Genomic DNA, 144,179 nt, shown 5'->3' on the forward strand with positions numbered 1-144,179 from the left:
ATTTGTGATTATGTCACATCTTCAACAACTGGTATGTGACAAGAAATTAAATTCAATTAAAATTAAATGAAAAGATATTTAATTTAAAGGGAAATTATGGTACTGGTAATCTTAAACTGTGAATATATAAAAACTTTGAATACAATAATAAATCAAGAAACCATGTAGAAAACCTATTCCAGAGTAAAAAGACAAAGCAATAATAGGAGAATTAAAATTCAGCAGTTAAAATCATAAATGATCCCTTTGAAATACACAATTTATTTTGTATATTTTAGAAGGAGGACTTAGGAGGAAGAGTTACCCATGATGATCTGGTCTGGACCAACGCCTGAGGAGTGGCAGACCGGGCTGGTGGTTCCCATTTCTAAGAAAGGGAAGAGTGTGTTCCAAATACAGGGGGATCCCACTACTCAGCCTCCCTGGAAAAGTTTACTCCAAGGTACTGGGGGGAGGCTTTGAATAATGTCAAACCTTGGATTCAGAAGGAGCAGTGTGGAAAAGAACGTTACTGTCACTGAGGGGGGTCATGGGAGTTTGACTATTTAGTCTACATGTGTTTTATAGACTTGGAGAAGGCTTTCGACCATGTTTCCCATGTGATTCTGTGGGGGGATGCTGTGGGCGTGTGGGGAACCGGTCCCTGTATAACCAAAGCAAGCGCTGTGTTTGCATTCTTGGCACTAGGTTGAACTTGTTTACAGTGCATGTTGGACTCCACTAGTGCTTCCCCATGTCACCGATCCTGCGTAATCTCATTGACGGGATCTCAAGGTGTAGTCGGCGAGAGGAGAGCGTCTGGTTTAGGAACCCGAGGGCTGCATCTCTGCTTTTAGCCGATGTAGTTCTGTTGGCTTCTTCAAGCGAAGACCTTCCACACGCGCTGGGGCGAGTCCGCTCTTCCAAATCTGAGGTTCTCAACCAAAAAAGTGTGGAATGCTCTCTCCGGGTCTGGGATCATGGGCGTCAATTGGGTATGGCACCTGCCACACCTTGGCCCCAGGGGAAAATGTAAATGTTCGTTTTTCTTTTAAATTATCCATCCATCCATCCATTATATTCCGCTTGTCCGGGGATCGGGTCGCGGGGGCAGCAGCTTAAGCTGCTTTTAAATTAATTTATGGAATTACTCTGTGTCAATTTGTATTGATCATTCTATTATTTAATACGTATAAATGAACTACAAATGAAATTCTGAACAACACAATCAATTTATCTATGTATCACCTTCCCCAACACTTGTATCTTCTTTTGAAATGTGGTATCTCCCAGCCCCCCCTCCCTCCCACGAGATGACGGAGCCTGGAGGTCAAAGCTGATGTTATTAGCGGGATTTGTTGTTTGCTGATTAATGTAAAATATGAAAAGGAAGCAGAAAACTTTAGATTTATTTATCACAAAAAAAGGGCAAGTGATGATGGGTCCAATGTTGCCCCAGCGGCGAGGAAGGAGGACCAGGTAGTGAAGGCGGGATTCAGGCTGTCAGGCTGTCCACTTCAGCACCTCCGCCGCTAATGCTAATGCTAATGCTAATGCTAACAGGGAGACGGAGACGAGTCCATTATTATATTAGCGGTTATGTGAGTGAAACTGCATTTACACAGCTACATAGCAGACTTTTGTGGTGATTATTTGCTGGGCATGTATATTTATTGATTGATACTGTAGTCATGTGACTATAGTGACCTTGCCATACCTTAGCTTTGGCTGAATTCACGCCACTGTCTGGGATGAGTCCAGAATCTTGAGATCATGCAAGTTAGAGTGAGAGATAGAAAGAAAGATTGGAGCTTCGTCAGCAATAATGAGGGTGCTGCTCATAAAGAGGGAACTGAGTCAGAAGGTGAAGATTTACTTGTACATCCTTGTTCCAACCCTCAACCACTGTCACAAGATTCATTCATCCATCCATTTTCTATACCCACTTAATCTGTCGGTCGGGTCGCAGGGGGTTGGGCGGGGTACAGCCTGGACAGGTCGCCAGTCCATCACAGGGCCACAGAGAGACAAACGAGACGAAAAACCACACACACACACACACACACACACACACACACACTCCTAGGGACAATTTTAGAGTCACCAATTAACCTAACATGCATGCTTTTGGACAGTGGGAGGAAGCCGGAGCACCTGGAGAGAACCCACACATACACTGGGAGAACATGCAAACTCCAAACAGAAAGGCCCCAGCTGGGAGTTGAACCTGGAACCCTCTTGCTGTGAGGCAACAGAGCTAACCACCATGCAGGCCTGTCACAAGTCTCAATTCAATTCAATTTTATTTAGATCGTGCCAATTTACAACAAATATTATCTCAAGGCACTTCAAAGATACAGTCCGATTCAAGCCAATTAGAATCCAATTCATTGTAATACAATCATACTCCAATCAAATCCAATTAATTAAATTCCAAATTAGTCCAATTCATACATTAAAGCCAATTAAATTAAATGTGACAAAAGGAAGTCCTAAACAGCTGACTATATGTCAGTGTTGACTTTGGTTAAGGATGATTTGAAGCAGTATAAGTAGCCATTTTCAACCCATAAAATGCAAACAATCCTACATTTTGAAAACGTCATCAACACTGAGCTTCATTTCACCCGACTGTCATTCAATTTAGTTTACAGCTCAAAAAGACATTTATATGGTGGGTGAAAGAGGTCAATGCACTGCAACTAAAAAAAGCACATACAATTAGACAAACCACAAGCAAATTAAGAGAATTATCTCATCGGATTAACAACACATGCACTTCAAATACACGCAACACATGTAAAGAGAAGATCACACAGCAAAAACTCACAACAAATGCAAATAAAACATGTACTGCAAACAGTACAGACAACCCAAGAGTTTTTCTTGGACAGAAAACACTGACAGATAAGTCCGCATAAGGACTAGTTTTTCAAGTTTTGGCTTTAGTTAATCCACGTTATATAGTCCATTATGTAGCGAGTCCCTCACTTTGTCTTTTCATCCATAATTAAGTGCACTATAAACTTATCACATGGTACATTAAAGTAAAAGTTGTACACCTCATCTGTCAAAATAGACTCATCAACCATTGCGACCAGGAGATGTGCAGCTGACAGAGTGCGCTAACGCAAATATCCGTAGCTTGGTTTACTTACCTGTTGACAACTCATGCACATGACTCCTCAGATATGTCAACATTGCGGCTGGTCCTCTGAATGAGCTGCAGCCTTTGAGTAATTTTGAGTAAAGTATGTACCACAACAATATTTGAACTTAAGTTGTCAGTCTGACCAGTAAACACTTCAGGGATAAGTTGTGATGTAGCTAGTCTTTTAAATGCATTTGCTTACGAGCTGCAACAATGAGGCAACTTTGGCTGAAAAAGCAGATGTCTACAAACAGTAGTTTTGTTTTAGCATATTTAATATATTTTTGTGGGTAATAATTATGAATAATTGGTATATTAAGAAATATTATACAGTTACAGCAAGGGATGGGAATCGAAAACCGGTTCTTGTTGAGAACCGGTTCTCAGTGTTTCAATTCCTTGGAATCGTTTGGCGATTTTGCAAACGATTCCCTTATCGATTCCAGTGGGCACGAATGACGTCACCACGCAACGTTGCGTGGCGAGTCCAGCGCAGCCAGCAGTCAACAGTAAACATGGCGCCCAAGCGGTACAAACGCTCGAAAGTCTGATTACACATCCCTAAAAAAGACGACAACAGGGCAACTTGCAAAGTGAATATTTTCACCAAAGGGAGGAAATACTACCAACATGCAATAACTATGAATGAATGTCGCGAATCGAAAATGGAATTGGAATTGTAAAAATCTTATCAATTCCCATCCCTAGTTACAGCTGCAGTCTGTGCTTGTGCAAGTGGATACAGTGCTGAAGCCAGCCAGCCTAGCCTCACCAGCTGTATCCCAACTTTACTGTGTACACCACATAGTGTAGATGGTCTAAGTTAATGAATGTTACCTATAGAGTGGCATTTAGGTTTATTAAAGCCATAAGTAAAGTGCAAGGGATGAATATTGGCACCTACAATGCTCTTGCAATTTTGTCTGTAACTCATAAGCATATGTTAAAGCTCTGCATAAATCAGTGCAGTACCGCTGTGTGTTTCAGGGCAGGCCTCACAGGAAAACTGGTCATTTTCCAACTGGAAGTTCAGTTGTTAGCCAAGCTGATTTTACACCCAGCATGTTTACATGACACTTGGAAAAAAAAAAGTGTCAGGTCCGATATGTTCATTGATGTGTAATTTTGAGATATATACAGTGTGCATATCCACGTAATAAGAAGCGCTACGATATGAGTATCTGTATGAGAAACACATGTGAAGTGATTTGTAGAGCCTAGACAAGGTTAAAAAGGTGCTATATGAGTGAGGACCATTTACCATTTTCCCCATGTCTGGTATGTGGTTCACCTGTCCCTGAGGATCAGTGCTGGAGCTGGGGCAAAGGTGAGGGGTAAAGGGGGAGGAGGTAGGGTGGAGGATATATGGCACCGCCTCCAGAGAATGGTTCGCTGCATGTAAATGTAACAAGGATTAAAGTGCCACCGGCATCCACGTGTCCCACGGGCCGTGTAGCCCTCTACCGAAATGCTCCTGTCTCACCACCATCTCCCCCACACTTCCAAGCATCAAAGCTATCAAATGTGACAGAGAAACAGGTGGGGAAATTTCTGTGTGTGTTTTGAGCTCGCCATCTTTCACCACTGCAGCTGGACTGCTATCTTCAAGCTGCCAATGAAAATAAGGAGACACTTCCTCTTTTCTAACCACCGTTTCCTCTCACAGAAAAGCATGCTTCTTCGCCATTTAACCTCTGCCACTTACACACACAAAATTCCATGTATACCAAGATACACGCAATTTCACCCTGACAATGACACACACATTACACATTTGACTCTTATTGACCTTTGATCTTGTATCCATAGTAACCCAATCATGGATTAAACCTTGAATTGTAATTATTCAACCAAGCAAAATGCCAGTCGCTCATGCTAGAGGCCATTTGAAGGCAGGAAACTGAAGGGAGCTTAAGAAAGTAATCATGTCATTACTTAGTTGAATGTTTTCAGGGAAAGGGAGGGAAAAAAGAAAAAGGACGAAACAAACTCTATCCAAGATCACCTTGTAAATTGACCATGTCTAGCCTGCTCTCACACTCAAACACTTACACACACACACAAACTCCTCAGTCACCTACATTTCCACTTTGCAAATTACAGCCTGAATTACGGCCCTCACCAATCATTGCATTCATCTGTCACCAGGCCGCCAATCACGGGTCTCCGGGGTGCTTGCCGCCATGCAGGGCGGTCGAAGCAGACTCAGAGTGGTCATTTTCTTCTGCAGCCTGTAGTTAAGGTCCATGGGAACAGGAGGTTGGCCATTTTGGTGCCCTGCAGACCCTTACAGAGCGAGCGAGGATTGTAGGGTTTTAAAAGATGTAAATACTGAATCCTGTTTGTATCATAAAAGTGCACACCGCACTTAACTATCTCATTTTGTTTTGGAGACTTGTTTTGCTGAAAGCACCCTGAGGGAGACATTTATCACTGACAAGTTTTATAGCAACATATGGTCCAAAATATCTATGTGGCAGATGTGAAAATTGACAGGGATCTCTCAAAATAGCTAGTTTTACAAATCTGTTATATGAGTGACTCACCGTTAAACTATGAGGGAAGCTGTGGGCAGTGTTCAGGATTGTGAAGTACGAGACTGAATTAGAATCAAAAATAATATTTGAAATAAAAAACAATGACAGTGGGTAGTTGTGTCAGTTTTATACTGTCTTTACTTGAGCCTACAACAAGTTTCCAGGCAGTGGCTTTGAATTTTAATCAGTTGCACTCTGAAATAATGTTGCAGTGACAATATTACTTTTGACGGTTCTGCTGTTGTTCTATTAGGGGATTTGGTGCAACCACATCTACTTCCAAATGGACTACAGTCAATCTGGCACCGTAAGAAACTTCCTCAAACAAATGTAATAAAATCAAATCAATCATGAAACTAACCCCTTCATCTTGGATGTCGAATGAAGTTCTTGTATTTTTCCTTATTGAACCTTATAAACTCACGAAGCTTTCAGAAAATAATCTCTTTCACGTGGACACAATATGGTCAATCTTCAGCCAAAACCTGCAGTCTTTACCTCGGGAATTTGACTTGGACTTTTTTAATTGTCATCATATTCAACTTCATTTCACCCCTTTCACAGACGACTTTGCCATATTTGTCCATTTTGAGCATTTACAACAGGGTCCTTACTATCTGTGGGACAGAAAGTTAGTGTCATTATCATTGTTTTATGTTCTCTGTGTCTTTGTTTTTGTGTTAACTTTGTTCTCTGGATTTCTTTTTACTCTCGTCAACTTTATTTCGGTTTCATTTTGAAGTAAAGCTTCCCATCTGTACCAGATGGTTGGCTTTTCCTCTTGTTGTTTTTTTTTTTTTTGGAAGTGTGGTCCCATGTGCATTCTGTTTAGCTTTTCTTCCAGATCTTGTGTTTCACACATGGTTTTAGTCAGTGCTACACACCTGTGTTATGTTCATCATTACTTTCCTCAGGATTTACAATCCTTGGTTTCCTTTGTTTTTTTCCTGTTCATTGTCATCCCAAGTTTCTTTTCTTGTCCCAATTTGCCTCTGTTTAGTTCCTTTTTGTTGTTTGGTCCTCTTTGGGTTGTGTTTGTTGTTATTTGGAAAGTTTAGTTTCTCTACTCGTCAGCGCTTTCAGTTGTAAGTTTCAATAAATTTCGTTGAGTCATAAATCTGCCTGCCTGCTGTTTGCATTAGAGCACAAAACATACTCTCCATGACAGGAAGGGCGAAGTGATAATATTACATGCCCTTAAAAACTGAGAATCCTCATAACTCTTTGTTCAAAAGCACACTAAAAATTCCCAAAAAACCTGCTCTCATTTTGAAGTTTCTTTCACCAGATGGTTATGAGTGAAAAACTTAGGCTACGTGTTCATTGGCGGGCACAAGTTTTAGCACTCTGAGACAGTTCCTCCACTCAAATGAAATCCTTATTTTAGAAATGCAGCATCATTTGACAAAATCACCATCCACATAAGTTAAAGAGGTCTGCCCTGTAAATACATTAACACAGACAATCTTCTCCTAGAACGTATTTTAGAAGCAAAAAAAACGTCTCCAATGTTTTCTTTCTCAAGGACAACACTGTACAATCAACTCACTGGTGCTGCTGCCTTCTGACAGAGCAGAAGGTTAGAAGCAGAAAGAGGCAGGGCCGCCGATAGGGGGGGACAAACGGCTATTTTGTCCCGGGCCCAGGAATGGGGGGGGGGGGCCAAAAAAAAAAAAAAAAAAGGAATATGCGCATTAGTCCGTAAATATGTCCAAATGTTTCAGGCACGCACGCCAATCAGGCTGAATTGATTTGAGAATCATCCCCGGTCAGCTGAATGACAGCCAGTGTAACACGGCTCTGGTTTAACCTTATTTTGTTTAAAATAAGCCAGTATAGACATGGCAACGTGTGAAATTGCCATTTAGATAGAGTTGAATGTAACGAATGGGTTATAAACGTGACGTTTTGGGGTAGCCTGTAACTTTCCTTTAGACTGATTTAACTTGACACTCGCCAGATGAATGGGCTCCGCCTTGTTCCCCGACCATTCTCAGAAAGTTCAGCGGACACACACGCGGGTCTGGCGATAAATAAAAGTACCTTTAACATGATTCCCTTGGTCAAGTGAAAAATGGTTGATGAAATGTGCAGTTTATGAGCTCTAAATGAATAAAATAGCGTGAGTTTTATTGTGGTAGGATTTTGAAAGCCATAACTCTTCTCAGTCCATGGAGGTCTGTAAATCGCTAAGTTGGCAACACTTTTTATGCCCCAACGTCAGTTTGTGAAATTGTTTTTCATTGTGTGGGATAATGGATGTGTAGCACGAGAGTCTTTGAAAAGTGCGAATTGCTTGAATCTCAAACTCAGTGTGTTAGATTAAAGAGTCCTGTTACTGACATCCAGGCTACCATGGGAATTAAATGGCAAACTGCAACAAATGTTTTTCCCAATCTACGGAGTTTTTTTTTTGTTTGTTTTATCTTTAGAGATCGCAACAATTTCTATGTACAACACAACAGTTTACATAGAAATAACCAGCAGGAGTATGGTGTTATATTGGCTTCTTGTCCCATTAAGGAAGCAGAATTGTTACTAACTTTCAAGGATCAAGGGGGACACAAAAAGTGAGATTATGTGATTTTTACTTGGACTCACTTGAGAATTTAATTAGATTTGCTCTTTAACTTCACTTTATGATTTTAAACATACTCGCTTGGATGAAATTTAAGACGTGACTCAAACTTATGAAGCCTTGACTTGTCTCAGAGTTTTGGTTGGACTATAACATGCATACAGCATGTACATATTCCTGCATTGTGAAAACATTATAATGGGCACATTTCATTATATTTTGAAAATGAACCTCTTATTACCATTCCCAGTTTAACTCCCCTGACTTTGTGCATATGACTCAAGCAGACACGACTGAGTTTGTGTGAATGTGTTGGAAGGAAGCTCCCTGTGGCGTGATGAGCCATCCTTCATCGGGACTTATCTCACCAGCTCACTCTGAGGAAATTAGAGACCGACCAGAGACGTGAGTGTCATTTTACAGTCCAAGTGTAAGAGTAAGTTTGTGTAGTGTGCTTCTTTTGTTCTTTTTTATTTTGGTTTGTGCAAGTCAGTGCTCGTGAGCACAGCCTCTGCTGGCAAGCGCTTTGTGTGTTTGTGTACTTACACACAAGCGTTGTCTGGGATTTGGAGTCTGCTGTGTGTGATCGGTGTTTTTGTGTGTATGCACTCAGTGGATTCCTCCTAATCACAGTCTTTAAGGTTGTGTCATCACAGGCCTTCCTGAGCAGAGCTTACCAGGCTACTGAGTGACACACACACACACACACACACACACACACACACACACACACACACACTCGCACACACACTCATAAGCAACGTGCACGTATGTTCTGACAAACACACTTTCACTACCACTGTTGAATGGACGGAATATTAAATTTTCCCACATTTGCTTCCATACAGTCATCCTTCATGTTTCTTTCCACCTCAGGACCAAACAGATGCACACAAACACACACACACTCTCAGTTTCACACACCACAAACAACGTCTGTGGGATTCAGAAGCTCCAAACAGGCAACTGGGGGGGGGGGCTATTGTGTGTATGTTTCACTGGGAGTCATCTTTACTGAGATTAGTAACCTTTAAATAAGGCTAATTAGAGAGCTGTTGTGTCACTGCTGTTGAAAAGCGGTCTGCCGTGAGAGCCAATGACAGAGTAGGCTCGTCCTGGGTGTCTTGAGGACACGTTATGATAGGGATGCGGAGCGCAGTGTGTTCGGCTCTCACTGTCATGTGTGTGTGTGTGTGCGCGTTTGTCTGTTTGGATGGATGCTTCTATGTGTGTGTTTGTTTGTTTGTCTCCAACGGTATCTCTGTATCTGAGGCAAAGTTTCCAAATGATCAAATTACAGATTTTGAATGTGGGATTAAAAGGATGTGACAGTGCACCCTTATACCCCGTCATGTTACTGACCTGTTGCCAATCATTCTATCTTTCTATTAGTTGCAACATGTTCCTCCAGTTGTTTCTACCACTTAATTGTCCAGCCTCCATCCTAACTTTTTTGATATGTTTTGCAGCCATCAGATTCAAAATATGTTAATATTATGAATGAAATGGTAAAATATCTATTTATTTTTTTTATCAATATTTTATTCATTTTCAGACACAGAACAGAGAACATACATGACGGCAAGTAAAAAATAAAGTGACATAAAGTGAATAACACATGGAAAGAGACAAAAAACAAGTAATAATAATAAAAAAAATCAAAAATTCAAAATAAATAAATAAATGCAGAAATAAATAAATAAACAGAAATAAAACAAGCAAAAATAGCAATACTATAATGGACCTTTCATGGGAAGTTCTAAGAGAGTTTACAATTCAGACATTATACATGGAACAGGGACTGTGCAGCCGTATCAATGAAACAAAATCAGCACATGAGAAAAAACATTAGGGGAACACAGAGGTGCCAAGGGGGCGCCAATCCACATTGCAGAATATCTCATTTTTAATGTTTGGTATGTTTTTTCTATATTCTATTGTTAAAAAAACATTATTTATGCGGTTTATGAGATTTGCTAAAGCAGGTCTACTGTTTTTAAATGTTATATTTTTACTGCTCTATTTTATTCTATTCATTACTTATTGTTGTGTGTTTGTTTTTTTTACTCAAGTGTCACAGGTGTAAGGAACAACAAAGAAAGACTTTCATTGAAATGAATCTCTTGATACTTGAATTGACGTTTAAACCTTTCAAAAAGCAGCGCAACTATTTTAGAATTCAGTTTGTATATCAGTTGTTTGTAAATGGGACATTTTTTTAGTCGTTGAAATTACGTGGCATCCTGTTCATTTATAATGTACAATCATTCATTCAACATGTATCCTTATATAGAAATAATTTGATCATTGGGATACGGGTCTCTGCTATATTCGGAGGTGACGGTCACTTAAAGAAGTCTAAGCGTCAGAGTTAGTCATGAAAAAAGCGGAGAAGTAGGAGAAGAGCCGAGCTACGAAAGAATGCCCAGCTTATGTTTTGTAGGGTGCTGGGCGTGAGTGTGAGGTCAAGGGTGAGGCTTAGGAGGGTTTGCTGTTGGGGAGGTTCTGGACCGGGTCAAAGGGTAAACCGTGGGGCAAAGGGAGCAAGTTTAGTTACTACAGAGTGTTGTTTGATGTTTAAAGATTTGCTTTAGGGGACTTTCGTTAGTGTATCTCTTCAAAGCCAAATGTTTTGTGGTGTAAATTAAGCAAGAGGCATTCCCAAGGAACAGGTACCTTTTTGAGAACTGACCAGGAGAAAAATATTCCTACTTGCGGAATCAATCTGCATTAAAGCCCAGCGAGATCCGGCCCCCTAAAAATCCCTGCTTTGGTGAATGTACTTTCTGAACTTTCAGGAACTTTTTGTTGGTGGGAGGTCTTAACTTCACTGATTTGTCGGCTATGCGAGGATTTTCCACATCATTGTTATGTAGCCAACCTTTTTTTTTCTTTTCTAAAATGTTTGGCTAGCAGTTTGCGGTCGACGGTGATTAAGATGGACCGCCAATGAAGTTCTGGTTTTGTCCAGCAGAAATGAGAAACCACGGGACTTTTTTTGCAGTGGACTAATTAGTGGGGTAATTTGATTTATTTTCCCTTTGTTGTGGAAGCAAAAAAGCAAGCACGAAGGGATGTTGGCAAACCTGAGGGAAATGGCCATGCTTCTGCAGTACAAATCATGACCTGCTGACAGTGTGCTGGGTATAAGGTACAAGTCTGATCCACTGTGGCTCCAACTCTCAACTTCCAGGATTTGAAGGATCTACTTGTAACATGCTGGTGCCAAATACTGCAGCACACCCTAAGATATCTTGCAGAGTCCAAGCCACTGTGGGCCAGTGCTTTTTGGTGGTACGCTAATAAAAAAGAAAAAAGAAGATCATTCAAGGCTCGGGCAGGCTTAATGTTTTTTAAGTCTTTGTTTTTGATGGAATATGCAATGAGACACAGTTTGCATTGGGGAATACACATGTGCTGTGTGTGTGTTTTGGGGAGTGTGTTGGTCAGGTCAGTGTGATAACCGCTGGCCTCCTGTCAGATCCCTCTAGTGCCTGATCTGTCACTCCAACCTGCTGGCCCCTCCCACTCCTATCAACACGACATGCTGAGTGTTGAATAGTCAGGCATCTGGATAATATCATGCACAAACACAGACCCAACAGCACGATCAACCCTTCCTCCACACCACAGAGCTTCTGCGGATTAAAAAGTTTCACATTCAGTTTCATTTTTCCCTGGAACTTTTTACCCACCATTCCTCAAACATCATATCCCAGTGTGAATATTGATAAGCTCACATTCCGGGTCTTTACCCTCTTCAGTTGTTGCGTGTGTTTCTGATTAGATCCTCTTCCCTGACGTCATCGCACCTCGGAGATGCCCCGCTCAGGCTGGAATTGTTGCTGCCTCACTTGAAACGCTGCAGAAATAAGTGCCCAACCCAGAAGCACTTCAACAGCGGCCACTAATCTAATGTGTGATATGATAATCTATAATCTTTAACCATGGGTTTCCACTGATGAAACCCTGTCCGGCCATCATATCGTGCTCTCCTCTTTGCAGCGATGTGTTTTTGATCAGATTCCATCCTCTTCCTTGACGTCAGCGTGGCTGCTTCCCTGCCTGGCTGTTTATTTTCCAACAGATCCCAGCGTGATGAGAGTTTATACGACTCTGATATGGAACAAATGAGAGTTGAGGAGCTCAGCAGGCCCGGAGGAGGAAGCAGAGGTCGAGAGACCTTCGGATACCTGCTGTTAAATGTTTTCACACTCAACTCCTGCAGAGCAGGTGCGCTGACAGAACTCAGACATCTTTTTTTTTAGAAATCATTTTTTCAGGCTTCACTTTAGCTGTTGTCAAAGGTTGTATAACAGAGTTAGGTGGTCGTTAATTCCACTTGCCATCTTTTGTTGATATTTGTATCATTTCTGTTGGCTCTGGGGCGCCCTTCTCTCTCGGAGGGAGTGCACAAATAGCCAAATGGCACTTGCCTTTCTAAGACTTTGCCAGTTAATGAGAGACATGTCTGAGGTAGGTTGTCAAGTGCACCACTCTGTACGAATTTCATGTGTTAACGTGTTTAATGTGCACAGTATGAATACAAGTGCATTAGTAATTCTAGAGCTGTTTCAACGAGTGGATTAGCTGTCCATTTTCTGTCTTATTATTCAAATGATTGGTTAAATGCACTTTCAGCGATACAAACCGAACTTGCCTTCATGCTTTATGTCGGCCGTCTGTCCATCATTTTCTACACAACACAGAGTTAAGAGTCGTTATGTACTTGGACCAGCCAGTCTGAAGTTCAGCTAAGATGGTTACGTTTGCTCGGTTCATTTTAAATGTCGTGATACAGGGAGTCTACAGAATAGAAGTAGGGCAAATAGTTTATAATACAGTATAACTAAAAACACGACAACAAACAAACAAAGCTAATTACTAACAAATAATATTGCCTTTCTTATATGCTGGGCTTGTCCATTTTATCTGCCAGTGACTGCACATTTCCCCTGACTATTGTTGGAAGAAATGAGCTAAACTTCCTTCTCCTTTCTCTCCATTTTGCTCCTGCCTTACATCCTTGATGTCTGCTTTTCAACTCGTCTAGATTTGGAATCTTTCTTCATTCCTCCCTTTAGGTTATTTTGCTTTGGGAAGTTCAATCACCGGTCTGAATAGGCAAAGATTTTCCCCATTGGCATGGTTGCACATTGTATTATTTGCTTTTTATAAATGTCAAAATTACCAGCTGAAGCAACACAGCATGATAAACATGATAGATGGAAACGGTTGATGAGAGTTTCTAGAATTTCTAACAAATAGAATGGGAGGCAGAGCCTTTGGTTATCAGAGCCATCTCTTGTGGAAGAGATGCCAGTATGTGTCCGCGAAGCAGACACCCTCTCTACCTTCAAGATTAGGCTTAAAACTTTCTTTTTTTATAAAGCTTATAGTTAGGGATGGCACCCTGAAACATCCCATTGTTAAGCCGGCGTAGGCTTAGACTGCTGGGGGACCTCCCATGATGCACCTTTCCTCAATCTGCTCTCTTTACTCTTCATGTAAATATGACCTTATTGTTGTCATTAACTGGTGTTTGTCTTACTCAGCAGGTATCCCTGGCCTGGTGTCATGATACTTGTTGTCTCCTCTTTTCTGTCCTGTCAAACCCGCCCTCCCAGAGTCTGTTTCTGCCAGAGGTTTTTCCTGTTAAAGGGGAGATTTTTCTTTCCGGTATCAACTTGTGGATTGGATCAAAGAGATGTTTCGATGCAATCTGTTGGTTTCCTTAGGGAGGCAACTTTTTTTCAATTGGCTCTCTATGAATTGAACTCATTTGAATGTGATTAATTGGATTTGATTGGATTATGACTGTATTACAAAAAATAGGATTGTAATAGACTTGTATTAGACTGTATCTGTGAAGTGTCGTGAGATGACAAAAAAACAGAATTTAATTGAAAAACTGGATAGAGCCACCGTGTTCATCATGCCAGGACAACAGATCACACAATATATTAGTAAATGATCCTCTGCTTGCTTGTCAGTTTTGTTAATCTTCTTTAGAAATCAAAATAAACATTACAAGTTGCTGTAATTTTAAATGACTACCAATGAAAAACTCAAAATATTCATACTCACTTGATTTTATTTGGTTAGAAACTGAAATTCCTGTAATGTTCATTTTATGTTGAACAAGTTAATCGAGAGGCAGCCATACGAACAGTTTTACTGTTGTAAATGAAAGAAAAACATATTTCTGTCATTTAGCTAACCTCACTAGCTGAAACAAGAAGGTCAAAATAATATAGCACCATAAACCGTAACCTCTGAAACAAGCGCAAAACTGAATCCTCGATTACTCCTCTTTGGCTTCTTTTCATGGACTTGTTTACTTGTTCTCACGAGATCTGGCAACATAGTATATGTGTCCACAAAGTCAAGCTCATATCTGACAAAAACCTGCAGCCTTTCCTTTGTACGTTTTGGAAAGATTTAGAGAGCATTATAAATGCTGTATTCTGTTGCCCATGGGCAGGCTGTCAGCTGTTTACAATCTTATTGCTGTGCTCAGTCAGCTGTTTACTGGCTACAGGTCTGCAAATTGTGGGCCAGAGCTCCAATGAACTCGAGGCACAATCATTTCATGTGGCTATGACTTGGCGTTATTCATGAAGCATGCAAATAATCACAGAAGTAAATATAATCACCCAAAGTCAGTCATGGTTCATTAAGCAGCCTTAGCAGCGTGTGAGAACCAGTTCAGCACAAACAGAGAGGAATTAAACATTTGCATATTCATAAACAGTCTTGTGTAAAAAGTACATCCCCTATCAACTCTGGGATCTGGTCTTTACTAGCTCTTAAAATTTGGTAAACAAAACCTCAGATGAATAACAACACCTGACATATTTGTCATGTCAATTAATATTTAGCAAAAACTAAGCCAAAGTGTAAAAGCAGTGTGTGAGTCCATCCTTACTGCTTCCATAGAATAAAACCAGGGTAGGTAGCTGCTAGGTGATGGTCTGATTCATCACATTCAAGTGTGTTCAGACAATATCAAAGAGGAAAGGCATCAGCAATTATCTTCAATAAGATCAGTTGCTGCTGCCCAATCTGGGAACCACATTCAAGACCAGTCTTCCAAGGAGTAAACATCCTGGCAATTTCGCCCCAGAGTCACAGTCTGCAATGCTCAAAGAGTCTTGCCAAAAACCCAAGAGCTACATCTCAAGACTCTACAGGCCTCACTTAGCACGTTGAATGTTCATGACAGTACAATTAGACAAAGACTGACAAAAGCCTTATTTAATCAAGATCCTGAGAAAGCTTCTCGTTTCTAACATGAACATGGCAGCACAGTTTAGGTTTGAAAAGTTGCATGTGTACAAACCTCAAGAGTTCTGCAACAATGTCCTTTGAGCAGATGTGACCAAAGTTAAGATATCTGGCCGTATTGTGCAGCCCCACATTTGGTGAAAACCAAACACAGCATATCAGCACAAACACCTCTTATCAACTGTCAAACGTGGTGGTGGAGGGGGGTGATCTGGGCTTGTTTAGCAGCCACAGGATCTGAGCACTCACTGAGTACATCGGGAACCCTTCTGTATGATGAAAGCATTCTAGTGAGGCAATCTATCCGAAAGCTGAAGCCTGGCCAAAACTGGGTCATGCAATGAGGATATAGATCGCAAACACACCAACAAATCGACAACAGAGAAGCCAAAAAAAAAATGAACGAAGGTGCTGTAATGGCCCAGCCAAAGTTCAGACCTCAACCTGCAAACCTCCATGAACTGAAGGAATGCTGTAAAGAAGAGTGAAAATTCCTCCACACTGAAGCTGATAACGTCATACAGAAAACAGTTACTTGAAGTTATTGACTAATAAAGGTGGTTCCATAAGCTATCAAATCATGACATACTTAGTTTTTACCACAGTGCTTCTACATTTTGGTTTATTTTATGTCCAATGAATAATGGCACAGTGTAAGAATGGATGTGTTGTGATTCATCTGAAGTTGTATTTACATCATTCTAAGACCTGCTAAGACTCTGATGATTTCTTATGATTATGTCCCGATACACGTACATGTTTGCTTCCTTTTTTGCATGACTGAACTTTATCAGGGGATGTGTTATGCATGTAATTCCAAACCAGATAATTTAACTTTTTCATAAAAAAAGAGCAACAGATGCAGATAGATAGATAGATAGTATCTATCTTTATTGATCCCGAAGGAAATTCAAGCATCCAGTAGCAGACATAATAAAGCAATAAAAATGTTTATACAATAATAAACACTTTAAATACAATCTGAGAATTTAAAAAACTGTTTAAAAACATAAAATATAAAAATATATTCAAATAATATTCAGTAGATAAAGTAGCAAACTGAGTGTCCACCAGAGAAGTCTGTTGAAAATGTTCAAAAACTGATGATTATTATCATTAGAACATTGTTTAAACTGTTCCACGCTTCACTTTTATACCTCAGCCCAGTGTGCACATGCAGAGGACACCAGACGGACGAGAGGCTGCAGGCTTATTGAAAGCATGTGGAAAATTTCACCATCAAGATCACCAGATCAAGGCGTATTTAGAGGCCTTTCTGCCTGTTTTGTTTACTTGTCATCAAATAAACAAACCGCACAATGTTGCTTTTGTCAGCAGTTGCATTATGCAAACCATAGCTGGCATGTTCACATAGCTGTGAGTTTTGCTACAACTTTGAATAAGCAAATGAGTGAAAACTCTCATGTCAACATGTCACATGTCACTCTCATGTCGCATGAGTTTTGCCACAACTTTGAATGAGCAAATGAGTGATGACTCTTATGTCACATGTACAACCCAGACACACACGCACACACATACACTGATACATGCATACTTATATATCTGCCTTTACTGATGTACACTTTCGTTTTCTTAATACAAGGATCCTAACCCCTATAGGCCACGGTGAGTCAATCAGCCCCAGGGTTGCAGTGATTGATGACTTTAGCCAAGGCCAGGCTCGACCACAGACACACACAAACAGACATTACTCTCCCCAAAGATAAGCAAATGGTCCACAGGCCGCCAATGGCCCTAAGTGCTCTACAAACACAGTTAACACTGGCCTCGTTTCAGAAGTGTTCATTGCCTAACCGCCGCCGATTACCTCTATGGAATCAAATAAAAAATAAGAGAAAAGAAGGGGAGCGGGGTTTGGTTTGGTTTTTCTCTCATCTTCCCCATGAGGTCTGATCAAGTGACTGGATCTGCTCTCATCTGTGTCTCTGAGATGCCCTCAGCGATCACTCTCATGAAGACTTTCATGGTTTCATGGGAGATTTTTGTGGTGCAGTGCCCAAAGGAAGTGCCTGAGTAGTTGTACGTGCGTGTTCTGTAACAAAGAGGAGGTGGAGGGGCCCGCTCGTGCTCAGCTCTCATGTAAACAACTGACAGTGGGGCACAATGCAGGCAGTGTATCATCAGGGGAGGGTTGCAGGTGTGATGAATATATGACATGGAAGAAGCAGTTAGTTGCTGCTTAAGAAAAAACTCATCTGGTGATGTAATGCCTCTGACAGGTTCTGTCACAAGACTGAAAGGGGTGGGGTGGAGTTGGTTTGAAATGGTAAAGTACGAGCTGTTTAGAACATACTGAAAGCATGTATTAAAGATGGGAAAAGTGGATTATCTAAATAGGTTTTTAAAGATATTTTCATGCTTTTTGCTTGCGTTTTTCCTATAATTTGGTACACCATTGGAATACAAGCACACGTAAAACTGGCAAAACAAAGCAGGGTCTTCCAGAAATAGTGTTTCAACAAAAAGCTGCAATGTGTGGTGGCTCTGACGTGCAGAAAGCAACAACATGACATAAATCTTAACATTTCATATAACACTTTTCACAAAAACACATTTCACGAATGCAACTTTTCATTTTTACAAAAAAGTTTGGGACGATAGTTCTTGCCTGCTATTGGACAAAGCCATTGTGTGTTGCAACAGGTTAATGTAATTTCCTGTTTCTGTTACCTACGTATCTCATCAATCCCCTCTAACTGAGAGCACTTGGAGCTTTCCTTTCGTCACTGCCTAATGCATATGACAACATTACACAGGGCTCCAGAGCGGTCGCACATGCGACCTATTTTCTCAATGGTGCGCCTAAAAAAAATCTCAGGTTGCACAGGTGCAACCACCCGTTCGAGGGAAAAAAAGTCTAGGCGACTCTGAGGTGCTGTTTACACATACCCGGGTATTTTGATAAACGCATATTTTCTAACCTTCGTTTTAAAAAAAAACTTGGTGCACACAGCCCCGTTTTAAAAAAAAACACGTCTACATTGATACGCTATCAGGAGCTGTTAAATTACGCCAAGCCTGACGGTGGCAGTGTTAGAACAATGAGAATTCCACACAAGCCAATCAGAAGCCTAATAGAGAACCGCTGACAGCAAGAACTTCCGGATCCTTTTCAAGAAGAAAATATGGCGCCAGGCTCATGTGTGTGGACTGATAGCGAGACTGAGCTACTTTTACACGTTGCGCTGGACATTAAAACTGCTAAAGCCGTGAAAAATGTCTTTATTGTTCAATACATTGTATGACTGTAATTTTCAAAATCACACAAGCGAGTATAGCTCTCAACAACAGAAATGCTGCTAGTACCTCCATGCTTGCCAGATAAACAATGAATGGCGTTATCAGCATCCTGCCAATATGGCGGATAGGGGCGGGGCTCTGTACTATGACGACAACTCCGCATTCCATTCTGAAAACTCCGTTTTCGTCTCTTTCAACCAGTTTACACACAAACGCTAAACGGAGTTTTTAAAAAATCTCCACTTTTGCCGGATTTTTTTTTAGCTTCGTTTTCGGAGGAAAAAACTCCGTTTGTGTATAAACGAAAGGCACAAACGAAGGGAAAGGTCTTCGTTTTTCAAAATACCCGGGTATGTGTAAACAGCACCTGAAAGTCTCCCTGTGGTTCAACAACAGACACACGTTAGACCCATTTCGTGGTCTAAACCAATCAGAGATAGTGAAGGGCGGGACCCCCCTCTGATTGGCCCGTGTACGCGTGTGTAACACGAGCGTCCTGTAGTCAGAGAGGTGATGAACCTCGGCTCGTCAGTTAAACAGTGGATGGTGCCGCGGGTGATGAGATGAAAAGAACGATTGACAGCTTTTTGGTTAAGTTAAGGCCTGATTCGTCCGAAAATAACCACAACCAATGCTCTGACACGGAGCCATCAACCTCCCACGTTATGTCAAGCCCAGGTCCAGAGCTAGCATCAGATAATGAGCATCCAGAGCTAGCATCAGATAATGAGCATCCAGAGCCAGCATCAGATAATGAGCTAGCATCCGGAGCTAGCATCAGATAATGAGCTAGCATCCGGAGCTAGCATCAGATAATGAGCTAGCATCCGGAGCTAGCATCAGATAATGAGCCACAAACGATCGACTCCGAGCCAGAACCAACTGAAATTAAAAGGGGTAAAGTGTAGGCTATACATTTCTAAGAGAGTGGCTTGACCAGTTTCCCTGGCTAAGATGCAGTAAAGCCGATAATATAATGCACTGCATTTACTGTAAAGTGTGGCAATAGTGCATTTGTGACTGGTTCTAATACATTTCGAATTGAAACGCTGAAAAAGCACAACGCATCTATGAAACACATTACCTGCTCAGTGTCCCCTCTCCCCGCTGCCTTTCAGCGGCAGGCAGCAGCTGAAAGCACCTGATCGTTCAGGAATGTGTCAGTGTGTTCGGCCGTATCTTGAGGAGAGGAAGACCGGTGAATATACTGATATATATATTTAACCCAACTACAGGAGTTGGCCATCCGAGGGGCATGTGACTGCAATGGAGGATAGTCCAGAAGACATTGAGCCATGAGATGTTCAGTTTGAAGCCCTTAAAACACTTGCAATTTTAATTTAGATTTTCTTTTTATTTCATTTATCTTGAGATGTTTTAAGTTTAAATTTCAGGTCAGTGAAGCACTTTAAGCACCAACACTTTTTCAGTAAGTTTCAGTAAGTAGTTAGTAAGTTAAGTTCAGTAAGTTTGTAGAATTGTGCTTCAAATAAAGAACTTTATTTTGACCAGATTGCTAGTTAATAGACATATATGGACAGCGATTTTAAAATAAATAAATAAAGTGAACCTGTAAAACTGCGGTGTTAAATGCAATGCGTTTGAAAATTTGGGTGCACCTAACTTTTGTGCTGGTGCACCTAAGAAAAAAAGTTAGGCGCACCAGTGCAACCAGTGTAAAAAGTTAGTCTGGAGCCCTGTTACAACATAGCTTCCTGTTTAGGGCAAAGGCAGAAGAGGGCCATTTCATAGTTTTTCGGGCTCTTTACCACCTTAGACCAGGTCCAGATGCTACAATACTACTTACAGTGGTCAAATGTGGACTGGATAATCCCAAGGATAGTAAAGGTCCAGTTTATCTGCACATCAAAATACATCCCCCGAATACTTTAATTTGTTGAATTCGACCACATTGGTCCCTAATAAACTGAAACAGTGAAAGGCTCAAAGGCCTGTTGTCTAATGTTCAACACCCACAACTTAGCAGGACTTCATCTTCTCTATCCACTTCTTGCTGTACAGACTGAAGTAGGCAGATGAAAGGAGTATCCACAGCAGGACCTGGCTCCAGCGCCCTCCCCCCACATCCATCACAATCAACGCCAGCAGTCGGCCCAATTAGGCCCCCGGAACACTCAGGGCCACGGCTTGATTGTTAACACTGTGAAAATACGGAGAGAAGTGGGGTGGGTGTGGGGTGATGATTGGAGACTGAAATCTTAAGGGGAGTTTGGGGAGAGGAGGGGGAGGAAGGTCAGATAGCTGGCGGCCCCATTTCCTCTCTAATGGCCTCCAAATGAGGGAATATGAGGCAATGTTGCCCTGTAACGCAGGTGACCCGATGTAGAGTTGGGGGCAGCCACACCTACTTATGAACCCTGACAAACACACACGCAGTCACAGACATCTGCCCACAAGCCATTAAAAGAAAGAAATGAACGGTCATGCATGGTCATAATTATGCACGCAAGCCGCGTAAAAAAGGCACACACAAGGAAAAGCCATAAACACAAATTATGGGCAAAAGCACGCCAAAGAGAGATTGTTATTGAACATGTTCTTGAACTCGTGTAAAACACACACGAGAACTTGTAACGTCATTTCCAAGCAACCCCATAACACTCCTCCTTCCAACCACCACCAGTCACTGATTTCTCTCATTTCACTTGCTGAAAAACCATCAGGAGCTGTGGTGTGCTTAGCCGTCCTAGTTGGTCTTGGTAAGTCCCCAATTTTCTCTGGAACCTTCAGTAAACAGCAGAAAGAACACTCAGGCTTAAGTACGTCCCATTCAGGAATTTATTGCTGTAGTCAGAAGTCCTCCCTCCATGTATGGGACCCTCAGTTGCATCCAGAGAGCCACAGTAGCCTCATAATTGGAAACAGGCCCCGTTAAGATAAATGTATCCCATAATACTTGCAAGGATGTATTACAAGTCAATTTTTAACAAACAAACATCTGCAGTGAAAATATAAGAGAAAGTATCAAGAGTCATAAGTATGAGAGTGTAGAGGGCCAAATAAGAAAAAAAGCGTAAAACAACAGATTTCGTGTTTCACTAGGAATGTGCTGATGAGTTCACCCAGGAAATAGGCAGCCTCATAACCCTAGTAAAGCTGCGACAAAACCGGATTGTTGTACAAATTAAACAAGCCAGTTAGAATTATGACTACAGTGATAATCTGTGACTGGATTCTGTTGACTTTGGAAAGAGCTGGGCTAACATAATCCTCTGCTGGTTACATCTGAAAGCCAGGTTGAGGAGAGTCTTCTTGAAAAATATATATATCACAGATACTCATTAAAAAGTCATCTCTCTCAATCGTGACTTGTGACTCAAGAGAAGTGTGCAGTGGTGTATTTATCTGCAGGGACACAACTTTGATGTGTGTCTCATTTATCACATTAACATTTATCACTCATCCAAAGCGACTTACAAGTGAGGAGTCGATAATGGTTACTCTGCTGAAGGAGTTTATGAAAGACTTTAGGGGGGGATGACAACAACTAAGAGCTAGAAAGGTCAACTCAGGTCAGAGAAAGAAAAAATATTACCCGGAAATCTATCCCCAAGATTAATAAAGAGCATGTATCCATCCGATTTTCATGTTGTAACTTGTGTGCTAGACTTTTAAATGGCCTCATGGAACAAGGAAGTGTTTTAGAGTGAGCTGCAGAGATGTCATTGGTTACGCCCACAGGTGATCCTCCCAAACATTGGCCTGCTGTGCTTCCACATCACTGTATAGTATCAGCTGAGCTCGTTTGGAATCTCAGTAAAAAACAAACAAAAAAACAATCAGTTCGGATCAGTTACATGGTACTAACTACAGTGGCAAACCAAAAAAAAACAGGCTACACTGTACCATATCATTGCATGTAATGGAAAAACATCATTAGTCTGCCTTTTATATTTCATGTACTGATGTGAAGGTGGTACAGATCCTCAAACTGTTGGGCAAAAACTCCCGTAAGAATTGAAGTCCTGAGTAGGTATGACTTTTTATTTAGACAGCAACACAAGAGTTGAAGTTGTTATATGGTGGTATAAAGCCCTGCTGTGATATAAAGGCTTATCATCATTACTTTTCTGATCATTACAGGCTCTGCCAAGAAATGCGACCATGAGGCAGAACTCTACAATCACTGCGGGGGGAAATTAATCCCCCTGTCTCCTGCAAACAAACCAGGCCAAAGAAACTGTGTGAGGAATCTCCATCTGCATTGCACATTTTACTCTTATCCCACCATTATATACCACAAACCCCATACACGCACACCCATACCAGACTTTATTCAATGCACAAATCCATACAGAGCTTTATTCAATACGCACAGAACTGTCTATCTCTCTATATCTCTATCACACACACACACACACACACACACACACACACACACATAGTTTGGGATTTAAGTGTATTCAATACATGGACTGCAACCACCACACTTCCAATAAGTGGACAACCCACTCCAACTCCCGAGCCACAGCCCCACTGAGCGTTCTCGCACAGAAGGATTCTGATGAAATGGGGTGCATTAGCTGTGACACACTGCTCTCTGGTTAGCTCATTGACTGAGTCAAGGTCTGTTTTGAACCGTTTTCCTCTGGCATCCGGGCTGAAAGTGCCAAGCTCTAAGCAAAAGCTGCTGTTCCTACCATTTCTGGTAACAGAATCTCACTTCATTTGGATTAGTAAGTGAGACCAACTGAGCTCTGTTCCTTTTTTTCTTTTCAGCCTTTGCGAGTGCGGGTGTGCGGGAGCTGGCATGTACTGTACTGCATGCAGTTTGATGAAAACAAGTGTGTCAGAACCTTTTGTAATGTACCTTGCAGTCTTATCAGGCTGAACTTTAACAGACGTATCAGGTGTTGTGTGGTTGTCAAAAACAAGAAAAAAAATAGATGAGGCAGAAACATTGACCTGGATGTGTTTATTCCTTGTTTTTCTTCCTAATGTGCATGAGTGCATATATAAATGGGGTTATTAAGTTACAAATGCCAAACAGATGTCCTATTTTTAGCAGAGCCCGTGAAATGCATTCATTCTGTTGCAGTTAGGCCAGTATTTCTCCCATGGCCAGAAGTTGGTAATAGTGGTTTCTTCTTCTGGTTTGTGTCTTAAATCCATTTCTCTCCATCATCCCTCCATTATGCCCACCATGCTCCCCCTCCCCCTCCGCCCCCTTCCCTTTTTTTCCCCCCCTTCTCTGGCGCTGTTTTGAGAGAGGGATCAGAGGTGGCAGGGGAAGCCTGCTTGTTGAGGGGGGGGGGGGGTCGTGACGGATGAGAGAACTTGTTTGGTTGAAGGAAGAATGGATGTGCGGGCGTAGCTTATACCCCTATACCCTACACAATACAGCGTAACCGGCCCCTGCTCTGCCCATATCCACAGACAGCCGTGTCTGACGGGCCTGACAACAACAGAAAAAGGTGTGGAATTGCAATTGTGAGGGGGGATTTTTCCAATGCCTTCACGCTCTCTGGACTAAGCGGAGACCGGTGCACGGGTGTGTGTGTGTGTGTGCGTGTGTCTTCCCTCCGAAAGCGTGCAAGATGGCTATTATGTGTCATGTATCATGCAGCTTTGGATACAATGCTGCTTTTAATTTGTGACTGAGCTCATTTTAACAAATGTATACAATCAAATCACATGTACAGGTCTACTTGACTGGTTACCATGCAGTTATGGGGAAACCCCTTCACATACGGAGCACACACACAAACACATGATGCGCCATGAATTGTGCATAGAGGAAGAGTAACATGTTATGATAAGGCGTAAAGAGGGAAGAGGGATAGTAATTCACTAAAAGTATAAAAGTGTGCAAAGACAGTTTATGTATGTGTGTGTGTGTGTCTGCCTTTTAATTACTTCACATTCCTGAGAATCAGTGTTGGGAAACTCAGTGTCCTGTGGGTAGATTGAATGTATCTGCCACTCATTTTTGCAGTAGCTGTAGCTGTTCCTCTTTTGTTGTGCAAAGGCTCTTTATCACCACCTCTGATGTCAGTGTATCTTTAAGCTCTTTCTCGGTTTGTGGAATTTGCAGTGTGCCTGCCAGGGATGATGCTCAGAGGTCAAAAAAAAAAAAAAAAAAGAAGCTTGCCACAACACTCACCTGAGGTGTGAATCTTTTCCCCTGTGAAAGTAAAAATAAAAAGCCCAGTGGCACCGTAATTGTGGGTAATTAAGGTGCTGCAATTTATGGCTGCATTTAGGACCAGAGAACCCTCTCCAGCAGGCTGATTTCCTCTGGAGGAGAGGTGCTTCACAAGCACTCTAAGAGGGGAAATCCACACGTATAAAAAAATGTGCATGCTACTGGCAATGCTTCAGTGAGCTTATACTGTTCAATCCAGATGTAACAAGCATGACAAAACCCAAACAGAGTTCTAAACAAAGGTTGCATTTTGGGCTAACAAATAAAAGGAATATTGTTGCTCTGAATCATAAAATCTTTATAAGGTGAGCGCTTGAAGGCACTTTCCCCACTGCTTTACCATTAGTATATGAGCGTTAAACTTTTCATGCTGTTGACAGAAAAAAAAAAGTCTGTGTGTAATAAATGTATGTAGCTTTGGCAAGGCTTACGTGGCCTAAATGAGCACTAAATGTGATCAACATTCAGCTGGACCTCACATATAAAAAGCTGATTTTCCAACTGATACAAAGATGTTTTTGGTGCAAAAAGATAAGTTCTGGATGCTTCTCATGGGCTCTTAGAAAATTCTTGTGGAAGGAAACCTCATGAATTCCCCAAAACATTTTTGGAGCACTGGAATCTGACTGTTAAGGTGTGTTTGTTAGCACTATGTTCTAAATTGAGCAAAACAACAGTTAGTTCTAGTGCACAGAGTCAATCTTTGGCCAAGAATGAAGCTTACCAAAACAGCTCCACACTAATATGGATGTCGACCATGACTGGAACATCTCAATCCACATTGGACAGCGAAGAAGCTGACCTCTCACCTCTGTCTCTTGGGTTAAGTTGTTGCTGTTTCTCAGGGTTTTTGTGGCACTTTAGATGCAATGAAATCTAAGTCATATGGGGCCGCAACATTTTATTGGCATCATCTTGTTTTGCTTTCAACACAGAAATGTGTGGTAAGCAAGCGTGTGCAAAATATATGTGTATCGAGGTCGATATTAACCAGGATTTGCAATCAAATTTGAACTATGTGCCGTTTGTTTGTATGGCTTATCCAAATGTAACTAAGTCCAAGCAGTCTGTCGCAGATGTAGCACGCACAGTCAATATTTTCCAGTTTCTGGAAACAATTAGAAGTGTTCTTCAAATGCTTCATGCTTCTATGTTTCTTTTCAATCCTGTCTTCAAGAAAAAAAAAACAGTATTTCCAGGAAAATGATGGGCAAGCTCACAGCAACATGTTTCAAATAAATCGTGAGCTTAAAAGCAAATTACATTATTCAATAGGAAATCATGCATTAGTGGGGAAAATTACATTTGGATCAATGAAAGGTATTGATGCCGGCATTAATGGTTGGGCTGACTGTCGTAACCCAGTTTGCGTTGAAGGGAGGGAACAGAGCGGGGAGTTGAGGGAAGAGTCAGCCCAGTGTAGGGCTTCTTTGTCTGGGATGGGTTTACAGAGATGCAAGGCCTGGCTGGTCCTGGGACTTGGAGGTCAGCCAGAGCTTGAGGGGGAGCCAAGAGTGCAGAAGTGGCCACTTGGTCCCAGTCTGACACAAAGAGGCCTTTCTCTGGTCTGCAGGTCTACGGCAGCGCGAGGACGTCACACAAAGACAGTGAGCGCACACATACTCAGAGATACTGCAACCCACTGCTGTTATGTGCTAAAAAGAATCAAAAGTTTGTTTCACGTTTGCTGTATTTGCTTTATTGCTACCTTTTTACCATATGCCTATACATCTCTCTCTTTCTCCTCATTTTCATATAACATACTAGAGATTCATCTGAGTTAGAAAACCACACTTTCTGTGGGGGGGGTGGACTCTATTGTTTCCTCCCCTCAATCTGCAGACCCCCAACCCTCACCCCCCTGCATCTTGTAAATAGTGGTGAGGTCTGGCCTAGGTTAAGCAGTCCCAGCTCCCTTGGCCAGTTAATGAAGCCTAATTAGCTTGATTAAAGCCTAATTAGGAACCGAGGGTAAAAAGAGACTGGTCCTTGTAAAAATGACCTTTAACCTTTGAGCTTTAGCCCCTTTCCTCTTAGATCACAGTAACCTGGAAAGAGGCACTAAATGAGCCAGACGACTGCACATGTACGTGTGTTTGTGTGTGTGTGTGTATAGGTGGAGGAGTGGTGATGGTGTCCTGTTGACACAGACCAGCCTTGGCCTCCCTGCTGCTTTAAATCTTTAGCCAGAGCTCACACACGTGCGCATGCACACGTTCACACACATAATGCTCGGGTTTGATCATATGTGTTCGAACCAGCTCTCCCTCTCATAAGAGAACATTTACGGACTCATGCTGTCAAAGAGTTCCCATATGTTAATGACACATCACAGTGCAATCAGTACTTTTGAATGTTCAAACCGCAAAAATCCCGGCTTTTCAAATGTTGACATGTCTAAGAGCTAATATCGTGTCGTAGTACATCTACATTTGGCAGCATCTACCACACAGAATTACTGTCACCCCCACATTCTTCTTCCTGGCAAGGCGAGCATCTTAAACAGCCAGTTCACCATGGGACATGATACTTACACTGGGAAAAGATTAACTTTCATCATTCCTGTTGGGAAATTGCACCATAGCAGCAGTAAATGATAGAGGAGAAAAAAAATAGGAAAAGGCAGGATTGCAGCCAGTTGTGTTACAGAAATCCAATCAACTGACAAATTCTCAAAGAACATGCGCTGTGGTTTAATTACTATGTGGATACAGCTATAAAAAGCTGCATGAGAGAGACCAGTGTGTTGCAACTATGGCAAACTAAAGTGGTATAAAAAGGCATTCATCAAGTTCACTGAACTTGGGCAGCATTTAGTTGCAAATACAAAGGAAATGTCTGGATTATGTTTGAATTTGTTTGAATATGTTTGCATTTATTTCTCACGTGCCAACATGATCCCAAAGATGAACTCTGGCACCGTCACATTTAGTGTAAGACACGGCCAAATTCCACAGGGACATTATAGTGTGACAGCAGTGTATAATGTGACTATATTGGGAATACCTCACAGGAAATATATGTCCCTATTCTACCAATACCTCAGATGGTTAGTCTGGGTATGTTATTGCATTACTTTGGTGTTTTAAAAGGTTAGTTTTGGATGATGTTTTAATACACCACAGAAGAACCAGGTAGATCAACAACCCTCACGTGCTGCAAAATTAAATACATTAAAGAGCATATAGATGGACGTATCTACTTCAGATCCCCCATCACAGATGACTGTCTAACCACAAGTTCAGAGGGCTTTAAATACTTAAATAACATGTTTTTGTTTTTTTACTTTACAGCATTTTGTATTTAGTTTTAGTACTTTTAAACAGCTGGTTTGGTTTGTCTAATCTTTCTTAAATCTCCAGTTTTCCTTTCTTGCCTTGCACAATGGAACATCTTGGTCTTGTTGTGGACAGGTGCAGCAGCAAAGCATCTTTTAGACAACTCATACAAAGAAAATCTATTTAGGTGTCCTGTGATTCAAATATTTCTAACCTCATCTTGTCCCTCATAATTCCAATATGAGAAGGGCCAGGGGAGAAGTCTAGAGAGGGAGCATAGGGCTGACAGTATGTAGCCTGACTACGTCATACTCACGATTCTAGTCAGAATGTGAGTCTGATACCGCTCAATAGAGTTTTGAGTATGGGGCGTGTTTCAACCGAACCAGGAGAAAAAAATGCCTCTTCGCTCAATTGGATAGACCTACAACCAATCAGAGCAACGTAGTATGTGACGTAGATTAAGCGACACACACTTGTTGTAGGAAGGACGGCACAAACATATTTTCTATCGATAAAAGCCTTTATCGCGTTCCTCTGTTCGTCTTTCAAAATGAATGCAATGTGGAGATCCTGTAGAACAGACTCGATGGCAGAATCTACACACCCTAGCTCTCCAGCGGCAGCCATGTTCAGCTCTTCAGTGACGTACTCGATAATGTCCCTGTTGATCATCTGTCCATCATTGTATAAAGCCCGCCCTGGCAATCTGATTGGGTCGACCGATTCTTGGTCGGGCATAATGATTTCCCAACTGAGCAGAGCCAGAACAAACTTCCCCACCAAAACTTTTATGGGCGGGGCTAAGTTCAGCTGGCACCCAGGCTAGACAGTATGGGTTACCATCCAAGAATATGATTGGAAGCTGATGTAGGTTTTCACACTTTTCATACACACACACACACACACAACTGCCTAACACCTCATCCTGACTGACTGATAAAAAGTGATTAGTATGCGTACTTTTCAATCAGCCTATCCTGACATGCCGCGAGTGATGTCGCTCCGTCCAGCGATGACGCCGACCCCTTATAAAATCGCTCGCGCTGTCTCTATTTGGACGACATTTCGCGGAGGCGTCCCGCCCCTAAAAACTTCTTATTGGTTGAAATGAACATGCTACTTCCTGTTGACAAGCTAGTTGGCAACAGGTTAGCATCACTCAGGGAATAATGGACGAGGAGATGCTGATCTGCACCGTGGAACAGTGGGACTACAGGTGGAAATTAGCATTTCCTGCTATAACCTGGTACAAAGCATCTTTCCTCATGGTCAATGTTTATTGTACACTGTCCCTGTTCAAATAAAAACATACCATACCACACCCCATGGTTTATGACCCCAAACACCCATACCACAAAGATCTGAACCGATTGGCGATTGGCGATTGCCAGAGTTCTCTGGCAATCTGGCAATCGCCAGAGAACTCTGTGTTTCAAGTGAGTACTTTCTGAACCAATAGAATCACTCCCAACAAAATCGTCACGCTGCATATCAGGACACCCTTGCGAAACTTCGTCGTCATATCGCATATCAGTTTCGCTCGCTTTCAGTCAGGATGTTAAACCAAAGACTGACCGGTTCACACATCAGTTATCATGAGCTACTTAAGCTTCACTGTGCTAACAGAGACAGTATAATAAGACTGGTTATAATATTGCTGATTAACAATTTTTTGATTGCCTTGTTAGTGTAATGCAGTAGTACTTGTGGGCCTAGAGAAAACTCTGTCCTTAGAACAAGTATAAAGAAGGCTGAAGTGTCAATCAAGCCTGTTAATCACAGGCGTCAAACATCACTCACACTGCAAAAACATAAGCACACTGACTTCATCAACAGAAGACTGTTCAGAAGATGGCGTGCCTGTTCAGACAGTGAACACATGTATAACAGTATTGCGAGAACAGTCCATGTGTGTTTGTTCCATTAAAAAGACAAGAAGAAAATGTGCAAGAAACGGCTGAGGTCAGACTGTCCTGGAGCTGGTCTGTGACGTGTCAGCTGAACACTCCACATGGTGTTTGTGTGTCTTAGTATGTGTGTGTTTTATAGCCTGTGAAATGAAGATGGGGGCAAGGTAATGTAGGGAGGAGGGGGAAACAGGGTCATGAGATAATCAACCACGATTCAATGCAAACTGCCAACACACACACAAACACTGTCTCCCTTGGGCCTGAGATAGCCGAGTCAAGAGCCCAGAGGCCAGAGGTCAGGGCCCCGGCTCATAGGGAACACATGGAAGGGATAAAGAGACTCTGGATTCCATAAAACATGAGCAGAGACGGACTTATTTATGGCGGAGCGGAAAACGTGACAACCCACCTCCCTTTGCTCCTGTCCAGTTCACTCTGTTGTACGTCGGCAGGAAGAGACAGATATGAAGAAGAGAAAACTTTTTTTTTAAAGTTCTGGGTCTTTGTGTTGTTCCTTAAAAAGGAAAGACAAGGGAAGATTTTAAGCAAACACTGTCAGACACTAACTGAGCATGTAAAGGAAAGACATGTGAGAAAGCACTAAAACAGCGGGGTATTGTGACAAGCGGTGGTTTTGATTTAGACCACAGAAACTAATGGCATGGTGTTTGCCTGCTTAAAATGCACATTTGTTACACCTAGACTGCACTGACTGCACTGTATGACTGCTTTCTGATATTTCTAATCTTCTCTTTATTAAGTCTTGCATTGTGGCTTTGAAAAAGAAAAGTTGTTGGAGTTCTGCGGAATTATACAGCATCTAATCCTGTACACTTGTGTTTCTACTTGACATGACAAGAGCTAAAGGGGAGGCACAGCACTGATAAAAGAGTTTTCAGACCTTTTCAGTTTTTTTTTTAACATTTTCTTTCCAACTCATCTTATCAAATTAAGACCCGAGGGGCCCTTTAAACATGGGAGCACAGACACCTCTGTTTCATTTGGTCTTTATTGGTTAAAATGAAGCACATTGCAACCAAAAGCCCCCAGTAGTTAAATGACCCAGGGCCAGTTGTATTAAACCAACATTGGTATGGAGGCTGCATAATGTAAGGAGAGTACACATAATGGCTCATATATCTCAATGCTTTTTTACATATAGAACACGTGAATGCCAGCCTGTCTTAACTTTTCCTACATCTCCCCTTGTATTATTAGTGTTGGTCTCTCGTGGTAAATCAAAGCAAATTTATTTATATAGCACATTTCATGTACAAAACAATTCAAAGTGCTTCACAGAAAATAAAAGCATTGCAGCATTAAAAATACATAAAAGAATATAAAGAGAAACAAATAAAATAATGTTAATTAAATTAAAAAACAAGCAACAGTCGAGATAAGTTCAAAGATATCGTGCAGATTTCATGCATAGACACATGAGAAAAGAAATGTTTTTAACCTGGATTTAAAAATGTCTCCATTTGGTGAAAGTTTAATCTCCACTGGCAGTTTGTTCCACTTGTTCCACTAAATCTAAGCTAATATTCAATGAAACTGGACAGGTTAACTGGTAAAAATGACCCTTTCCAACTGCTTTTCATTAATCCAAAATGGAAATAAATTTCCTTACATAGAACGCTGGAGGATTTTCTTCAATCAAGTTTTTTCACTTCTAATAACTAAAGTGCATTTAGCACATGTACCTTACTGAAGTATTTCAATCTCGACTCGTGGCGACTGTATTCTTTCAGTCTTCCGACCTTTCAGTGGTGAAAAAATATCAACTTCATGAGAAAGATAGAAGATGAAGATCTGGTCTAAATGAAGGTTTTGTTTTTTTTTTAAATAGAAGGAGGTTTAAGGTGTTTAGCCACTTGGTCAGGGACTGAAAGAAGGTGATGGAAACAAACACAGGGAGGAAAGATATACACCAGCAGCAGAATGACTTGACAGTGGCCATCTGTCCTGTTTTGGCCTTTATGCTGTTGCTCAACCAGCGGTGGTAACCACACACACAAACACACACATCGTGGCCGATGGCCAGTGCTTTTCTATTTTCAGTGAGTCCTCTTTTTTTGTCACTTGATCGCCCGTGTCTACACGTGTGTGCATGTGTGAGGTTATGTGTGTCTGCAGTTGTCTTCGGGTCTTTGGGCTCATCACCTAAGGGCTCTGAGACAATAGTGGTGACATAATGGAGACGATAGCCGGCAGCAGAGAATGATGAGAACAATGCGGCTGTAATAGCTCTGGCACATTGAGTGCAGTTGACTCATTCTCTCTAAGATGCTTCCTTCCTGTCCTCCTTTATGAACACACTGACAAAGAAACAAACCCACTAACCTTCTGTCATCTTCCCTCTTTTGCAATACTAAAGACTTCGTAATTAGCGAGTGACCGTTATGATGTCTTCGGAGTAACAATTTTATTTTATTTTTAGTGTCCCTCCTACTTCTTATCAATGATCCCTGCCTGTCCTCGTCGGTGGAGCCCGCACACCCTCGTCATTCCACTTTTCAGTACTGCCACAAAAAGTTAGCATAGTGTATGTAAATTAGATATTGCAAAAAGGGGGATTGTGTGGGTGCGTCTCAGGGGCTTGGGGGAAACAAGTCCTGCCCCCCTGAGAAATGCCCTGTCCATCCAAAGAAAACTGGCCAGAAAAAAGGCCACGATTTATTATCTCTGTTTGTGTTGTATTGATAGAATAAATGCAGGTGGTGATTTTAAAAAAGCATATATTTGCAAAGTTTATAGCTTTCTTTATTTTTTTGTTATCGTGTTTCCCCCCCTCCAAAACCTTAACCCCTTGCTGCTGAAAAAGAAAAGAGGCGATTTTCACATTTTCGGATGTTTTTGTTGTATATAATGATCTGAAATGTAGACTTAATGAAGGTAATAAAAAGCTGGAGTTGGCTGGATGTCTTGCCCCAAGTATCTACTTGAATTTAAACCCTAAATGGAGAATGTGGAGCATGTTAATTAAAATTAAAAATTAAAATTGACGGTCATGATTTATGCTAGTGTGACCATATTTTCATTACCGAATTGAATTATTATTATTATTATTGTTATTATTATTATTATTATGCTTGAAGTTGTAGTAGTGGTTTTCCACCGTTTTTTTCAGGTATTGTTTTCTGCCCCCCCAGATGAGTTGACTGCCCACCCACACATGCCTTTCTGGTCACACCTCTGGTACGTCTGCAACTCAGGTAGATTATAGTTTATGTTATAGTACAAACGAACATTAATATCCTGAGTATGTAAGAGGTGTTTGGTTACTTTTGAATCTCTTCTTAACTTCCAGGACCTGCATCTAAGTTGTAATAAAGCAATAAAGTTAACGAACCTTTGATTTGACAGTTTGATTTTTCACAGTTTTTTCAGTTTGAGGCGTATACGGGGTCAGAATTGATCTAACTTCACACAAAGTCACACATGGTTTGGGAACTTTGAGATGTGAGTTTTCACAAAAAAAACAAAAGTTCATGAAAGCACAAAAGACTAATTTGAGCCCATGAGCCACAACTTATCATTACTTCAAATCATTAAGTATTTTTCAAATTCTGCCAAGACTTTGTGTTTGTAGATTAAATCGCCCTTGCTCGGATGCATTATGGTCACTCACACTGTGGGAAAGGGTGGGAAAAACTGGAGTATGAAAATATCCGTTTAAATCAGACATTTTCTGAAATCATATGAAGTCATTTCAAAGTAACAAGTCAGGTTCTTTGTTGTTAATTTAAGAAATTGTATTTTTTCAGAAAGTTTTGAATTGTTGGCCCACACAGCTTTTGACTGAGTGGGGATCACCACTTGACATTCATTCATTATCTCTCAATGTCTCTCAATGTCATCATGTTGAGAACGACCTGTTACAAATTTACCAAATTAGCTGTGACTTTTTCCACCAGATCTTTTTTTTTTTGCCCCTGTTCAAGCTTTTTTTTAAAACATCGCAGGAAGAAAACTCAAAACGAACATTTATTTTCGGAGGAAAAACATTTCATATGACGTTTCTGGACGACTGGGGATTTAAATGGTTTGCAAATCATTCCTCTTTGTTTTCGCTTCCATTTTTATGCAGCATTCCAGCTTTTTTAGATGAAATGTAACTAAAGTTTTGCAGCTTCTGTTACACACTTAAGCTGAGTGTCCTTTCATGTCCAAGTCCCTTTCCCTTTTATGTCTCTCTCAGCAGCAGAGGAAATAGTTTTTCTTTTCCTCCCATCTCATTATATGCGTTTTTCATATATATATATATTCTCCGTGGGGAAGTGGGAGTCTCTTTTCAACATGGGATGCTATATGCTCTTTGTGATACCCCATTCCTGCCCCCATCTTGCTCGTCTTCTTTATGCATTGTTTTTTTTACTACACGCACTCTCCCAACTCTCCCTCTCTCATTTCAAAGTATCCTGAAGTGCAGCGGGAAGGGAGTGCAGGAGGAAGGCCTCTCTGGGGTTACCATAATAACTCGGCTCCCTCGTACCTCATGTGCTTCACTGCCTGTTTTACCCAAGGCTGACTGTGTGTGTGTATGTACTTGTTTTTCTGCGTGTGCCTGTATATACAGTCTCAGTCTGTCGTCTGACACTTGAAAGAGGATGAGATTGTTGCCATTGCACCCTCCAGAGAAACTGAGGGTGAGGGGTTAGACTTTCAGGATGTTGTGTTTGCAGAGGACAGGCAGTACCCAATGGGAGAGGCGGTAGAAAGGGGGGGACAAGGAGGGAGAGCTGTGTGTAATGGGGGAGCGTTTTAAAGGTTTTTCTTTTATCACTTTTTGTTTTGCTGCCAGGATTGTCCCTCAGGACGCTCTTGCGAGTTGGTTGAAAGTCACAAACAAAGACATATTGCATAACGTAATATAAATCAGCTGCAGAAAAAGATGGAGAAAACATATTTAAAAGACATATCCCAGTAAATCGCCCATTGGTCAAATCCCTGGTGTCAACCCATATTTATCAGTGTTGGTAACACACTACGAAGGAAGCTGAGATACGAATCGACTTAGCCAGTTGAAATTGCTCGGAAACCCCGACAGGGAGGCATCCTCAGATTCCTGAGCCTGCTTTCTTCAGATGTGAGGAAGCTGCAACCTTCAGATCTCTGGGTGAGAAATCAGACCAAAAACCTTGTGATAAAACAATGGGCTGGTTGGTGGATCTGTTACCTCAGTTACAAGAGAAAGCCGTATTCTATCTGCTGTCGCAGAAATTCGTACTTGCACGGATTTGATTGGTCAGTGCATTTTCCTTCAAGTGTGAATGTCAGAACCTCAACAACTGATCTTGGAAAACGGCATCTGGTATTTACTGCCTTGATTGGGCCAAAGTAAGTTTTTTCTGGAGCCTTAAACAAGTGGAGATGTAACCGTAAATTTGAGTAATTATTCAGATGTATTTCTTTTCAACGATAAAAAGGATCCAAGGGTGAGCCCAGCCACCATGTGAAGCAAAAGTTATTTTGGCTAACATCATTCTGTCGATTTCTGCCCAAAATGAAGCTAAAGATTCAATAGGCCTCATGCAAGAACCGTTCGTACGCACAGATTTGTTCTTAAATCGCCCGTACAAGTGATTTAAGAGAATTTGCGCATTAACCAATCTTTTCGTAGTTTACGTTTTCTTTCAGGTACAAACAGAATTTACGAGTGATCCAGAGCTGTCGAAGGAGATTCGTAAAATTGTCCGCTGTTATTCAAATAAAGTTTGCTTGACTAATGGATTGTATATTTAATTACTTTGAAGAAAACATAAATAAATATACATTATACCCCATAATTATGCTGCCATTATTCTGTTTGACTTAAATTGTGCATTATTGAAGGTTCATTTGAATCTGTATATAACAAGGTCAATGGGAAGCGTAAACAGCGGCTGTTTTGCTACTTTTGGATGCCTTAGTGCGTCAGGCTCTTGGAAGAGAGCGTGTGGAGACAGACGAATGGCTGACATCACGATTTAGATTCCCAAGGACTGTGCTGCTACAAATATGTATCTTGCTAGAGTCACAACTCCAGAGAAAAACACGACGATCAAACCCAATTCCACCGCACGTCCAGGTCCTCACCACCCTTGGACTTTTGGCCACGGGAACCTTTCAGAGGGAGATTGGAGACAGATCGGGGGTGTCCCAGTCCTCTGTGAGTCGTGCGCTCCCCTTGGTCATCAAAGCTCTCATCAGTTTATCACCCATGGTACATCAGATTCCCATACACCGCTGTCCAACAAGTACAGATTAAGAGGGACTTTCATGCCGTGGCTGGACTGCCAATCATAATCGGAGCACGAGACACATATACGCATCAAAGCACCCGTGCTGTCGTGGAGCGCACTGAGCTGAAGGCCAGGTGGGTGCGTCTCCATACAGCGGGGGGCAAACTGCTCTATAGCCCAGAGAAGGCATGCCAGATTTGTGCAATATTGCCATGAACGAGGGTCTCCACCTGAACCAGCCCAGGCAGACCAGAAGGTGTGGTGCCAGAAGACCCCCCTCATGGACCACCCCATCAGAGTGTCATCATGATGAGGCAACAACTGATTGCACGGCTTTAGTTGCAGTCATCGAGCGCCTGCCCAGGGCGAGACTTTTTTTTTAAGCCATTTTCATATCAAACCATTTTTTTTTTTTTTTTTCGGTGACATGGTATTAACAGCACTCCTAATTGCTTCCCATTTCTTCGCTTCAGCAGGTCCCGTAATTCCACTGCTGACACTGCTAAAAATGACAGATTTTCCTTTTTTGGATCTCTGGAAGCAGAACTTCAGTCTCAGAGCCCGTAAAGTTGTTATTTCTGCACCTTGATGCTTTTCTCATGACTCAACACTTCCTGGCACAGGAGAGAGGAAGCACAGCCTTATATGGTATAATTTAGGGCGTGGAGTATGCAAATCTACTATCCACGTGCACGTGAACTTAGATACGCACGAGTGTGATTCATCATTTAAAAAAAGTGAGAGAAATTTAGAATAAAAATACGAAAATGTTCTTGCATGAGGCCTATTGTTCCCAGAATATGAGCGTACTGACTTAACCTTTGTGCGGTCTTAACATTGTGTTTACTCCCCTTGTCCTACGGGTCAAAAATGACCCGCCCTACCAAAGCCCCAAAATAAAGCAACTTAATTGAATTTTAAATCCAAAATATATTTTGTATGATGTAACCACCTGTTATTTATCTATTCAACTCAATTCAAAACATTTTTTACACAATACAAAAAGATAATCACCAGTTTTCAGGATTACACTTTTTTTTTTTTTTTACCACAAACCAACTGTCAGTTGGACCAACAGTTTTTTTGTTTTCTCAGTTTTGTTTTACATAATAAAGGTTTATTATTGCTATTATATAAATGTGAAGTAATTACTTCTGAATTAATTATATTGAAAGGGAAAAAAACAGAACTTTTTTCTGGTGTTTAAATGTTTTTATAATTCACGGGTCAAAAATGACCCATAAGACAATCTTTGTCCCCTAGTGGTGTACAGCCCACATGGAAACATAAACAAACATAAAGTATGCCTTTTTCTAATGATGGGGTCCCTTTAGGAAAAGTCATGAAATTTCAAGTTGGAAAAAAGATAGTTTAAGGTATTTTTTCTACAGCTAAACATGGTAGTGGCTCACTTTTGACCCGCAAGACAACAGGAGGGTTAAGCAGACATGTTAACTTTTTTAGACATATCGCTGAAGTTCTTGGCATCATGTAGGAATAAGCACCTTTATAATTCTTTCTTTAAAACTCTCAATGATAATCTTTATTAGTCAGACCTGGCAATATTTGTATGTATATGTTTAGCTCAGTGGTTTCCATTGACATTGATCAGATTTGTTTTGGTTTTAGCACAATGTCACCAGGGTCCCGTTGACCGACACACTCCATTTGAACCTCTCACAGTGCCTGAGCCACGATTAAAGCCATCCAATGATTTTATTTTCCATGTAGTTCATCTATGATCTGGGACAGTCGAGAATCACACAGTGTGTACTATGCTCAATCATCATGGTAACATGATATGATGTAATAAACGGTAAATGGAATCTATGAAGCACTTTTTTTTAGTGTAGGTGACCACTCAAAGCGCTTTTAAATTGCAAGCCACAATCCCCTTTTCACACACAAACTCATGTAGAACTTTTTAGTCTATACTTTAATACAGACTTTATTTGTCTATCACACATATTCCCATACACTGATAGATGATGGACGCATTGAAGGCAATGTGGGGTTCAGTGTCTTACTCAAGGACAATTGTGGTCCAGGAAGCCAAGATTCGAGCCATGGACCTTCTGAATGGCAGAAAATAGTTTTTCCTCGTGTGTTGTAATTCACTTAAAACTGTCCAATCTCATCTGAATGACCAATGTCCCCAATATATATAAAAATGACTTTTATTTGAATGACAGAGGAGACTGATTAAACCATTAATCTTGCCTATCCCATGTCTGAAAGTTTCTTTTTTGACTCTTTGCTTTTTCTGTTGGATATAGATACAACTCTTGACTTTAGCACGACCCTGATACTCCGTATTCCTGAAACATCCCCCACAGTGACATTGACCAGGACATTGACTGATAATCTGGTTACATTTTTCATCTGAATAGTGTGCAGCAGTCATTCATCAGCTGATGTCTGCGTGCCTTACAGTGGTAGAGAACTTTCTAACCGCAGCAGCATGTGAACAGACGTCTTCAGCACTGATGGCTGTGGGTACGACTTCAACCACAAATTGCCTCAAAGTGCTCCGTCCACTGAGACATACAGGCAATCATAAACACCCAAATCAATCCAGGGATGGATGGATAAATAGGACATTACGTGCCTGTCAGTCGCACATGTTGTGAGTGAGTCAGTTTGTGAGCCATCGTTTTAGGACAAAGACGCGTGTGAAAGACTAAGACCTTCTTTCTGTCGGCCCCTTTCTTCACTTTGGCTCATTGCAATCGGTTGATTGATGGCAGAAAAAATGATTTGGTTAAAGTTTAAGTTATTGTGCGGGGTTGTGACTGCCCTCATCGTGGGTGACGCATTTACACACTCTCACATGTACACACAAGCGCATAGTGTGTTAATCTCTTTAGTATCTCCATGGAGACTTTAGTGTGAAGACTCTGTGGGGGCTCAGCAGTGCCCTGTCCTCAAACCACTGAGGCTGGGATAGTGGGGGAAAGCCAGGCACTGGGCCATGAAAGCATGCCACTGTGTGCATATTCATTTATAAGCCTATGTGTATTTGTGCGTGCCTGCCTGCATGCCCTTTTTCATTTTCATGAAGTTAATCCTGGCTCGGCCAAGCGAGTCTGGTTGTGCATAAATAATCACTTTAGGAGAAGTTCAAACAGCATCAGTATGCATGACCCACCATCTCCCTGACACCAGCAACCAGGACAACCGGCCTCTGAGCCGCCGTCATTCCCCGGACCAACACGTGGTTGCTGGCTGCTACGCCGCTGAAGTGACTCCTCGTGAGGATGAGAGAACGAGGGGATAATATAGAAGTGAAGAGGGTCATGGAATATTACAGAAAATAGCAGAAATTGAGCGATGCGTGAAACAATAAGGCAAACCTTCAGTAATTCAAGTTGGGTCGAGAATGCAGAAGAGAAGAATTACAAGCGACCAAACCTAGGGACAGAAGATAAACCAAAGGGAAGGGCTGAAATCAAAGACAGAGAGAAAGGAAACGGGACGGAAGGCAGAACAAATAATTTGAAAAGGGAAGGAGACAGAGAATTGAGGCTTAGAGATTGATACTGCCCTTATGGCTCCGCTCAATATTGGCCACTGGTTCGCTTCAGTGATCTAAGCTCGACTCCCCTGCTTGGTCCCAATTTTCCCTCCATGGGTCAAATTAGCTCCAATACCAAGAGCTTAGTTGGGCTTGAAGAAACAGCTGGCTATGTGTGGGGCCTTATGGATCCAAAATGGCTGATCGGTAACAACAGTAAAGCCTATATTGCCCTTCACATTCCTCTCCCACAGACTTGGCTTAGTAGAGTTCAAAGTGGGATATTGAAAACGTAAACATAGAGATGTTATTTTGTTCTTTAATGGGAGAAGTGGTTTCCCATGGTGGAACTGTTTGGAGGGGTTTGTGGTCACAGGGTTTTTTGGAGTTTTGCTTCAGAATGTCCTTCAAGAAGCCTGGAGAACTATTCCTAAAGAGTACTCAAAGAAATGTTTTAAAAAAGCCTCTCGAAGAGCATTCACGCTGTGCTAAAGAATAAAGGTGGTCATACCAATGTTGACTTTCAAGCTAGTTAAAAAGGTGCAACTGTCCTTATGACCTGTATTTCTGTTCACGTTTACATTTGTTTAAAAAAATCTCTGCACCTGTTTCCTGACAATACAAAAGTAAATAAGGGCTGGCTCAAGACTTTTGCAATAGTTTCCAAAATGACCCAAGGGTTAGGCACTCCAACAAGCCTCTGAATATATCCCCACTTTGGTTCTGTTTTAACCACATTTGTAGTGTTTAGACAAGTACATCAACACGCATTTATCCCCATTTTAGAACACGATTTTATTTTTGAAACACCTTGGGGAACACAGCCAAACACAACAGTGCCAAACCCTGCTCTGCTTTTAATCCAACAGTAAAAGCATATGAACAGAAACATTGTCCATGTGCTGCAAGGCTTTGCCTGTATTTATGTGGATCAAGCCATCATTCACATTATACAATATTTTGCAGTGACTTGAAGACTCGTAACACTTTCTGGTAATCTTTTCTGGGTCTCTGGCGCTAACTCTCTCAGTGGCCTGCAAACTGAGATAAAAAAAAAAAATCAACATTATTTCCCATTAGCAGATTCAACTTTATGTTTCCTGGCCAAAATCAATGAAAGGCAACAGCCACGAAACAACAAATGACTAGACAGTTATGTTGTTGAAGGATTTGCACTGATGGACAGATGAGAAAAGGACAGATGAAGAGGAAGGAGACACAGGAAAGAGACAGAGAAGGGGAAGAAGTCGGGGAACATGTGCCGCTGTCAGTCTGTCTTTTAATCCCCCTGGATTTTTTCCGCGTCCCTTTCCCACGTTCTCAGTGTTAATTGATAAATTCAGGGAGGCAACGGGACCCCGTGACTAATCATTCTGGCTGCTGCTGTGTACTGCTGTGTGTGTGTGTGTGTGTGGATGTTTGTGTTTACAGGTCACTGAGGAGTGGAGGCCCCACTACACTGGCACTACTTAGCAACTGGCAGCATCACCAGTCTGCTGCTGTTTCATGCCAGCACCGTGTTGTTGGACTTTCCACCTCCAAACAGAACCAGTCGAGCTTTAGATCTTGGGCCAGAATGCAGTTTGTTTCCATGACTCAGTGAAAACAATATGCCGTGGGCTATAAAATAAGCATTAACTTGGTATAAGTGTTCTCTTGTATCCGTCACATCTGAGCATTTAACAGAATATATTTTCTTTTGGGACTGCAGAACACATTTCAAAGCACACGTTTTTTGATTGTACACCTCTTGCTCAACATATTCCTATTAGGGTTCAAAACAAGGAAATAAGAAAATGATATTCATTCAAAAGTCTCCCCAAAACTGACTCATTCTTCCTCAGGAAGTTTCCGTGGGATCGTTGGTATAGCTTGCATGCATGCAATTTCTTTGTTCATGTGTGTGTTGCTACATACAAAAACATAAGGCTCGTAGCCATTCGGCATTTTTAGGATTTTTTCTCGATGAGTACATAAAAATAAGAAACTATGGAATGCTCGAGGTCATGCATATTAAGCATGATAATTCTACGTCCACTTCAGTGGAGAGAGAGGGGAAGACAAAAAATTAGATGTGTATTGAAACATGTCATTGTGTATCACTTCTACATTGGCTTAAAGGGATAGTTCGCCTCTTTCTACATGAATCTGTATGACATCCCATATTAGCAATATCATTTATTAAATTTCACTTACCCCCTGCTGCGTCCTGTGAGCCGAGTTCCAGCCTCGTTATGGCGTTGACGAAGGTAGTCCGGCTAGTTGGCTGGGACCACAAAAATAAAGTGTTTTGCTTCTCAAAACAATATGCGTTCAAAAGAGTAATACATTTGCATCACAAAATCGTTCAACAAAAAAAGTCCGACCTCACAATCGCTTGGTGCTATTTTCTGGCTGGAACTCGGCTCGGGTAAGTCAAATTTAATAAATGATGTTGCTAATATGGGATGTCATACAGCTGCATGTCAAAAGAGGCGAACTATCCCTTTAAAGTCTCTATCATGGTTGCCGCGTCTGCTAGCGCGAGCGGTGTTGATGACGTCACGATTTCGTGCCCGCCATGTATAGTGGCGCAAGTCGTTGCGCCAGTAGTTGCAAGTTTCTCCGTCACAGAGGTGGCGCTGCTACGTTAAGGTTACCGCTACTCTACAACCACGAAAGTGGAGAAGAAAACAATGCCGCTGTCAAGAGCAGGAATACTGTAATTAATGATACTGCTGCAGTTTTCGGATCATTTTAAGTTTTTAATTCAGTTAATAGAGGTGAAGGTTTGAAGCCCCCGGCATCAACAGAGTCTCTGCCCTCTTCTTTTCCTTCACGTATCTGTCCCGTAGCTTCTTCCACACATTCTTACAGAACTCTCCCTCTTTCCCCAAAGTTCTGCCCATCTCTGTGCACCAGTTTTGGGAGTTTACGTGCTCCCTGTGCTGTTTCACTGCAGTTTCGTACAGCTGCCTGTACAAACGCACCTCCTGACTGAGCCGGTCTCACAACGGTCCATCCAGTTTTTCGTTGGTGGCGCCGCCAAGTTACAAAAATCGACTGGTGCACGACAACGCGCTGCGCCGTCTGTTCAAGGGAAGCGCCAGGCCTGAAACGTCATTTTGACGTCACGGTGCGACACCGCCGTGACAGACGCGGCAACCATGCTAGCGCCTTAAGAGAACGGGGAAACTGGTGCCACCAGCCATTTTACTTGATAGACCTTTTTTGTTGAATTGGATGATGGAAGCAGAAACAAACACATGAACAAAACTCTAATTTTTTTGTGCATCTAGCTTCCTGACTATGAATCTAACATAAGACCTCGAAAAGGATATAATACTTCACATGCGAACAAAGTTGTACAACCTTTTTTGTGGCTCCTCTGGGAGTTATGCAAAATCCGATGCCACATAGGTCAACATCTGTTGAGGTTCAGAACAGCAACTGTGAGAAAATAAAATTCAATGTCAGTAGCTAGAATAATTCTTATATGTATTAACAAGAATAGATACTGGACTCAAAGATATCATCTCCTCATCTAAATTAACATAGCGAACCTGGTCCTCATGTATTTTACATTAGGATGAAGTCTTGAAAACAAAAATTACATTTAGAGGGACTGTGGAGGTTTGCTTATATAAAACAGACTTATACTGCCACTTACCTGCTTCCACTAGGGGGCAAATGTGGAACTGTCTGGGATCCAGGCTGCCCCTGTTTGTGTTGGTGCCGTTGTTGGTCCTTCAAATGTGTCCTGCCACAGAAAAGCATTCATTAAATGCAATATATTTGAAATGACAAATTTTGCAAAATGATCTCAGTTCAATGTCCTTTTTAAGTTCTTCATCATTCAAATATTAAATGGAGTCTTGCAAGGGAATAGATATTTATGCTAACGAACGACTGTTTCCCAAAGTGATCCAACAACTATTAATGCCTATTTGCAAAAATCTTTGGAGTATGGTTATATGTTTGAGAGTTAGTTGAGAAAAACTAATACCATGCTCATGTCTGTACAAATGAAATGAAGCCACTATCAGGAAAATATTAGCTTAGCTTAGCATATGCTGCTGAGTATAAGAAGGCTACCCTGGCCAAATCAAAAAGCTTCTTGATCAACGTGTTAAAACTCTCTGAATTGAATGTACATGCAGCTTTGTTTTTACTGAGATTTCACTGCTTTCTATCAAAAACAGTCCAGCATCTAATCGTGGCATGTTGTTTTTCCTCGGCTTCCTGTATTTCCTGATTTACTCTACACAGCAGTACTGAACTTCTCATTTAATTTTTTGGGAAGAGAATAATTAGAAAAATATTTCTACAAAATTTTCCTCAAGAAAACACCAACACAAATTCCAACATTTACTGTAAAAGCTGAAGAAGTTGATGCTTCGCCGAGGTAACAATCTTATTAAGTTGTAGTCAGTGTCTGCACAGTCCCTGGCCCTGCAAGAGCTGGCCAATCACATGTTACCATCTCAAACACACCCCTCTTGCTCTCCCCCTTCACACACACACACACACACGCATGCATGCATGCACAGACTCAAAAGTTGCCCCTTTAGTCATACTCCTGACCACAGGGCTCACACCCACATGTACTAGTCCCATTCACAGACGCCCACACACACCAGCCATTACACTGACTCACACACATATCCGCACTGCTGACTCATAACCAGGAAATTAGCGGACAAGTTGGATCAAACTGTACAACTGTTCATTCAATGGTTTAGCAGTAAAAGTTGAACAAAGCTTCCCTGAATGTTGTTTTCTTCTCTCCCTGGATCCCAAGCGGTCGGCCTCCCCCCGCGTCTACTTCAACAATAAGAACCCAGTCACCACTGAGAACAAAAGGAAACCCCCAAATGAGAAGGAATTCACGATGCTATCGTGCTTATTTTAAAAAGCTTTATCATGATATGTGGACAGATAATTTATGTATTTTGACCTGACATGACAAAATGTGGTGAGTGGTTGTATAACTACAGCAACAACGCAGCTCCTTCCTTAAGATTAGTTCAGCGCAGATGTTCAGATCGACATGAGGCTTGGACACTGATCAACTTTGTGTAAGAAGAAATGAAAAACTGACAGTAACAGTTGGTTTTAAAGCAGACAGAGGGCAAGAGTGACTGAATCAAGTACGGAAATAAGAAATAAAACAAAGAAAAAAAACAAGGAGGGTGGTCGTTTTTTTTCTCTCAACTTTAAGTATCACTCTTATACTGCACTAAATTATTCTGTTTTCTAGCAAAATTTTAAACTGCAGCCATTCTTTGGCAGGGGGTTTTAAAAGTGAAACTGAGACTGAGAAAACAACACACAAACAGGCAGTTACGAGGACTGGTCTTGTGCTGCTTTACAGTTAATTGCTGCAATCATTATAAAAAGGCAGTAAATCCCCACCATTAGCCAGTTAAGGACAGGAAACAGAGTCTGGCCTTTAACGCTGCCTCTCCCCACAGCTGCCCATACCTGCGGCTGTGTCCGTGCATACATACACACATAGCTACTCACAGTTATTCACACCCACATTTCATTTCCTGGTTGTTTGGGTTGCATTAGCCCAGGCTATTTTTAGGTTTCTATGTGCTTTTTTCATTACTGCATAGTAAATAGTACCTCTGCTCGTAACTAGGAGGGAAATAAAGATTTCTCCTGGACAGTTTGGAGAGCGCCAGGGAGCTGTTGCCCCTGGTAATGAGCCTCTCCCCGGGTGTTGGACTGGGCTCCCTGCTAGCTGCAGGCTTGATGCTGTCTCATTGGAAAACAGAACTCCATGCAAGCCAGTGGACGGTTGCTATGCTTTAGGCCATCTCTTTCTTTAATCTTCCTTTCAGATTTCTCTCCCTCCTCTGTTTGCCCTGCCATTCCTTTACTTTAAAAAGGGAATTCCCCCTTTTCTGTGGCCATGGTCGCTGGCTCTGAATGGGCCCAATTGGGATGGGAGCGCATCCCAGGGTGGAGGGTGTGTGTGTGAATGTGTTATGACCCACTGAAATGGCTCTTTTGAAAGGCTCCTGCTGTTTGAGAGTGGGGCTATCCTTGCAGGACTCATCTTCAGCCCTGCCACACCCATCCAGCCTTTCATATGGTAAAGCCTCCTAATGGCTTTAACACTGGCCTGATTGCTACAGAACTCCCAAGCAACAAACGTACTGCCCCCTGGTAACTACCGGGGCTACCCAGCCCACCCTTCCCCTCCTCCATTAGTAACCAGCTACTGCCTCGGCAACTGCTTCCATCCAACTGATCCTGCCTCGGTGACTGCTTTTGACTCTCAATGGCCCTCATTTATCAAGCCGTCGTAGAAAGCATCGTAGATATGAGCGGAGAACTCGTCGTACGCAGAGGTTCAAGTGAGATTTACAGAACATGCGTACCACACCAATCCCATCGTAAGACCGAGCGGCTGTTGATAAATCCGGCGGCCGAAATCCATCGTAATGATCATAACCACGCCTTCTACAAAACGGGGCTGAGAGGCCGCACCTCTAGAGTTTGCGACATGGATAGACGAAAGGCGGCAAAGAAACGCTGTCAACGCTGTTGACAGACGTCCCAGCTGTCAACAGCGTTGGCGTTGTAAATCGCAGACCGGACGAGGTATGTATTTTCCCCTACTGTGATGGTCAATAAAATGTGATAAACTCCAGATTAAATTAAATCTAAAATTGAACGATGTTTTACTTTTTCTCCAGTAAGATAAGGAAGAAGTGGTCCGATATGAAATTGGCCAAAAAAGAAGGTCGCAGCTCTCCGACGCAGCATGTCACAAACGGGAGGAGGGGGGGGGTCCAGGTTTGGATTTGAGTGCCTTGGAGGAGAGGGTGGCTGGCCTGATCGGAGCTACGAAACTTGACACTGATGGGCCCATGCTAGAGCTCGAGAATGGTAAGAATGACTGCACACCCAAGACGTTTAAATAAAACAGTTGCTTTAATTTTCAACACAAATGAGGTTCCTAATCAAACTAATATTTTTCATTCACAGATGAATCCGAAGTGGCATCCGGGCAACCTGACCCGCGCGACGAATACGCGGCCCCGTCAACATCCGAAGCCTCTGCCTCTGCCTCTGCCCCCGGTCTGCAGCGTCACACCGGCCAGCCGTGTTAACCACAGAGGTCCTAGAAAGACAAACAGAGATCGTGAAGTGGATGATGGCTTTAACACACACCGTGCAATCTATCGACAGTACATTGAAAGACATAAATGAAACACTGAAGTCACAGAATAAATGCTGAAAGAAATCGTTGTTCTCCTTTCTTTTTTCCTTGAATAACAGAATGCTTACCAAAAGTCAGAATCGCTGAATACGTCCCTCTCTCCTCCTGAGCGCTCTTGGCTGTGCAGGCTGGTGGTAGGGATCTCTGGGTACGGGGTCCTCTGGATGTACATCTGGAAATGGCACTCCATTTTTTTGGGCAATGTTATGGAGATCCCCGCATGCAATAATAATATTGCATACCTTTTCGGGCGGATAGGGTTCCCCCCGCAGCCGAGAGACAGATCCAGCTTTAGGAGCCATATACAGCTCTCCACAGTGGCACGCGTGCGCGAATGCGCAGTGTTAAAGCGCCTCTCCTGTTCGGTGTGAGGGTGCACGGTTGAATAATGAGCCATCACTCTCCCAATTACGGAGTTGTACTTGTTTAATTTATTTAATTTGCGTTTATGTTTATATTTATGTTGAAGTCAAATAAAACATGGGCCTTCTTTAAAGTGATAAGTCTGTCATTTTAACCAAGGGATTTGTTGCGACTCCTGAGCACGCACTAGTGACGCTGCTGTGTTGCAGTCACCGCAAGTCAAAATGGAAAAGTGCGTACACGGCCTCAGACCTGTCGTGGCGATTTCATCTTTCCTGCGCTCACGATGGATTTGATAAATGCCAACCTTTGCGCAGAAAAGAACGTACACACGACCTACGCACGTTTTTCGTCTTACGCAAGTTTGATAAATGAGGGCCAATCAGTTTAGGTTCATCTCTGACTCCTTCACTGGAGCGGCTGGGAGGTAGGAAGAGAAAGATAAGTGAAGTAAGAAGTACTCTCAGGTTTCTGCAGCGTCCACCTCCTTTAACATTCACGTAAACTGCACTAACTAACATTGAAATATCAAAGGTCAAAAATACCTTTATTTAATGTTGTCTTAATCTCAGCAATAAGAAGAAATATATGCATATTTATACATATTTATACCCTCTCATTCAGACACAGTGTGGAGAATGAGGTGCTCCTGTTGGGGGTAGCATACACACACTGAGACTATGCTAAATTGAAGTTGGCCTTTCCACTAGCTGCTCAGTACGGGATTTGCATTTGAATCCAATTGTGAGCGCCTGGATTTATGCCTCTGTGACTGGTGCCCAACAGTGCTTTTTTTTCTGACTTTCTCTCTCTGTTCTTTATTCTCTTTCTCATCTTCACCAACTGTGTTGTGCTTCTTGGTGGTTCTCTATTTTCCTTCCCCTTTGTCCCACACAGATTCCCTCCTCTTTGCCTCATGTTCGCCAAGGCGAAACTCACATTTCACATCAATCTGCTTTTGGTTTTCAGTCATTTTTCTGTGACATATTGTGCACTATGAGCAACAATGTGGTGGTGATGCTGGGAGTTCTGAAAAATAAATAAATAAATAATTAAACCCTTATAGCAGACCTGGGCATTTTACGGCCCTTTGCCCGTCCCTGTCCGGCCCGCGCCCCCCTGCCCCCTCCAGTCAAAAATAAAAACGGATTTTGGTGTGCATGCGATGCAGCTGTCTTTTATTTTGAAAGGGCCTGACGCATTGTTTATGAATGCACGCACAGTGACAGGTGATGCTAGCATCCCTGATCCACACAAAATGTCGTCTCACGGTAAAAAAAGAAAAGTTGATTCAGAATGCCGCGTTTTCAACAAGGCATGGACAGCGAAATATTTGTTTACAGAGGTAAAAGGTAAAGCTGTGTGTTTAGTTTGTGGTGTGTCAGTGGCTGTGTTAAAGGAGTATAATATCCACCGTCACTACGTGACTAAACACAGGGAGAAATACAAGAACTTTTCAGAAAAAGAGCGCAAAGCTGAGGCGTCTGTGTTGCTCGCCAAGCTGCAATCTCAACAAACACTTTTTACAAAACGTTTGCCATCCAGAGGTGCTGCAGTCAAGACAAGTTTTGTTATTTCGCACAAGATTGCTAGAAAGAGCAAACCCTTCTCTGATGGAGAGTTTATTAAGAAGTGTTTGGTGGACTCGTCTGCGCTAATATGTCCCGAGAAAAAAGACGCTTTTGAGAACGCCTCCCTCTCCCGTCGCACTGTAACGAGGAGGATTGAGGACATCGCGAAAAACCTGGTGCTACAACTGAAAGACAGCGTGAATGACTTTGGGTACTTTTCCCTGGCTTTGGATGAGAGCTGTGATATACGGGGCACTGCCCAGCTGTTCATCTTCATGCGCGGGATCAGTGCAGACTTCAGAATCACGGAGGAGCTGGCAGACATGCGGTCAACGAAAGGGACAACAACGGGGAGTGATCTCTTAGCTGAGGTAAATGCATGTCTCCAAAGCGTGGGGCTGAAATGGGACAAACTGGTGGGCGTGACAACAGATGGGTGTCCAAATCTCACAGGAAAAAAAGTTGGTCTGTTAAAGTGAATCCAGGACAAAGTGGCAAAAATGAACTTTTTTTCATTGTATTATACATCAGGAAGTGTTATGCAAGTCAGTGTTACAAGTGAATCACGTTGTTGATGTTGTAACTAAAACTGTTAACTTTATCAGATCAAGGGCACTGAATCATAGACAGATGGTTTCACTTTTAGAAGAAACTGAGACTGACCACCGTGACCTAAGCTACCACACAGCCGTCAGGTGGCTGAGTCTGGGGAAAGTGCTGAAAAGCTTCTGGGACCTGAGAGAGGAGATTCAGGAGTTCTGTGTGAGGAAGGGACATGCCATCCCTCAGCTTTCAGAGGCAGACTGGCTGGCAGATCTTGCTTTTACTGTTGATGTGACTGCTCAGATGGATGAGCTAAATGTTAAACTGCAAAGCAAGGGCCTTTTTGTGTATGAAATGTACAGTGCAGTCAAGGCCTTCAGTAGGAAGTTGCAGCTTCTGTCGAGCCAAATCAGAGATAATATTCTCACTCACATGCCAACACTGAAACAAGTCACCCCATCAGCAGATCAGCTCCAAAATAAATATTCTTATTTATTACCAAAATAATTTGATTTAAATATTTTATTATAAAAAGAAATATAATGAGAAAACATAAGTCAATATTAAATTTGAGTCATTGCTGGTTCGGCCCTCCAACATATTTCAGATTTTTCATGCGGCCCCCTGAAGAAATTAATTGCCCACCCCTGCCTTATAGAGTACTTTTTTTTAAAATCATTACTATCAGAAGTTATAACCAGCTGAAAAACTAACAAATAAACACAATCATGTCACTTTGTTTGAGTTCCACAAGGTTTGAAGATATCTCATTCAGTGAGTGCTTCCAATATGCAATGGATTTCTACGTTATACTCCCAGTTTAGAGTAGAATTATCCAGGAATTGCATCTTTATCACCATTCAACTTCATCTCCATCCTATACTTCTTATAGGCATTCTTTATGTTTTTCCAGTCAGAAAAGGGAAATTCTGAACTACCTTTTGTCATTTAATAGACCTACATGGACTTTGCCATCACAAAACTAAATTTGCCATCCTTAACTTTGGACTTGTGTATTTAGATGGCTGGAGTTTAAGCTGATCTATCTGTAGTGGTTAGTTCAATGGATGACTTGCCAGGAGATTGTGTCATCCATGGCCAGACTTCAATAGAAAATGTAAAAGTATTTGGGAATTAAATATCCAGTCAAATATTTATCTGTTAGTTTGGTGTGTTTTAGTCGGAGATCGGGTTACTGTGTGTGCTGGTCAGTGTGAAAGGAAGTCTAAATTCACGATGGAAAAAATAAGTTGTTGTATTTCTGTGGTCTTTTGATCGAAGCATGTCTGTGAAAATGTGTCTGTTTGTAAAAAAGAGCTTAATATGTCTCCTTCAAAGGCCCGATGGCATGTTTTATCATTGTTAGTACGATGTATTACTGTGTGTATTATCGTATACTCGTGTGGGTGTGGATGATGCGGTCATCTACCTGCTCACTCTCACCTGGATGGTTGCGGAGACACCATGAGGATCATGTTTTTTTATTTCTCCAGTGCCTTCAACATCATTCAGCCAAATCTTTTGTGTGAGAAGCTGATGACTCTGCAGTGGTCGGGTGTATCAAGTATGGGCAGGAGTCAGAGTACGGACAACTTTGTGGACTAGTGCAACCGGAATCACCTGCTCCTGAATGTGGACAAGACCAAAGAGATGGTGGTCGCCTTCAGGAGGACAAGAGTCATAAGTAACTCGGTTGACATCATGGGCAAGGAGGCTGGAGTTGTTACAGATATTTAGGTGTGCACTTGAACAACAGACTGAACTGGACTACTGCTAAAATTGGCTTTGTTAAATGCTGTACTTTTCCACGATGGATGACCTTAAGTGATCCAGGAATTGGGAGACAAAACAATTAGCCTGGGAAAGCAGGTGCAAGATTCACACACACATTATTAGGCTGATCCAGAGAGTATGACGAAGCATGTTGAACCTACTAATGTCCAGTCATACTTGGTCGAGTGTGAGTCCAACATATGAGGCTATAAATACAAAAGATACCCGGAAATCGAGGCTCGGTCTGACGGATTTCCTGCCGGAGCTCTGTTCCACTGAGCCCAGCGCTGATATGCTTGACGTGTGACTACCAATAAACACTTTATTTAACTTGAGATTCATCTGGCTTATTCTTGAGCTTCCAATGAAAGAATCAAGCTAACACTACCAACACTGTGCACAAGAAGGGGAAGAGCAGACTGTATTTCCTGTGGAATCCTTCAATGTGTGCAGCAAATGCTGGAGATCTTCTACCAGTCTGTGATGGCAAGTGCCATCGACTTTGCTGTAGTCTGCTGGGGGAGCAGCATCAGTGCCAGGGATGCCAGCAGGATCAACACACTGATACAAAAGGCTGGCACAGTTTTTGGACTGAAACTGGAGATGTTTGAGTCAGTGATGAGCAAGAGATCACTGCACAAACTCTGTTTGCATATATCCTATCGGTTATTATTGATTTGCACAGTTTAGTTTTGGTTTGCACCCAACACATCGGTTTACAGTTTCATAATCATAATTACTTTATTCTGTGAATACATATGAATTTTTATTATTTTTATACTATGTATATATCTCTTTGGCTTATTCTCTATTTTTGTTGTCTATAATACAACTTTATGTGTGCATCAAAAGAATTTCCCCTTGCAGGATTAATAAAGTACTTTGATCACCTTAAATAAGAGGTATATGCATGTTTTACCATTGTTAATGTATGTAATGTAAGGTATTACCACCTTAAATAAGAGGTATATGCATGTTTTACCGTTGTTAATGTATGTAATGTAAGGTATTACCACCTTAAATAAGAGGTATATGCATGTTTTACCGTTGATAACGTAAGGTATTACCACCTTAAATAAGAGGTATATGCATGTTTTAGTATTTTCATACAAAACTCGTGTGACTTTTTTTCAGCAATATGGTAACTATCATGTCATAGTTCCCAGATTTCCTTGTATGGTCAGATTGAACAAGCAGTGCACGAATGTGAGGGCAGAAGCATGCACGTTATCCACCATGACCATTCTATAAACTAAAGTTTTAACACTGCAGGGAAGAAATTAACCACCACTACTTCTTAGTGCAAGTTTGTTTTTGTTTTGGAGAGTTGACCCTTTTCAGCTTCCCTAAAGACCCAGCGATTGTTTTTCCTGACCAGCAATACAGCTGCAAAAATGTTTAGATTCATCCCCTTGCACTTAAAGGACGACTGTTTTATGAGTATGATGCTTTGTAAGGAGACTGAAGCTGAAAGTTGAGGCTGTTCCAATACTAAATGGGCACGAAAACACTAAAACTGTTTCAAACGTCTGTGTTGTGTTGGGAATAAGTGCATGAATGCATTTTAGTGCACACATCACCGAGTCAAAAGTCAGCTTGGGGGCTGTCAGTACTTTGTAATAATACATTTGTTGACTGGGCTTGCTGAGCAGCCTTTGTTTCCAGGAACACAATTCAACCAGGAGGAGACTCCCTTCTTCTGAAATTATTGGTTATGATGGTTGCAAAGCTAATCTAGAGGTATCCAAGATTAAGAATTAAGTGACTGAAAACGATGCTCGGTCCAAAAAAAATCAGAAAAAAAAAAAAGATAAAGCAAGATTACAAGAGATAACAACATAATTAAAAATCATATAAAAGCCTCTCTAAACTTTTCTGGATCGTCTCACCTGAACACCACAGTGAAGGTCTGCAAATCCACTTAAATGGAACAGTCACACACTATTCTAATGTTGGAAATTCAAAAGACAACTATCCACCATCCAATTCCCAGGACTTTTCTCTCCAGCTCCCTTTTTTTCCCCCATTTGTTTCTCAACATAGTGCAAAACTAACATTGACCTATAAATGTGCACCGTTGTCTCCATTTTGCAGACAAGTTTATAAACACATTTGATTTGACCAGTTCTGAGAGACCATAAACCAACCCGCAGTCTTTAAGAAGTGGTTCTTTAGACTTGCTGTCAAATCCTGCCAGTAATTAGAGGTTTTTACACCTGGTCGGAACACCCACACAAGGACCACTTGCTGTAGCTTTTAGAGACTGATGCAAGGGACGAAAGAAAGGTCCTAAACAGATGGGAGATGGGAGATGTGAGGCAGGAATAATAGTGCCCACATCAGATATTCTTTGTGTAGCCATGAGTTGTACCCATTAAAAATGCCAGAGACAGTTTTTAAACAAAGGAAAATGAGGGCTAAAATGTGAAATATTATGCCAAGTTTCTCACTTAGCCCCTTCACACAGCATCAAGATCATGATCATGATTGCTGTTTTTCTTGTGGCTTGCTGTTCTGTGTAAAATGTACAGAGAGCATTGGTTTGGCCTTTAAAGATTCCTGACCAGAACTCAGTGCCAGATGATTCCTTCTGGGTTGGCTGCTGATTCGTACACTCTATTCTCTGTATTATCAAACAAAGTACACTAGGATTGCGATTATTAAGTCACAACACTTCCAAATAGGATCTTTGTTGCCTGGTTGAATACAATCATGTCAATCACCCATCATGGATTTTTTTTAACAACTGGACCAACTTTTCCTGTTTACAGAGGAATGAATATAGGTCACAAGATGTGAATGATCGATTTTAAATACAAACGATTGAGAACATGGAACTGTAGAGTGGAAACCTCCATTGATTAATATAGCAGAAAACGAAGATACAATAAAACCAAAATGTTTCCAGAAAATTTGGGAAGTTTTCTAAAGTGTGACAAAAAATTAGGTGTCATTTTTTTTAAAACTCAACTGATACAAGTAACTGATACAACTGATACAAGAAAGTTCTTTCAGTGTCTTTAATTACTATCATGATAGTCAGAAGTTATAAAACCAAGTCTAGATATTGATATGAACGGCACACAGAAAAAAATTAGATGGAGGCAAAGAAACACAAGACAAGAGCAAACAAGTTTTTAGAGCAGACATTGTTCTGGAAGATTCCACCATCAGATGATATATTGGTCACAGATAAGTGTCAGGATTGGGTATGAAAGGAACATCCACCAAAAATGTTGTCTTTCCAAGCAAGTGTGGGTTGTGGCTCACCACTTTATGTCAAACCTTTTTTTTTTCTTTTAATCAGAAAAAAATAAAGATTTCTTGGAACCAAATTCTGAAGAATTTTGGTCTTTCTAAGACTAGAGTTCATAATATTATAAAAAGATTGAGGGAGTCTGGTGAAATATCACTGCATAAAGGCCGAGTGCAGAAACCACTGTTGGATGCGTGTAAACTTCACCCTCAGGTGGAACAGCGCTAGAAACTGACACCATGGTCAGTATAGCCAGATGGGCATAGGGGTCACTCCTTTTACTCAACCGCTGCACCCAGAAATGCCTTATATCAACTTTGTGCAGAAACAACACTGAGTTCTATGGACGCAAACTCGTCTCAGATGAGCAGAAAGATGGTGGACACATGTTCTATGGCCATATTTCAGTTGGTTTTGGGGAAAAAAACATGCCAAAAATGAGAAAGACCATCCATTCTTGTATTTATTCAACCAAAACCGAACTTTTGAAATACATGCAAACATACGTGTGGTGTGACCTAAATCATACTACATCAAGCTTCTCACAGCTTGACTTACACACCTAGATAATATGGTTGGGAGTCAAATTACATCTCCATTTATATGCTCAACTAGACTCAAACTGGTCTTGATGCTCTGCCAAGTACACAGAGGAAGGCATTAATGTATATTAATACATCCAAATTCTCAATATAGGTGCTCTCATTCACATATTTTTATGATTTTTTTTCTTTTTTCAGATAGAAAAATGTGTCCGAAATGTTGACTGCAAACTCTAATATGAGAGTTCTGATAAGATACATGCTGTCATCAAGATTACGTCTTTTCCCAGGAGGTCAAGGACAGACCTCATTCTGCACAATTTAAACCAGCGTGGCATCATTGAGTGTGTGTGCTTGACTGGCTTGTCTGCAATCCAGATCGGTCTCTGCTGATAATGTGTGGCGTGTAACAAACGAAAATGAGAAGATGACAACCACAAACTGTTGAGCAGCTAAAATCTTGTTTCTTGCAAGATTGGACACGGATTCTCCTTGCAAAACTGCAGTCATTTGTATAACAAGTCTAATTCAAAGGAAAACTGATGTAATGTAATGCTACCTACATTTTCTTGCTTAAAATTTAAATTTCTTCCTATTTTCTAAATATAATGAAGGTGGTCAGTGAAGACCATGAAGATCATTTCCTTTGTAATTGTATCTGCTAAATAAAGATTAAAAGGAAATAACATATAATGGATTCAAGTATTTGTTGCGTTTTACAAAACTTTCCCAGTTTTTCTGGATATAGGATTTGCTATAACGGATTGGCCTTAACCTGAATGAGCACACATTCCTTCCCCTGCTAAAATTAACCACTGGAGGCATAAATTCCCTCCATAGTGCCTCTTTGACTGATTGACAAGGGACTCTCCAGCATGAATATTCATAAACACAGTCTCACCAAGCTTTCTCACAACTAGAAGAAAAGTAAACTTTGCCAGGGTAGAGAAGATTGCTGCTGGCTGCTCACTTCATGTGGAAATGCAGGGTTTCCTTTCAGCTCCCTGCAGGCATTTCCAAAAAGAATACGAAAGGGGAGGGTAGTGGGCCGTGGGTGGTGGATGGGTGGTGGTGGCTTGAGTGAAAGTTGACAAGATTTAAGGATTTGACTGGCTCAAGCTTTTGTCTCTGCCTCCCTCTAGGAGTGAAGATCTCGCATTCATGCAAATTAGCAATCATAAAACCAAACACAGAGAAGGTTTTGAAAGGAAAAACGTAATAACTGAGAAAGAAGAATATATCTGGGCGAGCTTAGCACAGGCAAACAGCATGGAACATACAATTACCAGCTGACGAGGGGAAAAAACAAAAGCAAATGCTGGAAAAATCTGTCTGGAGATTGATGTGTTAAGGCAGTAGGTGACAGCTGAAACCCTGGGAATGGGTAGAGTTGGTAGAAGGGGGGTGTTGTTGTGGTGGATGGGGTGATGAGGAGTTGACAGAGTCCTCTTTGCAGTAAAAGACCACTGTGTGTAATCGCTTTTAATTGGAATGTATGGAAGACAAGACTCACTGAGAGGATCAGTTGGCCTTAAACCAGCTTAATTATATGGGATCATGTTAGACGGTTGGGTTTGGGTCGAAGATACTGCTGCAAGGGTGAGGCGATACAACGGCAGAGGGAAGAGGAGGGCACGAAGGAGGGGAGAACGCTTGCATGATCCCTGTTAGGAAAAGTTGCTCTAATGTTCTCACAGGAATTTTTGTGTATGTCTATAAAGTAAGATTATAGAGATCTAGTGATACCATCAGAAAGCTCTTTAATTCTCCTCTAAATCAACATTCCCAGCATATTTCTATCAGGAAGTTTAGAGAGTACTTTTTATTGGGTGGATAATGTTTCTACAGTGCAATGAACTTCTTAGCAACCATATGGGACTTTATTGTCCTCTCCAGTCTTTAGTGTCACCGTAACGTTCCTGTGACATTACGATTTGATGTGTGTCTACTGTGTGTCTGAGCTGTGCAGTGCTGAGTTTACACTGACCCTATGATTTATCTTCAGTTTCAAATCCCCTGGCTCAGATATAATATCCCTGCAGAGATTTAATGTGTGTCTGTGGTGAGTTAACAGTGATTTTAATCTTCCTTAAGTGAATTTGACTAAGTTGTAGCTGTTGGCATTTACCATTATTTGGTGATAGCTCTATTAAAACTTTCTTGAAATGAGTTATAAAATTGTTGTAGGCCTTGTGTGGCCCTTTAAACTGCTTAACTGTGAACAAATTCTGTTTTTAATCAACTTTTACATTACACCCCTGTTAATAGTAGTTTAAATCTTCTTAAAAGTTTCTATAAAATACTTTAGGTAATACACGTGAAAATTCATGCTTGTTATGGACTCCTGCCTCTGGTCTTTAAAGCCATTTTCAAACAGACGCATAACGAATATGGTTTCATCGATCAATCTTAATCTTAATGCAGCACCATTAAGTCTTTCAGACAATGGTAACTTTTGCTGTATTGATCATCTTGGCTTCATTCAGACATGCCTGTGAAACTGCAGAAGAGGGTCACTTGGACATTCGGTATTTTCCATTTGCGTGAAATTGGGAAGTAAATCATGTGAGGTACACTATATTGCCAAAAGTATTCACTCACCCATCAAAAAATTCAAATTCAGGTGTTCCATCACTTTCAAGGCCACAGGTGTAAATTCAAGCACTACCACTACCTCTACACGGCTCAATTTGGTTGTGTTTAAATTACACTTCGTGCCTCCTCGACGTGGGTGGGGTCGTCGTAACACGGCTGCGCGTGTTGCTGCTCACCCTGTGGCTTTTTGTCGCACAGAAGGCAAGAGAAGAGAGCCAGAGAAGACTCCTGGCCGCCAGACAAAACAGTATTGAAAAGTACCGGAGAGTTTTGTTACGAGCTTCAAAAAGACGACGTTTGGAGGTAAGCTAACGGTTGCTAACGCTAGCTTTTATTATCCGCGTTATGACGCTTCCAGTGACGACACTCATCGCCCAATCAGTGGAAGGTAGTCGGCTGACGTCACGTTTTAGTAACGCTTCGGCCCGCTTGGAACCAGGGCTGAGGTGGTACGGAAAATCGTCCCGGTTGCAGGTATGGCGTGCTAGTGGAAACACGCAATAGCGCACCGAGCCATTAGTTCCAGTGAAAGGAACTGAATGCTTCAGGATACCAAGAAATTTTGGACAATTTCATGCTCCCAACTTTGTGGAAACAGTTTGGGGATGGCCCCTTCCTGTCCCAACATGACTTGCACCAGTGCACAAAGCAAGGTCCATGAAGAAATGGATGAGCCAGTTTGGTGTAGAAGAACTTGAGTCCTGACCTCAACCCGACAGAACATCTTTGGGATGAATTACAGCGGAAAATGCGAGCCATTTGTTAGCATACAAAGCTTCTTCGTTGATTTTTTTTCTTTGACCTATTGTTCCTTCGGTCAGATTTACACATTGTCAGACAGTAAATCAGAGACACTTGACAATATCAGCATTATGCGCTATGTATGTATAAATGTGGATGTCCATAGCAAAGTGTGAGGGCGAAGATGGCTCGCTGATATTTCTCTGTGGAAACATGGAAGCTTGGACCAAGCAAGTTATCTAAACAAGATCCAAAAGCCAGAAGGTATGCCATGGTCAGAAATGGTTTACTTTATCATCAGAAATAATTATTGAGCGGAAACAAGGCATTTAAACAACAAACACGTACCATTGTGACCTCAAAGAAAGGAAGGATTTTCGACAGGACTGTTACACTACACTAGTTTGATCATTTCCACGTGCATTCAATCATGCAGTCACACTGAAATTAGAAATCTTTTCCAATAAAGACCTGCGAAGAAAAAACATTAATCAGAACATAATCTGCAGACACAAACAACACCATCAATCATTCCTTTGAACCATCACAGTGATCATAAAAACATCCGATGGTAAAATCCAACGTTTTAACAAACTTCCAGCTGTGTATGTATAAATTGATGGCTTTTTTCAGCACTTTTATATTCTTATTGACCTCTTGAACAGTACATGCTTCTTTCAACCATTCACATGAACATTTTACAGAGCTTTTTTATGATCTGGCTAGAAGACTAATGGTAACTGATGCCAAACAAAGCCTGCTGCAGAGGATGTTGTGTTTTTAATTTCAGACTAAATGGGATGTTAAAAGTACCGACATTTCACTGATGATTTTCTGATGATATTTTCTGAGTGACTCTCAACTTGGGCAACACATTATTATACATTTATTTTTTAGCCTTTTGAGAATAATGCTACTTACCAAAACTAAAGAAGTACATTAGTGCAAATTGCATGTGACATATTTTCATTGGAACCTACATGCATTCAGCTGGTGATGAAAAAAGACAGAACTATATTTTCCAGTTGACCCTGCAGGACTCCTTTGGACTCAGGAAAATGCACTGATACAGTCGAGTTGGAAGAGCAGCATGCCTAAGTCTCAGTCGGTCTTTTCTTGTCCTCAAAATGCACATTCAGAGTGGTGTATGAGTTTAACTTCTGCACACATTTCTCATATTGTCCTGTGACAGTCAGTCACAATCACATGGCACACATATGACAGTAAGACATGTTGAAAAAATGTACTGTAAAAACCGGTTGGCATTGAACTTTTAGGGCTAAAAGATAAGATGAAGTAACATTCTACAGTAACTGAAAATATACTTGCTCACAGTTGATTTGTTTTGGTTTTATCAATCAGAATCACTCATTCATTTCACCTGACCACTTTTCAGGAATTTCAAAATAAAGCCTCCAATCTTTTTTTCTCCAACTATAGTTTGTTCCCTCTATGTCTGAAATTCTCAGTATGGTGATTCTATTATATTGTCAACATTTTACTTCAATATGACTTTACACCTGTAGTAATGAATTGTATTTCTGTTGTTGCTTTTCCCATGAGGGAGTTTGCCTGTCACCAGATAAAAGTGGGGGTCACTCACAGAGGAAGATGTGTTACTGTGGATGAAGCCCTCATTGCAGATTCTAAAGAATGTGCCACATACCCACACTGTCCAATTCAATTCAATTCATTTTTATTTATATAGCGCCAAATACAACAAATGTCATCTCGAGGCACTTAGATAGTAAGTCCAATTCAAGCCAATTGGAATTCAATTAATTAATAATAATCATAATTCATAAAATAATCCAATTCGTTCATATAGAGCCAATTCAAAAACAATTTCCTAGCTAAGAAAACCAACAGATTGCACTGAAAACTTTTTGTTTTTCGGTCCAATCTCCCGGCCTGAGCGGCGTGCCTGAGGCGACTGTGGAGAGAAACGACTCCCTTTTAACAGGAAGAAACCTCTGGCAGAACAAGACTCAGGAAGGGTGGCCATCCGCCTCGACCAGCTGGGGTTTGAGAAGACAGAAAAAGGGGGGGGGGAGGGGGGCAGGGGGCCACCGCGACGGCGGCACTGTAACACCATTCAAAGGATATCTGTTGGAACAGGGAAACACGAGTTAATGACCACAATAATATCACATATACATAAAGAGAGTAAAGTGAGGAAAGGTGTGTCAGATGAGGCCCCCCAGCAGTCTAGGCCTATAGCAGCTTAACTATGGGATGTTTCAGGATCACCTGAGCCATCCCTAACTATAAGCTTTATCAAAAAGGAAAGTTTTAAGCCTGGTCTTAAAAGTGGAAAGGGTGTCTGCTTCCCGGACATTTACTGGCAGCTTATTCCACAATTGAGGGGCCTGATAACTGAAGGCTCTGCCTCCCATTCTACTTTTAGAAACTCTGGGAACCTCAAGTAAACCTGCAGTTTGGGAACGAAGTGCTCTGTTAGGAAAATATCTTACAATGAGATCTTTAAGATATGATGGAGCTCGGTCATTAAGAGCTTTATATGTGAGGAGAAGAATCTTAAATTCTATTCTGAATTTAACAGGGAGCCAATGAAGAGAAGCTAAAACTGGAGAAATATGATCTCTGCTGTTAGTTCTCGTCAAAACTCTGGCTGCAGCATTTTGGATCAACTGAAGGCTTTTCAGAGAATATGTAGGACAGCCCAATAATAAAGAATTACAGTAGTCCAATCTTGAAGTAACAAATGCATGAATTAGTTTTTCTGCATCACTCTGAGACAAGATGTTCCTGATTTTAACAATATTACGAAGGTGAAAGAAGGCAGTCCTAGAAACCTGTTTTATATGCGAGTCAAATGATAAGTTCTGGTCAAAAATAACTCCAAGGTTCCTCACTGTAGAACTAGAAGCCAAGGAAATACCATCTAGAGTAACTATATAGCTAGACAATTTCTCCCTGAAACGCTCAGGTCCAAAGATAACGACTTCAGTTTTGTCTGAATTTAGCAGCAGACAGTTCTGAGTCATCCAGGTCTTTATGTCTTTAAGACATGCTTGTAGTCTGACCAACCTATTGGTTTCATCTGGTTTTATAGATAAGTACAGCTGAGTATCATCAGCATAGCAATGGAAATTTATGCCATGCTGTCTAATAATGTTACCTAATGGAAGCATGTATAAAGTAAAAAGAATCGGTCCAAGCACAGAACCCTGGGGAACTCCATGACTTACTCTGGTGTGTGAGGAAGATTCTTCGTTTACAAGAACAAACTGAAATCTATCAGATAAATATGATTTAAACCAGCCTAATGCAGTTCCTTTAATCCCAATAACATGTTCAAGTCTGTGTAATAAGATACTGTGATCGACCGTATCAAATGCAGCACTGAGATCCAACAGGACAAGCACAGACACAAGTCCGCTATCAGAGGCTAAGAGGAGATCATTGGTAACTTTCAGCAGTGCTGTTTCTGTGCTATGATGCACTCTGAATCCTGACTGAAACTCTTCAAACAAATTATTTCTGTGTAAATGATCACAAAGCTGAGCTGCAACTATTTTTTCAAGAACTTTAGACATAAAAGGGAGATTGGATATAGGTCTATAATGAGCCAACACTTCTGAATCAAGAGTAGGTTTTTTAAGTAAAGGTTTAATTACAGCAACCTTAAAAGTCTGAGGTACATATCCTGTCAACAAAGACAGATTGATCAAATCCAATATGGAAGTGTCAATTAATGGGAAAACCTCCTTGAACAGTCTGGTTGGGATTGGGTCTAAAACACAAGTTGATGGTTTAGAAGAGACTATTGCTGTTGTTAGTTCAGAGAGATCAACTGGGCAGAAGCCGTCTAAATACAAATCAGGTTCTAAAGATACTTCTAAAGCTGCTGTACTTGATGATACATCACTGATAATAGTGGGAAGGACTCCATCAATCTTCTCTCTGATAGAAACAATTTTATTAATAAAGAAGCTCATGAAATCATCACTGCTGAGAGTTAAAGGAATAACTGGCTCAGCAGAGCTCGGACTCTTAGTCAGACTGGCTACAGTGCTGAAAAGAAACCTGGGATTATTCTTATTCTCTTCTATCAATGATGAATAATAAGCAGTTCTAGCTTTACGAAGGGCTTTCTTATACATTGTTAAACTATCTTTCCAGACTAACTGAGACTCTTCTAAATTAGAGGAACGCCACTGTCTCTCCAGCTTTCTTGCAGTCTGCTTTAAAGCACGCAGCTGTGAATTATACCAAGGAGCCAACCTCTTCTGACTGATTACCTTCCTTTTCAGAGGGGCAACATTGTCCAGTGCTGTACGCATTGAAACTATAGTGCTGTCAACAAGAGAGTCAAATGCTGCTGGAGTAAAGTTTATGTAGTCGTCCTCTGTCATATCTGCACATGGCAGTGAAGAAAAGGATGATGGAATTAATTCTTTAAATCTGGTTACAGCATCCTCTGATAGACACCTTCTATATGTAAATTTCTTCTCAGAAACTGTATAGTCAAGTAATGTAAACTCAAAGGTTATCAGAAAATGGTCAGATAAGACAGGGTTATGAGGGAACACTGTTAACTGTTCACTCTCAATGCCATAAGTCAGAACAAGATCAAGGGTGTGATTAAGGCAGTGAGTCGGTCCGTGAACACTCTGAGAAAATCCAATAGAGTCAAATATAGAATTAAAGTTCATATTCAGGCAGTCATTTTCAACATCTACATGAATATTAAAGTCACCCACTACAATGACTTTATCTGTACTCAGCACTAACTGGGATAAAAACTCTGAGAATTCAGACAGAAACTCAGAATAAGGGCCAGGTGGACGATACACAACAACAAACACAAGAGGTTTCTGGGATTTCCACTTTGCGTGGGAAAAACTGAGAATCAGATATTCAAAAGAGCTCAAACTAATCTTGGGTCTGGGACTGATGAGTAACCCTGATCTGAAAATAGCTGCCACTCCTCCTCCTCTGCCTGTGGTTCGAGGAACGTGAACATTTAAACAGTCACAGGGAGTTGCTTCATTAATGCTAACATGATCCTCCTGCTGCAGCCAGGTTTCTGTAAGACAAAATATATCAATATGATGATCACAAATCAACTCATTCACTAACAGAGACTTCGAAAGGAGAGATCTGATATTCAGCAAACCACATTTAATAGTTTGATGTTTTTGTTCAGTTAAAGTTTTTGTTTTAATAATTTCTTTTTGCACAAGAGGATTTGCTCCTTTTGTGTTAATTGATTGGGTGGGTAGCAGTAGGTGGGAAGCTGCAGAGAAGTGTGTAAGACTACAACTCTGCATCCTGGTCTGAACCCTGGGTTGTCATGTTTTAGGGTGGCAAATAAATTCATCCATATTTCTAGAAATGAGAGCTGCTCCTTCCAAAGTGGGATGGATGCCGTCTCTCCTCATCAGACCAGGTTTTCTCCAGAAAGATTGCCAATTATCTATGTAGCCCACGTTGTTTGCTGGACACCATCTAGACAACCAGCGATTGTAAGACGACATGCGGCTAAACATGTCATCACTGGTCAGATTTGGCAGGGGTCCAGAGAAAACTACGGAGTCCGACATTGTTTTGGCAAAATCACACACCGATGCAACATTAATTTTAGTGACCTCCGATTGGCGTAACCGGGTGTCATTAACGCCGACGTGAATAACTATTTTACCATATTTACGTTTATCCTTAGCCAGCAGTTTTAAATAGGATTCTATGTCGCCCGCTCTGGCCCCTGGAATGCATTTGACTATGGCCGCTGGTGCCTCTAATGCCACGTTTCTGACTATAGAGCTGCCAATTACCAGGGTTTTGTCCTCAGCGGGTGTGTCGCTGAGTGGGGAAAATCTGTTAGAAGCGTGGACAGGTCGATGGTGAACAACGGGCTTGACTTTAGAGCTATGCCTCTTCCTGACAGTCACCCAGCCACGATGTAATCCCGGCTGCTCGGGTTCTGCCTGGGGGCGGCTAATGGAGCTAGCTACGCTAGGTGGCTCCACACTGGCAAAAGGGGCCTGGCTCGCTATCGGTTGATTTTCAACAGTGCAGAGCCGAGCTTCCAATTCAGATAACCTCGCCTCCAAAACTACAAAAAGACTACATTTGTTACATGTACCATTATCGCTAAAGGAGGCAGAGGAGTAACTAAACATCTGACACACGGAGCAGGTGAAAGCAGGAGAAGGAGGAAGAGAAAGAGAACCGGTAGCCATGCTGCGCTAGAGAACCAGACACACCGCTAAAAAGTGAGAATAAAGATTAAAGATCTGTAGGAGTGTGTTAGAACAGAACGGTAAGCTATAGAGTTTAACTATGCAAAATTGTGTAAGTTATAGATCGAAATAAAGTGATTATCAGTACTCCAAGCGGAGCAAGAAATTCCACAGTGCACGAGCAAGGTAACAGGAAGTGATGCAACACGTCTTACCGCAAAGCGTCACAGCGTCAGCAAAGCCTCCAACCCCCTTTAATCTTACAGAACATAATTCATTCTTGTAAATTATGCTTAAATTGAGTAAATATTGGTGTATATATACTGTAAATATATTCAGCAATATGTTTTCAATCTACATCCCCTTAAAAATAAAAATAAAAACAGATAAATGCGGTCCACCACTCCCAATACGAAAATGCTATGATATATTACACGTAAGTGAAATCAATACAGTAATCAATACACATTATGGGTTTTTATCTATTGAAAATGTAATTGTTTTGGAACTATTGACTGCAATGTGTAACATGTGACAGCATGTCGGCTTGATCAATGAAGGTCACAACTCTTTTTAAACGGCACTGGTCTGGCCCAGTCTGATGGGAAAGCACCAGAGGGGGGTCATACAGACATGACAGACACATTCAAACGCTTCCAAAATAATGGAAAGCATTGCATGTCTGGAAGGGGCGTCTGTTTAGCAATGCAAACATGTCCCTAACAAGTTGGCTGCATGCATTGATAACATTACTCTCTTTGACTTAATGTCTAAGATGCCTAAGTACAAGAGCTAAAGGTGTAACAAAATCCATTGATGGTAAAACTTGAAGGCTTTAGATGGCCTGGATAAATGGAACTCTAACTGGTATGATCATTTCAAATAGTTTTCCACATATGTTTTTACAATGACAGGTGATAAGAGATTTATTAAACAATATACTGAGGACTGCTGGTGTGGCAATAGGTAGGTAAGAAGTGTGGACATCAAATGGAATGAAGGTCTAATTCTCTGCAGAATGGAGGCAGATAAGTTACGAAGTCACAAGTTAAGTGATACTCTAAAAAGATTATAAAGATTACTTGTTTCTAGTTGTAAGAGTCAAAATGAGACTGACTAGAGGCAATTGAAACTATTTTCTTTTTCTTAGCTTTCCTAACTGTGGTGGCTGTGGACACCCAGATCATGGCTTCAAACATCCAGGCGAGTTGAGTGGTGAAGCAGGCAGACAGGTAAGCACTGATGTTTTCCTGAGACACTCAGAAAGGAAACTAACAACAAAGTCTCAGAAGCTTCACTGGTCATGAGACTTAATCTTGACCTGCTGTGTACTGCAAAAGTAAGCTGGCAAAGAGTGGAAAACCGTTGGGAGGACGATGAACCACAGGTGAGGAGAATTAGTAATCACTGCGCTGCCAGCCAGCCACGACCTAGGAAGAATCTCAAGACTCTTTCCCACATGGGTTACATGGGCCTTATCAGCGCAAAAAAGACATCTTTGTTTATCCGCTGTTGTTCCTCCTCACAAGTCGCTCATGCCAAACAGAGAAAGAGCAGCCCCACATGGCTGTGTCCTTACACACATCAAGCCAGCATTGCGGAATTGGCTGACTAACGACAGCACCAATGGTTAGAGTGGTGAGTTCCGTGATGCTGAAAAATGTGCCACAGAGCAAAAAAATGACTAGCAATCATCAGCTGGTTAATGTACAGCCTTGAATGAACCATCTTCAGCAGAGTCAATAACATTTAATACCACCCTTTCGTTCAGCAAAACAACCATGTTCATTCTGCCAGATCCCAATATTTATACTGCTTAAAGTGACACTACAAATACTTGTTAAGAGACTTAATCGGTCTTAAAGTTTTTGTAGGTCTTGTAGTTTTTGTGTAAGCTTCCATCTCTTTTTTGGCATAGGAACACTGCTGATATAAGATTTGTGACATGTGCAGGTGTAGTGTTTGGTGTAGAAAACAAATGCTGAGTTATTACTGAGCAACAAGGTCTGCACCAGGAGGCTGAATGAGTAGAGTTGGAAAATACCTTCCTTTCCACCCCTGCATGACACTGTGGTTTGTGTGGTTGTGAATACTGTCCAGCAGCATTGCACTTTCTGTTTCTCTCTTTCCACAATGTTTGGTTAGGTTTAGGCACAAAAATCCAGAGAAGGTATTGGTTACGTTTAAAAGATCTTGTTTTACAACATTAATCCTGCATGCTGAAAAATTCAAAGAAACATAAACTTCCGATCAACCACTATTCCACTATCCTCCCTCTACAAAGCTGTTTTTATCACAGCTTCACTGAGGCATTTGACAGTTTGCCCATCGAAATGAAGACTTAGTTTCCCCTTTCCACAAAAAGTTTCACTTTCACTGCACAGTATGCTGTTGTTTCTGCTTCAAATTATGCTTCCTGAATTTGGGGGTTGAGATCTCACTGCAAGAAGCCAGCTTTCAAAAACAAGAAAAAAAAGTACAAAAATTAGGTGTATTTTGCTTAAAAATAGCAAAATTATCTGCCAATGGAAGAAGAAAATGTGGCTTGTCAAGATTTTTCAAAACAAGTAAAAATATCTAATCTCAATTAACCCACAAATACCTTAGAATTAGTGTATGTTAACTAATAACAAGTACATTTTTCTTGATTCTAATCAAATACAAGTGGCCTATTTTCTCAATATATTGAAAAATATTCTTGAATTAAGTAAATGCTAGAGCCATTATCTTGAGATAGTGGTATGCACTAGGCCTTATATTTCTTGAAACCAGCTTGGAAACTGTTGATATTCTAGCTTCAAGCATGTAATTACTCAAAACAGGTCCTAAAATCTCAGTAACCAGCTGTAATATCTTATTTAGATAATTAAGGACAGAAACACTTAAAACAAGTGAAGCAGTCTAACATAAAAACTGCTTACTAAGAAGAACTATCTTATCGGACAAAAAATAAGCATATGTCCCTTTGATCTAAGATATTTCTTTTTACTTAGATTTCACTTTCTGCAGTGCTGTTAACGTCTTTTGGAGCTCCTGTAACATTGACCATTTTTAGTGAATTTCAATGTTTTTTTCTTATTTTTTCAATTTCATTAACTCTGAAAGCATAAGACTGTGTTTAAACCTGCGCTGTGGTTTAGTAATATGTTTCTTTGATTTCTATGTGATGAGGCATCTTTGAAAGTTCTCTTAAAAATGTAAAAACAAAGAAAAGGAACAACTCTTGTCCACTCTTATGAGTTTTTATCATGACTTGTCAGACTTTGCTGACCTCTCTGTGTTTCCAGACCACAATGATATTGTAACAGGAAATAAAAAATACCTCACAAATTTTGACATTTAAATACTTTTAAGATTATGTGCCAAAATGCATGAACAAAGAAGATTTCCAAGACTTTTATCAGTATTGTGATGTATTCCAGTCCCGCTGAAACAAACCCCAGGTGTATATTTTCTGTGGAAGAGACTGTGATTTATGTTTATGAAACTTGTACACACATGAGCTCACTACCCAACACGCCTCATGTAGTCCCACACAATGTAATGGACTGTTGCATCACATTCAAAAACAAACTTGCTCCTGCTTACATAATGGACTTCGTTAAAGTTGTGTGTCTCTAACACTTCATTCTGCATTTTGTTTAGAAGATCAAGCACACACACATTCATGCTGTCTCGGACACACAAACATACAGACAGTGGGGAGCTGTCAGTATGGGCTTTGTTAGTAATGTGCTAACTGCTTGGTTGGATTAAAGGAATGTAGTGAAATAGGAGCTGGTCCTCCACCCTTCATCTCTGTAGTTCAGCTTTCTTTGCCCTTTTCCTACTTGCTCTTCCTTATTTTGTGCTTTGCAGTGATCCACACTCCACCTTTATTGTCCACTTCCCACCATCTCCTACCGTAGGATGAGCACTGCAGTGTGACCCCTTTTACTCCCTACCCCTAGTTGTCATGGCGCTGGTGGTTTTCTGTGTGCCTTAAGGTTGCTCAATGTTGTTGATGCTGGGTCGATATGGCGACGAGGTCAGGCCTGGGGTTGGTGGAGTCTGGCGACTGCGGCTAGAATCATTTTCCAGAGGGTAGGCATCCTCGGTTTGCAGACCTTGGGTTTGGTAAGGAACAGGACTATAGGGTGGGTTGGGGTGAAGTGGTCAGTGGGGTCTGGCATCTCCGTCTCCCCACGCCCCCACCCCATAATGATCCTCTGCGGCAGGGTGACCCGGTTCTGCCTTCCAGAGTTTCAGAACCGACGCCGGGCCACAGCGAGACACATCAACCACTTTCCCACGGACCCAGCGCTTCCAGGCCCATCATTACCATTTAATATCCTATAATATAAGCCCCCTCGCCTACCACTCATCTCCAAAACAGCCTCCACTGGGGGGATGGAAGGGGGAGAGGGCTGCCCACACCGCAAATAAGCAAGGATACCCAATATCCCCCTCTCATATTTGGATCTAACCAGTGCATAGTTTAACAACAACCCCCCTCATTACACACAGGCCACTAAGTAGGGGCTACTGTGAATTGGATAAATAAGCATCAATGTGGACTATGCAAGAGGATCAGGAAAACAGAACCCATGTCAGTTTCATTCAGCTTTTGGAAGTTAGGTTCTGCGCTGTTGTTTGCTTGATAAATCAATATTATGACATAGTGGTTAGTGGCATGACTTCATGTAGGGTTAATTGGACCTAAGCTGCTGACATCACACTAGAACTCGATGAGAACAAGAGTTACTTTTAATTGAAGACTCAGATTATGTTTTCATCATAAAACAAGTTTGCAACCTTGTGTGGAGATTCTGTGACAGCTATGAATAATTAATGTCACCAGAAATTTCCATCTTTGTGAATGATCCTACCAAAGTGATCATCTTGTTTGTTACAAGATTCTTCTTTTATAACAAGAAATCGAGTGATTTCTCATGCCAGGCCAGTTTAGAAAGTGGTGATGTGAGTACATTTTTACCATTCTAAGGTTTTAAGTTTTAAGAAATAACAACAACAACAAAAAATCATCTGGCGCGGATAGACTGAAATGTAACTCTTGGTTTTTTGGGGGGTTTTTTTAAATTTTTTCTGAGAAACGCAGTCTGACCCTGGGGTGAACTAGCTGAAATGTGCACTCCTGGGAAGACTGGCAACTATCTTGCGTGTTTGCCACATGTGAATCATCTTTAATTTAGCAATGTGTTTTCAAAGTGTACTTGGGCTGAACTTACATGATGAATGATTAGGTACATGAAGCATGTAATTTCAACATCCACTGACAAAAACACCTGATCTGAGGAGTGACATGGAAAATGTAAGTCATCTTGTTCTGCCCTCCTCTAATACATATAAATTCAGTTTATAAAGTATGTCGCCTTGCCCCATCACCAGGACACAGTGAGATCTGACTGACTTTGACATACATTTTTACCTTCTCCCAATTTAAAGAGGCAAGGTTGTTGTTGGCAGATTCAGGTGACTGTGGCCACAGTCCTTTTCCAAAGGGCAGGCATCCTGAGTAAATAAAGTCTGGGTTTAAGGGAGGGACACGACCATGGGATGGGTTGGGGTGAAGTGGTCGATGGAATCTGGCATCTCGAACTCTCTTCCACCTTCATAATAATCCTGTCTGGCAGGGTAACAGGTTCATAACTTTGACAGAGTCACAGACACTGATGCTTCAGTGGTAGTAGTCAGTCTGGAATCAATCGGTATCTGTTCTGGAGTTTTATGGCATGATCCAGATCATATGGCATGATGCAGGACTTTTAAAGATTTTTTTGACGTTTTTTAAAAAGGGTGTTCAAAGCTAATTTCTTTCAATCTTGTCTAAAGTGGCAGATAAAACAACGTCAGGTCAAAAAGACAAAAAAAAAAATGTGTAAGGGAGCTCTTAGTAAATATAATAGGGATTTTAATAATACACTGCAAATTATTTGGTTCTTACCAAGAAAAAAAACCTTACATTTAGAAGTGGTAGATATTTTTCTTGTTTTAAGAATTAATTTCTTATTTTAAGTCTTCAACTTAACAGTATAATCTTATATCAAGCAAAACTTTACTTTTTTGTCTCAAACAGGCAGGGAATCATAAAATGAGACAATTAACACTTAAAATAAGATGTATTACGTTTCTCCTCCAAAGTCTCATCAAAATAAATCTTGTTTTAAGATTCAATAACAAACTCAACATGCTTGCTTCAAGAGTCACACAGAAAATATCTGAAAACACACTTTATTCCTTGGATTTTAAGCATATGACAAATGTTTTTTCACAAAACTGCCTTTGTTAAATCTAGAAACAAGACTCCAACAATCTTAATTTAAGAAATCTTGCCAAGTGAAATTATCTTGCTGCATGGAAAGATTTTTTCACTTGTTTTGAGTACTTTTCCCTTAGTTTTAGTGTTTTTATCTTGTTTGAAGACCCCTATTTTTTGCAGTGTAGACTTTATTTTCTAAAAAAAAAACAGATTGACTAAAGTCATCATCAGCTGCAGCCCTAATTTGAAACATTGCATTCACTAACGGTTATTTTCACCTTCCCGTCTCTTGCTATTATTTGCAGAGAACATAATGCCTACATGTGTGTAGGTGTGTGTGTGCACATGCAGAGGGGATTCAGAGATAGCTTTGGGGGCGTATTGGGTATCGAAGGGCGAGGAGCTCCTCTGAAGAGCTTCATTCACAGAGGCAGGATACTGATAAGAAGCAGAGCAGAGCTGCCATGAATCCAGCCTCTGTTCAGGCTCTCTCGCTCCTCTCCCCTCTCTGTCTATCCCCCTTTCTACTTTCCTCCAGCCCTTTATGCGCTCTGTGAGAAAGTTACAGAGATGGGGAGGGGTGGCGAGCCCTGGAGTCTCTCTAAGTTTAATTAGCAGGATTAGAATGAGAAAGTGGAGAGAGGGAAAAAGAAAAAGAGTGGTAAATTGTGAAATCAGACAAACATGTCCACCTGCAGCTGTCTTCGATACTTATTTCTCATAAAGCAATAAGAGGACCGACCTTGGTCTACTTGCTGACAATGAAGCGACAGGGGTATGCACTTATGTCTTTGCTTGAATAAATACTTGTAGTTTTATAGTCACAGGTTTACAGAAAGTGAACACATTAATCATGAAGAGTTGCAAAAGTAGCCACCAGACAGCGACCACTGGTTAAATGTGGCCCTACTGTTGGTCCCTTGATTATTTGTCAGGCATAATGATACACAGCCTGCATGATGTGTACATGGATGACCTGTGATAGGGAGGGGTCCTGTGGAAAAAGACCAAAGGGGACTTCCAATGACTCTTCTAAAGAAAGATAGATTAGATGGTTTATGTTTGTCTTTATTTTCTTTATCTATCTATCTATCTATCTATCTATCTATCTATCTATCTATCTATCTATCTATCTATCTATCTATCTATGATAGATATAATGTATAAGTTAGGTTACATTCATGGATTTTTTGGTAAAGTGCCAGCATTCTGTTGTTGATCTTTCACATCAGCTGGGTTTACTGTTTTCACTATGAGTGCATTAGAGAGAGAGAAAAGACTGCAAAAGTTGTGAGGAACATTTTAAGTTTTTGCTGTTGATTTGGCTAAAGGCTTGTGAACAAAATCTAAATATTGCTCCATTTCAGAGGAGCAACAGATCATATTTCAAATTAAGAACCACCCATTCATTTCCTACCGTGACTGCATGGCATTGTGAAACCATCATGAAAAGTAACCGTGTTAACTCAGGAGACATGTCTTTCTCTTATTTTTCATGTACGTTTAAACAAACGTGTATTCAGAGGTGGGTAGTAACGAGTTACATTTACTTGAGTAAGTTTTTGAAAAAATTGTACTTCTAGTAGTAGTTTTAAATCTCTATACTTTTTAATTTTACTTGAGTAGATGTGTGCAGCAGAAACTGTCCTCTTACTCCGCTACATTAGGCTACAATGAGCTCGTTACTTTTCTTCTTACCTCTTTGGTATTCTACACGTCATTATTTTTATCCCCCCACGCCTCATTTTAATGTTTTATTTTGACAGAGAGAGAAACTTCCGCCAAAAGCTCTACCACGTGACTGTGTTCCACCAATCAGACGCAGCCGTGCAGTCTGGTCACGTGACCGTACTCAATCTCAGCGGCGGGACGGGTTAGCTTTAGCATTAGCAGTCGTAGCAAACAAACAAAGAAACAGATGAAAAATGTCAGAATCAACGGTGGGAAATGAAGACGCAGACGAGGCCTCATACTGAAAGCATGTTTACCTTACAAAGAGTGAGAAACAGCAGCTACATTATGTGTCTTCTGTGGCAACCAAAACAAACGCACATTTCAGCATTTAAAAACTCAACATCTAACTTGAGGAAACATGTAGCGGTAAGTTTCCTAAACTCGTTTCCCCCCCATGGATAGATGAATGTTTGTTTTTTAGGTTACATATGGGTTACATATGTTTTAAACATTTCCTAAGTCTCTTTTATTTTTTATTGCAGTACTTGAATTTACCTGGATTATTTTAATTCAAGCTATTTTGTAATTAATTAATTCATTTTAATTTAATTTATCAATTGGATGAACTCTAATTTGCCTAAAGATGATTATTTAGTATTTTTGTCTGTCTGATTGAATGCTTGTGTTAACAAATAAATCAGACGTTACTCAACAGTTACTCAGTACTTGAGTAGTTTTTTCACCGAGCACTTTTTTACTCTTACTCAAGTAATTATTTGGATGAATACTTTTTAATTTTACTTGAGTCATATTATTCTGAAGCAACAGTACTTTTACTTGAGTACAGTTTTTGGCTACTCTACCCACCTGTGTGCGTATGGGAACACAATCTCATAGCATTTTTTAAAATGTGTCCTACATCCTCTCGCTCTTTTACATCTAAATTTCTTGAAAGAACGGTTGTAGCAAAACTTTGCAATCAATCAGAATTCAAGGCACATCATGGCATTGAAGCAACACTGGTGAGAGTTGCCAATGATCTCCCCACGACCTCTGATGGTTGACTCATCAGAGGCCGTGGGGAGATCATTGTCAGATTTCAGTGCTGCATTTAATATGATCGATCATTACATTCTACTACAGAGGCTTGGACTTGTTATTGGGATTAAAGGAACCACATTAGCCTGGTTTAATTAAGTCATATTTAAGTCCTATTTGCCTGATAGTATCCAGTTTATTTATGTAAACAATAAAACTCCTTCAACTCCAAAATAAGTCATGGATCTCTACAGGGATATGTGCTTGGACTGATACTTTTCACACTGTACAGGTGCTGGTCAACGAATTAGAATAATTTGAAATAGTGCAATCATTAAATTCTTTGAATGCATTTTTTGTGCAGAAAGCAAATCAGGTGTTGACCGCACCTGTCCTACTCGTTAGACTAATCACAGAACTCGTTACCTGTAAAAAATTTGCTCAGCTGATCTTTCCAAAAGGCCCATTTAGGCCATTTAACTGTGACACTGTTGTTTTATTGAATTAGAATAATGGAGAAACCGTTTCATTGAATTAGAATAATTTTTATTATAATTAGAATCATCACTTTCTCAGTATTTTGTGGCTGCCCCCTTGGCTTGTATGACTGCCTGAAGTCTCCGCGGCATCGATTTGACCAGCTTGTCGCAAGTTTCCGCACTCACAGCTTCCCAGGCAGTGGCGATGTTCTGCTTCAGTTGGTCCAGCGTAGTAGGCTTTCTGTCGCGAATTTTCCGCTTGACGATGGCCCAAAAGTTTTCAATGACATTGAGGTCAGGCGAGTTGGCCGGCCATGCCAAAACTTCAAGCTGTTTTTTAGTGAACCAATCTTTGGTCGACTTTGCCGCATGAGCCGGTGCAAGATCCTGTTGAAATATGAAGTCTTCTTCGCCAAACTGTTCCTCAACAGTCGGAATCAGGAACGTTTCCAGAACATCTTGATATACGGCAGCATTGACAGTCTTCTTGAGGAACACCTCGAGCGGACATGCATCCCCAGACCATAACGCTCTGGGGAAACTTGACGGATCTTTTCACGCACTCGTGGTTGTACTGTAGGGAAACTCTGCTTCCTCAAGAAGACTGTCAATGCTGCCGTATATCAAGATGTTCTGGAAACGTTCCTGATTCCGACTGTTGAGGAACAGTTTGGCGAAGAAGACTTCATATTTCAACAGGATCTTGCACCGGCTCATGCGGCAAAGTCGACCAAAGATTGGTTCACTAAAAAACAGCTTGAAGTTTTGGCATGGCCGGCCAACTCGCCTGACCTCAATTTCATTGAAAACTTTTGGGCCATCGTCAAGCGGAAAATTCGCGACAGAAAGCCTACTACGCTGGACCAACTGAAGCAGAACATCGCCACTGCCTGGGAAGCTGTGAGTGCGGAAACTTGCGACAAGCTGGTCAAATCGATGCCGCGGAGACTTCAGGCAGTCATACAAGCCAAGGGGGCAGCCACAAAATACTGAGAAAGTGATGATTCTAATTATAATAAAAATTATTCTAATTCAATGAAACGGTTTCTCCATTATTCTAATTCAATAAAACAACAGTGTCACAGTTAAATGGCCTAAATGGGCCTTTTGGAAAGATCAGCTGAGCAAATTTTTTACAGGTAACGAGTTCTGTGATTAGTCTAACGAGTAGGACAGGTGCGGTGAACACCTGATTTGCTTTCTGCACAAAAAATGCATTCAAAGAATTCAATGATTGCACTATTTCAAATTATTCTAATTCGTTGACCAGCACCTGTACATGCTTCCATTAGGCGACAGTGTAAGACAGTATGGCATACTCAGCTCAGTTGGTCACACTACAAGCTACAAGCTTCTCTTAAAGCCATAAAACCCTTGATGAATTTTCTGCTTCTAAATTCAGACGAAACTGAAGTAGTTGTCTCTGGATATTTTCTAGCTATATTGTTACCCTAGATGGCATTATCTGTCACAAATAAAACAGGTATTTCCAAAATTGGGAAAATCCTGGGTCCAAAAAGCTGGTCCATGCCTTTGTTGCTTAAAGATTGAACTACTGTAACTCCTCATTATTTGGCTGTCCCAAAAATCCCATGAAAAGCCTCCAGCTGATCCGAAATGCTGCACTGAGAGTTCTGATGAGAATTAGCAGGCAAGATAACATCTTTACAGTTTTAGCTTTTATCAACTATCTAAAAGACTTCATAGTTCGATATTTTCCCAAACAGAGCACTTTGCTCACAGGGTGCAGGTTTACTTGAGGTTCCTACAGTTTGTAATAGTTGAATGGAAGGCAGACCCTCCAGTTATCAGGCTCCACTTGTGGAACCAGCTGGCAGTTTTGATTCAAGAGACAGACGCCCTCCACACCTTCAAGATTACGTTTAAAACTTTATTTTTCAATAAAAACTTCCAGTCAGGAATGTTTCTCTCTTCTCTCTCTCTCTCAGCAGGTATCCCTGGCATGTTGACCCCTCTTTCCTGTCCTCTCAACCCCCAACAAATCAAGGCAGATGGCCAAACCTTCCTGAGTTTAGTTTTGCTGGAGGTTTCTTCCTGTTAAAAAGCGGTTATTCTGCGAGCATTGTGCATGCTCAGGATGAGATATTAAATCGAAGAAAAGATTTAATGTGATCCGTTGTTTTCCTTTGCTCACTTTTTGTGAATTGGCCTTATATGAACTGGAATAATTTGGATTTTAATTCGTTTCATTTGATTGCATTATAATGAATTGTATTGTGTTCGATTATAATTTGATTAAATTCGCCTTGAAGTGCCATGAGATTACTTTTACTGTGAACTGGTGCTATATAAATATAACTGAATTGAATTTAAATGAATTGAACCAGTTTTAACCCAATCAGACCAGTCAATGCTTTGAACTCTGGCTTACTCAGTCCACATGTCAAAGTATTTTTGGGCAAGAAAATCAACACCGCATTACCTCAGATGTTCATGTGTATGTGGGTGTATGAATGTGTTTATGATAGAGGGGAAAGTACTGCAGCAGCCAAAAAAGACTTAGAAGTGCTCTATGAATGTGTACAGATGTTTCGTGATCACACTGTGCCAATATATTAACAAAATCCTCAGCAGGATCCAAATCTGCCCAATTTATTATATCAATATAATGACAATTCCCAATAGCCTGACAGTTATCGTCAACAGATTGCACTGAATCTTCAATTCAGTCCCCTGTCCTGAGCATGCAGAGAGGAGAAATGTCTTTGAAAAGGAAGAGACCTCGAGCTGAAACAGACTCAGGAAGGATGGCAGTCTGCCTCGACTGGTTGGATGGTTAGAGGACAGTTCAGAGACACAAACTAACACAAGGCCAGGAATATCTGCAATGGAAAAGGGAGAAACGAGAGAAACTCTGAGTTAATGACAAGAAGAATGACATCCACATACATAAAAAGTAAAGAAAGGGTGAGGGTCCCCAGCTTGTAGCAGCCCTAACTATAAGCCCTTTCAAAAAAGAAACTTTTGATATCTGCGGTGTCTGTTTGTGATTTCACATCGAAGCAGTTTGGTTCCGTAAAAATGAACTCAGTGTAGTTTGTGGGCTGTAGTTTGTTTTCTCTAATCTGGGATCTGTCAATAAGGGTCTTCATCAGACATGACCTCAGCAATGCGGAGAACACAAATCTTTTTCTTATAATTTTTTAAACATACTTCTATTTACTGGGTGTCTTTCATGTTTGACATAGTGGTGATTACAACATTTACTCCAAGTTGACAAACTCCCAACATAGATTTCTAGCTGCTTTACTTGGTCTTTAAATCTCCAAAGATAATTTATTTCCCAATCTATGTTTCCATGTTAATCTTTCAACTATATTCTTACTGGTATTAATCCTAGCTCTTCAAGATGATTTCATTGGAATTTGTCCCACTTTAAGTGACATTTCAACTTTGAAATTTTCAGCGTGTCAAGTTGATCTTGAGATCTTTAACTTCCACTAATATTTCAGTCTTCTCGCTGAGAAGATACTCAATTACTCCAAATAAATTCAATTATGGCATGAACTTTATGTGAAACATTCAAGTCCTTGTATTTTTAGTAAATAATTCGGCTTCATCCAGCTATTTCAACTGCCACGTCTACTTCTTTTAGTGGCACTTTTCTTTTTTAATCGAGAATCTGTGCCTGTGTACTGGCACGTTTTCTACATAAAAGCTGGGGGATTCAGTGATATTTAGAAGAATGATAAAAGTGTGTGCCGTGGAATACGGTGACTAATCTTTTGTTTTCGTGCTCACTTCTATGATAATAATCGCACTAGGAAGTATTTCAAATTCTCCATTAGGAGTTTTACTAGGACATTTCTTTGGTCCTGAAGCATCTGTTGCAATACTTTGTCATGAATACTTCACTAACAATATTTTGTCATCTGAAGTATCTATAGCAACAGTGAAATCATCATCCCAGCCCTTAAGTCATGGGAATATTCAGAGCCAAGTCTCGGTTTGGCTTTAAAAAGGACCAGAGTGACTGTGTTGTCTCTGCTTTGGAGCTATAAAAGATCTTGTGTGTAAAAGTGAGACTGTGAGTGTGTGGTGACCATTGTCTATCATATATTTTTATCCTGCACCTGCACCGAGGACCTCCCCTAACCTTAACAGGACCACACAATTCACACAGCACACACATAGTTTGACCAATTCCTTCATACAAATTCTGACACAGTAAATCTCCAGTTTACACGTATAAAGTAACCTCAGTCATTCAATGCGGGACATTTAAGGAGCAGGAATCCCCCCACAGGGTGCGAAGATGAGGTGAGGCTTAGTCATATGGAAGGTCACAGCTGCAAACAAAGTTAGTCTTGTTTGTTTTTTAGGGAAACCTATATTACCCAAAGTTAAATAAACTTCACTCAATCGGCACTCCGTCCCTCCCGGAGTCTCAAACAGCCTGCAGCCTTGGTCAGCACAATTTTGCCCCATGCTGAGGCAATCTCAGGCCTGGGCTGTGTCAGTTCTGCTTGGCCAAACTCATGCCTAAGCCTGATGCACCCTGCACCACCCCCATACTCAGCCTGCCCTTCATCCCCCTCATTGCTTTAATCACCATATGCATGGCTAAACTCAGTGCTTCATGACTGACAAGCAGAGTGATTGAATGATAACATTTTCTTTTTTGGGCTGTCTGCTTGACTTTTTTCCATGTAGAATTTAGCTCAATGTTGGCTGTTTACTCAACTACCCTGATTGCATAGCCAAAGACCAACTACCCAACTTTTTTTTTCATGCCCGACAAGTTTCCAGGCTTCCTGTGTGAACAGACATCAGTTTGGCTGTTTTATTGAATAATATATGATTACCTGAAGGATGAAAGGTGCAATTAGCCACATGCTAAGAGAAGAGCTAGCCAATTTTGTGGTTGGCAACGTTATAAATTAGCATGCCTGACTGAAGGACATTAGTAAGGTTTGAGTTCAGCCACACGTACAAGAACATGCTCAACAAAGAATATGTTAGAAATTTAGCTTTTTTCTTAGCTTTTCAGTTCAATTCAGTTCAGTTTTATTTATAAAGCGCCAAATTACAGCAAATGTCATCTCAAGGCACTTAAATGATATAGCAATGATTGAACCCAGGCCACCTACATGAAAAGTGGCAATCTTACCACTACACTATCCAGTCCATCAGTGGGTCATACCAATGGAAAAAAATGGAACCTTTACATCTTGGCTTGTCGACTGACGGTTTATTGTGGAGGATATTCTGGCTTTTTTGTTAGTTGACCAGCTTGTTGCTTTGTCTCTGACTTGTAAATGAGCTGAAGGTACAAATAATACGGCATGGAAGCATGTTAATTGGTTGACTGTGACTACCAACATCTAACATGTGGCTAAAGTGTTGAGCATCAACTAAACCAATATTATAACCAGCTGTCTGACTGACTATTTGACAGGCTGTGACCTCCTCACATAGCCTCATTTAGTCTCATTAGTGCCAAGCCTCTGGCTCCCAGACACGGACAGCACTGCAACTCCCTGGGAAGTGTGTATCTATGTGTGTGTGTTTTGTGTGTATTTGACTCTGAGGACTCAGAACACAGTGTGTCTTGTCTGTCACTGAAACACAGATGTCCATTGGATTACATCACAGTGACCGCACCCTGATCTCCCTCACGTCTCATCCTCCACCACTGAACCCCCTCCCACCCTCCCCGCTGCCCTGTTCTGAACCCTCACTACCCCTTCACATCCACCCAATCACATCCCCTTCACGCACTCATTCTTCAACATGGACAATGAGTTCTGATTTATGACTCCCACTGCTGTTTTCCCATCGCCTCTTGTCTCCTGATGACTTCATCCTTCATTACACCTCACCTCCAACTTCATTAAGCTGTGAGACTATGTGGCCTATCATTCTCTGGAATGTGTGTTGTTGATGATATCTAAAGGTAGGGCAGAGATGGAAGTCCTCAACTGTTCAAGCTGGCAGGTTTACTACAGTAAGTGTTAGCCAAAGGTAAAAACACACAACAAACAAAAAAAAAATCACTTCACACACAAAAATACACACTTGGAAAGTTGATGGCAAAACTGTTCATCGTAAATGCTTTCAATGCATTTCAAATGCATTACCCAAACTGTTAGTTTATCCTTCCTCCTCCCTTCATCTTTGACTTTACGGTCCCAGGAGACCAAAAAGGAAGGAGGGGTATGTCTTGTAGGAGTTGGATGAAACCATCACCAAGAGTCTTAGTGATGGTCCCTAAGCTGAAGGTCATCTCGCTCTGTTTGTTGTTATGTAGTGAAGTGATGTAATGATAAAGTGTTGAGTAGCTGATATAAATACTGAAGGAAATCCCCTCAGAGGTTTGAAGAACACAGCCGAGCCAGAGATCTTACATTTAAAAACAGCAGGTTACCACTAAAGAATGTGCATCCTCGACGGATTTCATGGAGCAGAACAAATAGTCCAATCAGTGTGGCGACAGACGCAATGGAACTTCTTCCTGTCGGACAGTGCTGTCTTGTTGAAGCTAGCTGCTGCTTATATCCTGACAACAAAAGTCATTGTACTGTAATCTGTTGAATTCTTTTCCGCAGCTTCCTTCCTCAATTGTCTAAAGAGATGTCTGGAGCTGGTATTTTGCAGGATGCAGATATGAACACAAATTAAATCACGTTGCTAACTCTAACCATTAGTGGCAAACTAAAAACAGAAAGCAATGAGATGAGTAAAAGTATGTAGGCCAGTGGAAAACCCAAAAAGCTTTCTCATGACATTTAGAATTTTTTTCTTTTATCTAGATCATTCTTGGATGTTAGCTTTAAAAGAAGATATTTTCCATTACTCATAATGTCAAATATCCTTGAGATTACAGTGGATGTCTAACTGGTGTTAGACCAGAGTGGAGTCATTTTGACATATTTTATAAGATGCCTGAAGAAATACCCGCGATAGACAGAATGGCCTAAAGTTGGTCCATGTGCCCACAGCCCCCATGTTGACCTCGGGCCATTTTTTGCCTTTCAGTTTCCTCTCTTCTCACCCTCACATTTTAACACAATACAGTCACGTCCGGCCAATGAATCGATGGCTGTGTCTTGGCCGATGAATAGACGGGAGCGCCAAAGAGAGTGAACAGATCATAGATGAGAAAGAGAGCAGTTTCTGTGCAGAGAGTTGTTGGAGCGTTGAAATAAATGGATGTTGAAATAAAAAGACAGAGGAGGTCAGAGGGCTTAGGCAGAAAGATGAAGACAATAACTCCACTGCACCCCTCAGGGGCTTCTGGGAGAGGGTCAGAGGTTGCCATGCTTGGGTGAGATTCATATCTGAAACCCTGTTGGCCCTTAAACTCTAAATGCTGTTACCAGACTTTATTGCTCCAGACATCCTCTCTAGTAACCCTCTGCATTCCCTCTTTTTTCATTTTCATTTCATGTGAAATGCTCTCACGCTCACTTGACTGTCCTGTATGTCTCCATGTTTGTTGTATATTAATAATTTCTTATGCATTCTTTTCACCAAGTTAAGTTACAAGTCCAATACCACAAATACTTTAATGCATTTTTTGGATATTATGGATGCTACATCTTCCAGATTAAAGAAAAGAGGAACCTGGCTTGTTATGGGTGCTCAGCTCAAAAGCCTCCATCCCTAATGACATGGGGGTGCATTAGTGTCCATGTTCACTGACAACCTGCACATCTGTAACAGCACAATCATTTTGAAAGGTATCAACAGGTTTTAGAGCAACATACGCTCTCATTTAGATTTTTTTTCAAGGAAGCCCGGCATTATTCAGCAAGACAATGCTAAACCACACACTGCATCTATTACTACAGTGTGGCTTTGTAATAGAAGAGTCTGGGTGCCGGACGGACATGCTTACAGTCCAGACCTTTCACCAAGTGAAAACATGTGGTGCATAATAAAAATGCAAAATACGACAAAGGAGATCGACAAGAATGGAACAAGATCCCTGTCAGTCAACCGGTCTCCTCAGTTCTCAGATGTTAACGGCCTGTTATTGAAAGAGTAGGGGGTGTTGCACAGTGGTAAACGGGGCCCTGTCCCAACTTTTTTTCAGATGTGTAGCTCAGATGTGGTAATACTTTTCATGAATTGTAAAATGTCCATCTTTCTCTCTCTATGGATAAAGTATTGATTTGTGTTTTTTTCATATATCATTGCATTCGGTTTTTATTCACATTTTACACAATGTTCCAACATTTTTGGAATTGGGGTTGAACATTACAAGAAAGGCTTAGCTAACATGTGATGTACAGTATGTGTGTACAGTATAAGCAATCTGTGCAAGTATACAAGTGCTCTGTCAAACCTCCCTGTCTGCAGCAGGTTTATATTGCTCGTGCAACCCAAGCCCATCAGACACAGGACCTATGTCTACCCCTTTCCAGTCAAGCGGAACAGGGAAGTAAACTAGAAGCACTGAGTGGGGGGGGGATACTCTCAGTTGTGGGGATGGACTATGCAACACACACAAGGGGGCTTTTGAATTACAGTTTTTCTTTTGAGTTTTTAAGCAAAGGTCTGCATTACGTTAGCAGTCTGGACTGGAAAGGACCATAAAATGTGAAGATGGTAATCCAAAAAGGTCTGAATTTCCTTTTTTAAAGGATCCTAAATTATTTCGACTGTGAATTTTCAGAAGGTGGAATCAATCGTTTCTCATTTTAAGGGGAAAACTGAATAAGTAAAAGACAAATCACAATATTGTTTAACACAGTCATCAATAACAGAATGAGAACATTCGTATAACATTAGTATAACACATATGTCCTTTAGACTGTTTGCTAAATAAATATGAACAAATGAAAGAAATGTATTTCATGATTGTTATTAATTGTATCTTCCCACTTTGGTGAGGAGTGGTGTGAGTGTTGTTTAAAAAGTAGAGTAGCTTAAAAGATAAAGATACTGTTCATACCGTATCTTTAACAATTAGTTGGTCCTTACACATGGATGGATGGGTCAGTATAACATTTTTCCCTCACAGGGGCCTTTCTCTGTATCGATTACCAATATATACTGTCAGTATCATTTGCAAATGCTTCCACTGAAGTAGTATATTTAATGTATATGTGTTATATAAATAAATTGATTTGGATTGAATTGATCTCATTGAGTAGAATTTTTAAACATCTGAATGTTTTGGATAGAGGATGACAAACATTCCTCATGTACACTAATACACATTCAATGATTTATTTCTTTTTTACACTTTTTGTTTTACTACTGTGGAATATATGTCTATAATGAGAAAAAAAAGTGAAGACATTTTATTGTGGATTTTTTGTTTTGTTTTAATAACCAAAGATTACACAATTAGGTTCCTGCGTCAGGAACAATTCAGAAACTACCAAGCCACAGGTCTCCATTGAACTGGAAAAAGCTGGAACATCACTGTCATCGTCTTCAATCAAGCCAATTCAACACTGTAGTGGATGGCAATGCGGCCAAGAAAGAGGCTCCTGCTCCAAAACTGACACCTTCGTGCACAAATGAAATGTGAAACAGACCACAAAGACAATGAAAAAGCCTTCTGTAGGAGCACTTTACAGTCAAATGACACAAAGATTAAGTTGTCTAAATTGTAGGTCGAACATGAAGATATAATATCTTTTAATTCTTCTGCACATCCTAAAACCATCTGATTGTGTGATGTGTTCAGTTGTAAGTTGGACACAGCTGGGTGTTCTTGCAGAACAACAGCCCCGAACACATAAAAAAATCCAAGCTGCTCATGGAGTATGTCAAACAGGCTGCAACTAAAATTTTTGGAATGGACTGCTCAGTCCTGACCTTAACCCTGCTGATAAGGATGTCCCAATCCGATCTCAAGTGTCAGATCTGCATCCCAATGAAAGCATTTTTAATTGTTCCATGTTGAGGTCACTGAGAACACTTCAGCTCCTGAGCTCTGTTGTTTTGCATCAGCTATGAAAGCAGGCCTTCGGTGTATTGTAATTGGTATATGGCTAATTAGCATTTCAATACAGACATGCTTTATCAAAGCTATGTCTCTGAACACACAGCATGTATTTCCTTTGAACAAATAAAACCATTTAAACTCATCAATATCACCAAAGGAGTGGGGGGACAGTCCCGTGAGGCATAATATGAGACACATGACAACGGCATGTTCCAATGAAGCAGATAGAGGAAACTCATTAATACTGCCTTCACTGTCATTACAACACAAAATGTTGCGTTTTTCATTTAGTCATATAAATCCTTACATGGTTATTTTGTTTGAAATGTTTTAATAAATTCAATCTACTTATGATGTGCAGTTTGTAACTGTATGCTGTAGGAAAATGCAAGCATTGGATTGACAGCATCAGCGGATATTACGTCTTGGGGCAGTATATTGGCGCATTTCCACTAGCTCGGCACGGCTCGGTTTGGTTGTGTTTCCATTACAACCGAGTATCACTTAATGCCTCCTCGACGTGGGCGGGGTCGTCGTAACACGGCTGCGCGAAACCTCCGTGACGTCATTTACACGGCGCCGAGCAACTTACAAATCCGGAAGACCAGAACAACAACAACAACATACGAGGAGGACAGCATGGAGGACATGGAGGCGCTCGTGTTGCTGCTCACCCTGTGGCTTTCTGTCGCACATAAGGCAAGAGAAGAGAGCCAGAGAAGACTCCTGGCCGCCAGACAAAACAGTATTGAAAAGTGACGACACTCATCGGTCAATCAGTGAAAGGCAGTCGGCTGACGTCACGTTTTAGTAACGCTTCGGCCCGCTTGGAACCAGGGCTGAGGTGATACCAAAAGTGTACCCGGTTGCAGGTACTGCGTGCTAGTGGAAACACGCAAATAGCGCTCCGAGCCGTGCTGAGCCGAAGCGAGCTAGTGGAAACGTGCCATATGTTGTCCATGTATTGCAACAAAATTCATGTCCATGAAGAGCTGAGAGACTGAACAATCTGAGCATTACATGGAGCTTAGTTCTTGGGTACCTTGAGTGGTTTAAAATAAGTAAGTATTTGTTTGTGAAATAGTCAAACTTAAATGAGATTGATGTAACACTCGTGTGATGTTGAATTTGAAGCCCACTCTCTAGCATCACATTTGGGCGCGTTTTACACCGTTACATCCACAGTTATTGCATTTCGGAGATTTACGTTGCTTTCAAAAATGTGTTTCTTGGTTCACTCAGGATACATCTGTAATATATCACATATCACAATACAGTTGGAAAAACACACACACTGCATATGTATCGAGACAAACTCAGTCCGTTAGAATGACCGGATCCAAACAGAGCTTGATGTGAGAGGAGCCAACTGGAGTTAAAGGCCACAGTGAACTCTTGAGCTTCATGACCCGGAGATGGACCTTAGGGTATTGGTGAGGTGTATCAGTGATGGTGGTGTTTGGTTGTAACCGAGCCAGAGTGACAGCTGCTGTCTGCCGGCTCGCTCTCTGTCATCAGCTCTCGACATGTACCAACGCTGTGTGCGTACAAAGCACCAACCACCCGGCTATATGCAAAGAATCTCGTGGCTTTCCATTCAAAGGAAGTTGATTAAATGCTGGAATAGTATGAGACTGAATTGCATTTCAATAAAAAGGGTTACTTTTAACTCTGCATCCCATAATCCATTGTGTGTCAGTTAGACCCCACAACAGCTCAGTTTTATATAGTGGTATTAACATGTCTATAAACACTAGTCATGTGCCACAGATGACCGGTCTATTTTTGAACAAGGGTGTTTGGGTGGTGCAAAGGTCAGATGATGTATGAATTATACATGTGGTCCTGTGGTTGTAGACTCTGCTGAAGCTGGAGACCAAATCTGAGGACCTGAAAATAAAGACTGGACACTTTTATTACATGCACTTCCAGCATTACGACTCTGTCACAACTTTTACCTTCACATAGCTATAAGGAGCTTTGGCCAGTTTGAGTTTGAGGAAATTTTTCTAACTTTTTGGCAATTCTAGATTTATGACTGGGGTTTGCCTTTTATGGTGGTGCCGTACTGGGCTCATTTATTTTTAAATGTGTTTCTAATACGATTTACCACCACTTTTTTACAAAAAACACCTTTTGTGTGGGGAAGTCAAACATTATTATAAAGCTCAACACTCTACAGTTCAACACCACTGCAAACTGGAACCCTAATAATGGGTAATTCACCAACTCTATTCTTCCATCAGACCACAGATATTAACATCTGGCCATTGTCTAGGTTTCCTGATAGTAATATAGTTTGTACCTCATTTCTACACTGGAAAAACTCACAAAACAAAGTGGGTATATCAAAGCATGGATGTCTGGTTGTCAGGGGCGCCGAAAGGGGGGGTAAAAGGAGAAGGATTCTAGGGGCCCATGATTAAGAGGGGCCCAGAGAGGCCCTAATAAAATTATAATACTGACAAAAAATAACATGACACTAAGTTATTAACTAACTTATAATCACAAATATATTTTATTTACAATTTACTGGTAACAATAACTTTATTTGTTTTGGAAACATTACGTTTATGTTTTGTGTTTTTCAGGTAGACTAATTTAGAGTTTAGTATCAGTGTTGCAGCAAATAAATGAATTCCATTGGATTCCTTGTGCTCAGTGTTACCTACCTCAACTGTCATGTTTTTCTTTTTTCACAAATATGGGAACGAATGTCAGAAATACCATTAAAATGCATAGTTTTATGTAAAATAGCATCACAAATTTTCGCCGACCTCCTGGCCGGCTGTTTGGGGGCCCAGTAAAAATGATTTTCATGGGGCCCAAAATCCCTAGCAGCGCCCCTGCTGGTTGTACATAAGAATAGGATTTGTCAATGAAATTAAGGTGATGAAGACTCCAGTGATATTCTCGTTGTGTTTGGACAAGCTTTACTTAGTATGACAAAGGTTCATACTAAGTAAAGCTAAATTTTTGCAATTCTGACATTTTGTGTTTGGATGAAAGTCCGGTATAGAATCTATTGTGCAGCCCATGTTATACTATGTCAGCACAATCATGTCACAGTTAAAAACGCCTCGGGGGCACACTTTTTGCCTTTTTATTCTGTTTTTTAATAGACAATGTCCAGTTTACTCTTCAGTTTATGACATATTGCAAATATTTGACTTGCGAACCTAAGGATTGTGATTGCTAAGGCAAGTTAAGGGTGTGATTTAGCCATCCATCAAAATATCAATGTTAAACTCAATTTAAACATATCTGGAACAAACCTTATAAGTTCATTCACTTTCTGTACAAACTGTATTTGTGGAATACACTTGTTAATGCTGCCATGACTAATTAACATCTAATCCTCATGCAGAATGCAAACCAATTTTTTTTTTCCCACCCAAAACAAAGTGTTTGCAGCAAAACCAAGTTCATGAGCCTCAATTTTCCATATCTGCTGAAGGTGTGTAAGAAATATACTCCCTACTTCTTGCTGAGCGTACTGGTACAGTCAGTTGTACAACAGCTCTTCCCCATTCAAGATATGTTCTCACACTAGTCAGACTCTCCACAGTCATTAAGTAAAGTTTCTTTTTGCCACTCAGAAGGCGTAACCTGTGTACATCGAGTGACATCTCAGATGATACCACGTGCATTCACTCTATACCTTTCTGAGAGTAGCCATTGGAACCGAACTCCTTTTTATACGTAAATAGTTGATGTGTTCTCTTCAGTTGTTTTAGATTTTACAGGTGTACCTAATAAGTGGCCGTGAAGCCTATTTACACTTCAAATTCTAAAAGATTTCAGAATTATTTTTTCATCTTGCAGAAATTGTGTAGAAATAATAACAAAATAATGTGGATCATATCAGATATGAACATCAGTTATCGCTAAACCCCTTCACCTCCACCTCTCCAACACTATTAAGATGCATGTAAATCACAACTGGATGAGAGCTTGTGAGGTCAGGGGCCCTGAGGTTGTGGGAGTATCCATTTCCTCACACAAACCACTCAGTCTGGTCTAATCCCCATGTCGCCTTACCCCTCCTCAACAACTCCATCCTTGTCCTCTGGTTAGGGTGCAGAGAAGACCCCAGTGGGTCAGGGGCCAAGGGTCAGGCCAGCTTCTCAAGCTGGACAATAGCTGAAGTGCCACCTGGAGTAAATCAGCAGCCAGCTCATGCAATTGGCCGTGACAACCATCATTCCCGAAGCCAAATAAACAGAGAGTAGGGAAAGAATTGTGGATAAGTCTTAGGGGATATCTAGAGCTGGTGAGCGCGTGTGCACACACGGTCACCAGTTCTCTCTCGAGCGACTGTTCGAAGGGCCAGAACTGTGTTTGCCCCAGAGTCACCCCCAACTCACCCCCACACTGCAAACCCCATGTGTGTGATTAAAAGTTGAAAATGTTGAAGGTGAAGGGTCTAGTGAGAGCGAACGTGTCATGGGGGGTTATGACTGAGGTGTGCATGCATGTGTGTTTGCTAAAGTTGGGGGGTTTCACTGAAGGGAGAGCTTTGTTTTTGGGCTCATATTTCATAGAGCGGACTTCTTGTTTGTTGGTTTAATCCACTCCGTGGGCTGATGTAACAGAGGCAGAGGCCGGGCTTCAAATAGTCCTCTGTCCTTCTCTTTGAATGTTTACATGGTTGGATGGTTACAGTGCACATACAAGTATTAATTACCTCTTTATATGAGAGGAAAACATTAACTTTACTCCTACCATGCGGAGCAGGTCATGTTTCCATTTGTTTGTTTTTTTTACCATTTTTCATTCATCACAATAGTTGTATTTTCATCAAGCAGTTTCCTTGGTCTTTTTCTAAATTTGTGCATAAAAGCAGTCAAATAGAAAGTTCCTGAAGGCATGTAGTCAGGCTGTTTCCAAGTCCATTTCTGTCCTGTCGTCCCAGATTTTTAGTCTCTCTCACTCAGTCAGCACACTTTATAACATGAATTAAAACCTCAGGATCCGATATCCCACATTAACCATCAGAAATTGACCATGCCCTTAACTGCGAAAAAGATAAAGGCAACGGCTACACGAAAAATAAAACGAGGGTTTTTTTGAAAATGGGTACGAAAATTATTGCGACCACACAGGAAAGCTTCTGTAAAGAATCAGGTCCAGATGGAAACGATGAAAACGCTGAAAACGAGGCAGTACACACGCCACACCTATATGTGCGCTGTAAGCCACCCCCACCGGTTACACCAGAACAATAGAAGAAGCAATGCGCATGCGTGTACGCCCCTACTTCTACCAGCGCGAAGCTCACGTTGTTCCTTCAACAACGCCGCTGTAGTTAGCAGTGTCTGCAGCAGTGCTGCAATCAATGTTGTGGGGTCCATGATGATCGCTGTCTGTCCTCGTTGTGTTGTCTTCTTCTTCCGGATTTTGAATGGAAGCCGCTTTTTGTTTTGGTCACTGACGTATGTGTATACGTCAGTGGCGTTGGCCATGTGGCTGTGACGCAGATGTAAACAAATCCGTTCTGGCTGTAACAATGGAAACGAAACGACGCCGTTCTCAGATCTTCCCACTCTGGAACCCGTTCTCCAAAACTATCGTTTTGGGGTAGTGGGAACGCCGGGTCCATGTGGCCGCGACAGCCAAACGATAAGCAAAAGTATCGGTTACAGTGAAAAACGTTTCCGTGTAGCTGTAGCCAAAGTCTACTGTGTCTTTGACTGAAAAGTTCCAATCACCATCTAAATGGTGATCTGATCTGACGAGTGTTGACATATTTCTTCCGAAGCTTTCAAAGTTTCTGAGATCAGAGACTCAGATTCTCTCTGCTCTCTCTTTCAGAACACTGTTTAAGTTCTCTCCCACCTCCCCAGCCCTTGCTATGCTAAACAATTGTTGTCTCATTTTTCCTGTATATTCGGTTGCCTTCAAGTCTAAAACCAGCCCATGTGTACCAGTATAGGAGGGTTGGAGCCTGGTAAGTGGGATTCTCTCCTAATTGGGATCTCACCAGAATTCAGCTGCTTCTCAAGATAGCTGGAATTTGTCATTGGGAATAAAGGAACTTCAGTAGGCTAGTTTAAGTCATATTTATCAGACAGACTCAAGTGTCGTCATGACACTGATGAGTCTTCCACACACATTAGGGGGAGCCATGTAGTTCCACAGGGTCCTGAAATTGACCAATACATTTCATCTCGAAAATGCTCCCATAAGGCAATTTTATTTTACATCACTGCATCACTGCTCATTTCTATTGCTCTACACATCTCAGCTTTACTCATCTATAAAGCCAACTGAAACCTACAGCAATGTCTGAAAGAATTGAAAGCCTATATGGCATGTCATTCTCTTCTTCTATGTTCAGATGTAACTGAATTTACTGGTTTTGGCCCTGAACACTTCAGAAAAACACTGACTTATCTAACACTAATTTACTCTGGATGGCACTAACTTTGTCTCCAGTACAGTGAGGAATCCAGGAGTTATTTATTGATCAAGATATGTCTTTTAACATGTGGACTGGAGCTTAGCAGTAATGAGAGTGTTGTATCAATCCGCTGTGTTGAGTAGGGAGCTGAGCCAATGAGACTGCAGATACAAGTAGCTGTAAGGAGTTTCTTTCAGAGGGTGGAGGCAGGGTGAGGAGGTTGTACAGCTTGGAGTGGAACTGCTGTACTGCTGGGTTCAGACATCCGATGAGGACGCCTCCTGGTTTATTCCCTTAGGATGGTCTCCGGGCATATCCAACTCTGAGGAGACCCCATAGCAGACTCTGAACTTGCTGGAAGGATTATATATCCTGGCCTGGAGGAGCTGGAGAGTGTCACAGGTGAAAGGGATGTCTGAGTCCCCTGCTGGACCGGTTGCCTTTGAGACCCAAACTCAGAAAAGCAGAGGAAAAAGGATGGATGGATGTCCTTTAACACGCACACTGGGCTGCCTTCTTTAATCTGTATAATGTGGCCAAAATTAGGAATATCCTGTCTGAGAGTAATCAAGAAGAACTATTTCATGAATGTATTACTTCTCCCCTGGAATATTGTAATTCCTTTAGATCAGTATGGCCAAGTAATTCCCCAAAAGCAACTGTTCATGGGTCCCAGCCAGGGGGATATGTTAGTCTTTTTTAGTTTTTCCTATTGGCTCTGTGTGAAATCCATACTAGAATGTGAAATTCTCACATATAAAGCTCTTATGACCAAGTTTCATCTTTGGCTCATAGGACCAAACTCAGTGCCATGGTTTCCCAACAGAGCACTTTGCTCTCAGAGTGGAGGTTTACTTGTGGCTCCCAAGGTTTTTAACAGCGGAGTCAGGCTCCTCTCATATGGAACCAGCTCTCAGTTTGGGTTCAAGAACAGAGACCCCTTCTGCTGCTTCTAAGATGAAGGGGAACAACTTTCCATTTGTTTATAAAGCTTATGATAAGGCTCAGCGGAATCCGAACCACACATTTGCAATGCTGCTATAGAGCCAGGCTTATGGAGGGTTTACTATGATATACTGGGCATCTTTCCCTCTTTCACTCTCCGTGCATCTATGTGTCATTATTGCATGTCATTAACTTTGTATCTCACTATAGTTTGTGCGTTTTCTCTCCCTGTACCTTTCTGCAGGCATCGCTAGCTGGAGATGTGCAGGTTTAAGATTTGCTCTACTGTCACCATACACAAACAAGTGTGCCTTTGTTATGGTGCTATATACAGGCAAAAACTCATTTACATTCTAACATTTTACACACCCTTCCACCCACGTATGCACACACATACACACACTCACACACACATACAAGGAAAATAAATCAGATCCGCTAATATAATGTGATAGTGCAGATTACACTGCCCAATTGACGACAGTGTAAATATAAACAACAATCTCCCATTGATCAGCTATGTAAAAATTATTAATAAGCAATATGCTTGCCAAGCATGTGTAAGAATTCTAAAATGTATTTAAGTTTGTAACACATTCAGCATAATGAGCTCTATTACTTTGGATCCTACAATATGAATAAGCTAAATGATCACACATACATAATAATTTTATTGTATAAGGCCTGTAAAACAAAAGCTGTAATCATTAAACTGATTGAAAATGGATACATCAAGTTTAGTTACTGTGTTCTTTTTTCCCAAACAGTAAATTCTGGTCCCACTGCTTCCTTTGTCCAAATACAAGTGAAAATAACATGATTTATTGTCTTGAGGCTTTAAGGCAATAAAACTAACTGGAAAGTTTGAGTGTGATTAGAGTTTTGTTACCAGCAGGGTGTTTTGGTTGTTTGGATGGACTCGCCTATGATGGAGGCCTTGAGGGCTGTAAAGGAGGAGCAAGGGGAGCATAACTCTGTTTTGGATATTAAGACATAGCGATTACCACAGTGGCCTCTCTGGCTCCAGCCAAACCTCATTGTCGTTGGTCAGCATCGGCCACTTCTGGGCTTCTGCTATGTGTCTTGCTTTGTGTGAGTCTTGTGTATGGACACTGCAGGCCTCAGTCCGTGAGGAGCAGGGGTGCATTAGAGGTGAGGGGGAGCCGAATAGGAGGAATGAAAGATATGACATGTGCTTATTGGCTTTTAAATGCTTCTTTAAATGTATGTTGTGAATTTTGAAAGTCTTGTCAAAATGTTATTGCCTGTTAAAGCTCATGGAAAAAACAGGCCATGTTATAGATTGCGGAGTTGAGTGATCGCTTGGTGTTAAGTGTGTGAGGGGAAAAGGACCTTAACGACGAAAGAAATATCTTTGCAAATTTCTTTTTTTTCACATTTTCGTTTTATTTTACAAATGTTTGCAGAGGCAGCATTTTAAAGGTGTATGTGCTTGTGTCTCTGGAATTATGAGACTTACACACATATGTATTACAAAACTATATTCTACAGACACACTCAATTCCATTCTCATGCATGCAAAAGTTGGTAGAGAGCAATTTTATTATTAAAGTATTTATCACGACTGGCGACCTGTCCAGGGTGCACCCTGCCTCTCGCCCAATGACAGCTGGGATAGAATCCAGCCCCCCCGCGACCCTAAATTGGATTAAGCAGGTATAGAAAATGGATGGATAGAAGTATTTATCACATCTTTGGTTTTATCAGCACACACAAAGAGCTTTCTGTTTTATTTTTTATTTTTTCCATAGTTTAAGTTAGAGAAAACTACAAATGATCTCTGTCATTCTTTGGGTTGTTCATCTCCAAAATATCCTCATTTGTATGAGAATTGGACTTTCTTTGTGTATTTGTGCATCCATTTGTGGAAAAAGATCTGTACTCGTTTCCCTATCTGTCTGCATTACTGTTGTCTGTGTGTATCTGTCTGTTTGTTGGTGTGCTTTTTGTATGTCAATAACACAATTCTGTTTGTCTCGTGTGGCTGGCGATCCAGAGAGTTCTGAGCACATTGAGGAGAAAGGGGGTGCTGGTGGGGAATCTACTGCGGCTGTTTGGTGGATGATGGTCAGAGGTTTCAGCAGCCCACCTCCCCTCCTCTTCCCCCAGCCCACAGCCACCCTGTCATTAGGGTGACAGTCAGGTCCTGTTTAGCCCCAATTGGCCATGCTAATAACAGTTTTAATAACACGGGCCCATGCAATATTTCATTGCTGTTTGGATCGCCATGTCACGCTAAGAACCCAGTGATGGAAAAACAGCTTCACAGCCGCAAGAGCGGAATGACTGAGTGAACTGTGCGTGTGTATGTGTGTCTGGTGTATATGTTGTCTATCTGTGTTTTTGTATATGGCGAGCTGACCATAGTTTAAAGTCTACTCTGCGTTTCAGCTTGGATTTGTTTGTTAGTGTGTGTTCCTTACATACGTGCAGTGTGCATATAAGAGCCATCGAACAAACGAACGTCTGTTTCAACTCAGTCTTCGCCGTAGATTGATGTGCATGTTTATGTGCTAACCTGTTTGTCTGTGTTTGGGCAATAAATGAACTCAGTGACTGCACGTTAATCTTTTGCCGTATGTAATGTGCTGTATAAGGCCCCCTCTGTTTTGACAGCAAAGCAGAGAGCAGGCTGAACAGCTGTTGGGTCAATGCAAACACAAGCATGTACATTACTGGCCCTACGTGCTCCGGCGCAGTCGCTGCTATTATGTGGTTGCATCAAAGAAACGTCTTATGAATCAACTGGAGCCAGAGCTTTCTTAAACTTCTAAAAAGATGTGGGAAAAGTTATCATATTTTCATATTAGATATATATATATATATATTTATTTAGTTAGTTATTTGAAATATGATTAGAAAGAAATCTAATAAATTTGATGACTAATTAGTCTGAACTAGTGTTTGTGTATCTTCTATGTAAAGTCTGTATTCAGGCAAGTATCTTTAGGAATGGCAATCATGTCGAATGAGTAATTGGGCACAAATGTAAACAGTGATTTGTACTTTATGTTGAGATTAACCTCATTAGTGAAATCAAATTATTTTAAGATTTATTCATCATACCCGACTATCCCTGATATGAACTATACAGCTAATATGGACATCTCTAAAAAAAGTTTAAAAAATAAATCTCTCATTAAATTGATTATTAATATCCTAAGGGAACTTGTACTGTTGCAGTTTAAAAAGTTGTGTAAAACTACATAGATTATTTAACGCATATACAATGAGAATTAGAAATAAGATAACACACTGGTGGAAAAGTAGCAGAGAGAGATGCATGGTTGCAATTTTCAGAGATCACCATGAATGCATTGGGGTGCTGTTTTTGATAGTTTGGCAACAACCAAGCAGATGATTTTACACACGATGTAGGCAGGTGACACATATCGACCCCCTTGGAGACAACATGGGAAGAAACTCACAGCCAGAACTTCAAGATCAAGGATGTAGAGGTGCTCTTTCTCAGTAAAAACATCCTGAATTACATCTTCTGTTGTTTTCAAGAACAAGTCCTCCAACTGAAATGGTCATACCTGTCGTTTGTTCACACCCTGAGATAAGACTCATCATTTTGTCCTGTAAAGCACCGAAATTACAACTAGTATGAGGAAAATCTTCAATTTGTCTGGATTTTGGGTCTTATTCCAAGCAGAACTTGGATTTTGGCAAATCAATCAGCTGCTCTCACATGTTAACAACGATCCTGTTGGCATGGTTCCCTCTCACAACAAATGTTAAAAAGTGCCAAAAGTACCATCGGAAATAATTTAGTCAGCACATCACCCAAAACAACTTGGGAAGAGCTTTTAGAAATAAGTGTCCCAGTGGAATGGAAAAAGAAGGGTAAAAAATCCCATTAAGGTACAAAGAACAACATGAGCTTTGATAATTCACCTCCTTTAGTAAATTTAAACCGCCAAAGCATATTATATCATTTTGGCTAATCTTTGAAATTCCTTTCCACAGATTGCATCTCCCATTTTCCACAATATTTACCAGTATTTTGTCATTTTATTGCTAGATTGGGTCTATATCTCTTTCAGCAAAAGTATCGTATGCAGGAATTGTGCTAAAGTAGACAGTAAATCTATCCTCTCAACTATTTTAGGAAAAAGATAAATGTTTTGTGAGTTTAGAATTTACAATCAGCCTCCCCTAATTCTGAATGCCAAATGCAGAAATAGAGAACTAGCAACATAAACACAAACACACACACACACACACACACACACACACACTCCTTCCACTCTTGGTTTCGAGACAGGCTGTGTCAGACGAGTGAAACCTAATTCTCAAGCTATTCCTCACCCTGAGCCAAAGCCATGAAAGATAAAGGCTCAGGGGGAAACAGGGGAAGGGAATCCTGCAGGCGTCTGCTTTCATTGGGCAGCCCACATCACAGAGGGGACCTTGAGCAGGTCTTAACCTACCAGAAAGAGCTGGAGACCGAGGCCCATGGAGAGCGGCGGCTCAGCGGCGGCTGGCGACTATCGGGATGATCCAGGGAGCTCTTTCATTCGCTGCCAGCCGGAAGATTGCTTCCAACTGGACCCACAGACAAGACACAACTTCAAAAAGAGAAAAAGGAAGACAAACAAACCCTATCACGCAGAGAAAACCTGAAAACTAAATATACTGTGTCAACAAGCTAAAAGTTTTTAAGATTCCAGCTCGCAGGTTTGCAAGTTTTAGCCTAGTGGATGATAACTTTTCGACAAACATTTTACATCACAGCTAAACTTTAATGTTCTCACTGAGATAAAAACAAAAGATTCTTTTTTTTTTTTCCCACAAATGTTTGATGTGAAGCCTTATGGTCAAAGTATTAACATTTGAAAAAGTAAGCCCACAACATACTTTCTTTTAGCATTACATGCCAAAATCAAGTGATGGTTCAGGCAAGTTTGCATCCACAAATTTTGAATAAGGAACAGCATAGTCTCAGAAAAATGTGCACTACAAAACGGCAGATCAGGACAGTGTTAAAGGGTTGAATATCTAACACCAGATATTTGGCAGCCAAAGGTTTGCAGTCATTTATGTACAATACAGCAAACTCTGGGGACTTGTTTAAGTTGTATCGTCTGCCAACATATACTAACTTAGAAAAAAAAAAAACTGAAAGCAAATTTTTAGATGTATTTTACTCCATGCCGCCAAAAATATACATAATAGGGCTGTGTATCTCTCCCTTATTAGAGGATTTGATAGCTGTCTTAATACTGTGGGTGAGGTACAAGAGACAATACATTAAAACCAAACAATGCACTGGCTCTGAACCAGAACTCCTTTGGGGGAATAGAAGCTATGGAGAACACACCACTTTCAGACAAGAAAAAACTGATCTTAAAAAAAAAAAGTGCCAATCAGGGAATGCAGTCTATATAAATGTGGACTTCCTGATATTATTACTTCATGACCTTGATTGGTAATTCACAGAAAATTGCTCCACTTGTCATATTCATCCACATGAAATTCAGTCAGCATGACTTAAAATAGAGTTGCTGTGAATGTTGCCAACCCGAGAAACTGTGGGAAATCATTTTCTGCTGCACTGTGTTAGAGTGGGGTCCAGTGTAGGGCTGTCACAATGTCAGATTTCCACCGCACGATTATTGTGCCCCAAAGAGTTCAAAATTACAACATCGTCACAAAATGTTTAGAAAATGTTACAAAAATGATGTTATCAATCAAATTAGGTGACTACTGTTTCTTCTTTTGGTGTTACCTCATAATAAATGATTGAGGGTAACCAGTGTCAGGGTGCAATATCATGCCTTAGTAAGCGTATACCAGCTAGTAACTTATTTAGATTATATTCATGTGTTGGAACTGCACTAGTCCAGTGTTGAGAGTGCTGTCTATGTGTGCACCTTGTTGCTTAGACACCCCTGTGCTATTTCACTCAGTTGGAAATCTAAAGAAAAGAAAAACCTTTTCACCAACAATCCACAAGTGAAAAGTGAAGCAGCAGACACATCGGTTTAAAAAAAATGCAAATATTCAACAGCCGAACAATGAAGAAAGGCTTTGGTCTCTATCGCTCAGACACTCCCTTATGACAACTGTACATGGGGTGCCTTTTTGTAGAACTCGCATTTCAGACAGATACATCATTTCACATCATTTGAAGATGATTAATCTTAATGTAAAACATGTGGTTTGTTCAATCATTTAATTTCAAGATGACACCTACAAAGCTGAAAGGGACATATTTAGCTGCAATTGTCCATAAAGCTGAATGGAACTCAGATTCAGATTCAGATTACTTTATTGTTATTGCAATGAGTACAACGGAAAGTAAGGTGCAGGCCTTTCAGTGCAGACCACTGTGTAAACAATATAACTATAAAAGGACAGTATGACTATATAAAAAACAATATATTGCACTTATCACCGTAAAGAGGCATTTATGGCTCTGACAGCAGTTTGAAAGAAACTATTTTTCAGTCTATCCGTCCTGGTTTTGATGGCCCTGTACCGTCATCAGTGGCTCAAACAGGAAATGTCCCGGGTGGAATGAGTCCTCCAGGATGGCAATGGCTGTCCTGAGGCGGTAAGAGTCATGAAGGTCCTCCAGTGTGGGTAGAGGACATCCAATGACCTTCTCAGCCATTTTGGTGACCCTCTGGAGTTCTTTCCTGTTTGCCACTGTGTAGCTGAGGCAGTACGTAAGGATGCTCTCCATGGTGGAGCGGTAAAAAGACACAAGCAGCCTCCGGCTAATATTGTTCTTTCTGAGGATTCTCAGGATTTTGAGTCTTTGCTGTGTCTTCTTGACCACCTGTGTGGTGTTCTTGTCCCAGGTCAGTTTCTCCTCTGTGTGGACTCCCAGGAAGCGGAAGCCACTGACTCTTTCCACACAGGTCCCACCAATACAATGAGTATGGGCTGAATGTCCATTTTATTTTTTAGGTCAATGATTAGTAGGGATGGGAATTGATAAGATTTTTACGATTCCAATTCCATTTTCGATTCTGCTTAACAATTCGGTTCTTTGTCGGTTCCCTTATCTATTCTCATTTGGAGAAAAGGGACAACAAACCGGTCGATTAGCATCAACTTTGTTTAGTTTAGAAGTAACACGAGTCATGACCTTACAAACCCAACAACGGTGAGGTCCACATTGGTCTATCATGGCCTGGGTAATTTAACTCTTCCTGCTCTGGTGAAAGGAGAAGCTGGAGGTAGAGGTGAACTGGGGGTAGTACCACCAGCCTCTGGCTCTGAGCCAGTCAGGCTCTGTCTCTCATGATTTCATCTAAATGTAATGCCTGAGAAGGCATTCATTTAACCTTAACCGTTACTAACAGCAGGTTTTACAATGAGGCAAATGGTGGTAACATGATAGGCAGTGTTTGTTACTTAGTTAGTTAGTTACCTGCAGTGTTAGCCGAGGACATGCTAACGTTGCTAACGTTGCTAACGTTACTAACGTTGCTGGGTTCAGATTCACCAACGTTAGTCCGGAGCGGATCGAAAACGCGACATTCATTCATAGTTATTGCATGTTGGTAGTATTTCCTCCCTTTGGTGAAATATTCACTTTGCAAGTTGCCCTGTTGTCGTCTTTTTTAGGGATGTGTAATCAAACTTTGAAGCGTTTGTAACGCGCCATGGTTACTGTAGACTGCTTTCTGCACTGGACGCCATTCGCGCCCACTGGAATCGATAAGGGAATCGTTTGCAAAATTGCAATACAATTCCAAGGAATTGAAACACTGGGAACCGGTTCTCAACAAGAACCGGTTTTCGATTCCCATCCCTAATGATTAGCTCCTTTGTCTTGGATATGTTCAGGAGCAGGTTATTGCCTCTACACCACACGGTTAGCCGTTGCACCTCATCGCATCGAGATGCAACCTACCATTGTGGTGTCGTCCGCATACTTAATGAAGGTGTGGATGGGGGTGCAGTCTGAGGTGTAGAGGGTGAAAAAAGCAGGGGGCTCAGCACGCAGCCTTGAGGCGAACCGGTGTTGAGTGCGAGGGGTGCGGAGTTGTGCTGGCCAATCCTGACCCTCTGTGGGCGCTCTGACAGAAAGTCCTTAATCCAGAGTGGTGTGGAATGAGGCAGTCGGAGGTTCAGCAGTTTCCTCACGAGACCGTGGGGAAGGATGGTGTTAAATGCTGAACTATAAACCACACAAAGAGAAGGCGGGCGTAATTTCCCTCCACTCATTTGACTTAAATATGTTATCTTTATGCTTTTGAAGTGTACGGCAAATGTAAAAAGAAACATTTTGAGTTTCAGAGGAGATATAAAAAATATCTTCAAGTGATGTCACTGCAGTCAGCACCGGTTTGTAAATGTTTGAAAGTGTTATGTCTCGAGCAAATCCCAGTCCATTCTCATTCTGTTTGATAGAAGTCAGGATTTAGTTGGCTATTTGTGAATCATATCACAGATCTCCTCCCATTTCACAGAAATCACAGTGTTTAAAACTGGGTCATTACACTTGCTATACTTACTGTTATACATAACGCTTGTTATGGTGATCAACTCTATGCTAACTCTATGTGTTATTTTTTCTTCTTTTGAGGAGAACATGAACAGCTTGTTTAGGCTTGCGTAACAGAACTCTCTGTTAAAAAAGCAGCCTGGATGGCTCCTCAAAGCTTCGGTTGGAGAAGCTGTGTAAGAACCGGAGCTGAATCAATTAGCTCTTGTGTGTGATTTATAGGTGAGGTGAGTGACTGAGCCTGCCTTTTCTCAGTGGAAACACACACCTGCCACTCGGAGAAGAGGGTCCGGGAGCCTGAAGCCTGAGCCCACCAGATTAACCACACCATTGCACTCAGACATTAATCAGCGCCTGACAAACACGCACAAGAACGTACACGAATGTGTTCATGCACACTCAACCCTCCGGTGAGTTCTTTCCTCTTCAGACACTTTGAAGCTACATGAACATAATGTTCAGTAAATATTATGTAGCACAACATCAGTTGCCAAGTATTCGCCGTCAACATGTCCGCAGCCAGTGTTCTCCAGCTCTATTTCTAACCTGCAGACGCGGGTGAGATTTTATCCCCCACCCCCGGTATGTGCAGTGTTTCCCACTGTCCATGTGCTGTAGATTAGTCTCTTTGTTCTCATTGGAGCTGCCACAACACTCGCTCGTTAATCACACTCTTACAGTAGTCTTCCTCTTCCACTGTCACTCTTCCCTCCATGGATGTCAACTGTTCCCAGTTGTGTGAACCCTCGCTGCTGCTGAACCACAGTTTCAGCCAGCCAGCAGACACCAGGGGAAAGTGGGTCAACAGAAACCACACTGGAACCACCTGAAAGTATGCAAGACCACCTTGTATTCTTCTGGCTGAGTGTCTGCTAGGAATTACTCTGTCCTGTTAAAACCAGAACCATATAAATATATCTCTTTAGTTTTGACCTGTGTTAATGATGTCACCAGGTTGCCTTGAGTTTGAATTAATAAATGAATATTTGACAGAAGACGTTCATCATAAACTGATGAACTGATTTGTAAATCAAACTCTTAAGCCTTCCTGTACTCCCTTGAGATGAGTAAATTGAAGCATCTGAATGGCAGGCTAGTTACATGCAGCTGTTAAGTCAAATTAAAAAGCTACGTCCACCTGGAGTGCTGTGCACAACAATTTCATCTCTGGTGATTGCACTCGAAGTCAGAGTGTATTTAAAACTAATGAATTATGAAGCAGTCTGCAGTCATGCCAACTTTTGCATTGTTTGAACTTTTGGTCAGCACAAGTGGTCTCTCCCTCTCTCATTGTTCTCCTTCCAAACCACAACACAAAGCCACTTTTAATGATAATAAGGACAATGCAGAATACCAGAAAGGTCATGTTTCCAATTGTTAAGCATGGGGGTGGGTTTATCATGTTATGGGATTAGATTGTAGTCTATATTTCAGCATGGTTGAATAAAGACACCATCTATAAAAGAATTGGAGGAGACAAATTGATAACATACTATATCAAGGGATGAAAGCAGCAGAGTTTGCCAGAGCTTTCACAGGCTTTGGAAAATTCTCCAAATAAGAAATGAAAGCCTAAGAGGTGCCAACATGTGTTATAAGCTGTGACAGTTGCCATAGGGTGTTATTTAGTACTGCTCGTCCTTTTTTTGTTATTTTGAAATTGTAATAATTGAGTCATATGAAAAATGTAACCATGCTTGAAAAATTAAAGTTTGAAAATATAAATGAAAACATGTTATACTTAAAGAAACAACTAATTGTTATTGTGTAATGATGCTCCTTGCAGAGATTGCAGTCAATTTCCTTCTGCGTATTGAAAATAAAGCTTCTCTGCTCTGCGTTGTGGCAGCGGGTCTGGCACATGCCCTTGCATGCATGTGAGTCCCTGTCACACAGAACCGAGCAAACAAGCTTCCATACTTTACTTTACTGAATAATCAATGTTCTCCTGTTAAAAATCAAAGAACCACAGTCAAACTTAAAACTAGAAATTGAATAGTAGGACCCATAGTCATCACATCAACTGTGGATGAGCACATTTCAGCTATGAGTTGCCATCCACATCAAAAGTCTGCATAGTTATGTCTATTCCAAAAATAAAAAGATCCATGTGGTGTGATTTTGGTTCAACATCTAGTTTTAAGACTTTAATTGCTTTAGTTTTTATTGAGCTCACATCAATTATCATAATATGACTTTAAGCGTTCAAATTCAGGCACTGAGAGTAGGAGCTAACTCCTTTAGCTAACTCCTCCTGGAACATTACTCTCAAATACAGTCTATTCACTGGGCTTTTATATCATCTAAGGCTGGTGGTAGATGTAAGCTGCATGCTCCTCAGTACAGATGACAACAGAAAGTTGACTTCATTGGTCTAGAAGATTGAATGTGAGGGAACGGGGCTCAGAGGTCGAAGCTTTGAAGTGGAAGCAGAGTGAACTTAAAGTTTAATTGAATATCTGAATTTCTTTTTGAATGAGAAACTTCAATGAGGCACTAAAAAAATGCCATGGTTGTGTTTTGGGGAGCTGAAGAAAGGGATTTTTCAATAATATGTCCCCTTTAAATCCTATTTTTTTTTCGTGTAAGTTGTGAAAATCCTAAAAAGAGTTGATTTTATTATCTCTCACAGTCATAATACTACATTTGAGGCAGTTTGCTAATAAATGATCACATAACAGTTTCCTTGCTTATGGATACCTGAGTGTCTCAGGTGTCTTTTGGGATTAAGCTAGTCTACATGTCTACAAAATTTAAAATGCAGCCAAAAGACAAATGTAATAACAATTGTAATAACACTGTATTACACACTTAATTCTTCACTCTGTGTAAATTACTTTTAAAGTAAATGCAGGTGTGTAAAGTAAAAAAAAACTCTCTTAGATATTGGACCTTTAAGAGTCGAGTTTGAGTTGTTTTTATGTTTCACGTGTCGCTGTTCAACTGACTGGGTTAAATCCATCATGAGTCTGTAGACTTTAAATCAGAGCAGCATGCAACGAGGGGTTTAGCTTCTCTTTGTAGGAGGCAGCGGAGTCCGAGGCCTCGCTTGCTGTCTTTGTTTCCCCGTGCCCACAATCATGCACACTCACATACTCTCAGCCCCCTACCCAAAAATATCCCTCACACGCTACTCTTTTGCCTTTCGTTCCACCTCCACCCCCTGCCTCTTTGTCGTCGCCTCCTCTCCTGCCCCCCACTGCCACCACCCTTTTCCGAGCCAATGGTGAATTAGCATTTTTCCACAGCTTTACTTTTGTCTTAGTTCACCCTCCCCACCACAACACTGCCCCCCTTTGCCACCCCTCTCTATCCACTGGTATGTGGCCCATCATTAATGTGCAGCACAGCCTAGAGTGACCCTCTGAAAACCAGCCCGTAGGGGCCACTGCTGGGAAAGGGGTAGCCCTTCATTTCTCATTAAGAGCCAATAGATAGCCCACAACTCCCCCCTTCCCTCCTTCCCCATTGCTAGCTCACTCTATTGCACTAATCGCATGCGCTCATTAGCATGGCGCCCCTATTTGGGTCCTGCCATGCATTGTCGAGTCAGGCAGGGGAGCTGACGCCTCTTTTTGTCAGAGCTGGTTTTTAGAGATGCAAAATACAGTATGGTACCCATTCAGTTTCCTTACCTACCTTTGCTGCTTCTTCGATGTCTCAAAGCCGCACCTAATGAGTCCTGCTATTAATATTAATTATATTGCACCCATCTTTCCACCATCAGTGATTTAAGGAAATTCCCCCGTGATCCAGTGACCTGTGTTAAGTCTGAGTGAGCACTGTGCCAGTCTGCAAACACCCCCACCCTTCTTTGTTACTCCATCATCGGGTTGATGAGACTTGAGGCCGTCCAACCCTAGGCACACTGCACAAGTCACAAGGCTCTCAGCTGAGTCAGTCTCAGACCTCAGTCTGCCACCCAGACTGTGGTGGGTTCAGCCTAACACCTAACAAAGCCAACACAGCTTTACTTCACTGTGGTTTTCAAAGGTTTAGCTAAACTCATGATGATCAGCAAAGGATGAGGCATGGGAAAAACTTGTTATGGGCGGCAGCACATGTGGATATACGCACCCATAGACTCAATATTCATGTGCACATACACACAGATGTTCCTCAATTACAGAGCAAGTCAACAATAATGAAACTGATGTAACCAAAATATTTATTCGTAATTATGCTCAATAATGTGTCCATGACACCCTGGATTAGACCGTAAACCCCTTCACATTATGGAAAGTGTACTGTAACAGCTCAGACTAACCACAGTGTAAATCAGAGTGACATGAAATAAGAGACAGCCAAAACGCACTAGCCCTGAAGTGTTCAGACACACTGACTTCAACTTAATAACAATGAAATAATTCATTTTTAAATTTCAGCTTGAGTGGAATCATCATGTTGAATGATCATAAATGAAGGCAAACTTGAGAGTGTGAAAATGTGACTAATAATTTGTAAGTGCACTGAAAACTGCAGAACTAAGTGTCGTAGTTCTCAGTTGAACTTTTTTCTGAACACATACAATCATCTGACTGTTTATATGATCTGATGCTTTTTTCTTTTCCTTTCCAGGTTTCAACAATCAGCTCGATGCCAATGTCACTGTCACCAACAGTGTTAGTTTAGAGTGAAGTATAGGTTTCTGAGTGATCATTAAAACCCACCTAACTCTGCAGTAACTGCGTTGGATAGTAAAACCTGAACTAAGAGTGATCTGACCGTGTTGCAAGATGTATCTAATCCTAAAAAATAATTTAAAACATGATCTTTTTTGTACTTTGTGTAGAAAGATAGGTTCATCATTAGCATGATTTTAGTGGCTGATCCTACAATCTAAGCTATACTGTATACATATGTATAGATATATATGTGTATATATATATACAAACTGAAGTTGCAGTTTGTACTTTCGCCATGATCTCATACACTACCGATGCTGATGACTCCCTGTGAAGATCATACATCAACACTAGTCATCCACAAAAGGACCTCACCCCCCCAACCTCCCTGCAAACTTAGCACTGGTTCTCTGAAAACTGTGACAAACTGGTCATTCATATCTGGCCTCTTTGCCATGCATCTTTTCTCTTCAGGTGTCAGGGAGACCTATTGTCAATAGCCAAACAACCCTTGAAAGCCACCCACTCTCCCACCCTTAGGTCCAGGGCTGACATGGCTGACCTTGGTGTCAACTCACTGCACCCCACCCTGCAACCCCTTCACCAAAGCTGTGGGGTTGGGCTACTATTTTACTCTGACTGCTGTATTATGGGAAACCAAGTGAGCAGAGAAAGAGGGGATTTGTGCATCTGTGCATGCGTGTAATGACTAACTCAAGGTATGTAACTCAAGTAGTTATTGTCTTGACTACTTTTAAATACTTTAGTTGAGCACTTGTCTTTACAAAGTAGCAGTACTTTTACTTCAATACAGTTTTTGGCTACTCTACTCATCCTTTGTGTTTGAGGGGGGTCACATCCCCAATCAGTGATGTAAAACAGAACCATTGTGAGGGTGGCGGGGATGGTGGGGAGGGGGAACCCTGATTAATGCAACAGGGTGTTTGTTTGAGAGATGAAAGGAGAGAAAAGGGGGGGAGGGTGGGGAGCAAGGGAACCAGTGTGGAAAGCGAAAGAGAAAAGAATCAGGGCATGAGAAGGTTCTCAACGCATTTGAGAGTCTGTTTAATGTCCAGTCGAGAAGATCTGGGGGAGAAATATTTCACAGCTGACAAGTGTGTGTGTGTGTGTGTGTGTGTGTGTGTGTGTGTGCGTGTGTGTGTGTGTGTGTGTGTGCAAGAAGAAGCCGGGGGTGTGTGCATCAGGCATAGGAACTGATGAAGTGTAGCAGGAGTGTGTGCGTTGGTGGGGGAGTGTTGGAACTATGTTATGTAACCTCCTTTCTAGGGAAAAAAAAGAGGCAAGGGTCAGAACAAGGAGCGAGAAGAGAAAAAGATGCAGGAGGAATGTCATGAGTTGGGGAAAATATGATAACTTTCCTCTTTTTTCCCCCCTGTCAGAGGTATTTGCCAGCATGTATAAATTTCCCTGCTCCCTTGTTCCTACATTAACACAATTTCCCATACTCCTGTTCTTCCTACGCATCTTGAATAAACATATATTTTGTTTTTCTCCATCTGTCTTCTAGCCTGAGACTGGCTTGCACTTATGACCCCCTTTTAAGTTATCTGTAAATCAGTAATGAGCTTGAACCTTAAGAGTTTTGCGAACTACTGTAAGTAATGTGAAAATCACATTGTAGGAATTGTTTGTACTGTAGTCATACAGAGAGCAGATGGTAGTCTTTCAATATCAGCAATAAAGCAGATATAAAATAAAGTTGCATGACTTTGTCCACCAATCTTCTTGTTGAGGGTTTTGATTTGTGGGCAAGACATGTATATCTGCCCTAATACACTCACCATGTTGCTGCATCACCTAAAAGTAGTTAGGTTTGTCATGCCACCTGAGAGTTTTGTTGTGTCTCTGCCAAGTTTTTCAAATGTCCCTCTCTCTAAAGTAATTGCCAATGATTGAACCAACTCAGTTAGCATACTTTCAGTTGGACAGCTCTCATTGATCCAGTATAGAGGTACAGGAGAGGAACACATTTGAAATTCTTTTTTTTTTTAGCAAAGTATGTCCACTTCAGCTAAGATAGGTGACCAATCATCTCCTTTTAGGTTGTCCAGATTGGCCTTTTTTCCAGTTGACCTATCATTTGACTAACCAAAACATTAAAAGGCAATTAGGATAACAGTACTTGTTACCATGTTGAGCGGTAACTTGGACCTCTTCACAGCTCACTAATTTTTGTATTTACTATTGAGGTGTCTTTGTGGTTATTTTCTGTCATCACGTGGTTTTTCTTCTGTGTATCAGCCTGGGACTGGAACTGTGGAGCATTCACTGAACGGTCTTTGCCTTTAGGAGTGTATGTAAACATGCAGAACTGTAAGCAACCTCGTTAGTGTGTTAATCTGAAAAAATTCTGTTTAGTTTGATTTCAGTCCGACTAACATGTTTGCAAGTCTGTTTATAGTCAGACTAATACAGTAAATAGTGTCACGTTCACTGGTGCTGGCAAAGGAGAACCCAAAAGCACGACAATGAGGCAGGCGAGTGGCAAGGGAAGATCAGTTTACTAGTCCAAAAAACAGGCAGAGTCAAAACCAGGCGATCAGAATCAAGGCAAGGCAATTTTATTTATAGAGCACAATTCATACACAAGGCAATTCAAAGTGCTTCACAGCTACATAAAATCACAAGAAGGCAATAAAATCATTTAAAAAAAATAAAATAAAAATAATAATAACAATAATAAAAAAATAATAATAATAAAAACTAAAAAACCCATTAAAAATAATCATTAATTAATTTAAAAGTGAAGAGTGCAGATAAAATACTTCCAGGTGTCACATGCACAGCTAAACAGAACTGTTTTCAGCCTGGATTTAAACATTGTCAGAGTTGAGGCCTGTCTCACATCTTCTGGAAGACTGTTCCAGATGTTAGGAGCATAAAACTGAAAGGCAGCCTCACCTTGTTTAGTCCTGACTCTGGGCACCAGCAGGAGACCCCTCCCTGAGGTTCTCAGAGCCCGAGTTGGTTCATATGGCTTTAACAGGTATCCGGAGTCCAAGAAAGGCAAAACACGGTCAGAACAGGAAGTCAGGACTGGAAATGCTGGCGAGCTTGGCAACGAACAACACAAGACAATCTGGCAGGAAACAAGTGAAAATGGACTTGTGTATATACTGAGGAACCAATGAGCAAATGGATTGCAGGCTAGGAGGAGATGGGCGGGGAAACCCAGGTGAGGGAAATGAGTTGGTTGCATGGCAGGGAAGAAAGGCCGGATCTGAAAGTGACACGAAACCAAAATAAAAATAAACACAAACTAAGAGTTAGTGTAACTATGTTACAATTTGTTCGAAAAAGAAACTATTTGTAACTTACAAATAGTTTCTTTTTCGAACATCATGTCAACGTACTGAATGATATTGTGGAAGAGTCTCAGCCTCTGAAACAGTCTAAACCGCAGGACTTGGCCTCTGATAGAACAAATGAGAGAAAGTTTCCAAAACAGATTCGACAGGCAGGGTCAATCTCAATGTAATTCAAAAGCATGGCATGTTACAATGTAGGCTACAGAAAGCTCACACCATATGAAATTAAACAGTGTTTCATTTGAATAAAACTTCACAAACCTGTACAGCATGACTCCGTGACCTGAAAATGATACAAGCATTCAAATCAGTGTGCAAAGATTTGTTATTGGTCAATACAAAAAGTTTTTTATAAGCAATCTCCACAAAGGAAACAGGAGTAATACCCAGAGGCTTTTAGCCTGCATAGTTCGTAATATTAAGGTTAGGAACATCTTTCATTTTAGTGCAGCATAGTTAAATATACAGCTACATATAACCTGGCTAAATCAAAATGACTCCAGTTTCTTAAATGCATCACTGCAGGCATAAAACTCATATCTGCTCTGTAAATATGACATGACAACATTTCATAACAAACCCCAGAAATCTCAAATCTCAGCCTGGGTCTCATAAACTGTCAGCACACACTCAGGATTTTCTGTAAAGCCCATACGGTTGAACATGATACATACTTGGCCTTCAGCTTTACACATTCTGCCCAAAGCAATTCATTCAGATGTGAACTGTGAAAAGCCCTTTTTCACTGTGTTTTTTTTTAGCTGTGATTGAGGCCTCCTGTGGGCCATCACGTAACTCATTTATGATGTAAACGGGTACCGTTGCTATGAATAAATTAATCAAGCTCCATGAATTGAACTGCGGTGGAGCTGTTGGCTACAGTTAGACCGCAGGTTATTGCCCAAATCAAAATCTAGTTTTGTGTTGAGTAACTGTTCGTGGGTGGTGTTGCATTGTTGAGGGATGTGTAATGTAATGTCTCATCTGCTGAGGTTGAACGAACAGTGCACTGTAATAATGAAACCAGATGATGTCATATTGGTTTTATTATATAAAAGCCTATTCTATCTCTTTTGAATTTTTAATAAATCTTTTGGCATTTATTTTCCCAAAAATTGGAAGCTTGCTTTCTTTCTTTCTTGGTGATGTGGTTCGGGCTATAAATAAGTGAATGTCCATACATGTAATGTCGATATAATCAGTCAGATGCACTTCTACTATGTTCATCGAACCATGGAATCATTTTCCTGTTCATTGTGCTTGTGATTATCTGATAACTGAAATCATTGCTTCACATACTTTTTCAGACTGCATCCTCTTTATGTATGAAATGGATTGATCATAGTCTTTGCCAGAGTGTGGTCCTTTTGAGCTCAATGAAAGCTTTTTTTTACACCTAAAAAACTCTGTTGAGCTCATGCTGGAAGTAAACCAATGGGGGTCAAAGGGGGTCAGTTTTCTTCAAACGAAGTACTTGTTAGATCATCAAACAGAGTTTAAAACCCACTGACCAGTCTGAAACTGTAAATTGGCACAGCTAGAAAGACTCTGACTTCAGACCTGGTCGGATGACAGCTTGTAAACTAGTTTGTCTTCAGTATAACCCTAACTTGGAAAGTAGAGAGTCGTCCCCAACCGTGTCATACGACGAAAAGATTGAGTGTATGAATGTCCATTTCATTTTTTTCCCTTTCCCGTGACATCTGGTTCCAGTTGAGTGTTAAAGACAAAACTGGATGCCACCAAGATCTTAAATCTCCTTTTTAAAAGTTGAAGGATTAAAGTCAAAAAGAAAGATTTTTCTCTCTCTTTCTCCACTGTAGAATAAATTCCTCCTATTAAAAAAAGAGATGCAGAAACTGGAGTGGCTCGGTACTCAGCCTGGCTTCATTAAAAGAGCCAGAAAAGACGAGAAGGGTTGAGGGTGGGGGTGGGGGTGGGGTTCTCTTAAGCTCCATCAGTGTGTTTATGCTGTAACAGAGGGAGGGAGGGAGGGAGGGAGGGAGGGGAGCGTAGTTGTGAGTGTTTTTGGAAGGGAAGTTTGGAGGTTGGACTTTATCGGACTCAAAGCCGTGCTCCGCGGCCCATAATTAATGATCCCTGATGGAGGTGGGGCCGGACAATAGGAGCCTTTCAGCAGGGCTGTGGGGCCCCCATCCAGGACCCGGCCCGGCCCGTCCTGCAGGCACATTGTTGCTCGCTGTAACTTCTGCCAGCTGGGCTGAGAGGGGAACTTCAACAGCACCGAGGACAGACACACTAAGGCTAAGGATCCTATGTTTGTGTGTGTCTATTCAAGTGCATGTGCATGCTCTAATGCTTCTCACCAAATTAGATTACAGAGCTGAGAGCGCAAAAGCAAAGCAGAGGCCGAGAAAGACTGAGCAATAACATGAAAAAACACACTGGGCAGACATTCATCGTTATAAAGTGTCTCTGAGGGATGATAAATTGAAAGTTTTACTCAATACTTGTGTTAAACACAGTACAGTGCATATATAACAACACGAGGAAGGGAGGAAATTACATCGGCTGGACACTAAATACGTTTTCTGAGATTCAAGTAAGACTTAGATCCAGCAGTATGATCATTTTATTTTTACATAATTAAAGTGTACAGTTATGGCTCCTTCTATATGTTTTGTTTCTATTTTTTTTTTTTTTTTAAGTTTTAGGCACTAGGGGTCAGTGTTCCTTTGAGTAAAAGCAGCAGTTTCTCATCCCCCCTCATGACTCAGACTGCCTCTCGGCTCTTTAACTGCAGGCCAAAGCGGCGCTCATGGCCTGGTGAAAAGGCATTAGCCCCTGTGTTGTCTATAGTAAAAGAAGTCTAGGTAACTAACTCTGCTATCTATAATAAATTCAATTCTATTTTTCAATTTATTTTCATTCAGTATTCTCATCTTACCCCTTGAATGTGTTCCAAAAACAACAACAAAATGCAACAACAAAGCAAATCCCTTTCTGCACCCTGACCTTCCAGTGTGACTCCTCATATTGTTGCTATGTAAGACATACATGTGGTCGTCTCTGGGTGTGTGTTTGCACACAAGTGTACATTTAATCCTCTGCAAGCATGTCTATGCACGCCTGTTTGTGTGTAATAATAACTACACCCTCTATGGCCTGTCTATATTTAGACTGACCAACTTATGACTTCCATACCAGCCTGATCTCACACCGCCTGCTCTGCTGTCAAATGTCAAGGATGCCGTTTTGGTGCTACAAAAGTAATGAAATGAGCCTGAGAGGCTCTTTAAATTCTCACGTCACGTTACATCATATCGCATCATGTTTTGCTACAGTATGTTGTGGCATGTCATATCATCTTATAATCATGCAACAATAAACCATCTTACATTATTTCATTACATCAATGGGGTTCGGCTCTGGAATGGGTTGAAGGAAGAACTTAAGCAGTGTATTTCTATTCATCAGTTCAAGGCCAGATATAAAGTGGAAGTAATGACAAAATACAAAACTGAAGAAATTTTGTAATGTATATTCACGGACTATTATGTTATCATCATATAAATTGTGATTAACATCAAATAAGAGATGAGAAGATATGTGTAATAATATGTTAAAATTAGGTTGAAAGTTAAAAACTATGCCAATGTATGTAAGACGCATCCATAAAAATTGTAATTTTTGAATGGGGGTGGGAGCAAATAAGTATTTTTTACTTCATCTCACTCCCTTTCGAGCGAGTATTGATTTCTGTTACCTTTGTTCTAGATGAATATGTAAATTCATATGTATTATGGAAATGTATTTATTTTGTAATCTGTCTGAAAATAAGCTTGAAATAAACACTCACTCAATCAATCAATCAATCAATCATACCTTATTTCCCCTCTTCCAGTATAAACACATGAAACATTCAGATACAGATATTTTTGACTGATTCATCTTGCCCTTATTTGATATTGATGACACATAATGTCCGTGTATTTGTTATGTGTTCATATGATTGTATGTAAATTGATCTGGACATCCTTGTAACAGAGAACTCAATGAGACTGTTCCTGGTGAAAAACAATAATAAAATGTGGGATGTTATGTCACACCATGTCGTGCAGTACCATAAGTCATGCTGGATGTCATGTAATATAAAATCATAAATTACTTTACAATATATCCTGTTATGTTTTGCTGCATTTCAGTTTTCGTAGGGTCATATAGTGTCATGTTATATTCTATCATGCCAGGAAATGTTGTGTCATGCTGTAATCGTGTCCTGTAACAGCGTGTAAAGTTGCAGACAGCTTATGGTGAAAAGGGAAAGTGAACAATCTTACCAATAAAACAATACAATTTTTCTGACTTTATCCGTCTCTCACATTGTTATGGAGGGATTCTGGACCACTCCTCTTTACAATTTTGCTTCAGTTCATTGGGGTTTACAAGCATTCGTTTATGCACAGTCCTCTTAAAGTCGCACAGCATCTCAATCAAGTTGATTTCTGGACTAAGTCTGGCCCATTGCAGCATTTTGATTCTTTTCTTTTTCAGCTATTTTGTTGTAGGCTTGCTGCTGGCCGTGGGATCATTGTCCTGTTACACAACCCAATTTCAGCCAAGCTTCAGCTGTCGGACAGATGGCCGCACATCTGACTGTTCAAACCACTGGTATACAGAGGAGTTCATGGGTTTACTCAATGACTGCGAGGTGTCCACCTCCACCCACGTGCTTCACAGTTACATTTCAGGTGTTTGTGCTGTGATTTCTCCAAACATGGTGCTGTGCATTGTGACCAAAGATCTCCAATTTGGTTTCATCTATTCAAAGGGCATCGTTCCAGAAGTCTTGTGGTTTCTTCAGATGCAACCTCAACAAAAAACCTTCAAATTGATTGAGATTATACTTTCTGTTTCACGTTACTCTATGTTTTGGTATGTTTTGGAGTGCCGAAATTACATTACTTTGCATTATGTTGCACATTCCATTCGTACATAGAACAATATGTGGCATTATCTCAAATCGGCTAAGGTTATGTCCTTAGTGAGCAACTCTTTTGCACAGTTTGAGAATATTCCCACTCTGCCATTACCAATGTATTCAAATCCAGTGTATAGAAATTACCAAGACTGGCAGGGGGAACAAGGTGAGACCTGGAGCCCCTTAATCTGCTCTGTGCAAGCATTAATCCCATTACTGTGCGAGGCCCAGGATGCTCTAGCTCACTGCCCACAGCCTGACGACAAAGCTCCCGGTCGGCCTTTGAAGTGAGAGCTGACCTCACGGGACCCACGTCTGGTTTCCTGCTGGCATGACAGCAGCACAAACAGCAGCTCTAGAGTGAAGGTCACTGAACATGTGTCTACTTTTCGAGTCTACTTGTAAGTTCTAAGAAATATTCTTTTTGTGTATTTCGGTTTAAATTAGAAATTCTACAATTATAAAATCATTATAACATTACCTGTAACCTGTCAGAAAGCCGTTTCTTTTTCCATCAGATGCATTCATTCCACCCAAAACACAGGGCTGTTTTTATAGGAAATAATAGTCATAACATATCCTGTATCCAGCCCAGTGTATTGTTTCTGTTTCCACTTTTATTCGCCCTATAGCCCCACTGCCATTTGAATTTCCTGTGTTGTGGTGCTGGAGTCTCCGTTTTTTTCTGAATAAGGTGCCACTTTAGCCTTCACCATGTCCATGAATTCCGTGCTTCGATTACGCCTTATCTTCCACTACAGCAAAGAGCAGTTACACTCACGTATATTTTTTTTTAAAAAGCCATCATTGGTCCCAACAGCTTATCAGTTTCCTCCCTTTCTCCTGCTGCTGTCACCTTATGCCACTTTGAGCATTTCATTTGAAATGCTCGGATAGACCTATGTACCTCAGGGTGTGTTGGCATGCACCAGCCTGTTGGTCTGTACTGCACAGCGGAGGCATTTGTGACTGTAAAGTATGTGTGGCTACATGCCTGAATGCAAGCATATCCTTACTGAGAGTGTGTGCCAGCACACAAGTCTGTTTACGTGAGGATGTGCTGGCTGATCTGTCAAAGGGAAAGGCAGACTTCTCTTGAGGGGGACAAGTCTCAACCCATCGTTGTGTGTGTGAGACCAAAGGCCTGTGGGAGCAAATGTTGGGGCTTGTATTGTTTGGATTGTTGAGTTTGAAGTGTATATGTACAGTGCTTATATCTCTATTTATGTTTATATATAAATTTATGATCTCTCAGTCATTAAAGGGGTCAAACAGGAGTAGAATAGTGATAGAATTTTAATTAAATTCCTGTTTTCACCAAAATAACAACTTGTCTCAGCTCTCTGTTTGTCTCCACCCTTAGCATGCCGTACCCACTATCCTCTGTATCCAGCTGAATGGTGGCATTACACTCTTCAATTCCATGGTTGCATGTGGCTAAATGTATCTGGGTCTAGGGTTACAGAGATCTGGTTGTGCCAAGCACTCAGCTGAATTCTAACTTTAGCATAGTGTACCTGTGCCGCTTTGCTTTTGTAACTCCACATGCACACACTGGGGTTTTTCTTTTGTTCCAGCCTAGGTAAAGTAGAGCTGAGAGATAGCGTGAGGAGATAAACAGCATAAATACATTCTTTTTATGAAAGGGGATGCCTAATTTGTGGTCAAACTGTCTGTCTGTGTCAGACAAGCTCATTCACTTCTTTTACACACACAGTTATGGGTTTTTTATTTTCATGGCCTCTCTTTCCCCCACTTGGTCTTACATGATCTGCCAAGTAGGTCAGTTTTTGGAATGAACTGAATATAGGTTTTGGGGAATCCTGATGAGGTTGCAAAGAGGGACAAATCCAAAGTGAGGAGCAACTTTTTTGCTCTATCTAGTTAAAGTGGCCCTCTGAAAACATCACTTATGTTGGACCTTCAAACTTTTTGCCTATTGTTCTCATTATAGGACGTTCAAATAATGACCAAAGGCCATTTTGCTGCTCCCATCTGGGTCACAACCTTGTCGAGGACTTAAAAATCGGGGCCTTATGAGTACGCAGTGAAGAGCCTCTGATATGGGTTACTGACCCTAAAATGTCTGCTTGTACATGCACAATTAAGGTGTCAGTCATTCTCACATGAATGTGAGGTATGAGTATTGAAATGTTGAGCAGTTGAACTGGTTCTGATGTCGACAACCCGAACGGAGAAACTGGGTAAACTTCAGCATGCACTATTCTCGGAATGGCTTCATTTTTTCAGCGTCTGCTCGTGTGTTCTGTTTCAGGCTCGTGCACGCTCATATGCAGCATGTGCTCAATTGTAATTGTCTGTCCTGTCCGACCATATTAGTGGCCTGTTTGTTCCGTGGGCCTGATGTTTGTCCTGGGCCCCCAGTTGGACAAGGTCTGCCGAAGATGGGGGTAAGGATGTGGGAGGGGACAATATTGACGGGTGAGTGGTGGTAGTATACGTTTGTATGTATTTGTGTGTATGTGGGTTCTTGCCATGGTGCCTGGCCCCTAATGGGATCAGAGGCAAGGAGCGGCATAAGGAGACAAGGTCAAGCCGAGGTGCTGCCAACTCTGGTTATCCACAAGCAGACCTATTCCCAGTGGGACAGGTGCTCTCTCACGCCATCGCTCCCATTTTCCCGTTACCCCACTTTCTCCCTCCACCCACCCCCACTTCCTCCAACTCATTTTCCTCTCATTTTGTTCTCCTTCTCCTCCCCTTACTGAACCCTCCTGTCAGCGCTTCACGAAGCAAGACTCTTCTCAAGGTTCATTTCAGTTCACTCAAACCAAGGTGGAAACAAGGAATTGATTTGCTGTCTTACAAGTGACTGTATTGCAAAAAAAAACTCAGTATTTTGCAAAAAACATGATGGAAATGAGATTGAGTTGGTAGTTTGGTAGTAAGTATTAGCCCAAATGTATACTACAAGTCACATTCACCCATTCAAACACATTCGTACATTTCTTGAGGGGTTCAGCGTCGCTCCAAAGGACACTTCAACACGTGGACTGGAGAGGCCAAGAATCAAACCAATGACTTTCTAATAGGCAGACATCTGGTCTACCTCTTGAGCCACAGCCCTCTAAGGTGGGAAACGTAATTAAGTTCCTTAATTTTTCTTTATTCACAGAAACAGGCAACTGAATCCTTGGGGGGAGGCACTAGCTGTGGTGAATGGAGCTTGAGCCGTTGGCGAGGTGAGCAGGCAGGTAGATTACAGAGGGAAGTTGTCCACAGGAGTTTATTGACCATAACCGACACGAGGGAAACAGATGAAACAAGACTGCAGGAATTACACTGGCTTTCTAGGTGCTCTGAGGAAGCTCAGGAACGCGAAGAGAGGGAGGTAAGTAACTTCTTAAAAATGAGGCAACCTGATAGCCATGCGGAAGACGTAGACAATCTGGCGAAGACTGACTGCTCCTGCAAGTCTTTAAGAAGGGCTCCTGATGAGAAAAAATGGAACTCAGGTGTGGACGCAGGAGCCGGCCATACTCTACTCTGCAGCCTGCTCAGCCCAACCTACGACTTAAAAGCCACAAAAAACACATCATCCAGGCATAATCATGACAATGGCAGCTTTGTATGTGAAACTTAGGGAAGTAAAATGGAGATATGTCTGTGCTTGAGAAGTGCACATCCAGTACACAAACTAGCTCGCATTTTACCTCAAAGAATCAGTTGTACATTGAAAGGAACTTGGCTCCTCTTAATAAGACACGAGCCATGTGTTTTGATATTGATATTGTTTCTATGGTGACAGTACTACATTTCAATGCGGAACATAATGCATCGGTATATGCTAATTTCACATATTTCTGTAAGATTAAGTTGTTAGCTTTAAGCAACATTACCAATTCCAGCACTTTCTTAATTTCCTAGTTTAAAGGGGAACTGAGGTATTTTCAACATTAAGCCTCTTTTCTGAGTCGTCTGCAATGTTGTAGAACCCCCCTCACCGCTTTTTTGATGTTTACTGCTGTCTTCGGTATTTGCCTAATTTTGATTCTTCTCAACCTGCTTCAGAATGGCAAGTCATGTGCATGTCCAAAAAGGTCCGTAAAAGCACCATAAACGTCCGTTTTCAAAATCATCAACTCACGGGAGTGGTTACTGGTGTGCACTGGTAATCCATATCAAATTTCGTTGCGAAAAGTTGCTTCTGTCGTGTTTTATTCGGCAGCTCGTTCATGTTCGCACTATTTTCTTAGCCACCTCACAGGTGTGGATAAACTTCCGCTCAGCAGTTGAATCTGACTTGCTATACTCCACACCACTTGATGGCGCCATTGATGGCGATTGTTCATTGTCCTTCGGCACGTAATTGGAGTAATATCAACGAACATCCAGTCTTCCATAGAACTCAATGGGATTTACAAAATGTCAAATAAAACACGACAGAAGCAACTTTTCACAACGAAATTTGATATGGATTACCAGTGCACACCAGTAACCACTCCGGTGAGTTGATGATTTTGAAAACGGACGTTTATGGTGCTTTTACGGACCTTTTAGGACATGCGCATGACTTGCCATTCTGAAGCAGGTTGAGATGAATCAAAATTAGGCAAATACCGGAGACAGCAGTAAACATCAAAAAAGCGGTGAGGGGGGTTCTAAAACATTGCAGATGACTCAGAAAAGAGGCTTAATGTTGAAAATACCGCAGTTCCCCTTTAAGCAAATTTTCCAGTCTTTTATCACATCACATATTTCTTTAAAGATCTGTGCTTACGAGATTGAACTAATGATCGGATGCATTCACATCCAAGCCAAAATTCTACAGCATGGGTGCGGTTTACTTTTCAGCTGCACATTCAAAAAGTCCCTGCAGACCATATCTTCATGGTATTTGCCTTGTTACACTTGCTTTCAATCCAGTCAGGATCAGTAACACAATTGGCAGTCTCATAGTTGTTGACCGATACAGGTTCTTTGGGTCACCATTGCCCTAATTTGGTCACTTGTATTGACCTTTTTTTGAAAGTTATTTTTCATTTTAGAAAATTTTGTAAGTACGAGGCAATTCTGCTTTTAATGAGACACATGACAAAGTAAGATGTCATAAGATGCATTTCTTATCGATCATTTTCACATGCTCAGAGAAGGCCATCTTGCTCTTTCACAACACTAAAAGATATGCGGTGCGGCACTTAAAACTTTCCTCATCTCCTGTAATCGATACATAAATCTAATCTGATTTGCGGCGTAACAAATTTCTGCCAAAAGATCGACTCTAGCACATGTAGCGTGTCAGAGTGGACAGACATTTTCATGCTGGTACATGTTTGAATGAGCATGAGTGCATGAGATGACACCCATGTCCATCATCAATACACTGACCTTTGGCTTTAGCCCTCCTTGTTTTTTTTCCCAGGTTTTTTGTTCTTAGATGAAATTTTAGTGTAGATGTTCCCATGTCAAAAATCAGAGTGATGTGGGTAGTCGTGTAACAGGATTCCTGACATGCATCTCTCTCTTTGTGTTTGTTTTCTGAAGTTTGTGAAGGTGCTAGTCAGTGCATGCATCCAGCCCGTGTCAGTGTGTGAATACCTGCATATTCTTCTGGCTCTCAGGGGTGTTACCTACATATTTGGACTTTTGCACATCTTCTTTTACGCATGAAAAGACATTAAAAGGTTAGACTTGGAGCAGCAGCTCAGTGCAACACATTCCAGGTTGCATTATTTTTTGCTGCACCAACAAGAGAAGAAAGGAGTGACAGAGGCAGAAAGGGACTGGCAAAGTGTTTGTCTGCTGAAGAGGAAGCCATTGTGGTGAGATAAACAGCTCTTATCTGTGCCTGTGAGCGTACTGCAGGGCAGGTTGAGAAACCACAGCGTACGTAAGAAAGCAGCAGGTATACAGGCTGAGTGTGCTGATGTGAAGGAGATGAGAGGCTTTGATTAGCACAGCAGCTGGTTCATACACACAGTCACTTACAAGTGCACTCGCAAATCAACTCTCTTCACAGACACAAAAGTATGATTACACAAATCTTGCAGAGTATGTTATGCATGCATCCCCTTAAAGCCACCTAATGAGAATGTGCAAGATGTTAACTATTAATTGATAGTTATTACTATGTTTACTCAATGCCTCTAACTAAGCAAATGTGTGTGGCATGTATTTTGTCACAGCTTCCTGTTTGTGCACTTCTGTTTTTGCTAATAAAAACTACTTGGTTCATGTTTTAGCCAGTAACTTTGGGTAAACATGACGTTTCTGTGCTGCCTGTTGCTGTACATCACTGCTGGTATTCTCCATGAAGTTACTGACCCACCAGTGCTGCTCACGTTGCAGTAAAACACAAACCAAAACAAAAGAGAAAAAGAAAAGAAAAGAAAAAAACCCACTCTGAACCTCAATTAACATGATGTTTGCTTGAACCGCTATAAAATCATTGAGGTTTGAGTTGGTTTAGATGGCAAACAATTCACTATTTTCGCACCTCCTTTCTAATAAGCTTTTAGCTTGTATTCTCCTTCTGGAAACCTTCTGGTTCTCTGAACTGAGAGCGCTTAAGATTCTTTTTATGTGTTACAAGACATGAGCAACATTAGCCATCAACATGACTGGAGATTTCTACTTTAAATCTGTGTAGTCTAAAATAGCGGAGGTCAGATGTTCTGTACAGAAGATTGGAGGAAACGGTCTTGACTGGTCTTGACAAGGTGGACTTTACAGGAAGATTTGAATGCACTGTGAGAAACCAATGAAATGAGAAAATATCACAAGCTACAAGTAGAATTTTTAATGGTCAACTGGACTAGAAAAGTGTTCCATAAATAGGCCACGATCCATTTACCATTTTACAGGGCTGATGTGCTAATATGATGCCAATGTTAGCTAAACCTTTGCTAATTCGATGCCAATGTTAGCTAAACCTTTGCTAATTCGATGCCAATGTTAGCTAAACCTTTGCTAATTTGATGCCAATGTTAGCTAAACCTTTGCTAATTTGATGCCAATGTTAGCTAAACCTTCGCTAACATTGGCTACATGTTACAGAGGGAAAATTAGAAACCTTAAAATAACGACTGGAGAAATAACTAAAAAGTCTTTCAGTAGTTTTATTTTGGCTTCAAACATTCACAAGAATTCCTAATAAAGCTCTGATTGACATTTTTTCAGTTTCTTTTATCAGACAGCAAAAGTCAGAAATATGAACTGAAATAACACACTTTAAGACTACACATTAGCCAGCAGTGACTGATTTTACAAATGATACGTTTATGTTTTGATTTTGGGTGTACGTCCCTGTAAAATGATTCAGAGAATGTTGGTCCACATGCTTCAGGCTGAAGGCCGAGTTATACTTCTTTTAACTGCCCTTGCGCTTGCTTCTTGCGCTTGTGTTAATGGCTCGAGACGTTTATGCTTCATTTAGCTTTGCCGGCGCTTGCGTGTGCTGCTTGGCAATTCACCGCCAGGACAGTAGGTGGAGTAGCGGGTTTTTTCAATGACATGCCTACTACGATTAAAGGAAATTCACCGCCAGGACCTCTTCGGCAAGTCTCTCTTCGAGTGGATTCATCATAGACATAATATATAGTATGTCTATGGGATTCATGCTTCTTCTTCTTCGCTTTCTACCTTGGCGTTTGAAAACAGCGGTCTTTTTTTTTTTTTAAACTTTATTAGTAATTCAACAAAATAACAGTTTACAAATGTGAGCATAACGCCAAAAACAAGATAGCCAGGGGGAGCATAGGAATAATAATAATAATGATAATAAGAAGAAGATGACCTTCATAATGCACTTACAAAAAGAAAAAAAACAGCGGTCTTTTATTAGGGGATGAAACCGGAAGATGAACACGCCGGATGTGATGTAGATAGTGGCTTGTGCTCGCGTCCAGTGGCTACTCTACAGCTCTGCTCGTGTCTTGCGTCTTGTCTTGCGTGAAGTTTAGAAAATTGACACAGGCAAGCACGCAAGGGGGGGCTTGCAACCGCGCAAGGGCTTGCGTTTCTTCTTGCGTCTTGCTTTGAGTCTTGCGTTACCGACTATAAACCAGGCTTGAAACGGCTCTGATGGGCACAGAGTAAAAGAGGCATTTCATGGGCTGTTCTGGCAACTCTTTAACAGAAAATAGCCAGGCTTTGTCCAGCACTAATTGTTCTTTTCATTTTAGACATGTGACTATAGTTCCTATTTGGCCGCAATGAGAAGTTATTAGCAAGAACAACTAAGCTTGTTGCTAACAAATGCATGGGGTTTGAAAAAGAGACTAATTTGAGAAAAAGTTGCTATACTGCCCAGCGCAAGGAGCGATGTTCGAATGTAGGTAGGTTTGTTCTCGGAACAGGACAAGTTTTAAGGCGCTATTGTGCTTGTGATGCTGTGTGGATTAAACAAAGCATCAAAATGAATGATTTGTTGTGATATTTTTTGTGCCATCAAGTTAGTGAAGTTATTTGATTTACTGTTTCGTAACCTTATTCATCCTTTAACTTGTTTTTGATTTCCTTTTTCTTTTTTTGGTTGATGTGCTTCTCACCTGATGTCGTACTACCTTTACCCATTAAAGACATGATGCTGTGTAACATTTCAATGAATGTTTAACAAAAATGTTACAGAATGAGTAATAAGTGCGACTGGGTAAATAAAGGCACTCTAACTGGTGTACGCGTGCCTGAGTATGTGTGTTTTTGAGGAAATGTGCTGATTATTGTTTTAGCTACTGTATGTCAAAAGTCACATTGGACCTGTGTGAGAATGTCTCAGCTTTATGCTTCCGAGCATGCACTTTATGAATCAGTTGTGTCAACAGTTCACATTTGGTACTGTACTTTTATTCAAAACAGTCAGTGACCTACTTAAACATCTAACCAGGGGCTGCGATCCACCAGTTTTATTGAGTCTCAAAAAACAGGGGACAGCACGACATTGCTGCGTTTTCCCAGGGGGCAAAGGGCATACGACATATGACATGTGCATTGTCTATTCATAATCAAAGACACCTCGTGTACACATAAGTAAACACAGTGACGCAGACACACCCACACCAACAAAACAGGAAATAAAAAAAAAAAAACATCTGGGAACACCCAAACAGGGTCTGAGTGTCTGTACCTAAACAAACATCTGTTTCATCACCGCTTTGCTCCAAATTTACCGGCACAGGTACAGAAAGTCTGCCTGCATTTTGTAGTGCTTAATGCAAACAGTGTGGTTGCATTATCAGCACTATCTCTGCTCATGAATGCGTGTTTGTGTGTTTTTTTCCACACCTCCTGTCGAGCACATCTGCAGTAGTGAGTGTCGCAGCAGTAGCTGCTGGTGTTGGTGAACGCCGTGTGGAGGATGTGTGCCCTGTGCTCCACCACATCACTGACACAACGATGTTCCTGCATGTATCTGTGCATGTGTGTGTGATGTGGTGTTAACCATGCAGCATCACAAAGGTTTCCAGTCATTCTGCTCAGCAACCAGACCTACCAACACATATAGGAACTTTGTGTTTTGATGTTATCGTAACTCATTCCCCTTTTCTTTTTTTTTTGTTACCTCTTGAAACAAATCACTACAATATTTGTTCAAATTTCCTACAAGAAATAACCAACATATGATGAGTGTCGTCACATTTTATGTGTTGTGGAAACATTCTGTTCCTATATGGGAAGCTTTTCAATAAAAAGCTTTTTTTTTCAGTGATTTTCACAGAAACATTAAGTTTCAGTTTGATCTTTTAATTTACTTTGAGGTTATTTCAGTTAATTATTGTTGGGGTGCAGAGAATCTCTGCTGAATTTTGTTTTTTCAGTTTCTTTTCATCTCTGTTGCATGAGCACGCTGCAGAGCCACCGCCGCCTCTGCGGCAGTGAAACCAAACATGAAGGTTTCCTCTAGTGATGCAAAGGCACACTAGCTTGCACGAGCTGTTGAGTTACGATAGCTGGAGAACACATGATTTACAGGCTTTTTTTTTTTTTCTTTTTTTTTTGGCCACGATTTTCAGATTTCACATAAACACCCAGCGGTGGAGTCAGTGTAGGTGCAGTTTCAGGAAAACCACTATTTGAATATCCTACACAGTGCAAACATGCTGCACAGACTCCCTCACTTACCGTAATTCATTAATTGAAACTTTTGACTCACTTGTTAATGGGAAATCATTAGCTTTTCATCTCAAGAGGTAAAGTTTACTTGAGCTTGTGCGTTGAACTCGACTGATTGTTTCCAGAGGAGCTCAGCCAAACATGTTGATTCTCAAATACCTTTGGACCATGACGCAGTGTTTTTCTGAATTGCTGTCATACCCCATTACTTGTAAAATCTGAGATGGTTAATTCTGATCAACATCTCTTTATGGTCCAGTTATGAATAGATAAAAGGTGGAGTCTGCCATGTCTGAAACTTCTTTGAATCATTCATAATTCAAAGATATCAGATGAATGACATCCATTTAATTTACCTTTAATCAGACTTCCCCAATGTAAGCATCTAAACGTGTTTTAAAGCATCAAGAACAGCTCAGGTGGGATTAATTACATTTTTTATGGTTGAAATCTTTTGAGGTGATACACTTCCTGGGCTATGCTTGTAAAAAGCAGAAAATCAACATATATACCAGAATATGGTTTCTTAATCATCTTACTTGATTTGTTTCTGTTCATAAGAAGTTCAAATGTCATTTCTGTTATGCATGCTGTTTGGTGACCTATCATGAGCACATTAGTTCTGCGAGTTGCAACTGAAAAAATGGAAAAAAAATAACTAATGAACAAAAAACAAATAGCAAATTGAAATTTTTAAAGGAAAGTAAACAGAAACGTACTTCTACCTCGAATGAAAATACATCAGTTTATAAAACTTGAACCGTGAAGGGTGTGAAGTTCATCCATTTCAGGGGAAATATTGTAGCACGCAAGCTCTGGACACTCAACTGGCATGAATTCAATTCAGTTCAGTATTACTTTATTAATCCTTATGGAAATGACATTCCTACAGCATTAATTATCATTGAAGATATGCTATGCCTATAGATAGATAACAAAATGAAATATAAATGAGCTGACACCAGTGTTGTTTTTGACAACCATCTTAGATTTAGTCTTAGTCTTAGTCTTTTGGACTAAAATGCTTATTAGTTTTAGTCACATTTTAGTCACTTCTATATGTGATAGTTTTAGTCGACGAAAACTCAAAAAGGTTTTAGTCTAGTTTTAGTCAAAAAAAAAGAAAAAACAAGTAGTCTACCGTGTTAAGAAAATAGTATGGTCTTAACTATCAAACAAGCAGAACAAAAATACATAGCTCATTAACTGACCCTGTACTAAAGCTTTCTGATTTTTCATTCTGTACTGTGCGTGTGTCCCAACTTTACTGTAAGCGCACTAAACGCACAGGTCCTGGTTAGGGCTGCACAACGTCACTTGTGGCTTTTAGGCTAGCAGACTCTACGTATAACAGTAACTCGACCTGTTTAACATATCAAGTTACGTGCTGACAGAACGTACACACAAAGAGATAACCACACCGTCACTGAATGTAAACATGGCTAAACATGCTGCTAAAGTAACACACACATAATGAATTGACGTTAGCGTAACAAAAGCTAACTTTAGCCTGAAGTTAGCAGCCCATTTGCGCCAGGAGTATGTGGAAAACGTACTAATGCATTAGCTTACTATGAAATTTATCGATTACGTTAACAGTATTTGTAACTAACCTTCGGAAAAATATCCCTGTGGCGAGCCTTAAGGTGCCGCAGCAGATACTTTTTAGGTTTTAATTGACACACACAATAAGCAGAAATGTCATGCATTTTAAATGTCTGACAGATCACCCACTAACATTTTCGTCCATTCTCGTCTCGTCAACGAAAACTCACACACGTCTCGTCATGTTTTCGTCATCAGAGAGCTATGTTTATCTCGTCACCGTCTCGTTATCGTCATGAAAAAAAGTGGCGTCAACGAAATGATTTCGTCATCGTCGAAAACAACACTGGCTGACACACATGTAGAAAGTTCAAGTGTAGCAGAGAGGAAGGTGTGGATGTGTGGATGTCTTCATAGGTCAACATCAATGGGTTGGGGTGTTGTTTTTATAGCTTTTACGTTACGTTACGGTCATTTTGCAGACGCTTTTAACCAAAGCGACTTACAATAAGTGCGCAGTGTTGCCAATTTAGCGACTTTGTCGCTAGATTTACCGACTTTTGGCCATCTCTGGCGACAAAAAAAATAATCTAGCGACTTTCGGGCTCAATCTGGCTGAATCTAGCGACAATTTTAACTCCCCCCTGCGACACCATACAAGCCGAGACTGAAGCACTTCAGGACGGCGGCAACCCGGCATACCGTCATTTCCTGTCAAAATGGCAGTTTCAAGCTAGCTACAACGAGGGTAGGTTCACTTCCTGTTTTCAAAACAAAAGCACCTTTTTATCGTAATGGCTTTCCCTATGATAAAAGGCAACGGGTATTTTATTTTGTCAAAATAACCGGAAGTGCGTTGCTCACTGCGGCTAGCTTTAGTAGCGCCGAATTCGTCGGAACAAAATTGTAAACAGCCGGTATTTTGGCAGGTTTCTAACACGTTGGGGATCTAAACGACTACTTTCTGGCCTGAAAAGTTTCAAATGTTGCTAAAGTTTACAGAGTTTAGAGCTGAAATCAGCTTCAGGCCGGCTGATTTCGGCTCGGGTAGGAGCAAAAATATATAATATGGGCGTGGTTACGTCACTTATGACGTCATGACGCAATCTAGTGACTTCTAGCGACTTTTCAGAGAGCCAATAGCGACTTCTTGTGATTTTTTTTTTGGCAACACTGTAAGTGCGTTCAACATCGGTAGGCAAAAGAACTTCAGGTCACAAGAAATCATAAGTGCATTTCCTTCCAAAACCAAACAGCTAAGAGCAAAACTAGTGCTAGAGTAAGTGTGATAAGTCAGGTACCTAGACAGATGGGAAGACAATTTAGAAAACAAAGACAATTTAGGATTCAATATAAACACAAGAAACTTGTGCTAAAGAAAATAAAAAATTAAAATAAAATAAAGGACCAGACTCAGTGAATAATTCCCTACACTCCCTATTATATAGATCAGTGAGCAGTGCTGACCAACATATCATTGGGGTCATCAGGTGGGAACCTCCTTCCATCAGTGTTTCGTCTAGTTGGGCCCACGACACCTCCAGGAGGCTAGACAATGACCACTGGCGTCCCAGAGTCACCCCCCTAATGCCAGCCAACACTGCCCCTCACACCACAACCACCATAATCTACCTCAGCCTCTCACCAACTGCACACCAGTCACAGCGGGGTGGGGATGCAAACCCTGATCCGGGTAGGGGAAGAAATAAAAGAGGTAAGAAAAGCAGGAATGGGACAGCAGCTTGGCAACACCTCAGCAGATGAGTGCACATGCAGCATTGCAGCATTGCCAGGTAACACAGATTAACTCTGGCAGTAGACAAGCATGGACAGAAACTCAGTGCCATCAGTTCAACTTCTGAGGAAAACGCAAAGAATGTAAAATCCAGTGGTACTGCAGCAGGTTGCCAGCCTCAAGGGTGGTGCCATTCTCAAAATAAGTGTTATACATTTTTCATAATGCAATGCTATAGTGACCCACATAAGAAACTGGTAGCTCAGCTGTAACATCAGTAATTCCTTCATTTAGATGCGATATATCTTTGAAATTAGATGGTCGAGGCATGGCATGTGTTTAGGAAGAAGCCGTGCTCATTTCACATGTGGTGTTTTCTCACACATCTTAAGGTAGCAGCCCTCTGTTAGACGGGCCTATATTTCAAAAGCTCAATGTTGATGCTATGACATATAATTTTACAATGCCTTATTTTAAAGTCTCAATATAACACAATATAACACTTATGCCTCGTTTCCACTGATCATGTCGTTGGCTTTCAGTGACAATCAACCACTCACATAGAGATTTTTCTTTATCTGTATTTATTTATATTTTGTTCATTTCAACTTCATAATGTGCAATATTATTTATACTAGGTCACTTTACTTTTTAGTGCTTGTTTTTTCTCTCTTTTTTTTTAAATTTCTCTTTTTTTAAATTTCTCGTTCATGTCTGTTGTCGCGTTTCTTGCTGTGTTGCTGCTGTGGCAAGTGAATTTCCCCATTGTGGGATGAATAAAGTATAATCTAATTTAATCTAATCTTTATGTTGATATTTGAGTGAAATGGTGTTCCATTAAAGGCTGCCTGGTGGTGTGGTAGTTAGCACTGTTGCCTCACAGCAAGAGAGTTCCTGGTTCAAATCCCAGTTTACATGTTCTCCCTGAGTACTCTGGCTTCCTTTAAATTGTCCCTAGTAATGAGTGTGCACTGTTGCGCGACTTGTTTTGTGTCCAGTTTTGCTCCACTGAAGTATCAATATAGGTTGGATCAGCCCAGTAAGCTTTTCGATATGGTAGAATTTGGTATGCGCATCTTTCCCGATCAATTCCATGTTAAGAACATGAAGGTTTCTATCCAACGGAACGTAGAAGGGATATTAATTTGACACGGTGCAGGAAGTCTTGAGAATGTATAGTCACAGCTCGTCAAGCTAATAGTTTGGTTGCCTGTTCGCTACTATGTTAATTCGAGTTTCCCTCACACACTGCAAGTTTCACATATAGGCAAGGCAAGGCATCTTTATTTATATAGCGCATTTCATACCACTATCTGACCTGAGTCAGCAGATCTCAGATCTCTGCTGGGTTTATACTCTGCCAGCATGTCATTCATGTATTCTGGACCTAAACCATTCTGTGATTTGTAGATGAGTAGCAGAACTTTAAAATCTATTCTGTATCTGACCGGGAGCCGATGTAAAGACTTGAGAACTGGGGTGATGTGATGTGATCTCTTTGTTCTGGTTAAAACTCGGGCTGCAGCGTTCTGAATGAGCTGCAGCTGTTTGAGACTCTTTTGGGGGAGTCCAGTCAGAAGACCGTTACAGTAGTCCAGTCTGCTGGAGATGAAAGCATGAATCAGCTTCTCCTGATCTGTTTGGGACATGAAACCCTTCATTCTGGATATGTTCTTAAGTTGATAAACATATAGACTTAGACTTAGACTTAGACTTAGACTTAGACTTACACTTTCTTTTATTGTCATTGCACAAAAATCACGAGTGAGTTTTGACAACGAAATGTCGTTCCTCGACTACCGGTCAACATTACTAGATTGCTAGATATTCTAGCTATACAGATATATGAACACAAACGTATGTGGAAATAAGGCACAAGATTTTGTTTAGAGGCACTATGAAAAGGCAACTCAGAAAAATATGGCAAGTCATTCTTATAACCATAAAAAGCTAGAAATAAGGGCCTACCCCTATCACAGGCCTGGTACCCAAAGCCGCTGAAGAAAAAAAATGTTTTGAAACTAGGTGGAAACTAGTTTGAATACAGCACATATCAAGAAACAAACTTCAAAACTGAAACATGACTTCTTCACACAAATTTGAAATACTAGTTTGGAAAGATGAGAAGTGGTTCATGAGCAATTGAAATGTAGGTTTGAAGTGTACACAGAATTTGAACGAGCTAATCATACTCGTACTCCATGGGCAGATTGGAGGGGAAAACCTTGTCGGCATCAAAAAAACACAATATTCGCACGTTAGGTACCTCCATCCGCCATGCTTTTACATCAAATAAATGTAAAGGACTGGAATGACTACATCAACTCATTTGCATTGCTTTACATGTCATGTTTGAAGGGGTTCAGGAACAAGTGGAACCAGATACAAAAAAAGATTTATTCTGAAAAGGTGAATCAGTTACAGTGATGAAGATAGCAGTGGAAGTGAAGCTTTTCTGACAGATGTGAGTTAGAGGATTTGTAGTTCTGCAAATCGACAGATAACAGAGCTGTCAGAAATTCCCCATATCTTCAACTTGAAATTACACCCAGTGGGCAGAAATGAATGTTGTTTACCATTCCAGAGCTCATAATTAGACTCTGAAGAGTGTGACACAAATAGCAAGAAAGCAGCTTTCTTTGATGTGGTCATGTACCGTTATCTCCATTAACATGAAAAGAAGCTGTCTGTCCTATTCCTTCTGCTAAATCCTTATACTGCTGGTTATCCTGGAAACATATACAGTTATTGCTTCACACATTCTTCACATTGTTCTCCAACAATATCTCTGTGTACGTCTTTCTTTTTAAGATGTGGAGAGAAAAAGAAGTGTGCTGAGATTACCACTCCCTTGCCAGTTCTACAATGTTCCTACCCGGGTCGAGCAGAGCCACGGGGCTTTCTGAATTTGTCAATCATGTTCTTGTTAATTGCTAAATGAATCAGATAGGTGGGAAAAGGAAAAGAAAAGGAAAAAAGTGACACAACAGAGGAGGTGAACGTGGGGTCCTGAGATGGAGGCTGAAGGAGGAGGAGGAGGTTTTCCTCTCCTCACTCTGCCTTTGATGTGTAGCTTCAGGCCGAGATTCTGTCAAGTGCACTCGGGGGGAAGAGTGTGTGTGTGAGTGTGTTCGCCTGTGTGAGTGTCTGCGAGGACGGTTTTGGGAGGGGCGTGACAAAGCAATCTTGATGGGCTGCGGAAGTGAAGATAAAAAGAGGCACAGCTGGACTGATGGGAAGGATGAGAGCCCCCTCTTCTCTCTCTGCAACTTGCACACACCATAAATACCCGCACACACACAGAAAAGTTCCTTTTTTTCTGGGTCCCACACACTGCAGAAACACACTTGTACAAAGACGAACCTACTTCACAAGATTCCTCCTTTGTGTCACACACACACGACTCCCTGGTGTTGTTGTCAGTCACTGGGCTTGTAAAAAGCCCCTCTGTTCAGACCCCATCCTTCCTTCTGCACTAATGGTCAGGTGCTTCTGTTTCTTACAGAGAGAAATCAATCATCAGTCTGCTGGTTGAAGCTGTTTGAATGGTGGGTTGCGAACGGGTTTTTCTTCCTTTGACTCTATAACCGTAGGTGAGTTATTGAGAAGCCGATAGCTCTTTGAAAAAAGAAGAGCCGTCAGATCCTCTGGGGACTGAAATGACTCATTGCAGTTTATGCTGTTTCTGCCGCCGTTATTTGCTCTTTATAGATTCAAAACAAGTTTCAGACAGATACGTGAGTCATCACCCTCAGGCCACGGATTGATTTGCCTTTTTGCCTAATCTTATATTTGTTCATTTTTTTTCTTGGTAAAGCTAATCTAATCATAGAAACCCAAACCAATAAGATTTCCATGTTTGCTTAACTCAAACAAAGCGAAAACTTTATATGGAGATGGGCAGATTACTATGAAACACATGCCTGTGCAAGTGCAGACATGCGAGTTCAATAAGGACGGAGTGTCTTTCCAACGGTTTGCTGTGACACTTAGCACTTTTGCAATTAATTGTTTAAAGAGAGGAAGGTTAAGTTTAGTTTTGTTCTCTGCTACTTCAGTGGTCCAATATTAGTGTAAGAGAACTCTTAAAATAGTTGTGTTCTGACAAAAATATAAACCAAGCTATGAGTTGGAATAATCAATTACCAAATACCTCCATCTTTGATTTGAGCAATCTTTATCTGACATTCTGAGCACATATACTGTATTAGTCACTTCCTGTTGTGAGTCCGTTACTTCAGGTCATGAGTGTAATGACTGAAGTAAAAGTAGTTATATATATGCAAATCATATATATATATATATATATATACATATACATGCATGGAAAGGGAATCCAGCCACCTCCGACTTTGGACTGGGTGAAAAAAAAATTATATTTTTATATAGAATATTATAAGTATAAAATAATGTATAATTCTATACTCTGTGGTAGATCAGTACACATGTAATTATAGCAAAAATTACTGTGCAGACATAGTATTTAAGTTACTTAATGGTGTTTTTGTCATGTGACGCTGCGGTTATAATCCGATTATTAAATCAGGATTTTATATTTTACTAGAGCAGGTTTGTATCTAGTGTATTAGATACATGCAGAAGTGGTTCGATCCCCAGCCATAATATCTGGGTGTGGTCGACCAGTTTTTTTTTTTTTTCAGACTAACCTGTTGACATGCTTTCTAAAAGACTTACCTGTAAATCAAATGTACTTTCTTATGTTTGGCATGTGTTAATCACCAGAGAGGAAGGTAAGCAGGTTGACGAGGAATGTCTTTTGTGTGCTGATAAGGCAGGATGTGAAACCAAATCAGACTTCGGAAATTGTTATGTCCTCTCTACAACTCCGTGAGAATAGCAGATGAGGTTCCTTGTTGAGTTGACATCAGTACCACCCGTATATGTATTTATTCACAGGAGTCAGGAGAGAGCAGCATGCAGCATATAGGTCTGCAGAAAGGCAGAATGATGGTACAACTCTTACTAGCATACATATACGCTTACTGGCATGGAGGCGGTAAATACACCGGAATATTTGCTGCTACATTTGCACATTATCTCATCCACTGATATTCCAAAAATGAGGAGACTGAGTGGAAAATCTCTGCAAGACGTTCAAAATGAATAATACAGATTTTTGCTTTTGCACATGCCATTACTCCAAAATATCTCTGGAACATTTCAGGACCCCAGTGCCTGAGTGAAAATAGCTTCATCTTGTTATACCAGGAGTCTATTCAGAAACTCTGGTGATGCCTGGACTCAGAGACTTCATCTGCCAAGGACAATGCTGTGTTTCGCCTTTACAATGAAAGAGATTCACACCAGCGTTTAAAGGGGAACTGCGGTATTTTCAACATTAAGCCTCTTTTCTGAGACGTCTGCAATGTTTTAGAACCCCCCTCACCGCTTTTTTGATGTTTACTGCTGTCTCCGGTATTTGCCTAATTTTGATTCTTCTCAACCTGCTTCAGAATGGCAAGTCATGTGCATGTCCAAAAAGGTCCGTAAAAGCACAATAAACGTCCGTTTTCAAAATAATCAACTCACCGGAGTGGTTACTGGTGTGCACTGGTAATCCATATCAAATTTCGTTGCGAAAAGTTGCTTCTGTCGTGTTTTATTTGGCAGCTCGTTCATGCTCGCACTATTTTCTTAGCGGTGGCGGAGTAATATCAACGAACATCCAGTACAAAATGTCAAATAAAACACGACAGAAGCAACTTTTCGCCACGAAATTTGATATGGATTACCAGTGCACACCAGTAACCACTCCGGTGAGTTGATGATTTTGAAAACGGACATTTATTGTGCTTTTACGGACCTTTTAGGACATGCACATGACTTGCCGTTCTGAAGCAGGTTGAGAAGAATCAAAATTAGGCAAATACCGGAGACAGCAGTAAACATCAAAAAAGCGGTGAGGGGGGTTCTAAAACATTGCAGACGACTCAGAAAGTGGCTTAATGTTGAAAATACTGCAGTTCCCCTTTAATGTTTCATTCATTGTCCGTGCTCCTACCAAAATTCGACTTTGTTGCTTTTGAGTCATTTTTATAAACACATATACAAATCTCAGGTCTTGCCTTGTTGGATGAATGTGAGCAGATGAGTCTACCATTGCAGAAAATATTTTTTAAAAAATGATTTGCATGAAATGAAACCTGCGCGATATCAAATCTTACTACCTTGCTATGACAGATTATTAAAGTTCGTATGAATTAAATAAGAAAGAAGAAAACTTCAGGGCTGATTTCAAGACAAAATAAAATGGTCAGATGGATTTTTCTGGCCTGGTGTCCAAGCTGGCACATGAGCTCTACCAGGTGCTCCCTGCTCAGGGCCAGACAGCACTCTTAAGCCCTGCCACCTTTCATTCAATTTAATAGGTGGCAGTGTGAAAGCCCGATGGCACCGACACCAGCGTTTGACGGGCAGCAGGCCGGCACGAACAGAACCTCTTATAAAAGCAGAAGAAAGGATAGAAAGAGAGTTATAAAATGAAAGGCTGACGTCGTAAAACACAGCTCCAACAAGAACAGAGGGAAGGCAGAATGACCAAAACAAGCTACCCACCCTCAACCACACACACGTACACACATTCACTCACTGCTCAGCCTGCCAGCCCCCGACATTTACATTAGAAGAGGAGGCACACAGTGGGCCTGTGGAGGAATAGAGGGATGGGGAGGAGAGGTCGGACACGCTATTGGGAGGTTGTAAACACTGTAAGACAGTATCTCCATGGAAGCCCGCGCACTGCTCTGAGGCATCTCTCCTCCCAAACCCCTCTCCGTCCAGCCGTCAGCCCCCCGAGTCTTTCCAAAGCCAAGTACCCTGAACACCGGGCCCCAAATCGGCCCCTCGCCCCGCCTGCTGGCTTGGCTGTCCAGCACAACAGATGTGCGCGGAGCAGCGGCCTTGGATGGCTAGATCCCCCGGGCTTTACAGAGAGCGAGGAAGGAGGAAAGATGATGAGAGTGGCCTTGACAGAGAGCTTGTGTGATCAAGCTTCTGTGTGTGGACAGCTTTTATTTACAGTAGATGTCATAGTGTGGGTTCATACATAAAGTTTAACATCCCCACAAAACTGACTGTCGGCGCCATGCATGTGGATGTGGATTTTTTGTTTTGTTTTGTTCGGGCCCGCAACTTTACTATTTAGGCTCTAACTATTTCATTTAAATTGTTTAAAGGATGTCACTACATTCCACCTGCTGACAGGACAAGTTGTTGAACTTTGTGGAACACTTAGGAGCTAAGGAGGCAGCTATTTCCCTCAAGAGTTGATGAGGCCTAGTCTGAAAGCAAGGGTTAAAGTTTTTATGGTTTTAATAAAACAGTCAGTGGGGTCACATTGCACTGAAAGGATCAGATAATTGACTAAATTACAATAAGAATGAGTTGAGCAAGGGTAATTCTCCTTGGATATATGGCGGTGAATGAATCGGATCAGAGGCACAAAGCATGTCATACTCCGGTATGATAGGTGGCGCTGTACCCATTTCAACTATTGCTAATAGAGCCACTTCCGGTTGACGCCTTCAACACCAAACTCAGGCATTCTAGAAAATGGAGAACGCAGAGCCAGATGAAGCTACGTCCCTCTACATTTGGTCTGTGATGAGCTGCTTATTGCACAAACGCGATGCACAACAGCGCATTCTCCATCGCGTTGTTTGTTTCTTTCCGACGGCGACTACAACAGTAATATCTTCTCTTCCAACTTCCAGTTCTCGACCCCGGGAAAAAATCTCGAGCATGCGCAGAACGCAAAGTCTGATTCACCACGTGCTTCACCCGTCTACAAGCACGATTATTTTGACTTTCAACCGAGTTATCTCAGGGTCTTAATCCGATCGCGAGTAAATCAATTTGATCCAATTTATTGTCAGATTAAGGTGTCTGCATCACTTAATGACTCATTCTTATTGTAATTTAGCCAATTATCTGATCCTTTCAGTGCCATGTGACCCCACTGACTGTTTGCTAACATGTTTGTTGTGTCAACTTATCATGTCAGTCATTTTTGTACAGCCAAATACAGACCAATGCTACTTTAAGTTAACAAATTATTTGTACAAAAGCAACCAGGAAAAATAAAATCTAAACATATTGCCATATATATTTGCTTTGTGCTCTGATTTGCGTTACAGATGATCCAAATTAAAGTAAAACCCAACGTTAAAGCAATGCTATGTAACATTTCTACCTTAAAATAACAGCTTGAAAAAAATTGTGCGGCTAGAATGAGTTTTAATATTACGATTGGCCTGTCTCCTATGCCCTTCGTGGGTCTGAGTTGGAAAAACTGCGCTATGTAACTTTGCTGGACCGGCCCGGGAGCTGAGCGGAAGTACTTCGACTTGCTTTCTGGCACACCTACCGCAAAAACAAATAGACCCCTCTCACGCTCCCAGGTACATTTGATCACTCTTACCTTCTCGGTCGACATAGCTTGCACCTTCTGACTCCTCTTCGTCAACAAACGTGAAACGTGAAAGCGAAAGGGTGTTGTATTTACGACAGTGTAACCGTACATTACCTCCAAAACTGTAGGGGGAGCTCCATAGTGGGCTTTATGAGAAGTTACATTGTATTGCTTTAAGTGTCTTAAGAAGCCAGTTTCATTGCACCCTGGTAGTGACAGTATGAGTCTTCCATATTTCCTGGAAGGATGGAACACCATTTTTCCAGAACATATTCCCTGGGATGTTGTTGTCGTGATGATGTTGGAGACCACTGTCTACCATATCAGTTAAAAAATCTTCCATTTTGTTAAGATCTGTTGAGTGCAAAGGCCATAGCATATGATTGACATTATTTTCATTCTTTCAAAGGAAGGAAATGTAACCATCCCTTTAAAATTCCCCCGCAGCGTCGGTTCCTCTTATTGCAGAGGTAAAGCATTCAGGGCCGTGCCATAGTTCCATGTGCACTCGTGCACAAAAAAAAGTTTTGAAAAAAGTTACTCGAATATATATATTTTTTTTTAAACTTTATTTTTCTATCTTTTCAGGTTACAACATCAATACAAAAAATATACAAAAAAAAACAAGATATGGTCACAATCAGATGTGGCAAAACAATTCAAATACCAGCTATGCGACCCCAAAAACAAAAGAGAAACAACAAAAAGAAGAAAAACAAAAAATAAACTTGAATATTTTTTGACTTGACATTGTTAAACAAAAGCAGAATCTGCTGTTCAAAATGTTTGAACATGTAACAGCAGAAGATCAGATGTTGACAGCTTAACTCTACAATCCAGAGAGGAAGCTCTTTAAGGCTGTGTGCTTCTGCTCTTAATTATAAATAAGATTTAGAGAAAAGTTTGAAAGTTTCTTTTAACTGCAACAAAATCTGTCATTCAGTAACTTCTTTAATTCTTTATTTAAATCAAACAACTAAAAGGGCTGCTGAACAGTCGTAGCAGTCATTGTCTAATGATGGGCCATGCATGTTCAATATGAGACAGATCATATTGAGTGCAAGCAGGCCAGTCAGGTACAGTTGGACAGAATGCAGTGTGCTATTGTCCTGGTAAAAGATGTCAACTTGATGGAGGTTTATTTGTCCAAGTTTCCATTTCATGGGGACAGATGTATAAAAACAAGCTGAAATGTGAACTCATCTGACCACAGAACTGCACAGAGTTGATATAAGACTTACTCCTTTCAAGTTACATTTCTGAGTGGTAATGATTTTACAAGGTGTCTACATGATTTTACATGACTTGTGGAGTCCCCCAGGGGTCAATTCTTGGACTTCTTCTGTTTAACTTGTATATGCTCCCTTTGGCTCAGATATTACAGAACTTTAACATCAATTATCACAGTTATGCAGACGATACACAACTTTATGTGTCTCTGTCACCAGACGACTGCAGCCCAGCAGACGTACTGGGTCAGTGTCTGGAGGAAATAAACACCTGGATGAGAGAGAATTTTCTACAATTAAATGAAGACAAAACTGAGATCATTCTGTTTGGGAGCAAAAAGAAGAGGGTCAGCGTTGGTAAATATCTTGAGACTCGGGACCTTACATTCACTGACCGAGTCGGTAACCTCGGAGTGTTGATAGACTCAGATCTGACTTTCAGCAGCCACATCAAAGCTGTCACCAAGGCAGCTTTTTACCACCTCAGAAACATCAACAGAATTAAAGGTTTCCTCTCCCAAACAGACCAGGAGAAACTCATCCATGCATTCATCTCCAGTAGACTCGATTACTGTAATGCTCTTTTAACTGGACTTCCCAAAAAGAGCATTAAACATCTGCAGCTCATCCAGAACGCTACTGCTAGAGTTTTAACCCGGACTAAGAGATCTGAACACATCACAGCAGCTTTAAAATCTTTACTCTGGCTTCCAGTCAGTCACAGAATAGATTTTAAAAGCCTGCTGATGGTTTACAATCTGTGATCTGTTCAGAGAATATAAACCCAGCAGAGCTCTGAGATCCAAGGACTCAGGTCAGCTGGTCCAGTCCAGAGTCCAGACTAAACATGGAGAAGCAGCATTTAGCTGTTATGCTGCAAACAAGTGGAACAAACTGCCAGTGGAGATTAAACTTTCACCAAATGGAGACATTTTTAAATCCAGGTTAAAAACATTTCTGTTCTCATGTGTCTATGCATGAAATCTGCACGATATCTTTTAACTTATCTAGACTGTTGCTTGTTTTTAAATTCATTTAAATTATTTTACTTGTTTATCTTTATATTCTTACATGTATTTTTAATGCTTCTTCCACTCCCTGCTGCAATGCTTTTATTTTATGTAAAGCACTTTGAATTGTTTTGTACATGAAATGTGCTACAAATAAATTTGATTTGATTTGAAGGTACTCCTCGGTCGATGTAGCCATTCTGATCATTGTGGCATGATGGATTCTCGAGCAAACTGACAGGAATGCAGCGAGCTGATTCTTTCACAGCCTTTCAGTGTGGTAAAATTCCAGGCCTATTCCCCCTCTGCTACTTTTTATCTGTATTAATCTCACCGGTTAGAAAGAAACATGGCATGGGATTGTTAGTTGATGGGTGGATATCCCATAAAACAGATTCCCATTCAGCAGCTCTGTATAAAGCCGTTTTATTGGGAACTGTGTTCGTTAGCCCTCTCACCTCCTGTATTCGGCACTTCATGCGCGGAGAGAGAATGGGAAGCAGTTGAAAGATACACATGAGAGAAGTAAAAGGGTAGTCAAGGAAAATCAGGCCTCAGGGCTTTTTGTACACAAAAGACAGAGTTAGAGAGCGAGGGAGGGAGATTGAATGCTCACAGAAAAGGGGGGGAGAGTACAAGAGGAAAGCAGAAAAAGTGGGAGCAAGTTTACAGAGCTGAAGCGGGCAATGGCTGCCAGGCGCTCAGGAATTCATGGTCGATTTGTCCTTGTGCGCGGCCGGTTTGCAATAAAAAGGAGCTGAAGGGGAGAAGAGGCTGGACTGGGCTGAGGGGCAAGCAACAGATTGCAGATGCCTCTATTGGAGAGGGCTCCTTGTGAAAAACTGGGTCCTCCTCTCAGAGTCCAGAGCCACCCTTTAGAGAAAAGAGCCCTTCTCTACTGTAAAGAAGCGCTCGGGACATTGTGGGGCTTGTCAATGGCTCTCGGCTGGGGCACCAGGAGAATACAAGGAGGCCCAGTGTTCAGCACTGCAGCTCCTTCTATAGAAGCCAAAACCGTAATGGGGGCCCCGGGGGCTCTACAGGGATTTTAGAGGGCCCACTTTCAATGGAGACCAAGTCCTTTTAACTGGTACATTGTGTGACTTTCTCCCTCTGTCCTGGAGATGGAAAAGAGGGAAATTCCTATGCAGATCAAACAGAATGTCTTAATTTGAAATTAACCTCGAATGGATGAAATTTTTTGGGACACAGTTTGAGACTTTGGGGGTTGAATGGTATTGTTGGTCAGGAGGCACGGGTTAGGTGTGTGAGTGTGTGTGTGTGTGTGTGTGTGTGTGTGTGGCTATGCACAGAGCCGACTGAATCCGCATGAGTGTCAAGTTTTTTGTTTTTTATTTAACTGAAGACGGCAGTCAGCAGCCAGTCCATCTCAGGTGAACTTAGAGCCAATCGCAGCCTGTTAAAGCACCTGTCAATCAACACAGCAGACGACTGCACCCAGGGCAGCTTCCAGCTGTTCTAATGTGTGTGTGCGTGTGTGTGTGTGTGTGTGTGTGTACAACTCTGTGCGCTGATTCTGGATGAATATGTTAGGTAAGGTCAATCATGAGTTGTCTTTACTTAGTTGTTGAGTTTCCCATGAAATGATTATTAAAAACAATGTTTAATCCAAAACGTGGGGTATGATTACTTATGGTATGGGAGACAGACACACAAACTCAGAAAGCTGGCAGTTGAGAACTCGGTTACCCGCAACTTAGAAAAGACAAACTTTACACAGTCACCATGACCGCTGCAGAATGCTGCCGAAAATGTAGCCGATAAACAAAGCAGCGTCCAATGAAGTGGCCATAGGTTTTCCCCTAACCTCACCCAGTGGTCTGAATACACAGTGGGCGCGCTCAGGCCTTTTTATATCTCTGTTTGTCTAACTGTCATATCTGCCTGTTTGACTGTCACACATGAAATGCTTAAGGATAACTTTGGTTTATTCCAGCTTGGGTCTAATTTTCATAGTTTTGGTCAACCTTCTGTAATGGTTAACAGCACGGCACTCACCAAAGTAATATCTGAGATCTAGTACCGTTTGTTCTTAAATGTTAGCAAGTGTTTGAGTGATCAAATGAAAATTGTCGGAAATAAACTATGTGCGCAATTACTGGGCCAGACTCAATTCAAGGTTGATTTTTTTTTTTGTTGAATAAATGCAGCACTGAGATGATTCAGTGCTGCATTTACTTTTCCGTCCCTTTTTTGGCATCTCTTAACCACAGCGCAGTGCAAAATTTTCCAAATGTACATGTTTATTCTTGATTTTTTTTGGGGGGGGTGAGCTTAAACCATGGGAATACTACGTTTTTCAGTCCATTCGTCATAAGCCTTTGCTAAGGTTGCAACAAAAGCTTCCGAAATGCTGTTAAAAAATGTGAACATGTTATACGGATTTGCTGCCATTTGAAGGCAGTATTAGAAATGTGCAAAAAAAAATCTGAGCTGCTCTTGGTTGTGTTAGTGGCGTTGTTGGTGCTTTAGCTTTGGTCCACTATGGAAAAGACAAAAGATCTGCTTTGTGGTAGAGTAAAACCTGGTGTGAAATGATGAACTGCTGTCTTTTGTTTTCACCAGTGCTCCTTTGTTATTAATATTTTTTTACACTTTGTTTTCATCTGCTATGAAATCAGTTGCTGTCAGCCCCTCCTGACTCAAGATAACTTTCATGCTGACAGATAGTTTGAGCAAATTGTTTGATTTCTGGAGGAGTGTCCATCGGAGTTGAACACATGCTTGCCTGCCATGGCTGAGAGCACAGCAGACGGAAACCACCGCAAAGGTATGGAATAGCCCTTAATCAGCACTCCTCCACTGTTGCTGAGCCTGAGATTTAGATCCAACCTTTCTCTGCAGTTGCAGATAAATAAATCCAGGTCTATGCCGTGGGTCCTGGCATTGATCTGGCTTTTTTTTTTGACCACCCAACTAAAGCTTGTTGAAGTTCAAGCACAACTACTCCCACGGCAACGGCACTGTCAAACAGCTCTTTTCCAAACATGAGACTGTGCCATGCCGCACAGTTTAAACTCCTTAGAAACAGCTCGAAACATATGAAAGAGCCAAAATGATTTCAATCCAAATGAGCATCCAAGGCATACATGATAATAGGCCAGATCCATGGTGCCATCTTTCAAGCACTAAGTGCCTCAATTCCCTAAACAACTTTTCAATCGAGGCACTCTTTAAAACTCAGCAATTACTTGTGGGACTGAAACGTTATCATAAAATCTGAGAATTACATTCAAAGATCCACACTGTAGGTTAAACTGGAAGTGCCATTTAACTTTCTGAAAACCAACAATGGTCTTCAAATGATGTACTCACCATTGAAATCAAACGATACCCGACTGTATGTATTGATATTATTCTAACCCTCAATCACACTAACACCAAACATTGAATTTTCTTATCGGCCATCAACTTCAGAGCAGGAAGCAGCTCTTCCTGCAGAATTCCCTCGTCTCACCAGCTGTGTACAACGTGCATGAGTTTGTGTGCGCTATCTGTGCACGCGACAGAGATACAGTAGGATGAGAGAGCGTAACACCTCTGACTGCTGAGTTCCTTCAATTGTTATAGGCAGGAAGCCCGCTCCGACTTGAGATAAAAGAAAGCAAGAAGGAAAATACAAAAGACAGAAACAGAGAGAGGGAGGGTACAGGAGCACACTGTGATGCTCAGTCACCCCAGGCAGAAAGTAGTGCAAAGGTGAAGGTCGGGGAACAACAACAACAGAACAACAGCCTTGTGAGTCAGGTCTGCGGTTGAGAGGCTGCACTCGGCTGGTTCCAGGAGTGTACTGAGGTGATAAAGACCCCACAATGACGCACAGTCTTATGACACCTGCAAACTATCACCGGGGTTCACACACACACACACACGCAAACCTCAGACATTAAAGATAAAACTGATGTCACCTCACAGAAAGTCACAGAGAAAAGTTACATTGTTTTAACCACTGCATGACTGCCTCACCAAACCAGAATAACAGAGTATCAAAACTGAGAGCAATGACGAGTATTTTCCTCTTCTCCCTAAAATGACTGTAATTATGCATAAGTATTGATTCTAATCACTGAATTTCAGAACCTGCATGCCTGTATTGTGGGCCTATTAGCAAGTTTGTCTCCTCACAGAGCTGTGGCCTATCCCAGCCTTCCAAACGGTGAAAAGCAAGGTACACCCTGGACACGAGACCAGTCCGTCCCAGAGCCAACACAGAGACAAAGGAAATGGAACAACCATTCACGCGAATACATTTTTATTGACTATGAGAAAGCCAGAATGCTTGTAAAAAACTCCAGTACTTCACAAACTCCACACAGAAAGGCTGATCTCATCTGAGATACGAAACATAAATCTTCATGCCATCATAAAAGGAGAAGCGCCGGCGCAATATGTACCACCAACAGATTGAAAAAGTGGCTGATAGAGAAGTGCTATCAGAGGCTGGAACAGGCTGGTCTGAAAGACAACACAGAGCCTTAGATGCTGGGGCTACCACACCAGCCTAAAAGTCAAAATGCGAGAAAACTACAGCCACAGGTGGTGGGGAATGACAGAATTAAGATCCTGTGGGACTTCCAGACCATGACTGTCAAACAGGTGATGGTTAACCATCCTGAAACATCCCATAGTTAAGCTGCTATAGGCTTAGACTGCTGGGGGGCCTCATCTGTCACACCTTCCCTCACTTTACTCTCTTTTTCCCACGTTTTATTTCTCAAATTATATCATGTATATGTGACATTATTGTGGTCATTAACTCGTGTTTCCCTGTTCCAACAGGTATCCTTTGAATGGTGTTACAGTGGGTTTTTTCCCTCTTTTCTGTCCTCTCAAACCCCAGCTGGTGGAGGCGGATGGCCACCCTTCCTGGTTCTGGTTCTGATGGCAACCCTTCCTGGTTCTGGTTCTGCCAGAGGTTTCTTCCTGTTCAAAGGGAGTCGTTCCTCTCCACAGTCGCCTCAGGCACGCTCAGGACGGGAGATTGGACTGAAGACAAGTTTCGGTGCAATCTGTTGGTTTCCTTAGCTAGGAAATTGTTTTTGAATTGGCTCTATATGAATGAATTGGATTATTTTGTAAATAATTATGATTACAATGAATTGAATTCCAAGTAGCTTGAATTGGACTTTATTATTTAAGTGCCTTGATATGACATTTGTTGTATTTGGTGCTTTATAAATAAAACTGAATTGAAAAATTTAATTGAACCAACTGAACTTTATGGTGGTTGATAAAGTGCAGTGGAAGGCAGTATTGATAGATGAGCAACAAAAGTGACCTCAACATCAAGAAGAACGAACAAACTTAAAAACTACTACTATGGAAAGTGAAGGCAGCAGTGACGCTGGTGGTAATCGAATACTCATACTTGAGTTTAACAATCCTAAACTCAACACAATTATGTTGAGCGAACATTTCTACTTAGACGGTCTAACGTGCCTTATCATGTTATTTTTGGAGTGATAGTGGGAACCGTCAGCGGATATCTCTGTGAAAGAAAGCTGGGTGAATAAATAAAAGCTTAGAAATGTGAACTGTCAGACCTGGACATGAAAGAGGACTCAGATGCAGAGTATCCAATTAGGCAGATTTTATTTATATATATCCAACCTCCAATACGAAGTGATGAAATAAAAAGCTATGAAAATGTTATTCTATATATTCTAAAACGTAATAAATAAAAGAGGAAAAAACAACAGACTCACTCTGCTAAGAGGAGGGCAATTAACTAAAAATCACTCCCTAAGGAGTAAAAACAACTTCGTACTAGAAAAAAAACAACTAAATGCACTCGTAAAAAACCGGAGGCTCAACAAAATCTTTGAAACGTTATCTATAGACAAAATAAAATAAAAAAATCACTCCTAAAGGAGGCTATCAAAAATGGCTATGAAAACCTGAGACTAGTTTATGTAATTTACAAAAAAAAAAATCACTCGCAAGGAGGCAAATAATTGTGGCTTAGTATTCGAACTAGCAAGGCAAGGATTACTATGACAATAGAGGTAATAGAGGGGCACATATGAGTTACTGCAATAGTTATTATTCTTTTTGGTTCAAATCGAAATGGATTTACTGAGGAGAGTATTTTGTTGGGATGTCCCTATCAGGTTTGTTTGCCCCCGAGTCCGAGTCGTTTGATTTTGAGTATCTACAGACACCGAGTCCCAATCCGATACTTCTACAGTACATTAAAAAAATGAAGAACGGCGAAGAAACAGATCCAGGATGTCCCTGATTTTTTTATTTTTCTTATTTTATCATTTAAAACTTATAAACAGAGCACTTCTGTGAGGTAGCATGAACAAAAGAAGTAATCAAGTAATACACAAATTCTTCACATTGTAGTTTAGTGAAACAATGTCTAATATAAAAAACGAGCAGCAGCTCAACTTGAAATACCTGGCAGGCATGTAAACAAATAAGCAAATAAAAGTGCCACAGTGTTAAAAAGTAAGGCCAGTAATGTGCTTTTCCGAACTGCACTCCTAATTCTTACTCCCCTCCTCTGGCTTCACAGAAGGAAATGTACGTTTTTCTTGATAAAATCCAACATCTCTACCATGTCAGGTTTGAGTCTGTTCCTATTCTTATCAAGGATGTTAGCGATGTCCTTGCCACCTCTTGATATCTCACAGTTTGCAATCGCAACATTTTTGTCATCCACTTTAACATACCTCCATACCGCGGGCTTTCGTGCCCCCAGCTTGAAGCTGCTGCCGTGTTCTGCTTCGCTTCACGGAACGCAGCAAAGTGACGTCATGCCGTATGCGTTGTTTCTGGGTGGAGTTGAGACCATAGATATAAAAATTCGGGGAGTTATGATTATTTTAGTTGGGGATATATACCTTCCTCAGCCGAAATAAATGTAATGTGGGGGCACCGGAGACCCATCCAAGATGGCGGCCGCGCTGATACGTCAGCTCCAATAGGCAGCGTCAGTCTGTGAGGCGTCTATGTATATTATGTCTATGGTTGAGACGGTCTGACGGTACCACCACATAACAGTAAATACTAAGCTGTTATTTTTTCCCATTTGTTTTGAAATATTATAGTTCTACAAAAAAAAAAAAAAAAAGAGAATAAATATACATATATAGATGGTCTACATATCCGGTCCCTGATTTAACGTCCGATTTCGATCAAGTCTGAAACCACGTGATCGGATCGGGACATCCCTAGTATTTTGTATCTCTGCTTAGCAGAAGAACATGGACAATGAACTTTTATGACTAACCTATAGAACCATAATTACAATAAAACTACATCCCGGTCTATGACTAACAAGAACATACAGGAGGCTGAAATGAGCTCTCTCCACGAGATGGTT

This window comes from Odontesthes bonariensis, chromosome 2 (assembly GCF_027942865.1).
Source record: "Odontesthes bonariensis isolate fOdoBon6 chromosome 2, fOdoBon6.hap1, whole genome shotgun sequence".
NCBI classification, from domain to species: domain Eukaryota; kingdom Metazoa; phylum Chordata; class Actinopteri; order Atheriniformes; family Atherinopsidae; genus Odontesthes; species Odontesthes bonariensis.